This window comes from Pseudopipra pipra, chromosome 8 (genome assembly GCF_036250125.1).
Source record: "Pseudopipra pipra isolate bDixPip1 chromosome 8, bDixPip1.hap1, whole genome shotgun sequence".
In the NCBI taxonomy this organism is placed as follows: Eukaryota; Metazoa; Chordata; class Aves; order Passeriformes; family Pipridae; genus Pseudopipra; species Pseudopipra pipra.
This window is the reverse complement of record NC_087556.1, coordinates 19,643,196-19,784,491: the sequence shown is the minus strand read 5'-3', so window position 1 is coordinate 19,784,491 and position 141,296 is coordinate 19,643,196. Positions and strand designations below refer to the sequence as shown.

The window sequence follows — 141,296 nt, the reverse complement described above, 5'->3', positions numbered from 1 at the left end:
AAAACTTTTTCCAGTTCTTACTAACCAAAAAAAGCTAAAACTTTTTTTAAAGTAAAGATATTGTTACAAAAATTGTTTCTATAGTAACTTCCTTGAGTCAATTAGAACAGCCAATGAAAATGCTGTTTTAAAGCTTTGTTACTTATATTATTAGAAAAATACTAATTTAATTAGAAATAATACTCTGTGCTGTCTCTTCCGAACTACCAGCATATGTTTTACATTGCTCAGCACTATCATTGTAAGAATTTCTACCTTCCTGAGTGCAGGTTTTGCTTTGCTCAGTGTCACCATTATAAGACTGTCTCCCTTCCTGACAGCTGGAAACAGCTGCCTTCAGTTTTTCCTCGATTTTATCAGCTGCAGCACACATTTTTAACTGTCTCAGACTGCTTACTAGGGTTCCATAGGCTCCTTTTATCCCATGACGTTGATACCAGGTTCGAAACAGCCTTATCTTCTGTTCAGATGTATCACCAGGACAATCCCGAATAACTTGATCTATGGCAGGTTCTGGTACATGGTGATGACGAACAAATGTCAGGACTTCTGGGAATGTCATCTCCTCCACAATACCAGCAATATGGCTGCTCAGGTCAGCATCTAGGAACATAAAACAAAATTAATGCACTTGCCACTTGTATCTTACTGGGTTTTATCACCTGCACTCAGAGTTGATACTTCTCCTATCCAAACCAGATTAAATTTCAGGTATTCATGATTCAGTATGTTTTATATGTAATTTTTTACAATACATAGCAGGTCTGCCTTTCCATGTTCCTACCAAATGCTACGTATTGCAGAGAGTTAGGGTTGCATCCACATTGCTTTATACCACTTAGAATATCATTTCCCTCTGTAACCTATTCTGTCTTTATTACTGAAGTCTGGTCACCCCTCAGGTACTTGTTTTTCTCAAAACACTGTTGGGAGAGGTCCTGGAACAGGACAGGTCTCTCGCTGTGATACAGTTTTGGAGCTTATGTTCTTTTCCTATTGTGTATTACTACTGTGGATAATGTAGGTTTGTGATTCTGCAATCCCACTGTTGTGTGTGGGACTACTCCCTTACCATAATTATCCGTGATTCTAGAAATGCAGCTTGCTTTCTCCTACTGTTTCTGTCCATGTCCCCATGCAGAACTGAAATTCACCTGTTGACAATGAGTAATTGCTTCCTATACCACAGACATTCCTCCTGAGGCAAAACTTTTATGATACCACTAAATGCCTTAATGAGCACAATATGAGCTGGTATTTCTCTAGTAAGTGTTCACTGTTGTGCTAGAATGACAGGTCTGGACAGCAGCAGTCTACACAAAAATACTCTTTTTTTTTAGCATAGGATTTACATATCTGTATCTCTTTTTTTCCTACTGAATTTTGAGAAATTACTCGTCTCTTACCTGTGTCTATGAGAGGTACATTCTCCTAAAAAGAGACAGAAGAGAGAAATGAGTAGAAACACGTTTTGTAAAACACCAACCTTGTATAAAAGGATAAATACAATTCATGACACTTCTTTAATTTTCTTTTTGTTTTCTCCATGATTCCTCCATTTTATTTGTGAGGGAATCAGATCAGACAGACAGACCTCTTTTGACTTGAGTAAGCCTGGGGAATCACCTCACAATTGCTATTGCCTAAAATTATGCATGAGGGCAGATACCCTGGGTCAGTGGAGGCCTGATGATTTATCAAGTTTTGATCTTGGTCATGTAACTTAGGAAGCATGCCAACAAATCCTGAAGGAATTATAATGGGTTTCTCTTACTTCTCCCAAAAAAGTCCTCCTGGTGAAATTTACTTCATTAATGTCATAGAAGGGAGGCAATTGGAAATTGGGGATTTCCAATGTAATTGAAATGGAACAGAGTTCCTTGCATAAAGCTGAGGTTTTTGTGATCTACACAACAATACTTACATAAGAAGGCTCTGCTTTGAACACTACTTCACTTAGGTTCTCTTTAGTTGTAAGACTCTTCTGTTTTTTCTTCCCTGAAACAAAAAAAAAGGGCATTTTTAAAATCAAGGACAATATATCTACCCATTAGACTCCAAGAATATAAAATTACATCTGAGTAAGCAGATTAATATTTTATTGAGAGTATGATGGGAATAAGAAATAGGGAATCACTTACACCAGAATATTGCTCCAGCTATTGCTAGTAGTCCTGGCACAGCTAGCAAAGCAATGGGCCACAATGGCATTCCCGTTTCTGTTGTAACATTGGAAAATTTACATGAAAGTTAATTCAAGAAATGCAATACAGCAACACACTCTAAGTTTTAAACAAGACTGTGTCAGATTTGAGAAGCCTTCCTGTTGTTTCCTAATGGCAAAAGCTACCTTTTAGTTAAAGACTAAGTTAATCATGAGTTGCCTCTGAAAAGGATTAATAACTCCTACATCTGCACCATGAGCAAGGGAAAATCATACTCCAGAGGTCAGTACAGGGCCCAGGAGGTATCATGCCCTTAGCTGTCATGATTCACTACAGACCAGTGTGTAGAAACTACAATTGCAATAGCCTCTCAAAATACAGCAGATGCTAGACCTTGCTTGGTTTTAAAATGGTACCTTTTATTCCACACACAGTGTTTGAAGTTGAAGTACATTGTTTTTCAATCACGCCACTTTCACATCTGCGGAAAACATGAACAAAAATTATTATGTTTTTTTTTTCTCTTTATAAACTGTCAAAAGAGCAAATCACTATCTTCTAACACTTTATCAGCTAAATATTTCATATATCAAGGTCTTGGAGTTTGGAAATTAAAATGAAAGGTATGAAAATAGCATGGAAAAGTGGGGGAGTGGGAAAAGGTGTGCAATTATTTTCTGAATGTAACAGTAGGGCACACAAGGGCAATAGGAAAGCTCAGATATTTTATTATGTGTTTTGAAAAGTATATACAGTCTTGGTGGACATATAAGTTTTTCTGCATGCCTTTGGAAAACCTCCATGGATGCAAATTGAGCTGACTGAACTACATCATCTCACATGCAAAGGAAAACTAGTATGCTTTCCCTTAGGTTATAGATTACCTTAGCCTCTGTCTTGAAACTAGCTGGAAAAAACTGTGATAACATATGATATTAACAATTTCATATGTAGTGATGAAGGCATAAACTTACACTTTACATTCAGTGCACTCCGTACATGCTACAGAATCGCAAAAATGGTTCTTTACACAGGCACATTTCGTGTCCTCTTCTGGGGTACAGTTCTTTACAACCTCCAAACCTAAAATAAATTTCTCAAAGTGTATTAGTTTGAAAAAGCAGGCTTGTTCTCACAAGATCTTGTCCTCAGACTTACGTGCTGTTAGCTCTACCACTGCTGGCACTGGCGAGGCTTAACTTTAGAACGCATATACACAGCTTTTATGAGGAGCCGGGCTGCCGGAGCCTTGGGAATTCGGAGCTGTCAGAGAGACCTCTGCTGGCCGAGAGCTCAGAAAACTGATCACACGATAAAGTTCCTGCCAGAAGAGAACTCATTCGGCACTGCTAAATCCCAACTTCTTTTTCCCATTCAGAAGGAATGGGAAGGAAGACAGAAGGAAACTCAGAAAAAACACAAAGCCCATCTCCTCACTTAATGTTGAAGATGGGTTCTTTACTCTCCCTTACAAACAACAAATTTTATCTTTTCTTGAGGACCTCCAGTGATGAGGAATTCCACTCTCTCTTTTTAGCTAACATAGTCTTGAGAAATATTCTGCGTAAGTATCAAAACAAATGAATTAATTTTCTCCTATCCTCAGTGTATATGATAATGCCATCTCCATGTATGAAAAAATATTTCTGCATTAAAAATTAATGTAAGTATCTACCTACCATGAAAGCTATTTTCTTAGGCATATAAAAACATAAAAAAATTAATTACTACAATCAGTGCCGGGCTATAATGGGAAACCACGTTATATTTCAAAATTTGATGAAGCTCTATTGTGAAACAAGCGCTGAAGCAACTCATGAAAATAGCAAACATGAATGATCCTATATCCTTCATGTGGTAATTTTCATCTTGCCTAAGGTTTTCTACTGACTTTTCTTCAGCAACATTTTTGTCCATGGAATAATGTGACTAGCTATCCCATTACCTTTTTCCTCCCTTCAGTTTAAATCCCTTCAGTCCTTTGTGGCACTGTACAAAATACTGAATTGCTTAGCTCTAGTCAGCTTCATCACCCATGCAAAAATGCTTATTTATAGTAGCAAATGAGAGGAAAATTTTCTGTCCATATTGGGGTCTTACAAGAAGAGGAGAGCACTGGAGTTGATATTCCAGCAGGTGATCTGAGTACAACCATACTGGAGTTAAGAGCTGTCTCTCCTCTCGCTTAAACTTGATTTGGGGTATGAGGAATGAAGAATTATCATTTCCTAAATCTCAATATACTAGATCTACAGGACACCTGGTAGAATTGGTAGGAGATAAGTTTAATGGATTTGAAAAAAAAATAATCGGTGATGAGTATTTATGCAACAGGAAGTGAATTTCTGGAACCTTGGGTCACCCAGCAGTTTCATGCACAAAGGGCTCATAAACAGACACTAAAATGACTAGGTAGGAATAGATCTTCTAATGTCCTTTCCCACAATTGTGGATGCTGATAGACTTTGCAGGGAACAGACCACAGAAAGTGGAAAATGTTTGTGTTATTTCTAAATAGCACCTCTTGCCTCCACTGCTGAATGCAGAATACTGTGGTAGGTGGGCCACTGGTCTGACCCAGTAGGGCATGCCTGTTAGTCTCATAGTTTGACCCTATGTCCCACACAGCATCTTGAATGTATAAATGACAACAATCTATCAGCTCTAGCAATTTTAAATAATATAAGTAATTACATGGAAGACTACAAAACAAACCATTGGGAATTCTTCCATCATTGCTTCTTACACCCCCTTTTTTAAATAGAGAGTGAAAAAGAGGAAGAGCTTCTCTTCCTGGCCTCTAACCAGTTTGTATAGCTTCTGCTTTGCAAGGACTTTGGCTTAGCAAAGGCAGATATAAGGATAAATAATGGACCAACTATTCTTCTTCCTACTTTGTGCTTGATGAACGGGAACTGGAGGATAAACATTACTTTCTTAGAAATCATTTATGTTCTACCACTGAAAGTTTTGAATCTGCATGCTACCCACTATTCAGGGATTGTGGAGACTTTTCAGTGAAATCCTGTATCAGAGTCATTACGAGTTGCCATTTCTACAGACATACCAAATACGCTGTCGCATGAAGAGCATCTACTACACTCATTCAAATCATTGGGGTGATCTGTGTACTCCTTTCCACTTTCACACTGAGCACAGTGTTTGCTAATATCTGTTGGGCAGGTGATATTTTTAACAAAACCTGTAGAGAAAGAAAAACAAGAATATGGACAGAAGTCACCAGCTATAAGACTTTCATCAGAATTTTATTTTTATTCCCTAATACTTTTTCATTCCAAATATGGAGTCTATATTCTTCATGCATATGTATATGCACTTCAGGAATGCAGAATATGTAAGATCTGATTACTCCCCTTTTTCTTCAATTTAAGATTGAAGGAGAAGACACCAAACAAAATTGGAACAACCATGAATATATGGAATCTTGTAGGCAAAAACATGTGTTTTCACTTTTTTAACCTCTTTCAAGTATGCATAATTCCTTGCTCTTTTGTAACAAGCATGGTATGTGACAACTACTATCTATAGTGAGAAGTTATTGGTGCACTGAGCTCAAGAAATACTTTTGAAGTGGCTGATGTCCTGTAACAAAGAAAGATACAGCTAGAATGAAGCACTGCATCTAGGAAACCACCTCATGCCACTTATCCCAGCACAAAGCAATTGTCCATGCTATGGTTTCTGCTGTTAATGACTTATCAAATATAATCTTACAATGATACTCACCACTTTTACATTTCTTACAACACTGACCATCTAAATTGTATTCATCCTGGTTACAATTAATGTCCCTCCTGGCAATGATCCTTCTGTTGTAGTCTATGTGTGTTAGAGCTTCAGTATCATTTTTGCACTGTGCTTCAATAATTAAGACAGCCACCTAGAAGAGAAGAACAGCAAATTAGACAAAAAGCTATCAAGGACTGTAGGTGTGTTTTAATACTAGCAGTCACATCAGAAGTGTTACTCTATAGCTAAACATATTGACATGCACCTACTTATCAAAACTGTTCACTACTTTAGAAGATTTAATGGACAATGAGAACACATACTAGACTGAAAGCCATGAACCCTACCTCTACAGCACTCTCCTGTCAAATTAATTTACAACTGATCAATTTCTCTGAATTTCTTCGAATGTAATGTCAAGTTCAATTGCACAGTGCTTGGGCTTTTTTGTTTGTTTGCATTTTTTTTCTGTTACTAGTCAGTAGGAGCTTTATTAGTAGTCCATTAATAGCTTTACTAATAGTCCATATCATTTTCCATTATAATAATAAAGCACTGTCAAACCATTCCTTTTTTTTCTTTTCTTTTTTTTTTTTTTTTGTCTATTTCGGAGCAAGATGGGAAAATGAAAAGGATAAATCTGCTATAGTTTGCCTTTGTCTCAGCAATAGTTTCTGGGGAATTCTGTATATACTCTGCATGCACTAAATATGAGATATCTATATAATGGAGCTATGTACTGCTTGCATGCTGACCATTACTTTAGTTAGATGCAGAAAACTCTTTATGTTAACTTGCTGAAAAATGGATTTGGATATCAAACTGGGCTCTCAAGTGAAGCAAGTATTCTCTGTTGCATAACTGATGTAATCAACATGATCATTGTCTTCTAACTTCTAGAAGCATCCATTTCTTTTGATCCTCTATCTATTCAGAGATGGGAAGGTGGGAAGCATTTTATTTCCTTGGCAGCCATCTGTTTAAAAATGTATATAATATTAGTTACTAGGCTGAAATTAAGAAGACCTTTCTTTGCACCTGGAGGAGAAGCTTGGGTATCTGTGGGTATAGATGCTCAGCCCATCACTTCCTCTGATCAATGCACTCTCTTCCTTTGCTGTCAAAGCTTTCACAGAGCTCTTTTCTGAATCCCAGTGTAATGCTTTTAAAATTTGAAGTCAATGTAAGGGCTTAACAGAAGCTTTCAAATGGATGTGTCAAATTAGTGTGATTTGTTTTCCTTTTGCCTGGGAGAACTGTCTTACTAAATACTGGGTAAGAAAGTCCAATTAAAAAATAATTACTCAAATGTAGTCAGGGATGTTCAACCTTTCTAGTTTGGCTTTCCCTAGAGCAGTATGAAGAAAATGTCCAGAGAGTCATGCAGAAAATGGGATATAATGAAAGAAAGAAACATCTTTCTAAATTACTAATATCAGCAAAACTTAGCGATTTTTTTGGTGTGTTTACCAAATGCCTGCAAATACGGTCTGTGCAGAGACACATCTTCCCTCACATGAACAAACCTCTCTGCCTCTTGCTACAGTGTCATAAATTTTTAGATAGAAGCCCTTCACTCTTGCTCACGGAGATGAACTTCCTGGTACACTTACAAGAAGTGGGGGTCACTTCTCAGAATCTGACACTTAAGCAGCACCAAACACCTACATTGGTTCTGCTGGCAGAGACATCTTACAACGCTGTTCTGCAGAAGGAATAATAATAAAACTGTGGAGATATTTTTCAAAGCAACACCCTAATTTTTTTCAAACATTTCTTCTCCTTTTCTCACCCGCTTAATGGCAATCCACTTTCTATATAAAAATTTTGGTGTTTCTTATAGGAAAAAAAAAGAGTCAATAGTCATTTCGCTTCCTGTACACACCTTAGTTGCTTTTTTTGTTGTCACTGAGCAGTAACACTAATATCAGAAAGGAAGCACTTAGGGGCTTTTATACAGGCAGGGATGATAGGTGCTTTCTTGTGATCTGTACACTCAAGCAGCAGCTGTATGTTCTCAGCCTAAAATGACTCACAGAGGCTCTCTTTTAACTTTCTCATCTTAACCTAAAAAAAAAGAAAAGTAGTTTTCATATCTAAACTGAAGACTTAGATTGAACTAAGCAGTCAATGGGAAGAAGATCAATCAGTCAGGGACACCTAACCTTAACAGAATCCATAAAAATTATCACATGAGCCCAAATTTTCTGGTTTCTTTCCATTTGCATTGCCCAGGCAATGAAGAGAGTTTTCTACTTGCTCCCTCTCCTTCATTCCAACTGAGTCCTCCAAAATGCTTTCACCAACAGCTATTTGCTAAGGAGACTTATAAAACCTGTTTTCATCTGCATTCCGAGGGCAGAGTGACAAGAACTTTAGTTTCTTTGAATATTCATGTCATTTGGGGATTTTCATGCCTCCAATTCTTCCTTTATCAGAGTATTCTTCATAACCTGTCAACCTACTTCAACTGAAAAACTTCTGCAGACATAGTTTATAGGCATGTAATCCCATCTTTCAAAGTGTGTGAATGTGTAATTTGCATACAAGACTTTTTAAAATTTTGCAATGTTAACCCTGAGAAAAAAAATTGTCTCTGCTTTCTCCTGTTACCTTTACAATACATTTTATTTTTAGCAAACCACTTCTCTCATTTCTAATCCATAGATGCCAGTGAATGAGAAGGATGCCTTCAGAACTTGGTGGTCTTTTTTTTCCACTACACATTTGTTACATGGAGTAAGATGCACGAGCTCATCAGGGGTTTTCTAAGTGTTAAAAAAAGGGGGAGGGGGGATTTTTCTTGCTTTTTTTTTTTTCCTAGTGGAAGTTGGGTTGCTAGAGTTAGCTCCATCTTAATACACTTTTCTCTGTAATTAATCTCCATTGTATTAACTCTTTCAGGATAGCTTTTTCAAAGAATAATTTCACTCAAAGAGTAATGTTAAGAGGATTCTCTACTCCAATTCTTTCACTATGACATGTAATTTTTGCCTCCAAAATCTCCAGTATCACTTTCCCTCCAACACTTTTTTTTTCTGCCACCAAGGTTGCAGTTCATAGTTAGCACCAAAATAACCTCTAAAAATAGTACTGCACATTCTAAAATCTTTTATGGGAAGGACAAAAAGAAACCAGTTCCATTTTCTGGAGCCCAGCAATGGGAGTTGGTATTTTTCCACCACTAGAAGCATCCTGAGCTTCTTAAATTTTGAAAAGGCACGTGTTCAGTGCCTGTGAAAGCAAGAAGCCTCAGCTATTGTCCAGATTCTTAAAATAGTCACTGTCCAAATTCAATTAATTATTATTTCACATCTCAGCTGACTCACGTGCAAATTACAGCAATACACTGGGGCTGGGAGTTGTATGGTTTGTTATTTTGTTGGGTTTTGGTTTTTAATTTTGTTTTTCAGGAGTACTGTACTAATGAACACCTAGTAAATACAATTTGGAAGAGCTGGAATAATATTAACAGCTCTCATCTCACTTTGATGTTGTGGTTAAGGATGAATAAGAGCTGGACAGCATAGAACTTTAGCAACTCTTTCCTTTTTTGCTTTTGTAAACAATAAGGTTTTCTTATTGTGACTTTCTCTTTGTTCAGTGAGTTACCGCAAAGATAAAGGCCGTTAGCTGTGAGAACATGCCCAGACATGTTTCCAGAACTGGGGCCCTTATACTTTTCACTTGAATCTTGGGTCATCCCAACCCATTTTATGGCTGTTTATGCGTGTACATGTAAATGTGTGTATTAGTTTCCTGTGAAATGAGAAAAGAAGGATCAGCACTGTAATGTAAGAGTCCTGTTTTCAAGTGTGTGTCCTTCTGAATTTCCAAAAAACTGCCTGCTCTGTAGTCATATCAGATAAAAAATATTCTAGATAAAATATTTAGATAACACTTCACTCTCTTCAGAGTTCTTTTAGTTCTGTTCTTTTAGAGTGTCTCGGTAGTTTTGTGGCTCTTTTTACAACTTAGAGTTCTCTTAGAGAGAACTTAGATGTTTTCTAACTACACAGACCGTTGCTATTTTTGTGTCACTATCCCTGTGACTTCAGTGCAGCACAGAGCTCCTTGCAAAACTGAGGTCTCATTCAACAAACCGCTTTCATGTTCTGGTTTAACCAAAACAACATTCCAAACCCTGACCAGGTTTACTGATTTATAAGTAGTGGAACAAGATGCTAATTAAAAAAAAAAAAATTAAAATAGAAAGTATTTAGGAGTGTTATGGTCTTTCTAAGGGGTACTGAAATATTGAAACAATTCGAAAATAAGAATATAAATTACATATTCTCTGGGAGCAGTGAGATAAGATAGAAAGTACTTTTAACCTTAATACATATTCTGAATAGTTCCAACACAGCAAGCCAGACTGATATTTCTGCCAGTGGTTTGCTGCTCCTGTAGAGGAACAGATAGTACACCCTTCTGTCAGCAGATGAAAATCCTTCTTTGTATTTAACTATGCTCTGGTGATTTGTGTAGGGGCATGGATAGAACTCTCTGAAATGCTTTAGATAGTTTATTACCTGTTATATAGTAAATCAGATCAGAATTTGAGTGGTTTATATGTTAAGACTTGATTTTAACCCAACAAACCGCAAACAAACTGCATTTGCTAGCAATGTAACCACACTGTGAAGAGACTTCAAATGTCAGCTCCAGTGAATTGTCTCTGAAACAGGTGAAAATTGGGGTTGGGGAAGCAATGTGTACTGCATCCACACTTCCAAGTAGTGGGAGGCTCTGCTATGCAGCAGGGCTCACTGTCACCTGCCTCATCCCCACTATCCCATGTCTGGGCTCTGGGAGCAGGACTGCCTGGGGGCGGCTCTAGCAGAGCCCAGGCTGAGTCAGGGCATCCAAGTGTCCCTAGGTCTCCTGCCCTCGAGCTTGCTGCCACTACAGCTCTTTGGCCTAAGGCACCTGTATTAGTGCAGATCCCTGGGCTGGGCACCAACACACCACCTAACCTTTCCTGTTGGCAGCAGCCCTTCAAAATGGGTGTTTACCAATGAGAGTGAGACACGAGACCAAAGCTCTGAAGCTGCTGGGACACATACTGTGCGCACAGGGATGATTCAGGCAAGACGGGAAGGCCCTGCCCCACTGCTTCCAGTAAATGCTGCACACCATGCCGCCAGGCTTGGACTATTCCTCTAGCTTTTCCTGGGTCACTGTCATAGTGGTTCAGACTCCTCCCGCACGGGTATTTGCTTTTATGTTGCTTTACCGAATCGCTGTGTTGCGGATGCCCTAAGGCGCAGTGCAAGACAGCTCCCCCACTAACGTGGTTTCAGCGCGGGCAGGTGCCGGGTCTCACCGTGCTGGCGGTGCGAGATGCTCAACCTGCCGTCCAGCGTCTCCGGACAGCACCGGTAGCTGCGGAGCGAGGCCAGCCACAGCTGTCCCTGCGCCCCCCACCTCCAGCACACGACCCGGTGTCCCTGACAGCGCCCCGCATCCATACTCCTTTTCTTCCGTCCGCTTTTCCACAACACCCACTTCCCTTCGCCCTGCACTCTCAGAAGTGGCTGTAACATCATAAAGTGCCTAAACTCGAAAGTGGGGGGTTTTCTTTTTCCCTTTTAAAACATCGCCTAAACGAGTTAGCTGGAATTTCGGGAAGAAGCCTGTCGCTGCCGGCGGCGATCGGCACCCGGGCAGCGCTTGTCGCCCGGCTGTGCCGAGTCCCCGCCCGGCCCCGCAGCCCCCGCCCGGGCTGGTCCCGCCGCCCGCGGCCGAGCAGCCCGGCCTGACACCGCCCGCCGCCCGGCCCGCTGCCCCCCCGGGCGGACACTTACGAGGAGCAGGGGAAGGAGCCCCCGGGCCATCCCGCCGCTGCCCGGCGCTGCCCCGCACCTTCCGGCAGAGCACAGTCCGCACCTCCCGGCACGGCAGGCGGTCCTGCTCACGGGGCTCCTCCCATATGCTGGCAAACAGCGCCCGGCCCATCCCTGGCGCGGGGCTGGGCGGCGCGGAGGGGCGGGCAGCCGTATTGGGGAGCGCTGCCGCTCCCCCGCAGGTGCCCGGCGCGGTGAACCGGCCCCGGGCAGGGTCCCCTCCGCCGGGTGAGCCCGCGGGCACGGCCCGGCACAGCCCCGCGGTCACAGAGAGCGAGGGCACGGCGGCTGTCCGGAGCTCCGCGGGGATCGCGGCTCTTCGTCAGACACACCCACTCGGCAGCCTGTGAATGCCAAGCACAGCCCCGAGGTCACGAAGCCAACGGACTTTGGGCTGGGAATGAGGAATTTACTTCATGTCCTAGCTGCTGGGCGAAGCCATGTCCTCCCCACCGAGGGCAGAAACTCCGCTTTTGTAGTATTGACAAGGACAGGCTTGGGGTAGGGAGTCCCGAATCAGTAGGAGTGGAGCAGTCTCAGAACAGGCTAAACTCACTGCAGCAGAAGATACTGCCCTTTGCTGTCGCGTTGAAAGGATTGCTCAAGCCTGTGACGTTTTGTAGCTTTTTAGTCACTTGTGTTTTTCGTGCAAGCTTTCAGTGTTTTGAAATGCTGGTAGTCTGGCCTCCTTTGTAGAGTTAGAAATAACGTGAGGGTGTGAGTTATCGATATGTGTTTTGATCTTTCAGGTTTTGACATGATGCTGTTGCCTTGGGAAGACATGGTTGCAATCGAGCTGGTGTTTTCATTTTAAACACCATTTTTCAGTGGTTTATGACTCAGATTTTCAGAAACTCTTCAGCTTTTTTGCTAGTATGGGTCTTAGCTGCCATACAGATAAGCTGGGTTCATAACATCACCAAAAAATAGCTGCTGTTTTAAATATTTCGGGCTTTCTAACCACTTCCGGATAAACTGAAATGTACTGCTGACACATTTTTAGAGATGCTGCCTTTGGAATATCCTTGAACAATCAACTTTTTGCTTTCCCAATGGCAGTATGGAATATAAGGAATGAGAGGCACCTCTCTTGGGTGTAGCACCTGGGTTACATGTGTGTAGTTCTTACTGGGCAAACCCAAATCGGTGTGTACTTGAGGCTGCTACTTTTAGCGGAAGTTTATGTGCGAGTAGGGGTGGAGTAGGCACTGCAAGCAACTTTGTCCGGATCTGGATGGTTGCTGCAGCAGAAAGCTTGGTAAAATTATTTCCAAATTCATCACTCAGGGGATTGTGTTTTGTCCTAAAAGCAAAACTGTATGTGCCTGGGCCCTCAGCAGGCATTGCTTAGCGTTGGGTAACACCTCGATGTGTCCCTTGCCCCAGTTATCCAAAATCTTCTGCTAATGTAGCTAATGTTTCTTAGGTGCGTGTGGTTTGCACTCCTCCCTGCCCTCCCCGGGGGTGTGATGACTGTGTGCCTGTAGCTGTTTTGCGGTGGAGTGTTTTTGTCTTGATAGGGAGCTTTGAGAGAAATTTTAGAAGCCACCACATTCATGTCAAAACAGCAGTGCCTGAATGTTGCTTGCAATCATACCTTACGTAATTGTTTGGGAGTTTTATATATATAATGAAGAAAGAGAAATATGTTTGCAGGATTTTTTGTTTGTTGTTTGACTATCCTGAGCTGGTATCAGTGAGCACTAGAAGGTCGGTGTTTTGCTCTTTTCTGTGTTGCAGCAGCTTTTTTTTGGCTGGTAAAAGTTGTAGCGTTGACTCTTGTCTTTACTCAGCCTTCATCTAAAGCTTAATTCGGGTGTCAGCAGAGGCATGTTAAGCAGTGCAGGCGCTGCTGTATTTCTCTTGCCAGCAGATGGCCTTGCGCCTCTCCTAACTCGCGAAGAGGGATCTGACTGGGGCGAGATGCAACCCGAGGAACAGTTAACACACACTTTTTAGCTCTTTTGCAATTCCACCTTTAGAAATGCAAGGTCCTGGAATTACAGTGAAATTTTTTATTTTTATTTTATTTTACTTTGATGGTTGGATTTGTTGTTGCTGTTGTTTTCTTTTTTCCTTGTTATTGTTATCCTGTATCCACATATGTACACTGGTCATAGGAAATTCTATTCCAGGTAGCTGCAAAAACACCAAAGGAATAATTCTGAATACACATGATCATATTATTCTAACTATTAGAATTGCTGAGTTGGGATCTGTATTCATGCCTTAACTGGCATCAAACCTTTTCTTCCTTCTCCAGAAACTTACTTGCACCTAGAGAAACTAACTCTGTTGGGATATTGTGACATTATGAATTGCTAAGTTTTTGAGAGGGTTAACTTAACTAATCTCTCCAGGTGAACAAAAAATTGTCAAGGTGCAATAAAATGTAATTGAGGGCCCGGAGCCCTTTGCATTGTATTGGTCTCATCTCAGAATGTTGAATCCATATTTATATTCCAGAAGGAAAATAACAGGGGAGGAAGCATAAGATCTGGCTTGCTTTCTACTACTTGCTTCTCTGTTAAATTGTTACAGATTTTTTAATTTATTTTTTTTTAATATTTTGTTTAGATTTGTTTTGGCATATTGGTAATTTTTAGCACTTCAAGATTGGACAATTAGATTAATATAGTATAACTTAACCAAAGTAGTTATGCCAAACTTAAATTCTCCTTTGACCTAAAATACACATTAGAAGATTATTATTGAACAGAAGACTTACTCTGAGATACCTTAATATAATAAATGTGGGAGCTATTAAGAACTCCCTACTACATTTGTCTTCCTGTTAACTTTGTATTTTCTTTTCTTGTATATATTGACTTATTCTGCTGTCTTTTAGTAGATAATAAGTTTGCCTTAAAATGTGGATTAGGGCACACAACTTTTGTATTTGGACAACTTGATTTGGCTGGAAAGGGAGGAAAATAGGAGAGAATACAGAATGTACATTTTAGAGATGCTTAAAATTATACATTTTGTTATGTGATTCATGTTTTTGAAATACCCTGAAGTTTAAAGGGAAGGAAGATCAAGCTCAAACACTTAATAATTGGACCCAAGGTTTCTGTTTTGTTTTGCTTATTTGTTTGTTGCACTTTCTGTCGGCCTTTTGATTTAGTTTGCTTTTCTGTTTTGCCTCTCCCCTCTCTCTGGTTCAGAACAACCAACCTAATTTTGACTTTTTGTTTAAGTGCTAGAGTAAGCAATCCATTACTTGTGCAGCTCTATTGCATCTCCTTCATCCTTGATTCAAACCTCTTCTGTTATGTGACTCTCATCACAAGCATCAGCCTACACTTTTGGGAAATGATTGGAGTGGCATCAGTCCTTAAATCATCAGTTCTTGCTCAGTACAGTTTTATGATGGTTTTATTGTTTTCCAAATCTTCTGTGAAACATTAAAACAGTGACCTTGCTCCAGCCACCAGGTGCACCCTTTGTTCTGAGGTCTTGTAGGCCAGAAAAGATTTGTAACCACTGTAACTGTTGGCTTCTGTGTTGCAGTGTGGTGTGGCCACATTCTGACAATTGGGGGTTACCCTTCTCCCTTTTTTCGTAACACTTAGAATCATCTGGATTTGTGGTATAGTTAAAGGTTCTTGGTCAGATGATGTGGTAGACCAAACACCCTGTTCTGTGTGTGGAGAAGCTGATATGACTTCATAGAAGTGGGAAAGCGGGGTGTGAGCAGAGAGGTTTATGAAGACCCTGTGGGCTTTTTCATGAGGGTGCTGTGTGGTGTTATATCAAATCAGGAAGTTCTGACATGCAGCATGTTTATTTTAAAAATAATGGATGTCTGATATAACTGCCTGTGGAGCCATAGCTGCTAGTGTTTATCTAAAAAAAAAAAACCCACACAAGCAAGAAAACAGAGTGGAAACAAAAAAACCTGAACTAGAACAAAACAGTGGAAACTGAAACTTGTAGCAAGTACCTTTTCCCCTTTAGCAGTTCTTCTCTGGAGACCATGATAAAGGAGAACTGGGCATAGGCCCTGGCCCTCCAAAGGAAAGCTCTAACAGACGGATGTCCTTTTTCTCATAATTCAACTTCCTGACACAACCCTGGATCCATGCTTTCGTTCAACAGACCCAGTTCAGATGACGTCAATGCATTCTTCACAGCAGGGGAAAAAAAATCATTTTTCAAACAAACCGAGCATTTCCTTAGACTGGAAAAGCAAATTGGCTGGATGCCTGGTGGCTCCTACAGCCAATCACTATAACCTTACCATAAATGTAGATGTGTTTCTATCTTAGAGTTGATTATTGACTTTATTTTAGCCATGGGACCATCCTGTCCCAGTCCTCTGTGTGTGCACTGTACCAGGGAGTGCTGAGATACTGGATGCTGCATTATTTAGCAAATATTTTGCACATCACATGGGCTGACTTATGTGAGCTCACTCAAATTTGACTATGTGACTTGATAGACTGTAAATGCATCTCTTTTAATTGTTTTGCAGAGCTCTGTCTCTATCCAGATCTTGCAGCAGGCAGCTTAGCTTCAGAGGCTAGCTGGTGCTCTTTTCTCTTTTTTCAAGTTAATTGGTCTTAGTTGTTTTTTGAAGATGCTATTACTAAGATTATGCTTTACACATTTGAAGCTTGATGTACAGCAAATGCTAACTGTCAAACGTGTAACAGATGAGCTGTAAGAGCTTTTGAGATAATCTGCTAGGGATGCTAGATGTTCTCCAGGGGTGAGGAAGTGTTCAAACCTTTTCCTTTCAGGCACTGCCTGGACAGACCACTGCTGATTTAATTTGTGAGTTAAATCCAAGACTGAATCCTTGTACCAAGGATGAGAGAGGGAAGATCTGTAAGGAAATGTCCAGAGTTAAAAGGTAAATGTGAGTAAAAGGAGATCTTTAGTTTTGCTTTTAACCTCTAATCTGAAAATGACAGTAACAGGTGTACCAGATGACTTTATTTCTGATGTTGAGTAAGTGACACCCAAACAGCTACCCTTCAAGGAAAACTGTTTTCCTTATAATTTGAAAGTAAACTAAGAAAAATTTTATTGAAGATAGTGAGCAGGGGAAGCTAAAGGAAACATTTTAAAGGATCTTAGCATAGTGTAGTTTCTGAGATTGTAAGAAATATTATGTCTTTGGGATTCAGTTCCATTGTTTTGCTTTGCACTGTCATGCTTCTCTTTCTGGGATATCATCTGATAAGTGAAACTAGATAAAGCAATGCCTTGTGGCTGAGACTCCAAACAGTCTTGTTTTGGTTTCTTTTGATATCTCTTAACCTTTGAAATTCTTTGGGGGTGGTGGAGACATGACACTGATGTGAAAAGTTTTATCCCTCCCACTGATACCTCAGATGTAGTTCAGCATCCTCTGTGACATCAAACGTTCTTCAGAGTGAGAACAGGATGCCGTGATCTTACTCTGAATGTTTGCCTCCTGGGCACTGCTGTGTGGTTTTAACCAGGACTTATGCTTCAGGTAGATGTTTAACAGCTCCTGATAGAGAGAAGCTGTTGTGATAGGAACAAAGTTTGGAGATGAGGGGACTATGGCTGTTCCCTACCTTCACCTACTAACCCATTTGTATCACACATACGCACAAAAAGCAGAGAGGCCTGGGTAGCTTATGCAGCTACAGGAGTGAGTCATATCTTCTCTGTTCAGCTGCACAGCCCACTGCATAGTAAGTTTTTATGAGCTGTAGCAAATGAATTGAGTATATAGTACAAACTGAGTCATGTTTCTTTAAAGATGCAGTTGGTTGTTTTCTGTCAGTGGTTCTCACCAGCAATTAAGTGATGGGCTTAGAAAGCTGTGTGTCTCTAAGGGTGGTCATAACAAGAAGAGATACATTCATGTTTGCTGTCTGAAGCAGTCTGCTAAATTCCCTGATAAGACGTTAGTGATATTTTTCAGCTGAATCATTTATCAAATATTTCTTGGAAGCCAAGTATTTTGAAAGAGGTAGACTTACCACACTGCACAGTAGCTGCCTCTCCTGCTGTCACCCAGCTCAGATGCAGGAATAGGAAACTGGATGAGGGACTGAAGAAGGATGGACAGCAGAATGTGCGTTTCTCGTTCCCTGGGATAGACAAGAGAATCTGGTGCCAGTGCAGGCCACAGTTTTAACAGCCACAGGTTTCCCATGTGTTTCTCCCAGCTTGGGGATACTCAGAAACCTCCCTGCCTGGAGGTAGCCAGCTGAGAGGAGAGTAGTCCCTCAGTTTCAGGTGGGAAATGAAGAGGGACTCACAATCACTTGCTGTAATAGTATAGGGAAATTGTCTTATCTTCTTGAAGTAGAGGTTTTGGACTGAATTCTCAGCTTTCATTTCATCACTTCAGTGAGCCATGGTTTTACTTGAGATCAATGGTAATTTTGATGTTATCTTGTTTGAAGATAAGATTTCACTACACATGCACAAAGCCCATGTAAAGATACGTTATATCAGTATCTGGGGACTTCCCTCTTTTTGGGAGGCAGGGCTGGCCACCAACCCCTTCTCCATCAGCTTGCTGAAGGGACAGCCCAGTCTGCCCTGCACTAACCACATGGCAGAGCCTGGGGCGTCTCATCTTGCTGCAGTGAAAGGCTGTTGATTCGTGGAACTTGTTCCTTGCCCTCCCAGCTGCTGTTCCACTATTCCTGAGTGACCTGGTACAAACCCCACATGTTTTCTTTTCAGGGGGCCTACCTGAAAAATAGGATCTGACAAAAACAATTTACAGAAGAATAACTATAAGTTATTAAAATATAGGCAATGGGGAAGGTTCTGCAAACAGTAGCTTGTATTGTGTATGCAGAATAAAAGAACACAGATGTTAGATCTTTTTCCCAAGTGTGGTTGTCTCCTGTTCCTCCCAACCTATTTTCCTGAGAAGGCCTGGCCATTTGCAGTGCAAGTGGCACTGTACCAACACTATTTTATTTAAATGCAATCCAGAAAGGGGAACATATTTATGTGGAAGATCTGCTAATTGCATAATTTTCTCCTTGTATTAAACAATGTGTTCATGCTGTGTAGTACAGACTAATCAGTGTGCAGGGAAGTGATTTATATTGTTTTGAAGAGGTCTGAGCATTTGACCTTGTAAATGAATTTCCAGAGAGAGCTAAATACAATGCAGTAAGTAACAGGCTCTAATTAAGAAGCTGGAAGAGTTGTGTAGTTCTGGTATCCTGATGTGGAAACTCTCCAGGCATTTTCAAGATCCTTGGACAAAAGTGTTTTGCAGCAGTGAAAGGAGTTACTACATCTTTTCAACAAGTTACTAGCAAGGAACTGAAAGAGAAGGAAACTTGGGAAGTACTTACAGGGCTGACAACATGGTAGAAATTATAATTCTGAGACCTTCTTTTAGTGCTGTTACTGACTTGCAGGAAGAACAGAATATGAATCAGCAGGCTTTAGCATTTTCTGCCAAAAGGTACTTGGAATATTCTTGATGTCCTTAAAATTGCAGTGAAATCAGGGAAATGTTAGCCTTCTGTCGGTGGAATGGAGAGCTGTACCTGTACCAATCCCTATGGAAACACTATATGGGTGTGTGTAATACAGGACAGTATATATGATCTTATCCTGGTTAAGAAATGGATCAAAAAGCAGTTGAGGTTGCAGAAATCTCCCACTGAACTGTAGGCAGATTAGACCTGAGTCCTGACAGTTTTCATCCCCTGTGACACCAGTGGTACAACAACTGGTCTTGAAATGGGCTAGAATGAGGAAAAGCTTTGCAGAATTCTGAGTTTTTCTGTATTTCTGAAAGATGGTTATGTTTGTTTCAGAATTGTGTGTCTAAGTCTTCCTTACAGTCATAAAAGGGAAAGAATAAATCTTTATTTGGCCTGAGAAGGAAATCTGAGCAAACAGTTAAAGCTGGGCATGTAAAACACATTTAGTGGAAAAGAAAACCCTGAGTTTGACTGGAAAGTACTGGTACACTTTCAGAAAACCAACCAAATTATTAAACAAAAATAGCATGTTATCTGTACTTTTCCATAGTTCTTACGACTGCCTGTAAGAAAGAGGAAGAAGAAACTACCTTATGTAACTAAGATGCATCTGCAAAGCAAGGACCAAAAACCTACCTGCTTCAGTTTTCTTGTGAGGCTTTAGCATTGTTTGGGGTGTGGTTTATAAGCCAAATATGTTAGAGCATGAATAATAGCTGTGTGCTAAGTTCCTCCTGGCTAAGTGACCGACCATCGTCAGCTGTCAGTCTCTTGGGGCACCACACTAGGTAGCAGGATGGTCTTCCAGGCCCAAGCAGCAGCCAGGATGTGTGCAGGAAGGTGTGACAGAGGCAGGGTGACACTGCTCATGAGGCAGAGGAGAGCACCAGTGAAGTCCTGTCCTTCCTGCAGGCTGCAGTGTTTCGGCACCACTTTGCCAGGTGCGTTTGTCTGTACCTTGTTCTCATTAACCAAAATGACATTCAGCAAAAGTTCCATGGAGGTAAGGAGGGGCAAGGATCCTTTTGTAGAGGTCAGAGATGGAAAGAGTCTTCTCAAGGCTTCATATTATAAACAGGATTCTGTTGGGGAGAACTCTGTTTTATCTTAGATCAGGAGTGTAGGTTGTAGCAAGTTATAAAAACACATTTTATCTGTGATATTTTTCTTTAACTTATGTTATTTTTAGATCGCTGATGAAGGCCAGTGATGGGTAGGGAAGGTCCCACAGAAATGCACCCACTCAGCAGTGATTTCCCTGTGCTGTGCTGAAAGGCTTCAGCTTCAGGGGCAGTTTGCTTGCTACTCTGCATATGTCAGACCTGCATTTGCTTTATTTGTAATTATTTCATGTTCTAGAATATAAAAGGCTTTAGAGGGCTTTTACAAATGTGTTTATAATATTCCTCTAAAAAAGCTTTACAAGAAGTAATTTTTATAAAGCCTTGCTCATCAATGTTTATCATATTATCTCATTTTTTATTATTTGAGTTCTGTATTGGCAGCTGTGATAGGTTAACTTAGAGTGGTGTGTTCATTTGGCAAGTTTGTAGTTAGCTACTTCTTTTCATTACATGCTTGAAATTTTTGTTGAACTGCCTTTCTTCCTGGGGAAAACCCCTTAAGCATTTTTAAGGGCTAATGGAAATAAGTGTTAATTGTTCTGGAGGCACTTTGGCCTGTTCTTTGGAACACCTGTGTGGATGCAGGCTGTTCATACCTGCTGCAATGTGCATGCCCAATTTTACTGCTCTTTTAGCACCCTCTTGCAGTGGAGTTGAAATAATAAAAAAAAAAAGCTAAAAAGCCACAAACAATTTTGCAATTCTGGCTTTTTTTTTTTCCCGGTACAGAAAATGCACATATATGAAATATGTTTGCATTTGCCACATTATTTTTTACTCTGGCACATAACAACATACACTTTCATATAATGGCATGCCAGTTCCAAAAGTAGGTTTCCTTTTTATCTTAAGGCATTTTTAAAAGTATATGTTCACTTTAGTCACACAGGTGGTAGATTTCTGCTTGTATATTTTGTACGTTCTTGTGTTTATTGCCAGTAATGCTCATTCCTTCACTGTGATACAGTTGTTCTTGTATAGATTTTAAAAAAAAATAAACAGTTCAGCTGTGCTTTCAGTTGTTTGCAGGTTGTGCTGAGTGACTCATACAGAAGATGAGGAAGCTGCAGCAGAGCCACGTCTCCTTGTCCTGCCCAGCAGCGACACCTAACTGCTCCGAGTGCTCCAACCCAGGTGCCAGCAAAAAGGGGCTGGAGACCAGAGATGAACGCTTGGGAGAGGCAGGTACTGGCTTGGTGACATTTGTGGTGAGAGTAACTCTGCAGTTTGTCATAATCCAGAGCCTAGGGGCAAAGAAAATGTGTTGACTACAAAAAGTGAAACTCTGGCACTCCGGCAAATTATTAAATTCGCCAGTGAAAGAGATGAATTTGTAGAGGTCCTTTTCCTTATGGTTTGCTGGAGGGCCAGCCAAATTGGCTGATACAGGCATTGAGTTTGTGAGGCTTTGTGATATAGCTAGGCATGCAGAGCCCACAGGTTTGATCTGTAATAGCTCCATGAAACTCGCTTCCAGCAAATTTCTCTCATGGGAACCATCTGATTTCTTATATTGTGCAAGCTCACCTTGAAACTTTGCTCTTGGTGAAATAATAACAGGAAAACCACTTACAAAAATGTAGTGGGAATTGGCCTCCTTGTTGCTGTCAGTCTGGGAATATGTTGGCTGGGGAGCTTGGAAGTCATTGTGGAGGAAGGACCCCTGTGCTCTGCCTGTCCCACGCACATGTAGTGTAGGTCTGACTTCCTTAGAAGTACAGGACTTGTCTTCCACAGTGGGAAGATTTCATTTACATTTTGACAAATTTAGACAGCATGTTACTGAAGAGGTTCTGATAATACTCTAGGGGAATCTGTTCTCCTGTAACTCTTGGGAGATGTGCCAATGTAACATTATTGTGAACCCTTCTCTACAATGTAATTTCAGACAGATATGTCATCATGAACTGTGAACAAGCTACTGAGGTGCTGCTGATAGTTTGCACAGTGGGGCAGAGCTTGGCCTTGGCCAGTGGCCTGAGGGCTTATCCGTGATCTCTGGTGGATTTGCAGCTCTTGGTACAGACAGTGTTCCTTTGACTATGCTTCTGATATATTTGAGGTTTTCTTTCTAATATTAGGCAAGTCTACACCAGCTGGAGTGTGAACTATGGGTGATGCCTTGCAGACAAAATATAGAGCTTATATCTACCAAAAAAAAAAGAAAATAAAAAATCATCAAGGGCTTTCAAAACTATGTGTTTAAAATTATGCAAATTTATGGTGGAAAAATCTGCATCTATTATGCATGAGGACATGAGTACAAACTCCTGTCTCAAGAAATCCTTCTGTTGCATATATGAAAGGAGAAAGGCTATAGGAAAAAAAATACCACTGTAGAAGTCCTATTTCTTTCCTGAGAACTGGTATCAGGAAATCTCAGAGACAGGATAGTGAGCTATATGGATATCAGCCTGACCCAGCAGGGCATATACTTATGTTCTGTTTATTTATCTAAGAAGGAATGAGGAGAGAGCCATTATCTCATTTTTACTTTGAACGTGTTCCTTTGATTTTGAATGAAGGATAACTACTGCATTACCATGGAGGAAGATACCTTGTCAAGATGAAGGAAGGTTGTGAATTAACATTCTTCATCACCGTGCTCAAGAGGCCCAGGAGGCAAACACTGGCTCCGTTAGCTCTTGAACAGCAGTGGCAAAACTATTTTCTAAACTTTGTAGGTTGGCTTAGTTCTTAGAGAGACACCAGTGCAAGAGCCTGACAATCAGAGAAAGCTAATCTATGGGTCTGACAGTTTATGGTTAATCTGACACTTTACAGATGCATACTGTGTGACAGCTGCAATGAATCAGATTATTAGAGCAACTTTCTGCTCCCTAAAGCTTATTTATTCCTGTCTTTCTCAAAATGAGGCTGTGTGTGAGTGGGTGGGGTGGGGAAGTGTGAAGCCTATCAATGAGATAGAGGGCCTGAAGCCAGACAAACCAAAACATTTAGAGATTCTGCTAATGTTACGAAGATGAAAGGAATCCCCAAATAAAAAGGAGCCAGATACATATTTAGCAGAGCCTCATTCCTAAACAGCCAATTGGATGCAGGCAGGAAGGTCTCCACACGCATCTCAGAAGTTGTTTTCCCTTATAAAGTAAAGCAAAGGGTTTACTTTATTCACAGTCTTCTATAGCAGTTGGGATAAGCCTGCAGCTTCTGTCCTCCTTTACCAAAAAAGTATGGCATCTACTCACTGGTGTGGGGCCTCTGAGCTGGCATTCTTCAGGCCAGCTGGAACCCTTTTCCCAGGCATGGTGGCTGCACAGCTGCTGTGGAGTCCCAAGTACACTTTGGGCACAAGTTACTGAAAAAGAAAGAACTTAAGGAAGATGTAGCTAAGAGTTTCCACTGATATATTGAAAGATGCTTGAAATCAATAGGGAAGTTCCCAATGTGCATTGGAGCTTTGCTAGTGTCTCTATAAAGAGATCAGGGAAAAGGGTATTAAGAGAGAGGCAAAATTACTTTTTCCTCTTGTTTTTCTTTCTCTCATTGCACTCCAGACATACTCCTGTGATAGAGACTGTGAAAGGGTTTAGTATGGAAAAACAAAGTTCTGAGGGGAAGCTAATGAAAAACATAGGTTTTGGCTATGGATACAAAGAAATAATGGAAACCTTGGGATATAGACAGACCAGGCAATTGTGCTCTATGATTTCTATACAAATGAGTGGCATAAGGACTGAAAGATAGGCAGCAGAAACTGGTGATGGAAGTAGCCTCCAGAGGAAAAGGTAAACTACTTTCAGGAATGGTGTTGTGTTCTTTTTCTTGAAGAAAGAAAGAAACAAACAAAACCCATCTACTTTATATATATATACACACACACATATGTAATACACATACATACACATATATATATATTTGGGCTAAGCTCTTTTGTGTCTATAGCTGCAGAGGAGAGTTCAGAGTTTTGATCCCCAGCATTTAGGTTTGATTCTCAGAAGACTTGTTCTGTTCAGTTCTCTTTAGGTTATTATTCATATCTCATGCCAAGTACATTCTCCCCTTCCCAGCCCCCCCTTCTGACAATAACCTAAGTTGCTGACAAAAAAGGTGTAAACTACTGATGTACTTTTATGTCTAGTAATAACTGTGTGACCGTAACTTCAGCATGGACTCACCGAAAAGAAAGGAATACTTTCATTCTATAATGTCCCTCGAGCTGGACTGACCTAATTTCCTTGCATAGTTCACCTGTTTGCCTGCTTCCTTCCTGCCCCAGCACTTTCCATAACATCACACTGCAGAGACATGCTGCCTGCTGAGCACTGCTCTTCACTGTGTGCTGGAGGCATGGCTGGGCAGCATTTCTACATTTTTCCTTTGCTGTTTCTGTGTATCCATCACTACTGCTTAGTCAAGCCTCTGGCTTACTTCTTCCTTCTAGCCTGCCTATGTCTGTCTCTAACAAATGTTCTTCATACAGCAGGTCCTTCCAAACAACTGGTGTTTACTCTGTGTCACCATATCAACAACTACCTGCTCTGAGTGAGACTGTGTCAGCTGTGTCTTTTTCATGAGCACCCTGAAAACTAGGACTCCTACATCTTTGGTGCCCATGACAGGTAAGGTGATGTGTGATCCCCACCCAAAAAACCATTCCTCAAAGCAGCCAAGGTGCTGCTGCTGCCATCATTACCACCAACAGGAATTGTGGTGTGCACCAGGCTAAGTTTATAGGTGTCGTGATGAAGCTCAATAGAGGTACAAGTCTATGGTATCTGCACAGCCACTCTTTCCTTAATGTTCACAGAGGCCTCTTGTAGAAAACTGTTGCTGATATTTCTAGTTATGCTGAGATGCAGTGTGAATGATGTATCAGTTCTACTGAAGGGTTGTTTACTTGGCTCTGCAATCTCATATATGCTGTATATGCTATAGCATCATCACTAGTAAGCTTTTTTGGGAGTGTAAACTTCTGCTCAGTAAGGCAAAAAGTTTGGATTCTTTTGAATCTTTGTCCCAGTCTTGGTATTTCCAAGGAGTAGTAGTTGATGATGTTTCTGAAAACATTGTGTTTCTTCTAATCTAGAAGGTAATTGATGTTTTTATCAAAATCAGACATGATACTGCATTGAAGGGTTATGCTGTGTGAAATTCTTCCCCTTGACCAAAGTTCCCTATCTAATACCATATGTTCTATATGATGTATACAAGTTTCTCAGCTGTGTTATTGAGTGTTATTTGAAAACAAAGAATTTGGTTTTGGCTGTCCTTTGAGTGTCAGTTGGAGATATGCAAAAAAGGGCCTGTTTAGATCCTCTCTTTTAGGTTGCTTACCTTGGTGGTTTGAGTTTTTAAATTTTTTTTCCTTTTTTTCTTTTTCTACTTTTTTTTTTTAAATCTTTATCTTTTGCCCCAATGCTAGCAGTGAAATAATAAATAGCTTTTGCATGGCTCATGTTTCAACATTTGGTAGCTTCTGTTTCTGACCCTCCAAGGCAGTTACATTCCTTCAAAGTTCCTTTCCTTAAAAGTTAAATTCCTTTTGGTCTTCAATCCATAATTCTGTCTATCTGCTATCTGTACTACTAGCTTATTCCTTAAATTTTCACATCAGAAAAACTTTCACTGTGGTTTTGTGGGAGATTTTCTCGTATTAAGGCTGCTCAATTAGGCAGCAAGCACTCCGTAAGCAAACGCACGATGCCTCTCCCTTGCAACAAGACTCACAAAGCAAGGATCTCACTTGGATTTTCACATCTTTCTTGGCTTGTGTGCTTGGACCAGTTTTAAATTTGTAAGGTTTAGCGTTGGAGTTAAGAGATGCTGTTTCTGGTATTTTGTAAAAACTTAATGACAAAATGTTGGCTATGAAAGAGCTGCTACACTAGAATTAGCCTGTCCAGAGAACAGTTGGCTACAGCTGTAAAAATTGAGACCTGTGATAAAAATAACTTGTACAGGGAGAACCATTCCTTTATTTGCTAAAAATATGTTCAATGGAAAAGCTAGCTGGGGTTATAAAATTCAACTACTTTACTACAAACAGTTTGAGACGTGAGTTTATGGCAGTCCAGACTTGTGGCCTTCAGTGAAGTAGCACTAGGGCATATTTTGCCTGCAGGTCACAGGGTTGAAAAACAAGCTGACTGAGAAACAGAATGGATTCTAACCCATCATAATCCAGAGGGGATCATAATAATCTTTTAACTGAACTTTTTCACAACCTTCAAAGACTTCTCTGTGAACCATAAACAACAGCAGGTACTTTTCTTACTACCTTTAAGCCTATGGGCAATATTTATATACAAGCAAAATGCCAAGCTTTTAAAGAGACTTTGTAGAAAAACTGAGAAGCTGTTTAGCTGGCCAGAAATATTTTCATTGTTTTTGTCAAAATCTTTAAGGACAGGAAAGTGTTTCTTTGAAAACACCTTCCCTGTTATAAATGACTGCTCTTCCAATTTCTCATTCTGCCTCTTGGATGTTACTGTGGAGTCCTGGACCTCTCCTGTTTGAACACATGATCCTCCTGCCAGAAGATGTCTATTGTGGGCATGCTCTGACTCTGTATTTTAGCAACTCTCCTGAAGTTTTAAAGTGTTTAGATTACACAGCTGAAAGTCTCCTCCTGTTTCATGAGCTCTACACTGGAATGCAGTGGAAGAGACCCAGGGCCTGTGGCCACCCAGATTAGAGTTTTTGTATTAAGGTCCCTATATGGTTTTGTTAAAGACTTCAGCTCTGTCTCTGTCTGTCTCTGCTCCTTGTTTGGGAGGCTAGTGGGAGGAGAAGAGCTGAAGGGGCTATATAACCTCAGAGCTTTCAGAGTGCACCATCCCAGAGCAGCTATCCCCAGCCAAGCACTGTCAGGGTAAGTGGCACGGAACCAATAGTATGATTTACAGATTGCTGGAGGACTTCAATTAAATAATGTCAAATGGAAGCTATTCAGGAGGATGTACTGCTGTGCTGTAGTTTGCTTAAGCAAACTTACTTATTAGAATTGAATTGATAAAATACTTGTAGTATCTGTACTGAGTTGACTTTATAGCACTTCTGAAAGGGTCAGAAAAGTTCTACCTAATAATTTTGCTGATTCTACCAGCACTTTAGTAATTGTATAAAGAAATGGTTTGTGTAATGCCACAGCTGGAATTACAGCTATGTTCAGGTTTAAATGAACTCGTGTGACCTTGGGGTGTTAGTCTGTGACAGAACAAAGTTCCTGAAGGGGTATGCAGTCGTGTTTCTAAGCAGATTTGCTTCAGTGCTGTTAACCCAGTGTAACGTACATGACTGTTTTGGGAAATGTGACTGCAAGAAGAGCTGGAAGTGTGCAAATTAGCAGTGTCTAATAGGATAAAATGAGGATGTGTGTGTATTCATCCTTGTCTCTGTGTATACGAAACTACTGTTCTGTAAAATGCCAAACATTAAGAAACACACACAGACTTCTTGTGGAGGTGGAGTTCTCTTTAATAGCTTGTTGTGGAGATTGGTGAAGTGATTGATTATATTTAGAAGTAAGGCAAGGAGAAGAGACTAGAGACTATTGATTGCTTGGGAGAAATATGTCCTGTCTTCCACAGTACTCAGTGACATTTGCTGCTCTTAAATGTTGCTACTGCATGCCACAGCAGTCCTGAGCTGTAACTCGCTGGTTGGCAGCAGAGCCCTCTGTCTGATTTTCAGCTTTTTGTGCTTTATTACTAAATATGGTTTTCATTTAGAGTCCACTAGGCTCAGAAATGTAGCCTTTCCTGCCCCCTTCTTTCCCCTCCCCCCAGTGATTTTTGGCATTGCGTTAGCTACATTGGTTTGAACAAACCCCCTGACCTCGAACTCAGTTCCAAAAACAGATGGTTGAAAAGCCTATTTCCTAATTAGGAAATGGTTTGTCCAAACCAGTCTGTTCATTCATGTTAGATAACTCTTGTACTCCATTCAGTAAATATTTGAATGTAAAGAGCCTGGTTCCCCAGGAATTTAATAAATGAAGAAATTGCAACCTACTTTCCCAATTGTAATGATAAAATATCTGGAGTACACAAACTTAGGATTTCTTATCCGTGTCTTCTCCTGGGAATTCTGGCCACTCATCCTGCAGGAGTGGGGTTGCAGCCATGTCTGGTGGCTGCCTGGGCAGAAGCAGAGGATCTCGAAGCATTTGGAAGAACTGTCCATGCTTGTTCCATCCAGGTAGAGGATGAACAGATTGTGGACTCCCTTGCCCATTGGCCATGGCTCTTGCTGACTGCATTTCCACTTTGTCCTGCGTTTCCAGTATTCCTGTGGCAGAAGGTTTTGACTGCATGTGGAGCCAGCTGGTCCATGGATGACAGCTGTCTCCTTTAGCTGTTAACACATTGCAATTTGTTGAATTCTGCATGGAAGCCCAGGCTCAGAGTGAGCCAAGTGATTCCCTAACACACTATAAATTGCAAGCAAATAGTTCTTCTTGAGTCCTGCTATTCAGTGCTTGTTTCTGTAATTGACTTTAATACAAAGCCTTTGAAGTATTTTTATTACCCATATTATCTTCCTATTGCCAGAGGAAGAAAACAGTTTCTTTTTACTGAGTCAAGGAGCCAACATAAATTGCTCTGTCACTCTACAAATGTAGTTTATTAGCTGCTTTGAAATGATGATAGAGCATATGAAATGGCCTGTTTTAAAAATACATACTGTCTCTGGCTTCGTTTTAAAAGTGGTGGTTTTTTTCTAAGTGATTAGGGGAGGACTGAAAAATGCTTGGTTTGTTTTTTGTTTTTTTTTTTTCCTTTTTGATTTAGAACATTTCTTCTTTTTTAAAAGGTTCAACAAAAACTTAATTGGCCATCTTCACCCAGTGGGTTAATATCTGCCTCTGGAAAACACCCCTGGTACATGCATAGTATTTCATGTGCTTAGCTGTTGGGAAGCACAGGACTAAAAGGGAAAGATGAAGTGCTCTTACCTTTGACAGTTTTCCATGTCAGGATTTTATCAGGGTGATAGAAAAGTGGAGGAAGTTGTGCTGAATCCAATGCAAATGGATCTTTGTTTTTGCAGCTGTCAGTCCAGTTCTGTCTTTTATCTCCCACCCCTAGCCATGGATTTCTGTGACCAAATTTAGATAAACATTTGCTGCTCCTTGATCTCTCTGCCCATGCTGCAGGGCTGGAAGTCTCCTCTGGAATTCCCTGGATAATGCCTAGTGCACAAAGCCCCTTGGCAGACATGGTTGAAACCTCTCACGCTTTCAAAAGGAAGCCCATTCCCTCGGATAGCCCAGCAGCCCTTGATTGCCAGACCGGGGCCTTGCCCCTCCTTGCTGTGCTGCTGCTTTCATGCAGCCATCTCTGTCTTCAGGGGGGATCTGATACCTGAGTACGTTTTTTGGTTTTGTTTTAATTCTTCTCTGCTGTTCTCATAGGGCTGTTTTCTGTCTGGAGGGCCAGAGGACACTGACATAGAAGATGTGTGAGGAAGAAGACAGCACTGCCCTTGTGTGTGACAATGGGTCAGGACTCTGTAAAGCTGGCTTTGCCGGGGATGACGCTCCAAGAGCAGTTTTCCCCTCCATTGTGGGTCGTCCGAGGCACCAGGTGATGAACAACATTGATTATTCCTTACTGGACTTGTAGAAGGCTTTGCTGTCCTGACCCCAGCTCTTCACCATTTCCTATGTCTGGAGCTAGTCCAGCCTGGGGTGATCTGTGTAACACAGTATTTCCAGGCAAAATAAGTCCAGCAGTGCATTCACCTGAGTCAAAGCAAGTTTCTTGCCTTATGAAAGGAATCCTTCTAAAATTTTTCTCTCCCTCCTATACCACCTTTTCTGTGCCCCTTAATTTTGAATCAACCAGAAAACTTGGTGAATACAGCTTAAAATACAGGTTTAAAAAAAAACACAACAAAACCCAAAAAAACCCAAAAAACCAACCCAAACCCCAAGTAAACCCAACAGAGAAATATCTGGAAATTTTGACTGCCCTTAAAGCTAATGATAGGTAATATGTGGAAAACTAAAGGAGGAAGAAGTTTTTAGTCAGCTTCCTACTAACCTTCCTGAGTTTATTCATTTAGTTGTATCACAAATGGGCACCTGCCTAGGGTTGAGTTTCTTTAGCTTCAAGGTTTACATTTGAGTATATGATGCATTCCACTATATTTTAATAGTTTGCAAAATACATTTATTATCTGAGCTGTTAAATATAGGGAGTTTATGAGATGGATCATCATTAGCATGAACTAGAGCGGCTTGGCTAGGCCACAACAAACTAATTCACATAATTAGCAGATCCACCTTTTTGCTTCTACGTCACCTAAGGCCCTGGTGGAAAGAAACAAGCTGGTTGTAAGATGTGGCACTTTATATACCCAGCAAATGCATTTTAAGTTCTTCAGGACGGGAGAAATATCTGCCTGTCAGTATAGAAGCTAGGACTACAGGATCCATGAAAATACATATAAAAAAGCCTGTACCATTAGATTTAAATTGTCTTTCTCTAATTACAATATTATGGTGTTCAAAAAGAGGATTAAAAAATGTTGAAACTTAAGCTTTGGGAAATATAAAGTGTGTATCGCTCCATCTTGACCCTTAGATGGCACAATATCACTTTCTGCTTTTACTCCACTTTATTATAATTTAGCAGACATTTCATCCCTAAATAATAACAAGTATTAAAACAACTTTATTTTTCCACTTTATCTTGATGTATTTAATATTGTACTTGTTCTGTTTACTTAAACTGTAGTGCAAACATGAACTCCAGGGATTTAAGTGAACTAAACATTTAATATTGGCAATTTAAGAGCTACGAATAATTCTGCATTTGTTGGTATTTGTGAAGTATGTTGTAACTAGCATAACTGGCAACTGGATTTATTTCACAGGTAATGTTTTGTCTACTTTGTGACACTTCTCCCTGAGGGACTAACTCAATTTGTATTATTTTATAGGGTGTGATGGTTGGTATGGGTCAAAAAGACAGCTACGTAGGTGATGAGGCTCAAAGCAAGAGAGGAATCCTGACCTTGAAATACCCCATAGAACATGGCATCATTACAAACTGGGATGACATGGAGAAGGTATTTCAGTTTTGAAAAGTTGATGTGTATCACTAGTAAGCAAAACTACTTGAACCAAATATTTCCCCACTAAATTTTAGATGAAAGTGTCATGCTATCCAGTGTGGTTTAATGAGAAGCTTGTTAACAGCCAAGCTTAACTTGCATCTAAAGCTTGAGTATCACTAGAAGTCCATCAAAATAGTCATTGGGAGTTCTTTTACTCCCATCTGATCTTTGCTGATTACTGGGGGGAGAGGGGGGGTGGCAAGGTAAGGAGAGGGAAGAGAGAAGAGAAAAGAAAGAAAAGGAATATGTCAATTTGCTAGTAAGAAAATGGAAATTAAGAAGGTGTCTGTTTCTGCAAAAATGCAAAGTGTGTATGTGATTCTTATGTGAAGGGCACTGTTTATACATGCACTTTTTAATGTTTGAACGATTAGCAATATTGCAGTGCAATGCATCCATTTCAGAGACAGTATTTGGATGAAAGGCTTCCAGAACTATGTGTATAGTCATAATTTGTACAGATAATATAATTTCAGTGATTCTAAAATGGTATCTCCATTTAATGTTGTTCTGTGAAAATGGAGCTATTTGGAACAGTGAGGACATCGCAACACACTGTAAATGTGTGGAGTCTCAGTACTGTAGATTTTACTTGAAAGCAAAGTCTTTTAGATCCAAACATATTAACTGATCCCTAATCACCACCAGCTTGAAAACAAGCTTAGCAAAAACTTCTTGGCCTTTAGATTAAAGTTTCTGGTTGGTTTACTTCTTATTGGTGTCTTAGCCTCCTCATTGCAATCCACTTGGCCTCACATTTTTACAGCTTGTAGAGTAAATCATATATTACTGGCAATAAAACTTGAGGATAGTGCTTTTCTTTCTACACTTATTCTGGTAATCTCTATGAAGGCAGTAAGAACAACTGCATGAGAAACATCACTAGTCTGTATCTAGGGCTGTAAGCAAAGTGCTGGAGCCCAATTCCTGTCTGGAAGTGATCCTGACCTGCTGGATGATGGTGTTTCTTTCCTTTGGCTTCTTCCATTATCCTCAGATCTGGCATCACTCTTTCTACAATGAGCTCCGGGTTGCACCTGAAGAACATCCGACTCTGCTGACTGAAGCACCACTGAATCCCAAAGCCAACCGTGAGAAAATGACCCAGGTGAGCTCACACTAAAGCTATGGGATAATCCAACTTTGCAGTTCAACAGGATGTGACCTTCATCATTTCAGTTAGTCATGTTGTCCAGCAGTCTCTCTCCCTTTGTTATGGAAGATGGAAAGTGCATAGTGACCACCTGTTTTATTTACATATTATTACATTTACTTTAGAAAATCAGTGTATCCACTTCACATATGAATACTTTGGTCTGTCCAAGTTTCATGTCATCTTAATCTATTTTTATGCCCAGGCCTATTACAAAATTATCTTTAATATGAGCATGTGTCTATATTAAATACCTTAAAGATATAGGCCAAATACAGGGAGATACCTTACTGGATAAATATTTTTGGATTTAGATTTTGTGTTTTACTTCCTTGTAAAACCTTGTAAAACCATTGAGAAATATGAAAATCTTGTATTCTACCTCTCTTTCAGTCAATTGCTTCAACTAAGCTAAACCCCCCCAGTATTAAGACAATTATTTTCATTGCATTTCAGATTATGTTTGAGACATTTAATGTGCCAGCCATGTACGTAGCTATTCAAGCTGTTCTGTCCCTCTATGCCTCTGGACGTACCACAGGTAGGCCTCTGGGGAGTGCGACATAGAAATAGTTACGTGTGTTGGTGAGGGCCTGGGAATGAATCGTGTTATCTTCTCAAAGGGATCGTGCTTGACTCCGGGGATGGTGTCACCCACAACGTGCCAATTTACGAAGGCTATGCCCTGCCACACGCCATCATGCGTCTGGACCTGGCGGGCCGTGACCTGACAGACTACCTCATGAAAATCCTGACAGAGCGTGGATACTCCTTTGTGACCACTGGTAAGGACATGCTGCTGACTGAGAAGGAGAGTGCAATGTTTCTACTGGCCTTAGAAGGACTAGCAGTGGTCCTGCAGTTAAACAGGCACAAGAAGGATTCAACATGAAAGTCTCTTGCAAGACTAGCAATGATTTGTTTAAAATATGGGGAGGGTGTTGGAGGATGAAAGGGAACAACCTGTCAGTATGTCTGGGTCCTTCCTTAATGCCATTGTAAAGACTGAATCCTCTTGACAGCGGAACGTGAAATTGTCCGTGACATCAAGGAGAAGCTGTGTTACGTGGCCCTGGACTTTGAAAATGAGATGGCCACTGCTGCATCTTCCTCCTCTCTGGAAAAAAGCTATGAGCTTCCTGATGGTCAGGTGATCACCATTGGGAACGAACGCTTCCGCTGCCCAGAGACCCTCTTCCAGCCATCTTTCATTGGTAAGTTGAATGACTGTTCTGCCTTGGTAAACTGCACATAAATAACAAGTCCCTATTTTTTTTTGACTGTGTTCCATTACTAACTCACTCAGACCTATACACAAGCTGTCCTAGAATCTATTATAAAATAATCTTTCAGAACAGTACTATTAATGTGGTGGGAAGAACCTCATGTCAAACAATTAGGCAAAATGCTTTCCCAAAATAAACCCACAATGTTTATTCCTGGCTTCTGGCATTGGACCTGTGCCATTTTGAATGTTTGAATGTGGTTGCCAGGAGTGAGGAGTGGTGGCAGGGGAAGGCAGGCAGGAAGACCTACTTTTATTTTTCCAAAAGACTGTTCAACATCCAGTATCCATGGTTCATCGCATTTTCAGAGCAAAGCCAAGGCAATGCCATGCTAATCAACATCCATGAAGGCAGATTTGCAACTAGGTCACACAGAAATCCAATGTCAGTTCTGCCAATCGGCAGAATTTCAGCTCAAACATAACGTAGTTGCATACCTAGAGGTATTAGGACATATTTTGACTGTTCTGTGTCTAAGCTAACTTAATTTAAAAAGAAAAAAGAAAACAAGTTATTCCAAGACCATATAAGGAGTTCTTAGTACAATTGAGATTGCCTGCAAAAGCCAAGTGGAAACTTTACTATTCCACACCCCCAGCTTTCTTTTTAAGGAGGAGATGTGTGTGTAAGGGGGAGAGGAGAGCTGTACACCGAGGAACTCTTAAGCAAATAATTTAGGCAACTGCAGAATGACTTTCCAGATTTCCAAAGCTCTGAAGACTGATATCTTCTAAAGAGATGCTAAAGTTCATGTTCTATGTTAACAATTTTAAGTCTCTGTACAGAGCTGCTTCCTCAGTGTTGTTCTGTACCTTCCCCAGGCATGGAGTCTGCTGGCATTCACGAAACCACTTACAACAGCATCATGAAATGTGACATAGACATCAGAAAGGATCTTTATGCCAACAATGTGCTGTCTGGAGGCACTACAATGTACCCGGGTATTGCAGACAGGATGCAGAAGGAAATAACTGCTTTGGCTCCTAGCACTATGAAGATCAAGGTATGTAGGGTGGAATAATTTGTGGACTATATAAGCTGGCATTTACAAAGTCCTTAAAGATCTAGTGAAATAGTGACACTTTACAAAGTAAGTGCTTTTAACATATTTTGAATCACATGTGGACTGTTTAGCAAATAATCACCACCTGGTAACTTTGGTGCTGGAAGAAGAGTCCTCTTATCTCTCATTTCTGTGTTCATGATGAATTCTGCCAACTGCCCTAACATGGCCAAAGAAGAATACCGTGGACCCAGCAGCATAAATTTTCCTCTGGGGCTGTATGTGATATTTTTTCAGTCCTTTTTATCTGATGGACATGGGAGAGAGAAATGCTGGCTTTGTCTTTGGCCTACAAGTTCAAAAAAGAAGGAGACCCTGACAAACCAATCTTTCCTCCTTCTTGTTTTTCCAAGTCCTCCTGAACTATCATTATTTGTTTCCAGAGCAATTATCTCTCTTTTCTCATATGAGGCAGTGAGTATACATCAGGGATAGAGGTTAATGTGGAGTCTGACTCAGGAAGAGAAATTGAAAGTATACACTTATATAACAAATTGTTAACTTTACTGCTTGCAGCAAAGGCTAGATATAATGCCAGTGATGACATTAGCACATATATGCAGTATTTTTGTTAATATCATGTATCACTGCTTTACTAATTTTGTATAAAAAATGCATTTTGTTCACAGTAGACAATCGTAATTAATGCTTTTATTTTTTAAACAGATCATTGCTCCTCCTGAACGCAAGTATTCTGTCTGGATTGGAGGTTCTATTCTTGCCTCCCTGTCTACTTTCCAGCAGATGTGGATCAGCAAACAGGAATATGATGAAGCTGGCCCATCCATTGTTCACCGCAAATGCTTTTAAATTGCTTTATCTTTATATGTCTCCTTCGTGTGAATGTATTCAGGAAAATACATTCTTATAATTTCATTCCATAAATCCTTCATCATCATTAATCTAATTAATTGGATACTGTGTATTTTTTTTAAATAAATTTTAATTATGCTATGAAATTGCTGCTCCTATTTAAAAAACAAAACCAAAAGCCAAGCCGTGCATGTGTGGAGATGCCATTACAGCTGGTTTGAAGCACCATCTTGTGACATGAATTTGTTACTACACTGTACTGGGCTAAACAGAAAAGAGGTACCTTTACCTCAATGATACTAATGCCAGAAAATGCTTACCTATCAGGCTGCACGTTCTCAAAGTTCAGCCTCAGAAAACATTTTAATCTGCAAACAGAACATGTTGTGATTTTTTCCAAAGTTCTGGGCCAGTACCAAAGGAGCATAGCATGTGTTTGATATCAGGATGAGCATGGGCACTCTGCTTTGCATCTGCTCTATCCGGAAATATTATCTCTCCACGTCACTTCTTAATTCACAGCTGTCATGCTGGAAAAGCTAATTGCTTACAGGACATGGCCCAGAGGTGTACAATGTGCACCACAACATTTCTTTGAAGAAACAAAACCTGTTCCTTTGGGAGCATATCTAAACATTAATATTAGGTTGAACATATGCCCTCAGGATGAGTGCAGCCTATTATTTTTATGTTGTGATTTCTAGCAAGATCTAAAGAGTAATTAAGCTGGCTTAATACACTTTCTCTTCAGAACTTTTTTTTGGGGGGTTGGGTGGGTGAGTAATGTAATCAAAGTAGCTAAAATAATTTAGACAATTTTCTTTTTCTGTGATTTTTCTGATTCCTTTTATAATCTTAAATACATCAAAACTGATAGTCAGCTAAAAGCACATGCACAGAAGCTGAAGCCAGTAATATTATCTGAAAAGTATATATATATATATGAATAAAGAATTCACTGAGACAGACCTGGAAAAGGGCACTTCTAAGGAACTTGCTGCAATCTGTATTCATTAGAGTTCAGGATAAAGGATGCTATTTATTTTTGTTAACCTATTTTCCTCCCTAAACTCAATAGTTTATCTCACTTGCCTGTTACTTGTTATCTTTCAAACTGTAAGCTCTTTGCAACAGCACCTGTTATTTACCTGCATAACCCCGGTGTTCCAGATCTTGTCCAGCTTCTGAGTGTTAGCACATGTTGCAAACCTCTTTGTACTAACCTCATTATTTAAAATATAGGTCATCTAAGTTCTTGGAACAATTACTAAATAAACTCTTGTAAAAGCAAATAACTTTGTATGGTTCTTCCTTCTAACTCTATCTAGATCCTTTTATCTAACTCTAGATAGATCCAGGGAATCCTTTGCAGGATAAGAAGTGTCTTTAAATCGAAAGTTTCTACTAGAGGATTGCTGGAGGAGACACATTTCTCCAAAGGACTCTGATGCATCTTTCCTATCCCAAGATGTGATGGGGGTCAGCTCTCAGGTAAAGGATTTGTGTTTTCTTAAGTGTTTCCTGTTAGCTGAAACTTGAGCTATACCAAGTTGGAAGGGGGGAAAGGATGGAAAAAAGAATCGCCCAAACTGATCTATTTGCCGCTACTACATAATGTAAATTCACTGAAGCATTGAATAGACGTACATGGCTGGAAATCACAAAAAAGCCAACAACTGTTAAAGATCTCTGATTCTCAGAAGTTAATTAATTCCAGCAAGTGATAAAAGAAACATTTATTTCAACACAGTTACTGTTGTTTGAAGTTCATTTTATTGTGTTTTATAGGTGAGGTTTGTTTACAGATTCAGGGGTAATGCCACTGAAGACCACCTTGACAGAGCAACAAAATAACTCCAAAACAGGCTACAGCAATAAATATCAAACTATTCAATCTAAAATGTATAAATATAAAAGTAATTTCTGAAAATGTAGGAAAAACAGGAATCCATTTTTCTGTTTTGGCCTTTTGTAGAACAACATCAATATCATCCATCCGTATCACCTCAGATCCAGCACAATTATCTTTATGTCTTTCCCAACCACATGGGTACATGGCTGCAGAAGAAGTTAACCCATTACTGACAGAAATCAGTTTCAGTAAAATAGCCAGTAACTTCATCCATGAATCAGGTTTGTAAAGGACCAGTGAAAAGGGCCCACTTGGAACAAAAAATCTTAACATTTTTCAGAGCTGGACTACCTTCTCATTACCCCTACAATGAACAATAAAAGAACAGAACAAAACAAAGAAGCCCGACTTCTCCTTCTTTTGAGGACTAATACTGACATTCAGAAAGTCTGACAACAAAGAATTTCCACTGTCTCTCAGCATTACTTCTCTGTATTTGATCACTTTATTTTGAGCTATATGAGATGCTTCTGTATTTAAAGTGAGGCCTACTTAAAAACCCCAAATTCTTAATTATTCAATATTAATATAATTCAATATTAATATTAATTATTCAATATAAATATAAGTCTTTACTTATAAGAAATATAAGTCTGGAAGACAACTCTGAATGACTCTACTGTTGAGCAATACATATAGCTTACTATGTTATTACAACATAGTTGTTATTATCAAAAGATATGGTAGCCAGGGGAAAATTATGGGCAATGAAAGAAATAGGGCTTAACCTACTCATAGCTGCACTTTTTAGCAGCTGGGATGTTCTGTTGGGACACTACAGTTGGAGAGATGAACAGAACTGATTCTTTCTTTAAAAACTGAAGAGCTCAGGAATAACTCCCATTTGAAAATGTGGTTTTTGCTCCTTCAGAAAACAGCAGGCAAGAAGTGTTGACTGATGGTAGCTGCCTCTGGTTAGCTAGCATTTAAATGGCAGCATGTAACACTCATTTCATGGCTGCTATTGATTGCTTAAGCAGTCTCCTGCTGTCCACCTTAGTCAGTCAACTAAGGGTAATGAAACATTAAGACAGCAGGAAAGTTATTAAGAAATCTAACCTCAAGCACATGTGATTTCTGCTCATAGCAGATTCATGGGCAAGAATTTAAATAGTCAAAACTGTGTTGGATTATATACTTACATTAAATAACCTAGGGTCCTTTGTATGTGGATGGAATCCCTTCTTTTTACAAGCAGATACTTCTAGCATGCCAGCATTAGTAAGTCTGAAGATGCCGGTGCTGGAAAGCAAAACAAGAAACTCCTGTTACACACTGCTCCCATAATACATGTCCAAGGTTTCACACACAAATGGCTTAGCTTAAGAGAAGGACAACAGAATGGCACTTGGTGACCTTCGATACACAAGAGCTCAGGCTGAGTTGGATTTTTAAAGGTATTTTAAACCAAAGGGAGTTGCATTCCTATAAAGGAAGAGGTGATGAGGGGAAGGGGTTAGAAAAAGAATTACAGTAGTGGTGCTACTCCCATTCAGCAGGTTAGCCTACTGAGGGCTAAGGCTAGTTCATACAGACACTTAGGTGTTCTGGATTGCATTTCACCCAGGGCAACTTAAAACAGCCTTTAAGCTATCTGTCTAAATGACTAGTGGTGATTACCACTCCTTTAGGTAATCATGTAATGCAAAGCATTAGAAAATGCACTGCTGCACATGTGTGAGCTAATACTTTTGGTATTGAATAAAATGTTAGAACCTCCACCATTCTGTAAAGAAAATTGATACCTATTAACTGCAGGACAGCACCTCATAATAAATGTTACAGGTTAGAGTTGGTTAGAGGGTATCAGCATAAACTGTGGAAGAAGTTCGGAAGATCAGAAATTTGAAAAGGTATACTCAAGGTTACAAAGCCTAGCACTTGTGCTCTTGCCACTCAATCTTTATTCACAGCTCTGCTACCTGAATGGCCCATATAGGAAGTTAGGTATCCAGGACAGGGTTCATTGAAGTCATCTAAAGAGGCAGAAGGCCAGAAAAAAAAGGTTGAAGAAATGCACAGTCTAAACAATGGAGTTAGCACTGGTGCCTTGAAATGCCAAGCACACCAAAGGTGAATCAGAAAATCAATGAGGCTGGGAGGAACCTCTGAAGATTGTCTAGTCCAACACCCCTGCTCTGGCAGAATCACCCCGAGCAGGTTGCCAGGTCCATGTTCAGTCAGGTTTTGAATATCTCTTAGGATTAAGAGTTCACACCCTCTCTGGGCAACATGTTCCATTACAAACCTTCACATTAATATTTACACGGTTCCAAATTTTTTTTCAGATATATATTGTTTATATTTTATGAAATAGAAAAATAGACTTTTATTATCAAAAAAAGTAATCTTTATCCTTCTGCTTCGCAAACTGCAATTTTCTTATAATTCTAGAGAAAGATGCCTAATTTCCCTCCACTTCTTTAGCTAGACAGAATGAAGATAGATCTGTGGTAGGCCACTGGCAATGAGGACTCCAGAAGAATAGCTCTTGCCCTTAATACTTTGTTGAGCAGAATTTAAAAATAAACAAAATTTAAAACCTGGGTCTCGGAAGGGAGGAGGAGAGAGAAACCAAAAACAATGTTGTGCATAGGGACTGACTGAAATGCAAGTCTGAGCTACTTATAGAAAACAAACACTCAACTCAATATTCATGCCCTTTATCTGAGCTGGTATGTACTCTTTGCATTTGATCAAATTTTATGAGAAGGAGCAGGGAAAAATATCTAAATATTGCTTAAAAAAATCAGAACTCACTCATTATGCTTTGGTGAACAAACAATTGCAATGGCCTCTGGCAACATTAGCTGATAAGAACAATGAGTATGAAGATCAACACTGGATAAGAATGCAGTTTGTGTTGGATGTGTCTAGAAAAAGAAAGGGAAAACTCAACATCATGAAATAATTCTTATAGATCAAGGTCAACATAAATTCAAGAAGGAACAATAATTTGTGACAAGTGAAAGCATCAGTACTTTCTCAGGTTGATTTCTTAAGTTCTTATTAACCCAGATTCTTTATTGTTAGGGTGGCTCTTCAGGAGGAGATTCATGGAGGCACATTCACAATCAGGTACATAAGCAGTTTTCTGATCGTGGGGAGGGAAAGGTTGAAAGAAAAAGCACAAGACAAAGGGAAATTCCTTGACTGTACAAAATCCCTAAGAGCTAAATGAATATAAAGTTTCAACAACACAATACCTCCCCTCCCCAACTTTTGAATACAGCATTAGAAGGTAATAAAATACCCCTCAATATAAACAAAAGTTGCACTGGCAAAAGCAGGCCCATTGTGTCAACAGGATGCTTCAACTGCAATAAGAAATACTCTGTGGACAACATTAGTGCTCATCTACATCACTACAATTAGAATTAAGTAAGCAAATTCATTTGGATTATTCCAGTTGTTTCTTAAGTTTATTTCCAGGTTTCTTTTTCACACAGTATTTAGAGCCAATATAGAAAAGCCAGAATTTATGAATCATACATACATGGATCCAACCCAAAGTGAGGAGATTATATTGATCCTGAATACCAAATAATTCTTCCACGTTCTCCATGTCACAGTAGTCTGGTCCTGCAGTTTGCTTTGGCACTATTACATGTGTAATAGTAAATTCATTATGTGTCTGTAAAACAAACGTTGACTTAGAGTGGAACAAATGAACTAATGAATAAATGCTGAATCAGAATCTGAAAGATGTCAGCCTATCAGCTAAAACAAAACAGGATGGGCTCCACTGATTCCAGTGTGGCTCTACTAACACACTGCACCTGAAAATATGCCTCAGCACTTTATTATAAAAGCATACAGAGTAGCATTAGTCACAACACGAGACTGTTGTATTGAAATATTCTCAGAGATCACTGTGAAAAGATTATCCTTTAAAATAATTAAAAAAGTATACAAGAGGTTTGAGAAAACTATAATTATTTTCTGTGAAACGTGGAACATGATTACTGTTGCTATTCTTTCTCTCCATACAATTCAAATACACTTGAGATCATCTTTAAAATTCTTTGGATGCCAGCATCAGCCATGCCATCTTTTCCTGCTCTGAAGGACATTAAGTGTTATCTAGGTCAAAGGGAAAAAAAACAGACTGAAAATCAGATGTTCTACAGTTTGATAGGGGGATTTTCTTCTTCTTTTTTGTTGTGGCACTATGAATTTGATGACTCCAGTGGATTCTAGCAGTCTTTATATTTCATTGTCCTGTAACTAAACCTCACTTACCTTAGATGAATGCCAGAGAAAGTACTCGCAAAAGCCTGTGTTGTACACCAGCTGAAAAACTTGCTACATTTTATAACAGAGTACTTTGATCAGATGTTTTCCCAGTAAAGCAAGCCCACAATGCTGAAGTGATCACTCAGATTATAATATGAAGTTAATTACATTAAAGACTGATCATTTAGATCTACTCTGAAATCAATACATCACAGGATAACACAGTACAATCAAATACATCTTCCCCATACAAATGTGAGCATTAAACTGTACCAGTTTTCCACAGAGAATTCCACATGTCTCTATTCCTCTTACTGTATTTGCCTCTGCTAGCAGCAGAAATTTGTGGCAGAGATCCCTGGGCAAAATGACACCTCTGAGCGCTTCAGCCAGTTGAGCTAACCAAGAATAAAAAAAAATGAAAAAAGAGAGAGAAAGAGAGATAAAAAGGCAATTACAGCTTACACAGTGAAGATCCTTAAAAATAAGGAAATACACAAAGTATATTATATTCTATTATTAAAGGTGAAAGAATTATATTTACCACATCATAGATTTCTAATAAGAATAAATCTACAGAACAAGCACTTCATCTAAATTGAAGTGGCTAGCCCATAAGATATGCTCACTAGCCTGTCCCTGAGGTGACAGTGAGCTGATATCATCTCCCAGGCCAGGGCTTTTCAGGGTGAACCACTGCAGGTTCTGCCTCTGCTCCCTTGAGGTCCCATGGCAAGATTCAGACTTCATTCCAGAGGAACACTAAGTCTCACTCTCTAGATCCATTCATTGGTACTCAACTGGAAAATGTGAAACTGTAACTCTTAAAATGAAGAAACTATAGAGAACTATTGTGTATACACTAAGCGATTAATGTTTATTTCCCTATGGAAATCCTCACAGCGAATAAATACATATGCACATAGATAAAAAAAAATAGGGGAAAAAAGAAATCTCTGCACTTACTCTGAACAGCACTTAGAGTAGCAGCTGGCTTTAAGACCCGGTTTACTGGAGGTGAATGTCCAGCACAGCCAGATGTGCCGCTCCTCTCTTTTTTCTCAAGCACTGCAGTAGATAGGGAATTGTTCTCTGGTACAGAAATACAAGATAGCATACTTCCGTCTATCTGTTCAGACACAGCCACACTCTCTTTGATTTTCTGATCTCGAGCTAGTTCTTGCTTCTTAAGTTGATCCTCAAAGAATTGAAACTGTTCTGATTCAAGCTGCTGTTGCCTCATATGTGCAATTCGTTTCTTCTCTGCCTCTATGAGCTTTTGATGCTCTAATTTCTTCAGAATTTCAGTGTTACATTTGTTCTGAAACATATGCAATATAATGGCATTCTCAGAACATAGCAAAAGTTACAAAAAATGAAAGCAAAGCAGCAATCTAGCAGTTTAATAAAGCCATCAAATCCTGTCATAAAAAATGGAGTCTTTTGAAACCTATTTGCTGAACTGGAAAATAAAACTATACCCCCCAAAGGTAGTAAGAAAAAGATAATAAGTATTTAAGGGAGGGAAAGAAAAATACATGTTTTCTCAGATGCTTTTTCCAAGACAAGTTTTTAAACTATAAATCCTGTTTTCAGTGACTTCAAAACACAAGATGCTGGTATTTACAGTTACTTAGAGACTCAATTCAAACTTGAGCATATTTGGAGTCAAGGGACTTTTTCCACATACTGATATAAATATCAACTGAATCCTCTTTATAAAACAGAATCAGTGTACCAAAGACCTATCCAGATATTTGTAGACAGTTATTAAGTAAATATCACAGGATATGTATTTCCCAGCACACACTTGCATCACTTATTTTCAAAGGACAAGCTGATTCTAAAGAAGAAATGAAAAGTCATTACTAATCAGCCCAGAAAATTATTAGGTTATTGCAGACCTGGCATTTTACTGCTTAATTTTTAAGTTTTATATAACAGAAAAATATTCATGCAAACCATTATTTAATAACCATATAAAACTTACTTTTTTTTGCATGTATTCCTGGTATTCTAAGTTGTATTTTTTTAAAAGATCTCTTTTCAATTCATCTGTCCGTGGAAATGCAACCTCCTTCAATTTCTTTGGGGTAGAATGGGGGAGAAAGATAGGTAAGTTTACTTTTCATTTTTTAAAAGGAAAACAAACCACCTGGAAAACAAACTCAGCTGTAATAGATTTAAAAAAATACAAAATAGAAAAACACCCCTGCTCTTCTCCCAGGAAAAAAAAAAAGGAAGAAACACATACTAAATCATCAGCTTATAAAACTTCTATAGTACACTGATTTCAATACAGTTATATTAATTTATATTAGTGAAAGGTGTGACATGGCTACTTCTTATCTCAAGGAAAGATCAGCTCTTTTAATAGCAATCTGTCATCTCTGTTTTGTTTAAACAAACAGAGTGTGGCAACTAACATTTTTGTTGCAGGTGTAATTTATAAAAAAAGCTAAGGCCAACTTTCAAAGTTTCAGGTAGGACCATTGCATTGACTTCCTGGTCATAAATACGTCTAAATATGCCTGTTTCCAGGTGGGGAAAAAAACCCCATTTCTTTGAAGAGCCCTGTAGCTTACTGTGACAGCCCTGGAAGACAAAACAATATCGTTTGTAAAACAAAACCAATGCCCAGTGTTTTCTACTAATGTGAAGGCTACTACAACATAATTTGGGGGCTGTAGGCAAGGAAGGGAAAGAGACCATTTGCTTAATCCTGCTGAGTGCCATAGGGGAGACATGTTGGATGCCCCTTCTCAATAGGGATGTTTTCCCTAGATTGTGGCCACAGTCGAAACTTGGGCATAAAGCGTTTTGATTTTGACTGTAACACTCAGCTTTAGCAGCAGAAAAAGCATGCAAATATGGGAGCATGAAGCAAGAGACAATTGTGCTCCTTCTAAAAATTCTCACTGGGCAACTCCAGCTGTTTAAAGCTCAGTATAAGGTTACATTTGAAATTCATTTTCTAGAGGGGAAAAAAACCAAGTAAAACTATTTTGTATAGAAATGGAGGGAAAAAATCTGGCAAAAACTATGTAAATATATATTTGGTAATAAAGAAAGCAAAAATATACTTTGCTTATTTAGCAGAGTAAGCAAATACTGCACAGACACCAGTAATGTCACATATCTCTCCCTCTGTTTGCAATCATTAGCCTGGACCATTATCCACACACATAACTGGGACCAGAATCAAACTAAGTACTGTTAATACAGTATTTTTAATATGTAAACTTTCAGAAATAGATGTACCTGAGTTTCCAATAGCCTAGCAACCATTCTCATTCACCTTCTAGACTGATAATTTAATTTCCAGTAATGATCAAATAATTAAACCAAAATAAAACATGAATGGCTAGTGGAGAATGGTATCAGAAATTCAAGCTGTGGTGGCTGCCATGGACTATGTGTGCATGGGGGGAAAAGGAGTGCTGGGAAAAAACTGAGAGATTCTGTGCAAAACATTTCTTAAATGCCAGGAAACCATAACCCTACCTTAATAATATCTTGTTTTTCTGGTACTGCACATTGGTGATAGTCTCGGTGACTGGGCAGCTTTTCTACAAATAATCTAGAAAATTAAACATGCATGTGTTTGCCTCAGAATTCAGAGAAATATCCATAATAGCTTTTATGCTGGCAGAAAAATCAGCTTCACATAACTGTTAAACACTGAATTCCAGATGGCTTGGAGCAGGTTTCTACACACATGTTTAAAATAACACATTATTGTATGGACCTGCATGAGACACACAGGATAAAGACAGGAGATTATTTTCCACATCTGATATATAGTTTGGCTTTCATTAGTAGTGGGTTGGATTAAAAAAAAAGACTCATGAAAAGCACCCTCCACTCAGCATTAATAAATGCTATTTCTACTGTCTTTATCTATTCTTAGCCAAAATGCTGAACCTTAAAGAAACAATGTGACACTGACTATCATTAAAGCAGTTATTTTTACCAGACCAAGCTGCACAGCTACCTGACAGATAAATTATGGCAACACTCAACTGCACAGAGTTTGGAATATACAGCTGCTATCATTCTTTCAGCAAGTTGCACAATGTTCACCTCTAGACCCTCTTTTTATGGACATAGATAAATTTAAAATCAAGTGGGATAAGAAAGGTTTGGTCTAGTTTTCAGAGCATGAGGAAAATAAGGAGGGAGGAAGGATGTTTCCTATTATAAAAATTTTAGAATATGCATATTAAAAAAAACCTTTCAGAAGTAATAAAACAAACCAAGCAATACTACAGCAAAACTAGCTAGGTTAAATATTTAAATCTGCCACTAATATATTTTTTGGCTGTCTATTTTGAGAGTTGTAATGAAAGCTGTCCAGAACTGGTTTTTTGCAGTGGGGAGAATAATTATACAATGAACATATATTATAGGTTTTGCATTTATTCCTGTAACAAACAATCCTTTCGGGGAAGAAAAGTGAAAAATAAGCAAAAAGCCATTTTTTTTCATGTTTTTAAAGTGCTGTGCAATACTACCATCTTTAAGATCGGTAGACACTCATAGGGCATAACTACTAAAGGCTCAGAAATCTTATCTAAACATTGCTTTGTAAGTCAGACACTGTATTTAACCAACATGATGATATATACAGAATAATCTGTGGGCAACAGTGCTCATGGTATGGCCTGCACAGTAAACTCCAGCCTCTGTATATTAGGTTAATTCATGCCTAGCAGTTAAGAGATGGGTAGGACTACCATACAGGTGAGATGCAATTTTAACAAAGCCTGTGCTTAGCATAAAGACCTCCAGAGAACAAAGTCATTCTGCAAGAACACACTGAACAATTTTCTCCTCATCTAAAGGGGTTTTCACTGCAGCTCTCTATTTCAGTTCACCCAGAATTATAAGCTGTAAAGACTACAATTGGTTTCTTACGTTATGAACTTATTATAAAAAACAAAAGCGTTCTCCAGGTTTCCTTCCTCCATGTACACTGACGCCATTCGCTCCATCTCTACTCCAGACCTAAAGTAGCGGCGCGGAGTGATATCTTCATTGATTGTGATGTTGCTGCCAAGCTTGCTTAAGGCACGTACTCTCTCTTCTGGAGTCACAGAGATGTCTGTGTGGTCAGGAATAGCTACTAGCTTTTTCTGAAAAGGAACAGACTGATTAGCAAAGAGAATATTCCGTTTCACTGTCAGTAAGCGGTCTCAGTCAAGAAGCTCAAGGGAAATCTTCAGCTAATTTTTTCTCGTAGCAGGCATTGGTTTCCTCACCGGTAGCCACAGCTGAAACATTCTAACATGTTTCTCAGTTGAAAAATAAATTGTGATTACAATTAAAATAAAAAGTGATCTCATCCCCCTTTCCCCCTCTCCCCCCAAAAAGACAAAATTAGGAAAACCCCTGTAGAAAAAAAGAAAGAAAAAAAAGATAAAATCAAGTAACCCCCTACAGAAATTACCAAAGGCAATAGAACCCTTTAGAATGCCCTGCACATGAATTCTACAAGGGTCTGTCTTAAGTATTGAAATTATTGAAATAATTGAAATAATTTGATGGAGGTCCTGAATACTCAGACTCCTATCACATGATGTATAGCTTTGACTGCTTGGAATAGTTCAGGTAACAAAGAGTAATAAGTTCCCCTGATTCAGTCAACAGCTCACTTCAAATCTTCATTTCCAATTTTAAATGAGGCCACTAAATAAGTTAGAACTAACTACTGAAGAAGAAGCATAGCTGCTTATTGTGGTCATTACCTTCCTGTTAAGTAGCTCAGTAATTGGCTAGTGCAAGTTGTTTCCTCTCACTTTGATGAAATTTTTTACTCTTTCTACTCAAAATGTCCATTTCAACTTTTTAAAAACCTGATTGCTGAAACCCCATAAACCACGCATATAGAAATAAAAAAGAATTCCAACAAAACCATCAGGCAGAATGTGGGAGGAACTGGCAGCATGCAGAAAGAGACCCATGGAGCTGATAGCCAACATCGCTAAACAGCTCTCTTGAACTGATTTCTAATTGAAAGAGGAGTTGCTCAGCCACTGAAGCATTTCTTTGTCATACGCACCAATGAGCTGACAGTGAATGGTTGTTCCATGCTGTTGTCTGCCTGCAAACCAAGGAGATTGCTCTTTTCCTCCAAAGTCTCCATCTGACTGAAAAGGGCAGTATCAATCCAGCGCTCAATATTTGCAACCAGATGTCTCAGGGTTTAATAGCCCAAGGGAAACTTGAAAATAGATATGCTGATTGTGGTTGTGTGCTGGGAAAAAGAAGACAAGTCATTCAGATTAGAAATACATTCAAATGTCACATAAGTTTGCATGCCAGCACTCACTCATTACTTTGATGACACAGTACTTCCACGTTTAATAACAATTTAGAACTCACCAAGCATCTAGAATTTAAACTGGGAATGCATGGGGGCTTCAGTGCAGTTGTGGACTAGCTGACCTGCACTAATGTTATTACAGTGGATTTGAACATGATATAACAAATTATTTTTCCAATTTTTACAGCAACTTAAAAAATGCCCAACTTTCAAGCATTAAGTGAAAAACTCAGAAGTTCGAGGACTAATCACAGAATCTGTGCTTCCTTGAGCATATGTTTTTATGAACAGTGTGAATCTGGCATCTTTATTTCCTGCTAAGCCTGTAATTAAAAATAAAATTTTACACACAAACTCGTATCAGTAACATAAAGCAGAGAAAATACTTCAAGCACCATGTGTTCCACCTGCACAGCTTGCTGACTTCAAAAACACTCAAAATATGATGAACTCTGATGAGTCAACTGATAATAACTGCTCCTTGCACAGCTTTGAACAAGTTAAGACAAGTATTTAGATGTTGTGGTCTTCAGAAAAAAACCTGACCAAAACTAAACCAAAACCAAAAAACCCAACACTGAAAGAGGAATGAATTATTTAAATTACACGGGAAATCTGAAAATTAAGTTTCTAGTGTGTTTTTTCCCTTCTGTGCACTCAGTCTAAACAGATTTGATCCTGAATGTTGAAGGCACTTTATATGTTGCAATAAATACGCTTATGCTTCTGTAAAAGCATAGAGTGGGTTCAGCAAAGATATTTTCTCAGCCTACCTCTTTCTAGAGGCCAGAGGACTCTGGGTTAGAGAAAAACAACCCTAATGTGTTTTTAGCTGGCTGTATTTCTCAAGTATTGATTTTTATATTTGTGTCTTCCTCATTTTTTTCCAAAACCAACAGTATCTATTAGATTAGTCCTAAACTTTAACCATTAGTGCAAGTATTATAGGAGACATTAAATTCATTTAAGTAATACACTTTATTTAGAATAGTCAGAATCGTCCTGTTTTACTTGTAAAAGCCCTTAATGGTATATTCATCCCACCTTATTGAATCAATCTTACTCCAATTTTATGTATGACCTCCCGATCTCAATGAGTATATTCTTGACTGCCTTTATACCAATGTTTTTCATTTTCAAGATTTTTATTCTCATCATAAGGTATGTCACAGATATGTGAATTCAATTTCAAGGCCTGCTTTTTGGAAATTTAGGTATTCAAACTGTTTGCACCATTTGTAACCAAAAACAACGGAACATAGTTTACACACCCCAGAAAGCAATCTTAGTTGTGGTTGCTGTGCTAATGGAAACTGCTCTCTAAACAATTCAATTTTATATACATGGAGCTCTGGCATAAATGATCAGCCTGGCAGGAGAGCCTTCTCATTACCTATTCACAAACTGTGGAAAGGCCCTGTGGGACAACAATAATGAAATATTTTTGTTTTAGCCTACTCCAGGAAATATTCTGCTTTACACTTAGTTCCACCTGAAGCCCTTCTTCAGCTGAAGCACTGGAGATGTGGTAGATTGTGAAAGGAGAGGGCTAAAAGCTTGGCCAGTGCAGAGCTCATGTTAATCTTCTGCCTATGCAGCTCAGACTCTAAGCAGAAATGAAATCATCAGTGAGAGACTGGATTCATATGATCTGTGGAGCTCAGGAACAAAAACTGAAAACCAAATCAAACAAATAAATGAGCAAAAAAAAAGGAGCTAAAAAGCATATATTTTAAAACTATTTATCCATTCTCTTATCCATTACTTTTGGATTTTTTATTTTATTTCCCCTAGAAGCAACTGCGACATCTACAACACCTGAATGAAAGGTTGGATTTGGTCTAAAGTATGCATCCAAGCATAACAAACTGCAAAATATTCTAGTCACTCAACATATAACAAAAATTTTTCCTTCAAAAGTAAAGCAGCAGAAATGCATTTCTGTTCAATTCCTTATTTCAGTTAGCAGCTTCTGAGCAAGAAAACCATTTTTCAAGGCTTTCTCTCTCAACAGACTTTCACCAAAGTCTAGTGAGGAAATGGACGTTGAAGAGACTGTTCATGCTTCCCTACTGAGGACATGGGATATCGATCAAATACTTCTTTCAACTATCACCACTGCTTGAAGACCTCTCAGCCGAGCTGGTAGGCAAGTGGAAAAAAGTTGGTGTAGCAAGTGGCAAACAAGAGCCACTAATTAGTGGTTTGGTTTGGTTTTGGGAGGCCAGTATTCCCAAAAAGATCTTTGTTAAAGAAGCTTATGGTATTCCCCAGTCAAAATCTCTTTAAAAACGGCACAGGGAGACATCACAGAACCCTTTACTTGCAAATATTTGTCAACTTGTTTCGTCTAATATTAAAGTTATAAACATAAGTTAATTCAGTGAATTTTTAAGCTAAAGGAGCATTAATAGTAATAGCATTAATTTTAAAAGTGTAAGAGTGGGTATTTTAAAGAGGAGACATCTGGTAATAGCAGAAACTCACACTTCCTCAGAGCCTGGAAAGGATGAAGAAGCTCTGCACAGAGCATATGACCAGTCACAGTGCAAGAGCTTAGCAGAAGAATGGCCGCAAATAAAAGAGGAAACAGACTTTTTAAATTTAGCTTCAGGAACACTTTAAAAACCAGACATTGCAAATAAAGAAGAAATACTAAGATGAATTTGTATCACTTTTACCAAAACCTCAAATAAGACTCAAATATACTAGCTATTACAGGTGGCAGTGTAACTTAAGAAAAAAAATTCTAAAAAGAACTCTGGCTGTCTTATGACAGCACTTCAATATATTATATGTGGACACACTGGCAGGATAATGAATGATTAAAATGCAGAAAGTTAAGCTTTACTAAAAACACCACCACAGGCATGTGTGCTAGCTCCCTGGAATGCCTCTGTGCATAATGTTCTTCACGGCACAGCCTCACAGTCACCTTTAGCCAGATGAAGGGCATGACACTGCCGAGGGGCTCACCTCACCCTCACCATGCTTCTTTGTACTCTAATTTTGTTGGCTCCAGTGACTTCAAGGCAAGTTGTAGCTGATCCAAATCAAAATTAAATGGACTTTTAAACTTAACTACTTTCTTCTCAAAATCAAAATGCAAAGGAGGAGGCAGAACCATGAAGCCAGCAAAACAGATTAGTTCCTTTCTGAGGCAGTGCTGTCCTAGGCTGATATAAACTGACTTTGAAAAGACACCATAAGAGCTTGTATAGCACCTACAAAAATTGCCCAGTCCTGACATTTTTTCTGACAATAAACTTATATTTTACTTTACAAGAGCAAAGATAAATTCAAATACCCAACCACTCTGTATAACTAATTATACTCAAATATACAAAATAGTTATGCTAATACAGTGAACTATAGTCCAACCACAATCACAGGGGACAAATAGCAACACTAGCTTGGAGCTGTCTTAGGCTATTAGACTGTAAAGTGCTCTAAATTCCAAGAGTAAAGATGCATTTTTCTGCTTTGCTAATTCAGGCATTTCAAATTAACTTAGATCGACTTAAGTAATGTTTGTTTGAGAAGAAATGCCTGGACATTTGTCATTCAAATCAAGTTTTTTCTAATTATGAGTTTTCTGATAGTCATTACCAGAATATAATCATTTAACATCCATTCAACAGTTAAAAAACTTTTCTCGATTTCATTGGTATAGCATTCCTCACCAAATCCCATTTCCTCCTCAAAAACCATTGTTTTCCTATATGATCCATCTTATTAATGCTATGTATTAATCCTTGAAAAATCCAGCTTTATTAAATCAAACCCTTCAGCCACAGGAAACAGTGCAAAGTGAGAAAATCAACATTTTAAATGGCATTGAAAGTCATTTTTCTGTTCGGGCTAACGAGCATGGTACCAAGCACCAGGGAAGTGAAAAGCAGAGAGAGCAATTTCAACTGAAAGTATATGCAAATAGTAGTACATGAAGACAGAATAAATATATCAAGACATATCAAGTACCTTAGGAGTAGGCTAATAAGACAGAGGTGGTATGAGAAGATCTGGGGAATGCATGCACAAACTCTAGTGCTTTTCTGAGAGGTATAATGTCACAATTCATCACAAGTTCTCCAGTGCCCTCACAGTTTGCTGCATGATGATGTTTCACACAATTGCCAGGATGGATGTGGACAAATGAGCCACCCTGCCTGTTCTCAGAGCCCAAAAGGCACAGCTTCGTAACTGCGGTGTGATAGTGAGGGGTGGTACACGTGGCTGCACAGCAAGGCTTATCAGCTCGAGTGCAGTACGAGCTATTTAAGTTGCAATTTGTGTCTGCTATGCCTTCAGTGGAGCCAGCTCACAGCCTGGGCAGAAGGAGTTTGTATCTGTCTTCACACCTTGCTATGACAGACTCTGAGATGTCTGATTAGTACGGTGTGTCCTTCACTGATACAACCCGACTGAGTGAGACGACTGTACCAGCACAGTCAACAAAGCCAAGCGGGACCAGGCCCTGCCCAAGGATGCACACAGTGACTGCAGCACCCCAGCGGGAGCTGTGTGCTCCAACCTTCTGGAGAGGACACGGGCACAAAGAGGAGCTCAGAGTGTCAGGATCTCACAGAAAGTAGCTGACTGCAGACTGTGAGGACTGAATTTCAACACCTTGTGATCATCTGGAAGCTGCGTTTCCTTCTTCAGTTCTTCAGAAGAGGCTTTTAAATGTTGAATCAGCTTTTTGGATTTTTTTAAACAAGTAACTGACTAACTTCAATAAATATTAGTTTAATACTTAGTTTCACTTTTTAAGATTACTTTGAAACATTGTTATTAGTTAATTTGAAATATTAGTTTCCTCTTTGTAACATTTTCAAATTCTAAGGGAATTATTCATAACACTGACTTCACTGCTGTCATCAACATTTGTCAATATTTTGCCTATTGGTCTTACTAAAAAGCTGCATTAAAGAGATCACTGGTAAAATTTTCCAAAGCACTTTTTTCATTCAAAGATTAGGTTCTGTTAAGAATACCAGGAGCTTACTTATGCAATGATTTATTCTTTGCATATTTTTAATAGCGGATTATTTCAGAATTTCTCATCCTTTTGTCTGATATTTTGGTGGAATGTAAAGACCAGATGAGGTTCCCACAAAAATCATTCACTTCAGTACACTGGGATCAGGATCCTTACAGTATATCTAGAAATACTTGCTAACATAGGAGCTAAAATGTGGTATAGTTCTACTTCTTACAAACTGCTTTTGAGAGAACTTTTCTGCATTCATCCCATGGCACGAGAAAGCTTGTTTCAATATTGTCATGAGAAGTTAACACAGTCAGACTTCAATTTACTATTCTAGGAAGTGTGATGATTACAGAATCCTAGAATAAAGATGCAGCTCAAACCATAAAGAGGCCAGTTCTCATTAAAACAGCCAAATTAGTAAGTGCAAATAACACCTTTTAATTACCCATAATGGAACTGAATTGTCTCAGCAAACTTTAAATAGGGCATGCCAGCGATTGCCAGATGAAGATAAGGGACTGTTTCATGCCAATAAGTCATCCATGAAGCAGATACTTCTACTTCTGTACCTGGAAGTGGATGTTCAAGTCAATGTGGTGAAAAATAGGTTAGAAATACAGGCATCTACCTCACTCAGCTCTTTTTGAAATGCCAGGCCATGTATTGGCACAGCACATAACAATTTATATACACACTTGGGTTTGATATATAAATATGCTAAATACCAGCCTAAATAGCAAACGCTAGTTCTCTCCAAAAAGAAACAGCCTGTCAACATGCTTCTTGTAACAACCGTTCAGAATCACAGCAAGTGATTCAGCTGGTATAGTAAGGAGTCTCTTCTGGAAAAAAAACAGCAAAGCACTGAATGTCATGGCAAGATCATTCTCTTGTGCAGAGGAAATACCCAATCAACAAAACCCAACAGAATGGCCTTTCAATGAAAGGAAGCACTGCGAGGAGTAGCTTCCTAAAAACCCTGCACCTTTCAATGGAGAAGTTGCTCTTCACAGCAGGAGCTACTAAGCTTGGCTCTAGAAAAGCCCATCTCAGTAATGGTTCATACTTTAACATTGGTCCTTAGCTTCATGGCTTCATTTAAACAGCATTGCTAAGACCTCCTCATAAGCTCCCCTAACTCTCAGAGGCAACTTCCAAGCTATACTATCATCTCTCCTAGAAGCAGGTCAAGATTATTTCCTGTTTTTCACCGGTGAAGGACCAGCGCCACCATGTCCCAGCACACTGCCGAGAGGTCTCTCTGCAGACCATGTCAGTGGTGTATAGACAGTAGCACCTTCATTGGCTTGGGTGCTGAGAGGGAGAAATCACATGCAGGGAAGATCCTCCATGCACAGATCTGCCAAACCCATGCCTTGCTTATATGGTTAGGCCACTCAGTGCTGTATCTTACATCACAAAACTGAGCTTTATTTTCATCTAAAGAAAAAGTGGGTGGCACGAGGCTCTGTTTTCTCACAGTTAAAAAAGAAATTAGAATAATTATTTGAAGGCTTTTAAAGTTGGTCTGCAAATATTTGGATGACTGCAGTTAGTCAATGTAATTCCTTGAATATAATTGATTGGCTGTCTTCTAGGGACAGTTCTCCTTTTGGCACAGATATGAACATTAGTGAATAAAGTAGCTATGTCAATAAAATTAGTTTGCTACTGGGTCTGTAAGAGTGATAAACCACTGCAATATGCAGGTAACATCCAACATGGCACATGCAAGAACCTGACTATTACTCCCTACAGAGTATGTGAATACAGAACCTACAAGCTTTTCCTCTAGTTTCAAAGCACAGAGCAGACCTCTGACTTTCAACTATTTTCTCATTCATTTTTAGGCAGACTGTTTTGAAATCAACACTTAGTATGTTTGTGCTATTATAACATAACCCTATGCACTTGAGCTGTACATCTTGATGATGGCTTGCTACCTGATTTATTAATATGCTCTGTCTACAAAAATATTAGTTACAGGATATTTAAGAGAATGTCCTGAAAAATGGACTGGAAATATTGAACATTCAAACATGCATTTGTGAACTGACAGCTCTTTCTCTTGAGGTTTTTTGTGTTGAAACAATCTCTCTCCTCTCTCCCTTTTTTGGTAACACCTTTCGGTTGCAGCAGAAAAGTATTTTTAAAATAATGGGTAAAGTATCACCAATGGTAGAATGTCTTGGATTACAAGCAATAACCTTCTTAGGCATTCAGAGAAATATACTTATGCAACACAGAACAGCATCTTTCCAGTGACCCACTAAAAGGGTGTAGAAAAACAGTGCCATTTCTTTCCTTTAGGAAATCTACAACAATCCCCCATCAAAATTAGTGTACCAGGGCACAGTAACCCAGAAGAGGGCAGAAATAAAAGAAATAGCTGTTGTTATATAATTTGTTCTTTGATGATTCAACTGAAATACTGAAAAAAGGAGATACCTGCAATACAGAACGTCATTGACAAAACTAACTTCCACCATGAAGACAAGAAGCTGTGTTGCTAAGGGAAACAAATGAGAGGCTAAAAATCAGCACAGAGGCCTGCAACTTCATAGACTTCCAGGACACAAAGAAAGCATGATTCCTTGCAAAGTCTTAGGTTTCACAGTTTTTTTCTGCCTGTAGTCCTATTTCTCTCAGAAGAAACTCTCCTCCCCTAGGCTAGGAGGGTTAAGAATCTTCTGGGTTTTCCTATAAAAGGTAATGACTTTTCTGGTAATATTTCCTACTTCATTTTGAACACTTTCAGACTCCATAGCCTCTAATAAGGACACTTGTTAATTAAGCGCATAACTGGTTGCAACAAGCAATTTCTATCTGATGACAAATTCCTACTCCGTCTTACTTCTTATGTTCATAATACAGGCTAGAAAATAAAGGAGAACCAAATTTACTCGGCATTTCTGACATAAAAATTCACAGTTCATCTGAAGTCTATTAAATTGCCTATTATAAAGAATGAAGCTTGTCTTGTGGCCTCAAATCTAGAAAAAATAATTTGGGGCACTAGTTCCAAGGATTCTGACTGTTTTGTACACTAATGGTTAAGTAATCAAAGGGCAGGTAAGAAATGGATAGTAATACTACCTACAGGATAAAGTGTGATCAACCAATACAAATAACTACGGCATGTTTCTGTAGTATGATGCCTATATTAAGATAATACAGTTAGTTGATTTCATAATGAAATCTTTGACCTTCTGCCCTAGCCTAGATGATTCAGGATGTCTCATGCTATGAGCAGATGGGAAAAACAACAGGAATGTCTGGCTCTATGAGGAGAATTTAGACTACTTTTTCTACTGGGATAGTTACAATATTTAATTTCTCTTATGTAAGTTTGCTAAGATTGACAATGCTAAGCACAAGTTTTACAGCAGCACAGTGATCTGTAACACAGTCAGCTCACAGGGCTGCTTGACAGTCAGCTGAATTATCCAGAATATCAAAGCTGAGTGCAATGATTTGTGGTTAACATTTTATACGCTTGCAGGCCACCAGGCTATTCATCCTACTGAAGGTATGCAGACTACCTTTGAGTCTATTTTCAAATTATTTGCTTTTCCCCTCAGAATGAGTTCATTGATCTTTGCAGCCTATACAAACTCTTTTCCAAGTCAACATAGAGCAATAGATATCTCTGAGGGCCTTTTGACAATGGTTCAGAGATGCTAAAAGAGGAAGACACTTCCTACGTTGATTAGGTAGTGAGCCCACAGCTTCCATAATGTAATTCCGTATGTTGTGTGCTGAACTGTGAGTCATCTGGAGCTGCCAGTAGGAAGTGGTAGGCAATGGGTTGTGTCTGAGGAGCTTACTGACTCACAGCATTACCAAGAGGCATCATCAGCCGTGCAAGATTGAAAATGTTGGATTTTTATAAAAGGGATTTCTATGCAACAACTGTACTAACCAACTACATATGGATCATTCAGGAACTGTACAAGCAAGATCATTTGCTTTTATGGACTGATACTTCTATTTATAATGGAAACTATGACCAGAAAATATGTTTCCTGGCATGAAAATCCAGATGTTCTAATTTTATTAAAAATGTATAGATAAAGACTTTCCTTAAGCGGCAGCAAACTACTTTTAAGAACACAAATTGGAGGTGTAACCTTCGATGCAAAAATAAAATTTTAGGAGTTAGATAAGACCAGAAAAAACCCACTGTTCATACGTGTCCAGCAAACAGAAACCAAGTACATATTTTTACACAACATTTTCTCTGTGTCTTCATGCCATTCCCTCAGCAGCTGAAGATTTCATGACCCCTCACCTTGAGCTATACTCTTCCTCAGCTTGGTGATTAACTTCAGAAAATGCCTTAAGGCCTGAACTTGAGCATGCTTCATGCACATAAGGAAAACCACATGAAAAATGCCTTCACGGTATTTGCATAGCAGTACCAAGTAATACAAATGATTGCAGGACTGATCAAGATACTGAAACCTACTTTTTAAATGTAACACTATCAAATAACTCCCCTGCACTTGTAGCCATTTAAAAATACTATAAACAACCTCCCCCCCAACTATGAAATTTGTACCTAAATAATGATACAGATTTTGGGATGAATGCTTCCTACATTCCTACAGTGTCCTGTGATGTATGAAACTCCAGATTTGTCAACACTGGCCTTCAGTTTAGTTATTCAAATATTTAGCACTTAGACATGCAAGATACCAGCAGAAATGATTTTAGTATGTCAGAAAATCCAGCCTGTTTCAGAGTAACACAATATATTGCCTGAGCAGCACCCACAGGAACAAACTTAGACTCCATCCTCCTGGGAATATTTCATGAAGTTCTGGGTCTGTGTCCTATTTTCTAGGACCTGATGGTCTAAGGCAATTCATCAATATACGCTAAGTACAGCTTTAAACAGTCATGCACCTTAGCTTGCAAAGAGGAGAAAGCCCACTTCCGAGAAGACAGAACTTTTTCAAAGCTGGTCTTCACCTGGGGATGAACTCCCTCGGAGCTACTGTCCATCCAAGATCTCATAATCTCACCACTTCCCATTCTCGGTAAACGGTGGGTTTTTTTCTGCCCATGACTCCTCTGAGTATTCAGAACCATGTGCATATTAAATAAAAATAATTTCAGACCAAGAGGAATTTCCCCAGAAGAGACTTTTGGGTACCCTTCTGAAACAGAGCAGACCGTGCGAGTGGAGTGAATTACATTCCTCCGTGCACTTCGGAAGGACACCTTCGATCCTACAGAGGTCAGAAGGAGGCAGGTACAAAATGAAGTACATGGGCAGAAACCGAGAGTTACATGTACCCAGCGAACACAATTTCTACTTTTTCACATTCTTTCACTTTCTATTCCGATGATAATCTTTCACATGTATATGGAAATCATTAAAAAAACTAAAATACTGTTATCAGTGTGATTTCTCCCTGGAACACGGTAACACTCCGGACTCGGCTCCCCACCAACCTGCCACCACCTCTTTGCGTAGCCGCAGCGGAATCAGTAGCTTTAGGCGGCCCGGGCTCGCAGCCCCCCGCCTCCCGCACACCCCCAGCGGCACCGCGATGCCCGCGCTGCATCCCCGCACCGCCAGCCGCTCCCGCTCCCCGCCGCGCTCCCGCCCGGGGCCGCTCCCGCCCGAAGTTCCGCCCTGCCCGGAGGAGGGCTGTTTCCGACAGGCCTCCGCGGGTCGCCGCACCTGACACCGGGGCGGGCACGGGACCGGGGACGCCGGCGCGGCGCGGCGGAGGGAGCTGCTACCGGCCCTGGCTCCCACCGCCTCCCGGCTCCGGAAGGGCTACCAGCCCCTTTCCCCCTCTTCCCGCAGGGACCGCTGGCGCAGAGCAGCGGGATGGAGGCGGGAGACGGCGGGAGACGGCGGGAGACGGCGGCGCGGCAGCTCCGCGCTCCCCGCACGGGGAAGGGCGACGGCCGCTTACCGGGTCTGGCATCCGCGTGAGCGGCGCCGCGGCGGCTGCCGCGGACAAAGCGCGGGGAGGCAGAAGCGGCGGGGCGGCCTGGGCCTCCTCCTCCTCCTCCTCCCTCTGCTCCGCCGGCCTCGCCCCGCCGGGACGCGGAGCCCCGGGCGCCGTGCGCGGGAGCGGCGGGCAGGGCGGCAGGTGCCGGCGGCGCCGAGCCGAGCCTTGCGCCGCCGCAGCCGCCCGGGTTACGGTGCGGGGCGAAGGGAGGAGCCTGCGCCGCGCCGGGCGAGCGGCGTGGCCGCGTCCCGCTCTGCGCCGCGGGGTCCGGCCGCCGCCGCCGCCGCTGCAGCCCCGCGGGGGCGAGAGGGAGCGGCGGCGAACGCAGGCAGACGGGCCCGGGGGTGCAGCTCACCTGGCGTGTGTGTCCCCCCTGCACCTCCGGCGGTCGGCCCGGCCACGCCTGTGTGCCGGAGGATACGCACACCTCACCTGGGCTCTCCTGAACTTTGCAGCGGGCTAACTGGGAGCAAACACTCTTAGCAGCCTTGCTGAGGAGGCTGTCTGTGAGCCAGGAGGAAGAGGAGAAGGGGTAAAATGAAGGAGTAGTGGTCAGTGTTGGGCTGTGGTGCCTGGGAAGAGGGATGCTGGACAGGAGAAACTTCCTCCCCTAAGGCAAAGGAGGTAGGAGGTCACAGCTTGGGTTTCTGCAGAAATTGGGCAGTGCTGTGGGCTGGCCTAGATCTCTGATGGGAATGTCCTGCCAACACAGCAGTTACTCACGCCATGGTATGTTTGGATGACCTGCTTGTTGTCTTTCTGTTGAACTTGCTCAGCAGATGTTGATCATATTGATGTCTTTCCTGTGGCCCAAACCTGGACATGGAAGTCTTAGATATGGTCTAAGATACTTGGGTTTGGCTCATCCTACCCCCCCAAACATGGTAAGGGCATTTCCCTTTTAGTCCTTTCGTTGTGTGCAAGGCCATTCTGGCTGCTGGGCATCCCAGCTTTGAAGTACCACTCTTGGTGCTGGTGGCTGTGGAGTGCAGCAACAGGTCTTGGTCCTGCTTTAAGAACAGGAGGGACTGATCTGGGCAAGGAACAACTTGTTGCTGGTTGTTAGAGGCTCCAGCCTATGCCATGGAAGGGTTTCAGTGGGGCTGTTGAGTTAATCCCATCCTGAAGCAGACATGGAAGGGACGCTTACAGTGCTGCAAGGAGTTTGTCTGGGTAGCTAACAGTTTTCCAAGGTGAAGTGTGAAGAGTGGGTATTCCTATTGTTCAGATAGGAGACTGCATTTCTGATGAATGGCAATAAGAAGATAAAGTTTGGTTGTAGGAAACTTTGGTAAGTGCAGCGCCTATCTAATGAGTATTTGGAAATTGTCTTCTGTTTAAAAAACTTGTAAAACTCAGGTCAGAGGTGATGTTAGGCTGGTTTAGATGTTCAGTGTTGAAGACACTGCACATTGTGTTCTTTCCCAAGCAGTGTTGGTCACAGACCTGAATGCTTCACTGTAACCTCTTGCAGGGTGTGTCTGTGGCTGGTTCCTGTACAGCACAGGAAGATGCTCTAGGAAAGTTTGAACTTGATGTCCTGGAGTGGCCCTTGATGGCTGTTTCCAGGCTGACTAAGCCTAATTTCAGATCTCTGTCCACACAACCAGATTTTGAGGCACTGCTAGATCCACCTTCATTCACCTCCCTAAAAGGGCAGTCCCCAGCATCTGCCCAATACTTTCTATAGTTGGGCAGAGCTATGTGCTCTGGTTCATGAGGAATCTGAGTTCCAGCTCACAGTTAGCCCTGATTCTACAGCAAGGAAAAGGCACAACTGGTCAGGGTGGAAGGAGTTTGCGGTTGCAATTCTCCTTTTTCCTCCTCCCATTGTATGTTTTGTGCAACATCACATTGTCAGGTTCATCCTATATGTGTTGTCTGAATGTTGAATGGTGCTGCAGATATGTGAATGGGAGCAGAGGTGAAGGACTTTGCTGCCAGACACTTCAAAGAGGTGGACACTTCCTCTTTGGCAAGCTGGAATTCTAGATCCTACTCCTCGTGTCTTCAGACCAGAGCTCTTGTCTGCATTACGTGCAGTGTTTGTTGTGCCTGTGCCAGGTCTGCCCTGCTACGTTATGGAGGTGGGACAGGTCTATTGTGAGTTCTCTGGGGTGGTCAGAACACTGGGATTTATAAATAACGTGGTGTAGGCAAGAGTAACCACTCTGTGTCTTGGACTGCAAACCTCTCCAGAAGTTGAGAACTCAGTTCCCACTGGTACCACAGATTGCTAGAGAAGGTGTGTCATTTGCACGTGTTTGCATGAAGATGTCCTTTGCATGTGTTTTCTATATTGCATGAGACAAACATGTTTTGTTTATATATTGATGTCTATCTCCCGGATTACAATCAAATGGGTTTCACTTTCTACAAGTCTTGATTGAGGAATCTGCACTTATGTCTCCACCTAGAAACAGCTACAGTGCCTGAGCTACCCTGTAATGATGAGCCCTTAGATGTGATCTTTCACCTCCTGGACCGGTCTTGTAGGTGAGCAAGTGGGAGACACTGACATGAAGTGAGAACCTAGAGGAATTTTAAACAACTTCTTTACTGATAGTGGCAGGAATATTGAGAGGTGGATGCTCTGTAGTCACATCATGGGTACAGCTTGGACAGAAAGAGGATGTGCTCCTGTGGTTTGACATAAAGTATAGTATGCATGATTTTCACCATTCTGAGAAAATTCTATGAAATTGACACATTCTGGTGTGAAATAGATATTTCCCTTTCAGTTTTGTTTATCACTTTACAAATAAATATTTCACAAACATAAATGAACTGCATGTCTAATAAAATTAAGATGTGAAGTATCTTATTTGCAGTTTTTTAGTGCTTAAGGCTAGATTTAGTAAACTATATTAGATTTCTGGTATTTGTGAGTTTCCTTCAGAAACATTTGATATAAATAAATAATATAAATAAATAAATAATGATGAAAGTATGCCTGTTACCTTAAAGATGCTGCAAAAGAGGTACCACATCCAGCCTTGCAGCTTAGCTCTGTGGGAAGTCTGAACTCTACAGGCACTGTCAACAGTCTGATAGACTGAATTCACTTCTAACTCATCACTCCTTAAAAGTTCAGGTTGAATGAATCCAGTAGAGACAAAGCAGACAATACTATGTCTTCCAGAAAGAGAAATGACATACCCTGATTGGTGACTGGGGAAGGCGTGTAAATGCTACGGTAGGACTGGTAGCATGTGTGATTGTGGCTACTGGTCCCAAAGCAAAGAATGCTCTCATCTTCTGAGACAACTCAGGATAAGTAGAAAATGCTATGAAGCTTACAAGCACAGAAGAGTCGAGTTAATGAAGAGATCTCCACAGACCAAATAAATAAAAAAGTGGTAGGCAGCAAAGAAGGGAGACTAGATTAGCATTCAATTGGCTGTTCATTTCTGTCCTGCAGACCTAAGGAGAATGTTTGATTCTTGCTTGAAACTTATCTGAAAGACAGAGTTAATTCTAAGGATAAAAGCTCATTAGAGCATGTCCAGATATCAGTTTTCTCAGAACTGACAGTTTTGGGTTAAGGCTATTTTTCGGGGAGAAGGCCCATTAATCAGATTTTTTAAATTCAAATTCTCTTTAAAGTTCCCTAAACTCTAATGAAATAATTAGTTTCTTGGCTTGCAGTCTAAAAGACTGTATATGTTTATGCTGGTATGCAGCAATGCAATAATTATCTGAAGATTAGGAACAAAATTTTTCTTGTAACTAAGCACATACTTGTGTGAGAGTGAATGCACAAATAAAGGAGGAGTATAAGGAAGGAAGGAAGGAATGAAAACCAAAAAGGGTTCATCCCATCCTGTTTTCTGAACATGTCTAAATTTCTCCACTGATGGATTGTGTTAGAATTTTGACCAGTTGACATAAGTATCTAAAGACAAAGAAGGTGGTGACTTGGTCTGAATTATTCATTCTGCAAAAAGACTCTTAGAATTCACATATGGAAAGAAAGGAAAATAATTGTCTAAGAATGGGGCGATATGCCACTTCCCCCCATTTTTCCCTCTGTTTCTGAGTTTATTTTTTTAAAAGGACAATGGTACACCATGGAATAAATCCCAATGTCTGCTTGCATATCTTATATAAAAATCATAAACACTAACAGTGTTTTGTACCCAGACAATCCTAACATTACCTGCAGTTGTGCCTTCAGAGTGACCGACATAATATACATCCTTCTGTCTGGTTTTATTCATGAAGTACAGCTCTGCTGGAATATCATATTTTCCTATCTCATCAAAGCTAAAGGGAGAAACACAAAAGGCTTGCAGGTAATTCAGCCATCACAGTGTGAGTTACTGAATGTCAGTTTTGTTCCTTGCACTCAGCAGGACCCATTGAAGGATGAGGTTGCAGGCTGTGTCTGCTTGATTTGGGGAAGTGGGCAGAGGGACACAGCTATACAGCCAGGCTGCCCAATGCCTTGGGCTTTCTGTCAGGCAAGTTTTGCCTGACAGCTGCAGCCCTTGGGGAACTGAATTTAATCAATGCTTTCACCAGCATGAGTTACAAGAATTATTTTTCTCCCAGTTAACATCATTTGTGGTAGATCAGATTTCTCAACAGAGCTGATCAGTCTCCTTTCTGCACCTGGGACATGGTAAGGGGGTGAGACTTCAAGGCTACGGATGCCTCCCAGTTTTGGAAGCCTGTTCCCAAAGAAACCAGCATGGTATGTGGACAGAGGTGATCTGGGTACTTCCAGGTTTGCTTCTGTATGTGCTGATTCCAAAAGAGCCCATCCAGATGATGTAGTCCTTCTTATGAGCCCCCTGACATACCCAGGATTGGCTGTATCTGTGGAAAAGAGTTAGTCTAGTCTTCTTAGATATTGCATGTCCCACTTGGAAGTCAGATTATATGAAAAACAGTAGTGTTTTCATATAGTTCAAAAGGTATTTTTTTTGTAGAACCCGAAGGGGAAAGGTTCTGCATTTTGATAGTAATCACCTAATCTTGCTAGTTCCCTGAATGTTGCTTTCTTCAGTAATTCTTTTTCCATAGAGTACCTGCACTGCCAGAACTCCTTCTGACAGGGCTTAAGGGTCTTGTGTTTTAAAGACCAGGTGTCTCCTCGGCTGTTTCCCATCCAGACATCATAGCCAGCATCTGCAAGAATGAAGCCTAGGCTGTTGACGGGCAGGTTAGAAATCCAGTTAATAGAATCTGCTAGAACACCATGGTGTAGCATAAGTGCAGGCTTTTTCCCTAACACAGAAGAGGTTTTCTTAGGCTGTAGTAGTAGCTAATGTGTAGTTAAAACTGAGATGCAGAATCTGGTTTTGCAGGAGTGTTTTAACCCATGTACAGAATTTAGGCCACATTCTAGGCTGAATGACTAGGTGCCTTTGCTGAGATGGAAAGGTATGGAACATGCCATTGCGTGTGCAAAGGGTAAAGATGGGGAACCCATGTAAGAGTTGTCTCTCAGACCTTCCTTATGTCCTACAACTGTTATACCTGCATTTTGGCTGTTCCTTCCATCAGGAATTCTGAAAACACCAAGAATGTATCCATTCTCTGTTGTAACTTCATATTCCTTGCTGGGGTATCCATGATACCTGATAATTTCACTCTGTGGAAAGCCAAAGGACAGTTTATTAAGATGCATTTACAGTGTAGATATTGGTGTAGAAGGTGTTTAGAAGCTGCTTCTGTCCAGGAACATGAACGTAACCAAGAATATGCCAGTAAGATAAATGTGATAACATATTGCTAGCTTTTCTCTACTGCTGTGTGTTATACTGGTAGAAGGGTACACCAAAAGGGATTCCTGCAGGGAAAAAAAAACTTTCATGGATGATCCAATATATGCCATGCCTTAACCACGGAGGCCAGAGGATGCAAACGGCAGTGAGAGTAGTTGGGGTGTGTTTCTGTGATGTGGTTTGTGTACACTACATTGTGCTGTATGATTCAAATTGTAGTAATTGCTGTAGCATTGGTACTCAAGCACTACACAGACTTACAAGAGTAGCAGAATGCAGTAAAGTGTTCTTCAGACTTGCTTAGATGGTAGTTGTCTGGTGTTTGACCTCCTATTGTGGGACAAAAAAGAACTGTACTGAGTGACTAACCTTTTGGGAGATATTTTTCATGTTTTGCAAGGCTGATATAGGTTGTATCTTTCTAGAGAGTAACCATGCATCAGTATCCCTATCTTCATGAGGGAGGGACTTCTCAATTATTTTTATTTTTTATTAAATCTATCATATCCCTTGAGTCACTAGAACATTTGGATTAAACCACAACTTGGATATATCCTTGATATTGACATCCAAACTCACTGTAGTCCACTTTGTAGGAGAATACTCCAATTCTTCTGTCAGTAGAATAGAAATCCTTCCACCTGTGTGCTCTGGAAGCTCAGTTTTATAGTAGATATTCCACTGCTTTCTGCAGTTTCGTTCAGTTCAAACAAAAGTAAAACACATTCCTCTATTTCTGCATGTGGAGCATTGTTTAGGAACAAAACTGGAAAGTTCAGCATAGGTCACAGTTTGATTTTGTACTAAAGGTGAGGCAGTAGGGTAGCTAAATTGTTACCATTTTTAGGGTATGTTTTTTCTATGTATTGAATGATCACCTGACTAAGCTGGCATGTTTTAAGCCTTTTATCTGAATGTTTTCTAAATTAGATATAATGCACCAATTAACTTTAAGGCTTGGCAAACACTGTCTCCTTAATTTCAATGGCCAAGTCTTGACTGTTGGAGCCTGGAACAGTAATCTAGTCTTTTTATGCAATGAAACAGTGCCAAACAGTGGCATTTACCATGGCAAACTGGAATTAACTGAAATATTTAAAAAAAAAAAAGTAGAGGAAGGTATCTGAAAGATACATTGAAAATGCCATTTCTGGAGACTTTTGATATTTAATGAAAATAACCTTAAAACTTTTAGAAATTCATCAGAGTACTCTTGAGAGGGTCATAACGTTGTTTTTTTTTTCACATGCACTGTAAATGGGACAGAAAGGCACCAGGTCATTTGATGTGCTTACCAGATGTTAGAATTGCCAGGTTAACTTACAAGGAAAACTTAAATGGATTTGGAGCTATAATAGCAAAATGTTCAATTTATGTACACGTTTTCAATGCTGAGATTTTCATGCATCCACAGTCATATCCCAAGGGAAGAAAACCCAAGTAGAACAAAATTAAACTATCAGTTATTCCTTTTTCCCATTTCCATGGGTCAAAGACTTCTTCCTCTTCTCCTTTAGCAAGCATGCACTATGATGCATAACATCAGGCTTGCAGCTCTGAAAGGATGCAGGCTGGCTGCTCTGACAAGCAACTGCACAGAATCAAGACAGCACATCTTTATGGAGAGAGGCAGCAGAGGAAGGGACCACGGGCATATATGTACATGTTTCCTACATGCTGAGTAGGTGACAGTCTGCCCATGTACTGAATCTTGGCACCTTTTGGACAAAAAAGACATATTCAACAACAACAACAATGAAAATCAACATTTTCAGGATTCTAATCTAATTATAAGCATGGCAAAGAACACTAAAGCATATGTGTAACAGAAGTGAACCTGTGACTGTATAGCTTTGCTTGAGTCTCATGCCTCATCATGGTTGAGCTGCTTATCTGTTCTGCAACTGAAGCTCTAACCAAAGTGCTTTGGTTACATCTCACCTGAGATGTGATGCTGGATTAAATAGTAATTTACACTCTCTTGGGAGAAATGTTGCCTGAAGCTATTACTCTGATTTGTAGAGGATGGTCTTTTTTTTTTTTTTTTTGTTAGTTTGTTTGTTGTTTCTTTAAAATAGTTTTTTAGATTACTATACATTTGTTTATTTGTATTAGGAAAGGATTAATTAAATTACTAAATTGTTATATGTAACTTCATAGTGATTTGACAAGTCTTTCAACAAGTTGTAGTTGAGAAATTTCAACAACCTGGCCAGCTGATGCAGGAAGATGTGAATTCCTTAGGAGCTGGATGTGAAGAAGTACGGATGAGGAATACCTTTTCACCTTTGAGGTGTTACTCACTCCTCCATGTTGTTAGTCCTACAGAATTTTCACCACGTGCTGAAAGAGCAATCTATTGTGAGGATCCTAGTGAGTTTGTCACAGGTAGATGTCTGTTTCTGTTACATGTCAATGTCATTTTCTTCAGATAAACAGCCATTAAAACTGGTGTCAGCAAACAAACACTACAGCCATGGTGCTATACTAGTACTTTAATTGGAGAAGGATAGAGATAGTGTAAGTAATTTTATATGGTCCTCCACCTCATTGGAGAATAAATATGAAAGTTATGTGGAAATTAAAGTTCTCAAATGTAAGGTAAAGGGCTTGGATTTAAGATGCATACCTACATGCATATGTTTTAAAACTCGTTTTAAAATTTGCTTGAAATACAGGAAACATGAATTTAAAATATAAAGGGAAAAGATATTTTGAGGTGAGTGCAGACACTTGAAATACACATGCCCTACTCAGAAAGCCTGAGTGTAGTACAGCATCTTATCATCAGAGCCATCAACAATAATTCTCTTCTGAATTAACATATAAAATTATCAGGTTAAACATGAATCATATTCATTGTTTGGGCTGGGCTAGGAAGAGAAGACTGAGCAAAAAGTGATGAAAGCAGATGGCCTGTTTAATTAGAGACTGAGGATAATTATACTGGGAGGTCTCATTAAAGGCGTGGGATTTAGTTGCTTCCCTTTTCCTGACAGGAGTCTTGAGAGGTTCTTGCAGAGCGTTGGGAGTATGTTTTAGTCAGAAGTAGCTTGTGTGGCACACTAGCTACCATTTGTAGTTACTTATTTTAAGTTTTAGATTTCATGCTTTTTATTCTATTCTCCATTTCTTCACTTGTGAAACTTTCTTCCTCTCTCTCTCCCTCCTCCTCTCCTCGACCTGTTTTGCTGCTTTCCTTTTTAGGCAACTGAAGGATGTTATTGCAGAAATGACAAAGGAAAATGTTTCTGTGTTGTAACTTGTTCTGTCAGTCTTCTGCAAGCTGCTGTTCTCACGTTTACCTCTCTGGGTTGGGTTTCTGAAGACAATTGTTTTATTCTACCGAGTAGAACGCACTGAAAGGAAATGTAGCATAAGAAAGTGTGATACTTTTAAGTTAAATATTAACCAGATTCAAACAAGCTCAAGAGCATTTCAAGTGTGGTTAACTTGTTGGGCGGTTGAACAAGAACGAACTCAAGCAGTGAAGAACAGGCATGGGGATACTCTACTCAGAGGTACGTGACTATTTTTTGCACAGTAACTGAAGCTGTTGAAGGTGTGGATATTCACTGGGTTTGGTTTGTTCCCTTCGCCGCCCCCCATACACAGGCTTATACAGATCTGGAATATTTTTCCCTTTGGAAATGTTTTTCTTTGCCTGTTGCGAGTTGTCAGAGGTATTTTTTGTAGGAGCAAAGGAAATGCAATAACCAGTGTAATTATTGTGACTTCAGGAAGTATGTGTTCAACATTTTTTGTTGTTCTGTGTTGAGATCAGAATGATTCGGAACATGGTGCAAGCGACAGACAACTTTGCAAAATCAGACACCCCCTTGGCTTACACTGAATATAGATAATAAAGCTAATGCCTAAGAAAATATTCCCCTCCCTGCAAACTTGTTTTAGGAAGGAATTGCTTTTTTCTTTGGACTTATCTTTATGGTTTTGTTCACAGGCCATGCTTCATTTAGTATTTTCCTAGACTTTAGCATAAATGATACCTAAACATATTGTTTTATAAACTTTCCATTTGTACACATGGGAACAAATAAGGATTTTGGTCCTTTTTGACTATGAATAGAGTGTGTTGCACTGCTATTTCTTTTTCTGGAGATAGCATCACATAGCTGTTCCTTTAAAAGGTTACATTTCTTTGCTGAAAGACACTCCTTTATATTTAAAAAGCTATTCAATGAAATCAAGTATCTTCTCCTCTTTCAGTATTACAAGGACCTTGAATCTGTGCATTCATAAGGTGATTGGTGAATAGACTGTAGCTTATTCTGAAACGATTTTTTGCCTCTCTCCAGGTCTACTCTTCTGAGATAGTATTGTACAGGAAACCAGTATCATCTAGCTTAATTAAATGGGTGTTTAAAGAATGTTCAAATGCTGTCCATATTTTCCATGCTTATTAGTCAATATTCTCATATACATTAGCTTTCTTCCTTTAAAAATTTTGAGATACAGTTTTCTAGGTAAAGTATGGTTCATTTCTACAGGACAGAAATCTAGAGAAATAAAAATCAGACAGTGTAAGTTGCCTTTTCTGAGAAGTATGCATTGGATATTAGGGCATTCCTCAGCATCCTAAACATGATTTAGACTTCCCTTTTAGTTCATCCTGTGCCTTTGAATTAATTTAATACACAGGAAGAGGCTGTGAATTGGTTCAGAATATTTTGACATTGCAACATATCTCCTTTTTGTCTAAACAACTGCAAAGTGTTGATGTAATTTAGGCAATCCCCGGCTGTTCTCAAAGGAGGAAGCAATTATAAACCAAAATTACTCTCCTAGTTGCATGACAGGCTTTACCTTCACCTCCTCTCTACAGGCTGAATGCTTTGTCCTTCATACTGTGCCTTTAACCTTTATTTCATGTGTGGTAAAACTTGCTAAATAGCTTGGGGTTTATCACTAAACTAGCTCAGCAAAACTAAGCAGAGAGAGATACAAGAAACCCTGAAAACAAGAAGATGTGGCCATTCATCTGGATATGAGTAAACTACCAATCACATGTCCCACAATTAATTAAAAATAAAAAAAAATAAAAAAATCAAAGAATCTGTTCTGCAATTGAATTTCCCGACAGTGAAAGTTTTTTTGCTCCTCTTGCACTCCTTATCTGGTTATCTTGTATTGAGTGATCTCAGCCATGAAAACTCTTGTCTCTCCTATGAGTACTTCTCACCTTTCCTGAAGCCTTAAGTAGATACTGAACAATTAAATCCTAGTCTGAAGGGTTTGCAGAAGTATTGTAGAAAGAGAGATTTTAAGCACTCAATCATTGGCATATATAATCTTCAAACTCCACCCTCCAGTGTCTGTTCTTTGCTTTTTTCAGTCGGGCAGACTGTGCTCTGGTTCATGGTTAGCCCTGATGCTATGGCAGGGAAAAGGCACAACTGGTCAGGGTGGAAGGAGTTTGCTGTTGTGATTCTCTGTTTTCCCTCCCTTCCATCATGTGTTTTGTGCAGCATTGTGCTGTCAGGCTCATCTTTTGTATCTTGTCTGAATGTTGAGTGGTGCTGCAGATGTGTGATTAGGAGCAGAGGAGAAGGGCTTTGCTGCCAGACACTTCAAAGAGGTGCTCTCTTCCTCTTTGCCTAAACTGGAAATCTTGGTCCTGCTCCCCCTCCCTTCACACCTGAGCTCATGTTTTTATTGGGTGCAATGTTTGTTGTGCCTGTGCCAGGTCTGCCCTGCTACGTTATGGAGGTGGGCCAGGTCTTTTGTGAGTTCTCTGGGGCAGTCAGGACACGGGGATTTATAAATAATGTGGTGTAGGCAAGAGTAGCCACTCTCTATCTTGGACTGCAAACCTCTCCAGAAGTTGTGAACTCAGTTCCCACTGATGCTTTCTTCAGAGTTTTTTGTTGTGGGAGCACTGGCCCTTGTTTCTCACACATACCTAAAGGAGACGTCTTAGACATTATATCTGTGCTCCAGTTGCCAATGCATCTCTAAGAAGGGAAGCTGCAGGGGCTCCTGGCTGTCCTCCACTGCCATCAGATTTCTGCTCTCATACTCCTGCTCTACTCCACACCTGAGCCCAAGTCTGAGGTGTGAACTTTGGATTCTTTGGATATGGCTTCCACCTTGCATGTGAAGCCCAGTTATTCTGAGTACGTATCTCATAGGTTTATTCCTCCCTTGTGTATGATGGGTGGATAACAATAACATGAAAATCTGAAGCTGGTTGTTAAGCTGTATCACTGCTGAGGCAGTCTTCTAACACTGTAGATAACTGAGTGAGGTTTTGCAGTCTTTTATCCTCCAAGCTTTTCTGTAGACTTAAAGAAAATATGTTTTCTTGGGTTTTGGATGGAATCTACTACTTGTACCTAGCATTGTTCTAACTCCATAATTTGCCTCCCTGCTGATCTTCCAGATAGGTGCCGTCTAACTGTCTATTTGTAAGAAACTCTATTAGTCTTGTAAGCAAAGTTTGGAGAATTGTTTAAAACAGTCTTAAGCACAGTTAGTCCTCCTTTAGATAGGACCTCCAGAATGGCAACCCAAAAAAGTGAGAGATGGAAGAGTGATTTGTGGCAGAGACTTCACAAACACAGAAATCCTGGCACGTGCTCAAGCTCCAGCCTGGAGCCAGTCAGGTTTTGTGTCCATTCTGCTGCTACTGAAAGCCTGTTTTGTTATTTTACCCTGCTGATTAATAGAAATCTCTTTATAATTTTCATGCTAAATTTCTTGGCCAGATATACCACCTTTTTTACCTTGTTCCTTGAAACCAATTAACACTTACCCTTTAATTTATTTTGAACACCTACAACCTTGTCTGTACCCGGCCCAGCTAAGCAAATCAATCTTTCTTCAGGCTCTTCATATTCCTCAATTGTAGAGATGTTTCATGATCCTGCCATAGTCTAATCTCATTTTTGGGCACAAGTGAAAAGAACTGTATTCACTATCCCAGTTAAGTGCCTTCTATAACAACTCTCTTCTCTTTCTGTGAGAGAGACTCTCTAATACAGCATTTGCCACTGGTTGCTGTTGCTGTTGCCTTTATTAGACAGGTGACTGATTGCCACTTATTTGAAATTTATTGCAAGTTTATTACAATAACGCTGATTTGTGTTCTTTCCTAACACATTTTCTGAATCTCTATTGTTATTGATATCAATATAATGAATTTATAGTTGTCTGTATTGCTTTGTTCCCTTACTTAAATATTCTGCTACTATGTTTGTCCTTCCAGTCATGGAGTTGTGTTTGCCAGTTTGGGAGGTATACTACAAGTTTGATCCATAGGACTTTTCCATTTTTTTTGACTAAAAAAGGCATTTTCTAGAATATAAACCAGCAGAGTGGGCCTCAAAAAACTCCCATAAAACTGGGAAAAAAGTTTGACTTTTTTTTTTCTTTAAACATGAACAGAACATATTAATGCAGGAGAGAATAATTTCTACAAAGAACCACCACTGCAGTGGAATAACAATAAGTAAAAAAATACTTCAAGTACATCAATTACCCATGTATTAGCTGTAGGAATGGATGAGAATTGCTTCCTTACGTTCTCTGTGCCCTGGATGTTTTCTGAGAACAGCTGGTTTCGGTAGGTAAAATAGCATGAGTCATATGTGCTGGTCTCTGTGCATGACTTCAGTCCTAAATAATATGGTCTCCTAGGGAGTGGTATGTGCTCCATCATTATTCATGGCTCTAGAACTGAGTTCAACAGTAGTGTAAGGTTTAGAAAAAGATCCCACGGGTCAGTGAGAGTATCAGTCAGAAATGCCTTGGGTTTAATGGCCTAGCAAGTACAGAAAGAAAAGCAAAAAAGCATGTCATTTGCTGACATGAGCTGCTGAACTAGCAAGTATCATTCTAGCAAAGAATAAGACTGTATGGTAAATGACTGCAATTTGATCAGGTGTTCAACCAAACAGCAAATCTTTTGCATCTTTAAATAAGCAAAGCAATACCTAAAAGCAAGAATAGAAGGGAAATCAGAGGTGCAGACAGACTCCACTTACCTTCTTTTTCCTGGACCTGAAGATACAGTACTAGACGCTGACATGACAGAGAAAACTGATCGTTTAGATGGCACCTACGTGCTGGTCACACCAAAAGAGGTTTAAAGGAGGGTTTTCTCCTCAAAACCATTAAAACAGTTCTGATTCTGGTGGAGTGCAAAATAGCAAATGGTATATGTAGGCTTTTATAAGAATACAGACAGATGTGCAAATTTACAATATTGCAGGTATTTGCTGTTGATATTTATCTGAAATAATAAAAACAAAACAAGAAGTGGTGCAAGGTCTGGTAAACATGTAAATATTTTCTTAGGAAACAAATCACTTTCTTATGCAGCTGTCCAGAAGCAGTAATGATGCTGGAGATAAACTTGTGTTGTAGATCAAAGTTTGCTGAAGTGAAAGTGTAAATAAGAAGAATAATTTTAATATGGGGGGAGAGTATGAGAGGAGGGAAGTAACTGCAGGCAGAGTGAGGAAACAGCTTGGAGTTCAGGGCCAGATTTTTTTCATGTAGTGTATTTAGGATGTGAAAAAAGGAGAATGGAAAGGAAAAACTGCAGACAGTATTTAAAGAAAATTACTATTTTGTAAAATGTTGAATGAAATCCTCAGTATCAAAGACAGAAAAAAAGAAAATTGTTCTCTTTTTGACTGGAAAACTCAAATGCTACCAGTCTGCCCTATCTGTCACTGCTACTTTCTGCCTGTATTAGGCTGTTAGAAACTTGTATTACTCTTGCCATTCTCAGCCTCTCCTTAGTCTGAATTCGTGCTGCTGGAAAGGGAAGGAATTGCAATTTAGGTCAAGGATGTGTAGAAATACTAAGCAAAAGTTGAGCAGCAAGCAATTCTCCAAAGCCAATCAGGGGCTGAGTTGTGGGCATAAAGACATATAATTTTTAGGTAAAAGTTTAGCTTCAAGCTTGAAAAGAAACATTGGGGGGGTTGTTTTCTCAACTTTCACCTGAAGTGTTGTTCTGTTCTGAGAAGTGATGAGTCAGGAGTGGTACCTTTTGTTCAGAAGTGCTCAGACAAAGGGAAAGCCTGTTGTAAACTCAGAGAGAACTCGGGCTTGTCTTTGCTTGCTGCTTAATACAGTGACCACCAGCTCCTATGAGATTGGAAGCCGTTTATTTTAAAGGCTGCAAATAAACCGGATTTATTTCTTGAATTATAGAAATAACACCCAAAATTAACAGAAAACTCATTCCACTGTGCAAAGGCTGTGACTTCTGGGGCTGAGGGCTGAGAGCTGCTGTGTGGCAGCTGCAGGAGTGTCTCCTACCACCATCTTCTGGAAGTCACCAAGAACTACAACCTTTGTCAATTATTTTGGGATGTGCGAGTAGTAAGTCAGAATGGGAAGTGTGGATGTTTTAATGAAACATATACTGATGAATATTATCTTCTCCCTTCAGCCCATTTGTCAGGCAGCTTATAACAACGATTTCAATAAAGTTCAGTTCCTTTTGGAGCGCAACTGCAACTATCTGAATATCCAGGACAGCTTCAGTGGAGACACCCCCTTAATTTGTGCATGTAAAAAGGGAAACAACAGGATAGTTAGCTATCTTCTAAGAAGACATGCTGATGTCAACCTCAGAAATAAGGTAAGTGGACACTGACTCCTTTGCAACGACTGTTCTTTCAGATTCTTGGAGTGCCAGTGGGCACACTGGCAAGCACAGCCAAACCTGATGTTTATTTCCTACTGAGGCATAACTATAACCCCTAAATTGTAATTCAATAAACCTATATGTTTCTGTTTGTCTCCTCATTTCTTTTCCTAACTTGTTAATGCACACAAGATAATAAACATTGCAAACCTGAATTTTTCTCTGTGTTCATGTTCCCCATTTAGGTAACACTGCATGCCATCCCCAGTCCCCAGTGGATTCTGCCTGCTTACCCATGCAGCACTCCACATTCCCTTTGCCCTCCACCTTGTGTCTGTTTCTTCTGTAGTTTTTTCCCTCTGCTTTTTTCTTCACCCTGGTTAAAAGGAAGGTCTGAACAAGAGCCTGTTGACCTTTCACAAATATGTCCCCAAAGAGAGACCGACTCTATAAAAACCTTCCTTACTTCCTTGCCAGACCTGCAGCTTGTCATAGTACAGAGCAGTAGCATCCTAGGGGGCAAGGAGAGAAGCCTTCTCTGTCTTCCTGCCCTGTTCTCTAATTTAGAAAACCAGCCTTCCTTGCTGTTGTTGTTTAACCCCAGCCAACAACTAAGTACCATGCCTAATGTGATGAGAAAGGGTGTTTTTGTGGTAAATTTTCTGGTAGGTTACAAATAAAAAGTGGCTGAAAGATGTGTGTTCTGGCTTCATTAGTAATTTATTCTTATGATGTCAAGGGTGCTAAATAGCCAGGAAAAAGCCCACAGCATTGTCAATTGTGTTATATCATCTCATACAAGGCAACGTTTATCAAATTCCTGCACATTTGTGGGCTATCTCACATATCTGGTTTCCAGTGCTTTTTTCCTTTCATAGAAGGACAGCAAATGTTCATGAGGCCAGTGGAATATTCTATCCCACCTATTCTTCTTAATGCAGAAAGCTGTCCATCTTACCTCAAAGTCCCTTTTAAAGGGTTCAGTGTTTTGCATTAAGATAGTTTAAATTTCATTGGTAGCCATTTGCTAGCCATGCCTGGCATTCTTAAATGCCTCCCTGCTTCACCTTCATAGATGGAATAAGGCCCTTGGACACAGAGCTTAACTGTGGTGCTCAAGACTGAGAATGAGGAACAGCAGGTGGCACAGAAGGACTTGTCTGCTTACTTTGGGCCCCTGTGTAACATTATAACCTAGTTTGTCAAATTCCAGTTTGACAATCTGCAAGAAGCTTAACACTAGCATGAAACTTTGTAGCCCTGCCCGTGTTGCTTTGGTACATTCAGTATTCAAAGTTTCTTTAAACTCTGTTCTCACTAGGAATTTGTGGTGGTTATTGGCACTTGCCTGTGTTTCTCAGATGTCCCAAAGGAGATGTCCTAAAGTCTCATATGTCCTTGCTTCAGTAACCAGCACCTCCATAAGAAGAGGAGCTGTGGGGATTCTTCCTGCTAATTTAATTTGATGGGTGGTGATAGTACCCACGAGATGTCCACTCTGTCTTTTCAGTCTCTACAGCCATGTCTAGGTGTGCAGACATACACATGTAATCCTTTGAATCTCACATCCTCCTTGCACGTGTAGTCCAATTTCCATGCCCCTATATGTGTTAAATATGCTTCTACTTGAAGGAAGCAAAATGCAAAATGTGTCCCTTTCTTTTAGACTAGGAGATAGTCTAAAAGAAAGCTTGTGAAATCTAAAATGGTCTACTCGTCGATATTAAACAAATAAAGTCAGATCACTGAATCTGGTGCTAATCAGAGTTATTCTGTGTTTAGAAGGACCGCACTTGCCTGCATTATGCTGTGAGAAAACGGTTTACCTTCCTTGACTATGTGCTCATCATAATCCTCATGCCAGTTATGCTTATTGGATATCTTCTTATGGTGAGTCTGAATGACAGCAGGAAAAACACTGTATCTTTCCCTTTCCCTTTATGACATTTTTCATGGCAGTATTTCAGGCTAGGAACCTGTATAGTACACAGGACTGCTTTCTTAAAGCAAGGACTAGATGAATACAATGGAAGAAGCAGGAATTTTGCTGTGAATGTAGCTGGTGTAGGAACAGAATTGCAGCACTGCACCAGCCTGGTATTTGCAGAAGACACTCTTCTTTTTGGAAAAAACCCACAGTATTTAGCCCAAATTTACTTAGCACTATATATAGATGAACTGTCTTACTGTGTTACTCTTTCTCTTGCACCAAACAGGTCTCAAAGACTAAACAGAATGAAAACCTGATCAAGATGTTGCTCAGAGCTGGAGCTGATGTGAATGCTACAGACTCTGTAAGTGGATTTATAAAAATGTAAATGTGGTTTGCATGCATGCAACAACTCTAAAACCAGACTTCAGAATCTTCTAGCAACATAGGCCTGCTATAGAATGGGATCAGGGACTGAACTGAGTGTGACGTACCAGGAAAATTCAGTATTTCCCCTTGATGTTTAGGCAACAGTTTTTCAATATGCTAATGTACACAGAAATAATCCCCACTGATCAACTAATTATTTTTTTTGAACAATACCTGCATAAGAGAATCCAGGTAAGTTGGGCTGAAATACTTATGTGTGAAATACCCGATCCTATAAAGATTCTACTGATATAAGGGTCTCAGTTTATCAGCATTTATGAGTTCTTGAACTGGAGCATATTTTTAGGCAAAGATCATGCCACAGGGCTAGATCCTGTGTCTACTCTTGGTCGTCAGAGTGTGCTGATCTGCCATAGGCAGAGTCCTGTATCCACTAGCCTACTTGGGTGTGGTAAAGACCTCCTCTACTCTAAGATAGAAAAGAATGCCCAATTTTATCAGCAACCAAATTCTAAAATGCTTAAGTGCAAGCAAATAGTATTGTTGGGATCAATATCCTGGAATCCTCTGAAATTAGTAAAGAACTACTGGGTTCCTGCTGAAGGTATCAGACCTGCTTTAGCAGCTGCTTTCCATGGAAGGAATGATTTTTTTTATTGTTCCTGTTGCTCTTATGATAATGTATTTGTTTTACTGTGTAGTGTGTTGTGGTAGAAACTGATATGTGTGTTTTGCATCCAAGTGTTGAGGGAAACTGATAAGGCTACAGGTACTTGCTTAAGGTCTACTAAAGAATTCATAAAATTCATCTGCTTCTGTCTCCCTTCAGTCTAGTAACACAGCCCTTCACTATGCTTGTGAAATGAAAAATCAGGAAGTCATTCCTCTACTGCTTGAAGCTCATGCAGACACTTCTGTAAAGAATCAGGTAAGAAGGTGAAATTGATAACTGTATTTAGCTGGTGTGCAGCAGTTTAAAGAAAAGGGTGCTCAGCTTCCTGGCAGTGGAGTTGTTTCCTGTTTGGTATAAAACGTTTGCTCCATTGCTTTTGTTGGCAAGAGCAACTTTGAAGTACAAATCCTTCACTGCTGGCTTTCTACCAGTAAACACTGCCCTTATGTCCCCTGGTTTGGCACATCTCATCTGTCTTTACAGTACCTCTTCTTAACTCAGAGCTGCTCTACAGTTCTGTTCCTAAGAAGCAGGCTACAGGGGAGTGGTAAGAGCCTTCTTAGGTGCTTTTCATGCTGTTGTACACCATTATTCTGCGAGAGGCTAAGTCAAGCTGCTCCTGTCACCAGAATAGCTCAAATGTTGCCCAAATCAATATTGACCTGGGAGTATCTGCATTACTGAGTTGAGGTGAGCAATGTATTACCCATGTTGCTCTTGAATCCAAATCTTAGCTGTGCTAAGATTTAAAGCTGTGCTAATATCCAAAATTGACTTTTGGATATTAGTCCCAGGAAACAGTGGAATGGCCGTCTGTCTTCAAAGTAGTATTAGATCCAGCGTGTTCTTAAACCTTTGTTTTAGAGCATGGATGTGACAGGGGAACTTACACAGGAGACCACTGCATCTGGGTGACAAATTCAGGAAAGCTCCTTATACTTGATCAATATCTATGATATTGCAATGTATTTCATCTGTTTCTTTCAGGATGGGGAGACTCCCTTAGATATAGCAAGAAGACTGCAGTTCCACAACATTGAAAGCATGCTAAGAAAAGCTTCCTAGTCATCAAGGACTCTCAAACATGCAGAAAATTACCTCATCTGACAATGCATCTTGCATAACAGCAAACGTCCAACAGAGGGTGAAGGCTGTTACTTGATAAAAACTTGGTCCACATCCACCCATTCCTTGCTGTAGACTTTGACAACTTTGTGTGAGACTTGTCAGTACCCCCAAGGCCATGTGTGGAGTGAAAGGAGTTAATTTGATTTTACTGAGCCATGAATGATTGCAATAGTGGTCAAAATATTGCCCTTCCCATCTGCTTCATCAGTCTTATTTCTTGACTTCTGTAGTCTGTGGATTTTGAAAGCTAGCTATAAAATATCTGGAAGCCTAAATATTGCATATGGTTGGCAGCCAATGCAAAAATAAAATATCCTTTAGAGTGCACATTACTTGTTCTATAGGGGAACTAAATAATATGCTACAGCAGTTGTACAAAGTCTGGTACCCTTCCTCTTAGTATTTCTCTTCCCACAATGGGAGTGACTGGGAAAATAGGTCTCTCAACTGAGCACTTTTTCCTTCCATCCTTCCTACAGACACCTTAATTCTCACTATGTTGCTACAAGGGTAGGATTATCTTCTCTCTTTTTTTTTTTTTTTTCATATAAGACACAGCAAAAAGGGATTCAATGGCTTGCTGGAGACCATAAAGAAAGCAAATTCCCAGATCACTTTAATGCATTAAGAAATAATAATGAAAATATGTTTGGCATCGTAGAGAAACAGGTCTCTTGACTACCTTTCCAATATAAACAGTGTACTAAAGAAAAAAAAATCAATAAATGAAATGCTGTTGACGAGAACCAGATGAATCCTTCCCATGGGACTGGACAGGATAGTATGCTTTTCAGAGTGGTGCATGTAGCAGGGGATAATACCAATAATAATAATAATAATATATCCATGAATCTTATCTTGCATAGGTAAAAGCAGAGGAAAACCCGCATTTGTAAGCAATGTATTAAAGTGTCCTGCTGCTTTGTGATTTAATAATGCAGCAATAAAAGGGAATCTCCTTTGGAAGGCTGCTGTATTTTGCCTTCTTGATCTGATGGATCTTTGTTTTTGTTGACAATTTTGGCCTTTTCCCATAAGCTGGCAGAAGTGCAGTAGATAGATGCCATGATTAGCACTGCTAATGGGTGCTACACTAGGTGCAGGGACAAGCTAGTGTATTTTTCCTGTGTTGAAGAAGACAGATATTTTTCAGTGTAACTGAAATTGGATGCTAACTCCAACTGCAAAGGGTCTTGGTTGGGCAATTTGAGTTTGAGTCTGCAGCCAGAAACACCCTACAAAACCAAGCTCCCTGTTTGAGCCTGTAATCATGAACACTTTATATGTAATCTGGGGACAGGCACTCTTACCTGCCAGATCTACATAAGTAGATGTGAGGCACTTCCATGGATAAGGAAGATGCCATCTCTTAGGGCTAATGGCTGGAAAGGAAAAACAACTGACTGCTTTCCCATGTTTTAGAACCTGCTTAAAGGAAGAATGGAGAAGACACAGAGCTGTCTAAAAGTCAAAGCTGAATATCTCAGAGTGCTTGAAGCAGCTTCATAGCCAGTGTCAAGAATAATTCATGGGATGGAACCTGTATTGCTTGGAGTGCACCTTGCCAGATGGGGCTGCATTTTATTATTCCTCAGCTGCCATCCATGCTCTTCAAAATTGAGGGATTTGGAGTGTGTGAACAGACATTTGGGTGCTTTGTAGGCATGGAGGGCAGCAGAATACTTCTATGAGTTTTTCTTAGGCTGAATTCCTTGATGTTTGGTAGTCATCTATTGTCTGCTCAGTTTTTTGTGTTTGAAGATCTCTGTGAGGAGGGAAAAAAAATTAAAAAAAAAAAGCCAAGTCCTCTGTCAAGGGGATAAATAATTTAATGTAAATAAAGGTGCTCATTTCAACAGAGAAATGATCAAATCACACTTTTAGGTCTCCACAGGCAGACACAAATTGGGCATGGGAATGCCTTGATGGAGTACATAAGATATACATGAAAACAATAGTGTAGGCTTAGGCAAATCAGTCTCGCAGAAATAAAAGCTGTTCAAAGTAAGTGATCCCTGCAGTACATGCTTGAATAAATTAATGTTTTCTGTTTTCATTAATTTCAAAAGTATTTTTTTATTAGTTCAATGATTTTCATATACATTTTCTCAGTTGCATCAAGGCCCCAGATGAAATCAAGATGTCCCCATGTAGGAAAATGCTCATGGTAAATGAGATTACTAATCTGAGGAAGTAGCCTTGCCGTGTCTTTTGGATCTGCAAATGTGTCCTCTCCTCCACTCCAAACAGCAGTTGGTATGGTTATCTCCTCTATCTTGTACACAGGAGGAGCAGTCTGTAAGAAGGGAAGAAGCCTGAGTAAATGCTGTTGTATCAAAAGTTATGTTCAGGGAAGGATTCTGTGCAAGCATCTTTCTTTCTCTTTCCTGATATTCAGGGTGTGAAGATCTATAAGTTTTGTTGGGGCATGGAGTGCAACTGTTCATTTTAGTTTTCATGCTTGGAACTTAAGTGACAAGGAAATAATTTGGCCATTTATAATTTCACTCTAGAAAATTTCTGAGACAGTATGCGAGATAGAAATGGACTGATTATATCTCTGGGGTCTTTCTGTCTGTGGAAAGCAGACAGCACAGGACACTGCAAGTCAAATGTGCTGGTTAAAAGTGAAATGATTGTCAGTCCATTGGAGAGATCACTGTAGCTGTGAAATTCATTTCCTCCCTTAATTGAAAGGCAGATCCTGAAGATTTTGAGGGAATTGAAGAGCACTGTACCCATCCGGTCCCAGGACTTGGGTGTGGCTCTTTGCCTTTTGAGAATGACATTTAAGTTGGCATGTCATTGGACACATCCCCGCATCAGTAGGGGAGGCAAAAGGAACTTCTGTTAGTTGTCTGCAAGGATTGTCCATGCCATGTCTGTGAACAGACTTTTATACTTTTGTGTCTGATTCAGTTGAAACATTGCCTGAGGCCCCTCTTTCCCTTGGTAGCATTCACATGTGCTAAAATTTGAATTTTTCTATTCTTAGTTTTGCCAGGACCCAAGAATGAGTTCTCAAGGAAAACATATTGCCTTACCTGGTTGTATTTCTTCATGTTTTCCTTAGAGCCGTAGTTGTAAGCTTGAAATTGGTCTGTATGTGCTAGCTGTTAAAAGAACAGATAAAATGAAAGTGACAGGAGACCAAGAAGCAGAGTGCAGGAGGCATTTTACTGCCTATGATTTAAGTCAAGGCTTGGGTAGTGGACTGTGAGTTACTCCCCCACCTTTCTCTGGTTGCAGGCTTCCTGGGTATTGAGGGTAGATCATAGGATAAGTGGCTTCATTGCCTTTTCTCTTGCTAATTTTTTATCATGATCCTTTTCTTCCACCCTTGGTATGTTTTATTACTTACAATTTTGCTTTACTACCTTGGGTAACTAAGGTTGGGGTTTCTGTTCGTAATACAGAGTTGGGTTCAGTTGTCCCCTGGAAAGAGAACCTGAATGTCTATAATGTGTCAGGGCTATTACTAGTCTAGTGTAATATGCCTTGCAGGACTGATGAGGGAAGAGTTAAATACATATACCTGGAGTTTTTTGTTTGTTTTGGTGATTTTATTTTTTGCATGAACATGACAAGTAATTTCATTTGTGAGTAGTTGTATGTAATAAAGGCTGAAAGAAAGCCAGGGCCTGTCAATTTAGAAAACCTTTGCTTCAAGGATTTAAGTAGCTGGGTGTGTGCTAGAAATCTGCTTGCTGTATTGTCTTTGCTATTTGATCTTGCTGTATGTGTGTTTGCTTTTATCCACCTGACTTTGTTAGAGGCCAGCAAAATAGACTGTAAAGTCACTAGCTGTCAGTGGGTTTTCTCCATTTCCTGGCTAGTTGTATCTTGTGGGACTGACTGCTGGGAATCATTGTCAAAGGTGTCTTCAAGAGCAAATCTACATTCTAGACTACATTAAGTGTGCAGGTGCTCATGGCAGCAGGTGAGAAAGTGTGATGGTCAGTTTCCCAGATCCATAATCTCTGGATTTCCTTGTAGGCTGTTGGTTGCATAAAAAGCAGTAGTAAGAGACTGTTTATACACCTGTGCGCAGTTATACCTGTTGCCAATGAATAATATTCTGTACTGATGTTCCAGCTGGGGAATGTCCTACGTATGTGTCTATTCGACTCTGAGGAGAAAGCAGAAATTTTATAAAGACAGAGACCCAGTGTTGTGACAGAATAAAAATGCAAAGAAACTGAGCAACATACTGCTGCTGTATTAAACCTCCATATTAATGGGATATTCTTCGAATATCAGACAGAAAACAGAGAAGCAGACTTCAGAATAGCTGGTTAAGAGTATGTATCTGCGTGCCCTCTCCAGAAAAGCAGTACATTCCATGAAGACAGTACTGCTGTGGGATCCTATGTCCAGCAAAATTGGGGAAAAACCTTCCAACTCTTTCAAAGGAGACTTCCCATCTCACACCAGACCCCCATGCATCTATAAGTCTTATGAAGATTTGTTTTTTTCTTCACTTCACTCCTAGTCCTAAAGAAACCGACTTACAAAACTGATACATTTTGTTTCTGTTTGTATTTTTTGTAGTTCTATTAGGGAGATGTTCCAGTTCCATCTCCCCAGATTCTTCCTCAGCCATGTTATCTTGCCCTGAGGACCACGAGTGACTTAACAAATCAGGAAATATCCTTAATGGTTTAGCTCTGCAATTCAAAAGGTGCCTTTAATTTCTTTTGCATTGAACCTTTGATTCTAACTGCTTTCTCATATGTGCTTTTAAAAGTGGTTATAGATGGAAAAAATGCCCCCCCCCGTCATTACAGATATTGCAGTAATAAACATTATGCAGCCAGCTTCTGCACTTTGGCCACTGTAAAGGGGATTGACACCAGAGTGTCCATATGCTGCCAAGCACACAGAAAACTCTTCTGTCTCTCCTTCCCCTCTGACTGATGCATTAGTGTTCGTGAATCCCACTGTAGGTGTGCTGCACTCCTCAGCACAACGTAAGGACTTTGTGTAGCTCTGAACCTTGTAGATTGAGCTGTTGGGTCCAGTTCTAAGGTCAACAAAATGGGAAAATGCCCCTTACAGTTGTTCTTTGGGACCAAGTTTTGGTGCAAGTAGTCTTAAAAGTGGGAATTAAAAAGGGGCTTTTTCCTGACTTTTAGCTATTCCAGTGTTCAGAGGACCCCAGTGTCCACATGTCAAGGGAAGAAACTGGCAACTGTATTGCCAAGAATAAATCCGACTCCATCATTCACTGTCTCTTTTTAAAGTACATCTGTGTGTGACCAATTCTGGTTGGCTTAGCATCCAGAGAGAGTACATCTATTGACATATATGATAGAGGTGTAGTCTGAATTCAGTCCTTTCTTTCTGGAATAGGAATGTGCCTAGTTGTTGGTCCCATCCATCGCTACCTCTAGTCATGCTGCTGCTGTTGACAGCACACAATGTCCTGGCATTCCCTCAGTCTGCTGAGAACTATGTTGTGGTTTATGTATGTTTACATGCTCGACAGTAACTGGGTAAGGAGAGAATGTACAGGTGAAACTTCCAAAATCACTTTAGTTTTACTTTGAATAGGTGTTCTTGCATATACTTACCGTGTTCAGATTTTTTATGCTGCCTCCAGCTATGTAACAGAGAACATGGGCACAAAACTTATCCAGGTTTGTACATAACTGTGTCACGGGTCCTTTCAGAAATCCGATCTGGTGAAAGGCTCCTTTGGAGCCGAACATTAACTGAAGGAAAGGAAAAGTGCAACTCTTTTTTTTCTTGTTACAGAAGCATTTTATGCAGGAAATTGTAGCTAATAGCCTAGCATCCTAGAGCAAGGAGTGCTGAAACAGCTTACCCTCACAGTACCCCTTAAAACACCCTCTTCCCCGTAGTGCATCATTTATTCTTCCTTTTTCATATTATTATAATCAATCCTGGAGGAAGCCATCCTTCTATTTCTAGTGTAATGACCTCAATACCTAATCATTTTTGAAGTCCCAGGGACTGCCATGGCTGCTGTTGCACTGGTTTAGTTCCTCCTGCATGAGGCCAGCAAAATATTAGTTAAACTGCAAGAGTTCTACAACAAGATAGAGTTTCACTAGTCTCCTGCTTCACAGGGATCTGCTGCTGAAAGCTCTGTATCCTGACTGTTTTCCCCATGGAGTTTGGGAACAGATTTTTCAAAAGCACTCAATTCATCCCAAGCTCAGTGTCAGCAGGTCACTTGTTTGGGAACACTTCATCTCAGGCTGAGTGAACCTTGTGAAGGTTATTAAGACATTGGGCCCCTTAGAAGGAAAAATGACATACCCTGAGCAGTGGTTCAGGAAGATTTGTTATCCTAACCAGAATGCTTGTAGCATGTGGGCATGCAGTTACTGGACCCAGAGCAAAGAACACTTTCACCCGTTGAGCCAGCTCAGGGTATGTAGAAAATGCTATGAAGCCTGCAAACAGAGAAGAGACAGACTGAGTTAGTGAAGATATCTTCCACAGATAAATTAAATACATAAACAGCAGGTACTGATACCAGATTTGCTGTCTGTTGTTCATGTTTGTCTCTGCTGCGTGTTTTGCTTACGGCAAGTGTTGAAGATAAGTCTTGAAACTAAATTTATTTGGGAGGCAATGTTCATTCTGAGGTTTAGAGCATGTCTGGGCATTGCCTTCATCAGAACAGTTTTTGTAGCAACATGTTAATGAGGTTTTCATGATAACATTAATTCCCTCTAAAGTTCAAGAAACACTCATTAAAAATGAGTTTTTCAGATTATAGTTTATTATATTATATATATAATATATATATTATCTGTTTATGCTTTCATGAAGAAATTGTACAATAATCAGCTGAATACTGGGAGGTTTGAATGTTTTCAACTGATTGTTTGCATCACCAGTAGCTGAAGAAAGCCTAGATGGTTAGTTTGTTTTGCCATGAGGGTCTTTAAATCTCTTATGAGAGGCAAAGAAGGTAAGATCTGGAGCTGTGATAATATTATGATTTTCCCACTCTTCCTTCTCTTTTTTTTCTGGGTTGTTTACACTAATGAACTGGCAGTTGTTCATTTCTGATCAATATCTGTTCATGGATCTTACATATAAACCATAAATATCAAGAGCTTTCAACTGATGCTAGAAGAAAGTTAGGTGCATTCAGAGGCCATGAAATAAATTAATGCTAAAGGTTGGGCCTAAGAGAAAAGAAGTTAATAATATTTTTTCTTTCCTAATTTTCAGTCTCTGGCACTATGCTTTTAAACAGTAATGTGGCCAGTTATAGCCACTCATGAACTACACTTTAAATTGTAGGATTGACATTAAGTCACATGACTTAGAAATGTTGAGGTTATTTTTCCTTGTCTTCTGTTAATTTAAATTATGTATTATATGTGCTGTTTTATCTTTTTAGTTTTTCCAACCTGTTCACAAGGAACAGGCTCCCAAAGGAAGTGGTCACAGCACCAATCCTGCCAGAGCTCAAGAAGAGAAGAATTTGGACAATGCTCTCAGGCACATGGTGTGATTCTTGGGGCTGGCCTGTGCAAAGCCATGAGCTGAGCTTTGATGACCTTTGTGGGTCCCTTCCAACTCAGGATATTCTATGATTCTATGATTCTAGTTGTACGTCTTAATACAAACAAAGAACTTAATGAAAATTCCTATTGCTGAGAAAAATAGCCAATGGCAGTACCTGAAGTACCCAGTAAATGTTCACTTCTATGTCTCTAATTATTTAAAAAGTTAAACTATATTTACATCTGCTATTAGGTTTATTTTCTCATTAACAGTGACCAAAACTGTTTTTAGAAAAGTTTTGCATATTTTCCAAATCTCAACCCAGAAAATCCTCTATGTTTTTCTAGCTCTCTGTGAACAAGAAAAACAACAGAATCAAGGGGGAGACCCACCTACTGATCAGATTGGAACATGAATCATTGTGAATAAGTGTCCTAACATTACCTGCAGTTGTGCCTTCAGAGTGACCAATATAATACACATCCTTCTGTCCAGTTTTATTCATGATGAAGTACAGCTCTGCTGGAATATCATATTTACCCATTTCATCAAAGCTAAAGGGAGAAACACAAAAAGCTTGCAGGTAATTCAGCCATCACAGTGTGAGTTACTGAATGTCAGTTTTGTTCCTTGCACTCAGCAGGACCCATTGAAGGATGAGGTTGCAGGCTGTGTCTGCTTGATTTGGGGAAGTGGGCAGAGTGACACAGCTTTACAGCCAGGCTGCCTGATGCCTTGGGCTCTCTGTGGAGCAGATGCCAGTTTTGCCTGACAGCTGCAGCCCTTGGGGAACTGAATTTAATCAACACTTTCACCAGCATGGGTTACAAAACACATTTCTTTCTCGGTTGAATTCAACTGTGAGAGATTAGAGATCTCCAGACAAGGCTGCTCAGCCTGTTCTAGCTGAGGTTCTTGCTCTCCCTCTCACAGTGCTCCCTTTTCCTCAGCATGATATTTAATTTCCCAGTGTCTGAAATTCCCAGCCAGTTCTCCCGACTCTGAGTAGCTATGAGCATCGTTCTTCATCTGGTTCTTTACTCTCCTTGGTTGGTGTAGATCCTGTTATGATGCTGGTTTAGGTAAAAGGCATAAGGCTGAAGCTATCTAGTCCCCTTGGAGTTTCTATGTTGAGTAATTCTCTCTCTGCAGAGTACCTGAACTGCCAGAATTCTTTCTGGCTGGGATTAAGGGTCCTGTGTTTTAAAGACCAAGTGTTCCCTCGGGTGTTTCCCAGCCAGACATCACAGCCAGCATCTGCGAGGATGAAGCCCAAGCTGTCGTTGTGCAGGTTAGAAATCCAGTGAGTAGCATCTCCTAGAAAAGCATGCTGTAGGAAGACTACAGGCCTTTGCCCTGAAAAAGATTAAAATATTCTTAATTTGAGCAGTAATTAACATTGGAGTGCAGAGTTCAGCTTGTGAGAGGTTTGCTTCTTCAAGAAGCTCCCAGGAGAACTATACTTAGATATTGTTCTGAGAAACCTGGAGGTTTGTTCCATGCAAGCAGGGACCTTTTTATGACATTTCATAGCCATTTTATGACAGGTCTGGCAAATAAAGAATTTACTGAGGAGGCCTGTCCCTACCTCTTCTAGCACTGGAAAGCCAACTTACAAGGCCTATGCTGAAACCATCTACCCAAAGCTGAAAACTGCTGAAGGCATAATAGTGTATGGAAGACAAAGAAAAATTCATCCAAAGAAGCATATCCACCCTTAGGTAACAAAGTGAGCAGGGCTGAGAGGCCCTTCATCTAACCTTGGTTAGCCTTACTTTGAGAGTCAGGCTGGTCCAAATGGTCTCCAAAGGAAGAGATCCAATTAGGAGAAGGCATCCAAAATAAATAATTTTGTAATTCTAACAAGGAGTACTAAACAAAGTAGCGGTACCCAGGATGCTTCAAATTTCAGCTAGACATTTTTATTGCATTCAGAAAATGTGATGAAACTACTGATGCAATGCATTTGCTTTTCATTGATGACATGATTTCTTACCTCCTTCCTCAAGAATATCTATGTCCTTCAGAAGCCCAGGAATGAATATTCATATGCCTAACCTCAGAGGCTTTGTTATCAGGCTTCTATTTTATATGTTTATTACTTAGTGTGCTAATACAATACCTTTCCAAATCCAGTTTACCAATCCATCCCCACAGCTCATTTAAGCAAAAAAACCCCAAACTGGGATATGACAAAATTATTAGAAAAGTCTGAAATAAGGGCAGAGACAGTGAATGTGCAGACTTCAGATGGATTCAGTGTTCAAACCACATTTCTGATGAGATGCTGTTGTGGAGATAGAAAGGTGTGGTACATGCCATTGCATGTGCCAAGGGGAGGGGACCCAAGTAAGAGTTGGGTTTCAGACCTTCTTTATGTCCTATAACTCTGTCACACCTGTATTTCGGCTGTTCCTCCCAGCAGGAATTCTGAAAACAGCAAGAATGTATCCATCCTCTGTTGTAACTTCATATTCCTCACTGGGGTATCCATGATATCTGATAATTTCACTCTGCAGAAAGCCAAAGGAGAGTTTGTTAACGTGCAAGTTGTCCTGTTCTGGAAGGTAACCAAAATGAACAGTGTGGATGTGAGATGTACTGTGATGGCAGGGCAAGGCCCCTGGCCACAAGAACCTTGGCTGACAATAAATATTACAGGTCTTGTAAAAAGACGCAGCAGAGTCCTCTCCAGACCTGCTTAGATTGTAGTCGTTTGGTTTTTGGCTCCCTATTATGGGACAAAGCAGAACTGTACTCAGTGACTAACCTTTTGGGAGACAAGTTGTCATGCTTTGCAAGGCTGATACAGATTGTACCTTTCTACAGATTAAACATGCCGCCCTATCTGCATAAGACAATGCCAAAAGCTGTGGGGAGGTCCATAATGAATCCTTTCTTGCCAAAGTGTGGTTGGGCAAGCCATGCAGGCAAGGCAAATAAGGGTGGAGGCCTCGTCAAAGGAACTGATAAGACCACCTACACCTAATTTTGCATGTACTCTGAGGAAATCTTTGGTGATTCAGGGCAAGCCATCTTGGATTAGTTTGTGTTGTGAGAATCTGCTGTTTGAAGGAGGGGTTCAACTTCTCCTACCTCTGAGCAAACAGGTTGTTACGGAAGGGCAAGCCTTTGCTTCACTTGAGATTAGAAACCAGCCTTTGCCTCCAATGCAAAGGAATTCTTCTCTGTGGCAGCCCAGACTGTTCAGATAGGAGACTCAAGGTTTCTTCCAGGCTGTTGCTGGAGGGCTCTTTGTCCTCTTGCCAGGTTTGCACTCCTCCCTTTGTGCGGTAGCCCAAAATACCAACATGTGTTGAAAAAGCTGGCTGCAAACATTTGTCATGAGGCATGACACAGCTTCACATTTATCATATATCTGTTGGGGTTCACCCTAAACACATGCAGCAAAAGTCTGCTGTTCAGTTTGATATGGACTGGAGCACGTAATCTGTGCTCTGGCCACAGTCCAGGTCTGAGTCCAGTTGCTGGGATCAAAATTCAGTAGCCTGGGCATCCAGTGCTCCTCAGGAGGTTCTAGGGAGTTGCCTAGCCTTGGAGCCAAAAGTAGCAGCCAGCATTCTCTAGCTGTGCACTGTGACACAGTGCTATGTGTCTGCCCTCGTGCAATACGTCCCTGGCACGTTCAGAGCCAGCCCTCATTTTGATGGTGACTCTAAGGCAGTGGTTTTGGAAACAGCAGATTGGGAAAATGGGAAATGTAAAAGGGGCCCTTCTCAGCTTCCTGATAAGGACTGTTAGTTACGGAACAGTGGTAATGGTACTGGGAGAGAAGCTTTAGAAAGAAAGGGGGAGAAGGTGATCCAACTTACAACATTCATAAAGCATTCAGGGTTGCGAGTCTTCTTGTACGGGCTTGTGTCTGCACTCCGAGTGGAGGGTGCTGTGAATCCTGCTGAAAAGTCAATTCCCTGGGAGCAGAGCAGCAGGAGGAGGCACCACATCTTGGGGCTGTGTGAAAGAGCACATGAAGGGGTGTGTCTGTTAGGAAGGGAGTGGTGTGGAATTCCACTAGAAGACCCAGGTGAGAAATCTCCTGAAGGTTGCCCAAGGTCTGTTTCCCAAAGGGCAGAATAAGTATCTGTGTGAGAAGGGGCTGTGTACAGTTCACCCTGTTTAACAGGTAGGGTTGCAGAACAGGAGAATAAAACACTTTGGGATACGATGCAAGAATATGCCTGAGCACTCTGTAGATTCCTAGAGAACTGTGGTCAGTAGGCAAGGCCAGCTCTTGGTATTAGTCTAGGAGAAGCTTGACAAAGAAGCATGAATACCTCAGATGACTATCACACAGCTTGCCTGCCTTTATCTCTCTCCACTGTTCTGCCAGCAGAAGAGGTGAACGGAGAAGAAAGTATTGTTTGATTCCTGTCTCCTCAGGAATGAGGTGAGAGAGGATAAGGATGGGCTCTCTTTAAACCTGCCCTCTCCTCTTCTGTGATCAAATGCCATTCCTAGGGCTGTCAGTGGCATGCTGGGGTGAGGGATCAGATAATGAGGCTCATGAAGGGGCCAGAAGTGATTCAAGGACTCTGTGAGGAGATGTACTTGGCTTAGGGGAACATACTTGCACCGGTTCAGTGCCAGCTTGTGCTTTCAGCACAGGATGATGTGCCCAAGACCAGGTTCAAGTCCTGCTTGAAATTAGTTCCTCTGAGAATATGAAGCAAACAAGGTGGCCATGTGCGGCTCCCCAAAATTCCCATGAGTTAGTTCCCAGTCAGCCTTACCTCTCAGCCACAAGCCAAGCAGCCTGAGCAGTGAGCAGTGGATTCCGAGACTGCTTTTTTGTTGCCAAGGGCCTGTCTCCTTTCTGTCTTAGAAATGGCTGTCCACAGTGCAAATCTTGTATTGGTCATGGGGAGGTGAGATCTTGCCCTTTCCTGGGTTGACTGATGGTGCCAGATTAGCTTTTCTGAATAGGAATTGCAGAGTGCAGTTGACCTAGTACAAGTTTATGTCCACTCCACCTACAGTAGGAGTAGGAGATATTGCTTCCAGGCTTTAGTCTTTATTTTCCAGAATCCAGGTCCATGAGAGCGGGAACGCTGCTCTCTGTGACCTTCCCAGACCTTTTTTTCGACATGAAAATTTTGACTTGAATACAACCTAGGAAAGGGAAGAACAGATTCTGTGACCCAGAAAGTTACTGAGTGTGGGATTATGGGCTAAAATTGTTTGGAGAGCAAGAGAAGTGCTCACAACTTCAGTGCTCCTTGCCTACAAGACAGCTGGAGGGGATGGGATTTGGGGATGGGATTATTCTTTCTAAAAAACTGTACAAAAAGATTAAAGCATGAAGCTCAGTACTGTGCTCACACATTCTGGAAAAGCCCTTATACATCTGATTTTTGTTGTATGCTGTGCTTGAATGTGGGAGGAGAGAATGAGGGCTGGGAAGGGAAAAGTAGCAGCCATTCTGCATGTGTATAAAGACCATAAAGATCAGGCAGGAAACCCAAATGTTCAACAATAGAATCCATGGGACAAAAGGTACACGTAATGCTTCAGTGTAAGGCTTCAGCTCATCAAGGTGTCTTGTAAGATTACCTCACCAGTAATGACTGGGGACATTACTGCTCTTGTGAGCTTGGTCTCCTTAGAAGAAGAGGACATGCTTCTATGACCATGGTGTGTTTGTGTTAATTCACCTTTCTGTCCATCCCATAATTAACTTTTGATGTAATTGTCAAATATCTGCCAAGTTCAGCACTGAGATACAAGCCTGTAAGGTAATGGGGTTCACAAGAGCTCCTGAGGACTGTTTGTCAGGGAAGGACTATTCAACGGGGTTTAGCCTTGCATGAGGGGAGGCAGGCTGAAGGCAGCTGTTGTATGTCTGGCAATCAGCTAAGCAGTCACCAAGAGTGAGCAAGTCAACTTTTCAGTGTTCATGTAGCTTCAAAGTAGCTACAGCATGCATGGTTTGTGAGTGAATTTTGTAGGACATGTGTCTGTTGTACAGTTTTCATTAGGAAGTTAAGCAGACCCAGGAGACAAGTCTTTCTTAAAGCAGGCATTAGACATGGAGAATGTAATTTTTAATGAACAACAGAGGTTCTCATGCAGCCACATGTTTATTGAGTCTGCTTCTAGCATAAGTCATCTGCTATGAGATATGGTGCTCTATGAAGTTTATTTGTACTTGGAAATGTTCAATATCAAGATCAAGAGAAAATAAGAAAGTATTCCCTGTCAAGTAATGGGGAATATGAACAGGATTTGTGGGAATGAGAGAGGGGTAACCAAGAGATTTTTTCAGTCTCTAAACATCCTTATAGGAAAATATGTTTTGACTTTTTGTGATATTCAATTTGACCTTTAAAATTGACTGAACAAATTTGAAGAAGTTAAATCTCATGAGTCATCAAACAGTTGAAATGAGGCAGCATTTGGAAACACCCAAAACTTTAAACTTGGCATCAAAACACATTCATTTGATTCCCTTTGTATATCAAATACTTCTTAATTTCTGTTGTCAAAACAGGAAGCCTCACAGCTACATACTCAGGCAGTGCAACACTCTGTTTTGCTTTCTGCTGTTTTGTTCTGTTCTAGTGGGAGTAAAATATACCTCTCTCTCCCTGCACAGGGAATCTCATTTGGGAAGAAAAAGTTCCACTCAGCTTGTTTCCAAATCACTACCAAGATTAGTTGTGGCTAATTATTCCTCTTGTTAGCGCAAACTTTCCTCAGTGCACTCTGTCATCACCTGGCTTAGCTGGCATGGGTCATGGACTTCCAGGTATTCACCTTTTAAACGAGATAGAGCAGGCTGAGTACTATCAATCTTGGCAGGCCACTACTCCCTTAAGTTTTAGGAATATAGACAGGAGATGTGAGCAGCTGTTTCCACCTAGTGAGGTGAAATAACTAAGTAACTACTGGGCATGGTAAACTGTCATAAAAGAACATGCTTAGATGAAAAAATGGTCTGAAAGAGAAATGCTCTTGAAAGTTCTTTAGATACTTCTAAGATTTAGTGAAACCAAACTGTTATAAAAGAACATGCTTAGATGGAAAAATGCTCAGAGAAAGAAATGCCCTTGAAAGTTCTTTAGGTACTTCTAAGATTTAGTGATACTAAAATGAAAGCCATTCCGAAATTCATCCTTCTACTCTTGTGCCTTAAGCAGTCTAAAATTTATTTCATAGAAGCTGTAAGGCAACCACACACCAACCAGAAAAGTGACTGTGACTAAACACATATGAGAATTTGCTGCCTTACTCACTAACAAAACATACATGTGCATTACACGGCAGGAATGGGAGGTCCAGATTACACATACTGTTGCAATTCTGGGACATTCATTCCCTTGTTCTCAGACTGAAGAAAACAAGTAGAGAAAAATTAAATAGTTGCTCTTTTTCTTCCTTTTGTGCATGTCAAACTTATTTGTCTTCTAACTTGAGCAAAGAAGCACCTCTGTGCATAGCAATAAGCTTACAGATGAGAGAGGCAAACACTCTATTTTTACAACGAACTGCATAAAACCAAGACAGCACATCTTTGTGGAGACAGGCAACAGAGAAAGAGACCACGAACACATATGTACAAGCAACTTACCTCTGCTTTGACTGCCTTGCTTGTGTCTTCTGCCACTGTGCCTGCTCCGTCTCCACTAGCAGACTGATTCACTGGCAGAAACCTGCGCAGATAAAAGGAAGTCAAAACAAAATGAGCACTTCGGGGAAGCAGCTGTGAGTGTCATGAGCTGGCAGCATGTATTGTAGAACGTGTTTAAGTGCTGATTTGGCAATGCTTCAGAAGTGGGGAAATCTTTGTGATGAAAAAGATCTTCTGGTTTAATTCACAAACCCAAAATGCACTATGGAGCAGGAGAGTTTACAGACTACCTACAAATCAGTGGTTAGGATGTTTAGCTGGGACCTGGGTGTTCCCGTTTGCTGGGGCTGTGGCAGACCTTGACCAGTACTGTTGCCCAACTGAGGGGCTGCTTCAAATATAATCTTTTAAGATGAAAATGAGGAAGTGTCCAGCTTCTCCCAACATAGTCTCTCAAGAACAGTCTCTGCTACTGCTTTTCATTTGTTTATGTTAACTTTGCGATTCCAGACTGACCTAAATCTGTTTCCCACTGAGCATCACAAGTCATGAAACCCATCTTATTCTGCATTTATCACACTCCAGCGCCAAAGAATGCTTGAACACAATATAGAACCTTTCTCCCAGTGAGGGAACAAACAAGGGGTCTTGTTTATCCCAAGCCATTTTCATCAGCTCTGAAAACATGGTATCTTTGGAGATCTTTGCCTAATGGCTGAATTAGTTATAGTCAGCCTGAGGGCTCAGTCCTCACTGAAATTGGTTTGATGACCATGGGCAGAAGGACTTGTTCTGTGCCCTTGGGCAGCTGGGCTACAAACTAAGCAGAATCCTCCTATATGAGGATCAGCCTGTTCAGCCAATTCATTCACAAGTGTCTTCAGAAGAACTTGTGTTTCATCACGGGCTGATGAGCATTTAGAAGAACACCAGATGAAAGGGGTGTATTCTTGGGAACACCATTGCAAATGATATGATACCTTTGACTAGTGGGGGAAGGAAAAGAGTGAAATAACAGGATGTCAGTGAAGGCACAGTATCAGTTCTGCTTTACATACAAAGTAAAGAATGTTGTTTGGGATAGTGAAAAATGTAATTTGGTATTTTCTCAGTGAAAAGCATTATAACTTGGCTTCTCTGATGTCTGTAAGTGACAACAACTTTCATTAAACCATAAATTAATCACTCAGAAGGACTTCTGCAACATGATGCCTCATCCCTCCTCATGTCCCAAGGTGAGATCAACAGTCCCCACAATGTGTCCATTGCTGTTTGCCCAACATGCTTTTACTGATTTTCCAGAAAATTCAACACCCTGCCTTCTCTATGGTGTCTCAGGTAGTAAAATAGCTGTGCAGTTGCAAGCTCTTTCCTAGGTGACTTTAAGGAATGCTCTGGCTACTTTCACGTATATTGCAATTTCATTTACCATTGAAAGTATGGAAAACTTATAATGTAAGCCTCAGTCCTCATACATTTCCCCTACAAGCAGTGAGAAAGAGTGACTCTCTGAAGGGTATTTGACTCCAGGAATTTGTATTTGGTGTAAGGAATGTACTTGTCTGGAGGAGAGCTGTTTTGTTTGGATCAAACTCTAGTTACATTTGTAAAGCAAAAGGAAACAGAACAGGCTTCAGTAGTGGGCTTAGAAGATGAATCAGGCCTGTTGTTTGTTTTGGAAGGGAAAGGTGCAGAAGTGGCAACAGCCATGGTTAATTTGTTTGGCTAATGAACCATTACACAGAGTGAGGCACTGGTCTTTTGGTCATACAGTGTCACCAGTGAACTGTCTTAGTCTAACAGCTGTACCTGCCCTGGATAGCATCCCAGATTTGGCCCACATTAACATTTCATTCAAATGGAGAATGAAGTTGTCATGCTGAAAGGAAACCCCTAAATGCACTGTGTTTCTTTTCACAGTGAAGCTAATGGCATTTTATTGTGGAGGGATGGTGACCTATAACACTGTAACCTAATAACCATGGAGGTTACCCTTCAACTGAGTGGTTTTGTGCAGTAACTACCTCTTTGAAAGAAGATTGGTAGAGTCATAGTTATCCTGGGAAATTAATAGGATGACAGTTTCTTCAGCACTGTTTTGAAAGCAGCCCTTTTCAGTAGTGGTCAAAGTGCTCTAAATACCCATGGGGTGGAGATAATGGATTCTTTCTAGCAATGTTTGGGTGCTTTTCATTTTAGTGTTTAAACTCCAGAGAGGCTGCTCAGAGCCACGATAAAGGTCAGAACAGCTCAGCTGTGTGGTAGCCAGTAGCTTACATGGGAAATAAAAGGAGATGTGAGATTCCTGCTGAGTTCAGGGTATAACTTTGAACTAAAGTGTCCTGTGGAAGTGTTGCCAAAATAAAATCGGCTCCTTTCTCCCACACTGGAAAGATCATGTACACAGATCCTGAAAGTGTTGTCAGCAGAGATCGAGTTTGTAAATATTTCCCTATTTCAGGGTGGGCCCTGAACTCAAGTTTCCCAGCTTCCAAGTGCATGCTTGAACCATGAGACTGGCTGTTGTTTTCTGTTGGGTCTCCCTGTGTCCCTTGCTCCTCCTCATGAAAACAGTGAGCAGTCCTGTTTAAAATTAAGACAAACCATCTTCTTTTCAGGAGTAAGGGTTTTTTTGTATTAATTCAGTTTCTGCTTTATGGTTATCATCTCATTTAATAAGAAAATTAATAAATACTACAACTGTTAGAGCTAGTCTTGGCTTACACTATGCCTTTAAATAATTGTCAAACCAATAAACTGAGAAATAATATGAAGAATGGAAAACATCTTGAGATCACTGACTGTATCCAGAGAAAGTAAGTGCTTTTGTTACTGTTACAGCCTAAAGAAGAGAGCAGGCTGCAAGCAAACCCTGTCCTCTGTTAGCAAAGTATGGTCATCACAGAATCTAACCTGTATCAATCAAGAAAGTAATACAGAAAATTGCCAGAAAATATGAAGTGCACTATCAGGATGCAAAAGGCATTGGAGTGACAGGGGGTGTGCAGGAGGAACCCTTTCTCTGCCTCCAGATGCAACAGAAGGCTTTTTTTTCATACCGAATGAAAGTGAATATTGTTGAATGAGTCAGGTAAGGCTACTGGTTGTGGGTTAAGGATACTTCTGCATCAGATCAATAATTTCATTGTACATATGCAAAGGTGCATCCAATCCCCAGATAAAATCCAGGTGTGCCCATTCAGGAATCTTCTTGTGATAGATAAGCTTCTTAATTTTAGACAGTAAAACGGCCGCATCCTTGGGATCTGCGAGCAAGTCTTGTCCTCCAGTCCACACTGCAGTTGGTACAGTCATCTCTTCTATGTTGTAGACAGGAGGAATAGTCTAGAAAACATGAGACAGTACAAGAATGAATGTCCAGGAGAGCACGGAAAACTTTAAATGTCCATTTTGGGCTTTCTTCTGTCACTTTTCAAAGTAGAGGTGCCTAAACCAAAGAGGAAGGAAGTTCTCTTGCTCGCCTATCACTGCTCAGCTGATAGCAGTGTCAAAGGCAAAAAGCCTCCTGGGTTGACAAAGGGTTACTGTTGGGTCTTTGCCCTCTCAACTAGGAATCTTAGGGCAAGAACCTGGAACAAGACAGAAGATGTCAGGATGCCTCTGGATAAACCCCCATCATGGTCCGTTTGAAGTGCTGGTCAGTCCCAGAAGACATGAGCTAGCTAGAAAACACATGTGACAAGGATGAAAAGGATCATGGAGTGGCTTCTGTAGGAGGAGAGGGAAAGTAGCTTAGGACTTCTGAGTTTGGAAAACAGAGGCCAGAGCAAGTACAGGAGACAAGATTATACAATCACAAATAGTATGAAGAAAGAACACAGGAAGTATTTATCCCATTACTTCTCATAACACAAAACCTAAAAGGCATCCAGTGACTTTCCAGGAGCAAGCAAATTCATGTCAAACCAAAAGAAGTTGTGTTTCATGCAAACCATAATTAAAACATGTAGCTCGTAATGACAGGTTGTTGTGGAGACCTAAAGGGTAGGAGGGTCAAGGATGGGATTAGAGTCCTGAATGGAGAAGATGTTCCTCAGAGTCTTCTTGAGGAAAAAGTCCTTTTGTCTCTGGCTGCCAGAATTTAGGAGTGGCTGTTAGTTCTTCAGTTGTACTCTTCCTAATATTGTTTCTGTGAACTCTCATGCATTGTCAACTGTTTCAGATCCACTACTAGGTAAGATGTCTTTATTCTTTTCCATTAATTTTTTTTTCAAAATCCATTTTATATAATTTCTGCCCTTACTTCCTCTTATTCCCATTGATCATGTAATTAAAAAGTTTTGCTCTTCCCTGCTCTCTTTCTTCCTTTTAAAATGTATTAAATTTATTATTTCCATTAGTGCTTGTATGCTTTCTCCACTGACCTCCCAAGTGAAAAGTAGTAATATTTTCATCTACTTATATTTTGAAAATATGTCTCCTCCTACACACTTGCTCTCTTCCTTTGTGCTTCTGTGATGTCCAAGGGTGGTAATATTGTTTCACCAAAACATACCTGTTGGTATTTTTCCATGTTCTTCTTTGAACTTCCCCAGTCATAAGCTTGGAACTTCCCCGAGCGGGCCACCTAGAAGGGTGAACAAGAGAAGGGCAGTTATAAAGCCATTATTCAGGAAGTTTGTGTGTTTTCCTGCTGAGCCTCTGACTCCAATCTAAAGCCCCAACAGAAGTTCTTCTAAGAGCTATGAAAGAGCCAGTAGTAAATTAATTAAAAATGTCAAACAGTGAAAAGGAGTCAAATGTTTTTGTCAGAACCAAAAAAATCATCTCCTCTGCAGAAAGACCCAGAGGTGTCCTTGCAGACAATTTGTTCAGGTTGGAAAACTGCTAATAACAACTACCTTCAGCAAGTTCCCCTCACTGCTACTGTCTTGTCCTCTTCTGACAGTCGTGTTGCCATCACTCAGCTCTATGAGTGGCTCCATCTTATTTTTTCTCTTCCCACTCTATTTTAAGTACAGAAATCACCATTTCTAATTCTTCTCATGTGCTCCTTGGCTTTGTCTACAGCATGGATTATTACTACTGTGAGAGACACCTTCAGTGGGATCTTAATTTTGGAAGTCTGTTGGCTCCCTGAATAGTAATAACAGCAAGGACAGTGAAGACTCAGGAATATTACTTCTGCATGTTTGTGCTTGCCAGTCTGTGGCTAGATGCTGAATTACATCTGCGTCAGTTTGCAGAACTTCCCCCACTGTGTTTTTGGGACCCTTTTTCTTTACAGGTCTAAGTCATGGTTACAAAAGCAACTTCATCAAATCTAATATCTTATTTGAACAGCCAAAACTATTGTTTAATTTTGAGTAAATACCTGCGCAGATGTCACTCAGACATACTCATGTGTTTGCTGTGCTGAAAAGTGCATTCACACTCTTGCAAGCTCACTGTGCTCAACACTGCTTCCTGCAGTGCAGCCAGGAAACCAGCCTTGCTACAGGGGCTTCTGTGAGTGAGCCCAGGCTTTATGAATCCTGAAAGTGAGCCCCAACACAGAAAGGCAGCTCCCATCAGCATTGCTGCTGCAGGAGTACTGTGGCAGTACCTTGTAGGTATGGGATATAAAGAGTCTACTAAATAGTTTACTATTTATGGTTATATTGCTATCCAGACACTGAGAGCTTTGAAAGCAAGAGATGAAACTACATGGACTTTTACTAGTAAAATTGATCATTTACATAGCAGTCTAAGTCCTGCTCATTTCTTCATTGCACACTGGAAACATGACTAATGTCTTAAGCGAAGTTCTGTACAGAACTGTGGACATCATTTATAAAAGGTACTAGATACCCCATAAGTTACATGTGTCTCCAAGAAATAAGCCATGGCTTCATAGCAGGATATCTCTAAACCTCTCTATTCACCCCAAGGTGAGTATGTATTTTGTCTTCCAGGGGTTTGCTCATACCTGACTCCAGTGGACTATGTTCTGCACAGAAGTTCCAGCGGAGGTTTGGGCAATATACACATTGATTCGGTTCTGAAAGAAAATACTCAGTGAGCACTCTCTTCTTCCCTTCCATTCAGATGTACATCAAAACATCTGCTACAGCAGTGTCATGGATTGATAAAACCAATAGAAATTGGAGTGGTGTGATTGGAGACTCCTTCAGATTTACTCCAGATATGGCAATGTGTTAGGTTAAGAGTAGCACTGGAAGAAAAATCCCCAATCAGAACATTTTCCAGTATGACTGAGAATCTAAAAGAATCTACAGGTGGAAAGTATAGAATAGAAAGTCAGCAATTTAGACCCCAAACTAGGTGAGTTTTTTTCAGAAATCTGTATCAGATCCTATGTGAGAGAGCATCACTCTAGGACAGAATAGCAAAGGGAAATGTAATTGCCTTAGGAATGCATGACTATTTGAAAGAAAACACACTCTAGTCCTGCCAGGTTTCTTAACAAGCTGCTCTGCAATTCCTCCTCGGCAAACACACTCTGAGGCATTTTTTCAAAAATGCTGGAGCAAAATTTTGATGTGGTCTGACCTAGAGCTGAACACAGCATGAGGTGCCTAAGTATGTCTTAATAACCCCCTACAGTGTCTGCCAACTCTCTCTCAGGTATCCCCAAGGTATCTTGTGCCTCTGGGCATGGAGGAGGACAAGGGGAAATATATGTGCTCCTTACTCTGTTGCAAAGAGAAAACATGAAGTGTTTTATTTCTTCTTCTGCAGTGTGCCAGCATACTAAATATTTCTCATGAGACCAGTGGCAGACACAGTATGAACCAGGAGTAAAATGTGCCCTGGGTGAGGTCTGGCAGAAGGCAGACTACAGAATTTTGGGGGGCTCTGAGCAGCTGTTGACTGCAGGGATGCTGCCAAGTGCTCTTCTAAGGAGTGAGGCAGTGGTCCCCTGCTAGTGATAGGGCAATCAGCACATACTGCTGTCCAGTAGCGGGGACTGTTCCCTGCAACGTCACACTAACAGAAATTCAGGATTTACACTACAGGACAGAAGGTGAGTTTTGGGAGCATAAGCTTAAACTCTCAGTAGAGTTGGCAAGAGTTATACATACCACATCAATGTTTTTCAAGTTACAGCCACCCAGACTGAAGAAGACACTTCTACAAAGGCTGGCAAAAGCTCGGTGGCTGCAGACAGGGGCTATTATCCTTGTTAGACCCTCAGTCTGGGGAAGGAATTCTCTTTTGCCAAGCATACCCTGTGAAATACAAAGTAACGTTCACTTAAGAATGTACATTGTTCCTCTTCTCCAGCACTGTCAGTGGTTCTTGATGGCTTTTCTCCATTTGCCAATTGATGTTCCCACAAACAAGAAAGAAATAACTTGGTTTTGCATTGCATCAGCCTTCTTGGGCATTACTCAATTTCTGTTACATCACTTTTAATGAAGAGATACGTTAAACATTAACTCCAATTCACAGTTAATTTTAAGCTTGCATATCAGTTGTGGTTTTGTCTACACAAATCTTGGACACCTTCGAGGGTCTGCATCTCTGTGCCTTTCTGGGTGACCCATCCCAGTGCTGCAGTATTGCCTTCGATAGAAAGTTTTTCTTAATGCCCAGTCTGAACTTTCAAAGGCTTCAGCTGTAAGGTAAACCTACCCACATGCAAATAAGTAGACTTCACAAAGCCCTATACTTTCTGTTTAACCATTTTAAGAGCTGAACAAGCAAGTGCACAGTTAAACAGTCAAAACCAAGATATCGCATACCCTGAGCACTTTTTCAGGAAGGTAGAGGAGTTTCGTGGCAGGGCCTTTAGCATACTTGATAGCAGTGACAGGTGCCAATGCAAAATGGAGTTTGATTTTTTGAGCCAGCTCTGGCATTGTTGAAAATGCAATGAAAGCTGAGAAAACAAAAAAGATGAGTTAAAAAACCATTGTTTGTACATTTTTTTCATTATTAATAAATGCTATTCTGCAACTTCAAGCCTACAAGCAACGTTATTAGTTGCTCAGAGACTATGGTTCAGTCTAGATTTATGTGAAATCCCTCATCTCCGTGAGTACCAGCTTGTAGGTTTTTTCCCTTTTTGGAGAAATTTCTATATTTTGCCTTTGCAGCTTTCTTGCAGGCCTGTTTAAACAGAAATGTATACTTCAGATGTATATTCATGCATTTCATATGAGGAGAAGTTGTTTTGCTTCCTGTCAGTCCAATTTCATGTTTTCTTTTTTTGTGTGTACATCCGGTCCAAACTAGCCAACTTCTCTGTCTGTACTCTCATCTTCCCATTTTGTTTATTTTGGTCAACTGACCAGATGCTGTTGGGCACACCCCTGCATCTTGGAAAGAAGCAATTTTCACGGCCCACAGTAATTTCCAGTAAAATTTTAAGTTGACAGACTTCCAGTAGCAGTGCATTTGGTCCATTACGTTTTACTGTCTTTATAATAAATGTAAAATGTGTTTTTCACACCTGTAAAGAGTAAATGAAAACCCCAGGTACATTCAGTAGCTCAGTATCTCAAATCACATTTTACTCCTGTTTTTCTGAAGCATTCATCTGTTGTGTGTAACTTACCGTTGGTAGTACCTTGTGAATATCCAATATAGTACAACTTTTCCTGTCCTGTTTTCTCCACAATAAAATTTATTGCTGCTGGAAGATCAAACCTTGCCATCTCATCAAAACTGCAGTCAGGAGATTGAAAGAGAGGCATGCATAAATGAAAAATCAGACTTTGAATTGAATTCCCATTTTTCTTAATGGCCTGTCAGCAAAGAAACAGTCTGAACCATTTAGTGAATCATTCATCTGTTTTCGGTTCTGTGTTTTCCTGACACTGGATATGGAAGATACTATTCAAGATTTTCTGGGGTAATTTCTCCCTTGACTTTAACAGAAGGACCAGAGCTTCAAGAAGTGTCACGTTGAATTGTAACTGAATATACAGAAGAAACAGGTGATGATATAATAACAGAGCTCCTTCCTTGGAATCACACATTTTATACAATTTGGCATTAAAAAAAAAGGTCTGTTTCTAAACGGTCATTAAAATAAATGTAAAAATTATTTACATTTTTCCTTCTGCCACTTTTGTGATATTGTAATATACAGACTAATGTTTCTAATAGCTGCCAAAATTGCCTCCAGGGCACAGGAATGGCTTGGAGATCACCTGTGCAGGTTCCTCTGAGTTGCTCTGCTGCTATGCCTCTAGTTTGAAGAACCTGTTCTAGCAGTAATTAAAGTAGTCTCCATTGCTATTACAGTTCAAATGCACCTCAGCAAAAGTGAAGGTAAAGAATGCTTTTTAAAAGGTAGGATTTTTGGCCAGCTGAAATTAATATGTGAGGATGGGCAATGGATATGCCCTTCAATGGTTCTGTCTACCTGAAAGCCCAGAATTCATCTTGATCAATGGAATATTTTTGATGTTTTCTTGACCAGCGATTCCCTCTGCTATTTCCCATCCAAACGTCAAAACCAGCATCAGCTAGCATGAAGCCCAAGCTGTTGTTGGGCAGGTTTGTGACCCAGTTACTAGCATCTCCCAATAATCCATGCTGGAGAAACACAACAGGTTTCGAAGCTGAAAAGCAAATCAGAAACAAAACAACAATTCATAACTTTTTTTTCATTTCCTTGTAGTTGAGGGATATTATTCAATACTGGGATTTGTTCCTGCATCAACTAATCATAAGAACAAAACATCCCTGTGTGTAAGAGAGAACTTCTAAGCTTCTGTAAGGATTTACAGAAAGATCTGCCTGACATCTAACTGGGCACCCTCTGGTCATTGTTTGTGTAGCTCAGCTGCTTCAGCTTGAGATTCTCAACTCTGATACAGAGAATGAAGGTGTGGGATTGTTTGCAGAGGTTTCCTTTACTCAAAATATGAATCAGCCACTGATATTAACCTTGTGTAAGCAAAACCAAAGCAAAATTAGAAGCCAGAACTGCTTTCTCGTGACAGGCTGATTAGGCAGATTACAACCTTTATCCTATTTTTATTTTTTTTTTTAACTTTTACTCATCAACTCTTATTAGGAGGCATATGCTTCATATTATAATGGATTTTTATTATAAATAGGTATATTTGACATTTTGTAGATCTTTCAGGTTGTTCAGGGCAGCCAGAATGCTCTTAAAATTTCACTCGTATACAAGCCTTGGTGGACATTATACAAATACAAGGTATCACTTTTTAGAGCATGCCCTATCTAGGCTGGTCTTGTGTCATATTAAAGAACTGTACCTGAGCTTCCTTGATTCTGAGTACTGTAAGGGATTCTGTTAATGGTAATGGTATAACCATCTTCTGTCATCACTTCATACTGCTCGCTGGGGTACCCTTTGTAAGTAATGAGCTCATTCTAGAAGAGAAGGTACAAATGCATTTGCTTGCAGAACTCCATTTCATGTATTACATGCATAAGATAGAATGAAGAAATGTTAGAAAGCAGATTGGGCATTTAATCTACATATATTAAGCATCTGAATAAAGCATCATCAGACTGGATATTGTAACCCTCAAAAACCCAACAAATTTCCTTTATTCTTTTTGTTATATCTAGGGTTTTACCATTCAGTTAAAATATGTTGTGTAAAACTTGTATTATACTCTTGCCATGCAATCATCACAAGATCTTGCATTCTGATGATAAAAGAATCACTATAAACTCATAGCAGGAGTTTATGAGCTGAGATAAGGTGTGTGGCTGAGATGAGGAGCTGCCTGAGTGCAATGCTCCTGGTCTGCTGCAATGGAAGCTGTAACCAGTTTATTTAAACTACCTTCAGAGAAACCCAGAAAGCTTCACAACCACCCTATTGTGAACTGCATAGATTCAATGAGTACTGCTGAGAAGCTGACTAAATTATGAAAAAAACAAGATCGGGCAGTTGCAGAGTCATGAGGGAAATCACTAGCACAGCCCATCTTCAGATCTGAAGTAAATATTACTTTTGCCCGGTAACATTCAACCTGTTTTTTACAAAAGAGAGTTGTTTTTTATAACTTGTACTCAGAGAATTACTCAATGTATTTTGTCATGCAGGACAGAAACCCCAAGATTTTAAAAAGCGACTAAAGACCTAAACAAGTTTGCTTGGTGAGAGGTGTTCTTCTGAAAAGCTGGCCATTTCTGATCTATGCTGGTCACCTCTAGTTATTTAGAGATTTCCTTGCTGATGAAATGTTGACATTCCAGATGGTCATTCTTTCAGATATGCAGAAAGTGCCAGCAACAGCAAACTGGTAAGTGATGTGTAAAAGGAAATTAACTCTGGAGATTTACTAAGGAAGGGTGTTTGCCTCAATTTCTATCAAACAGATGTGCTGTTAGACATGCAAACAGAAGAGAATAGAAGAGAAAGCAATACTATATACAGTGACTACAGAGGATAGGTCAAATAAAGCAGCTTATCTACCTTGTTCTTTCTAACACTTAGAAACCTCTCCACTGTAAGACATGCACTACGTCCACCCTCAGGTCACTCCACCGAGCAACTTACAACATTCATAAATGCTTCAGGATCCACAGCTCTCTCCATTCTTCTCAGTTCTTCTGAATAAGTAACTCCCTGAAACAAACACATCACAGCAACGAACAGCCATATCTTCTCTCTGCAAAAAGCGATACATTCATCTGTCAGTAGTCCCGCTCTGCACTTGTAATCCAGACAGGTCCCTGAGGAGGGAAGTTCTGCCTAATAGTAAATGGAGCCAGTCTGGGACACTCTACTTGTTAATTAAACAGAACAAAGCTGATTTCAAACACCTATCTGAGGGAGTTTGGCAGCAACCTGGGTTCTCTGCTAACATGTGGATCAGGATGTTGCTCTTGACAGGGCAAAAATATCAATGAATCCAAGAAAAGGAACAAAGCTTTTGGAGAAACGGATTTCCCTCATTTGTCTGAGAAGTAGGTCACTTGCATTACCATACCACGCATTTGTTCTGTGGATGAATTTGGAAACATTTCTGGCTAACCCTGGAAACAGGTGTTATTGGGCAACTTGTAAGTAAAATCAATCACTGTCAGTGAAGTTTTCAAAGTGCAGACAAACAAGTTATTCGATAGTTAGCTGAAAAAAGCAAAGACAGTAATAAAAAGAAATAAAAAAGTAAATAAAGTGAAAAAAGTAAATATCATTTAATCAAAAACTTAAGAACCTTAATAGAGCAGTTACTTATAGTTGCCTGGTGAAAAGTATACAAAACTGCTCAATGGCAAAATTTTTTCAACTCTGTAGGATGAGGATGGAGAAAGGAAAAAAAAGCTTTGCTAAATCTAATGCTAGGTAGAGACTGAGTGCAGGGACATCCAGTTTTGTTCAGCAAGTAAGGAACAAAAAAACCTGAAGGGTAACTATGTTATGTGTGCTTAGATGCACAGACAGCTCCACTGTCTGTGAAGACCTACATACTCATAGCTCAAAGAAAATGCAGTGTTTGAATCAGCATCCTCTCTACATGACACAAACCCCTGGAGGCCACATCTGAACTTCTGTTGTCCCAGTAACAGATCTTTAAGCCAGACTCAATCAGCCAAAAAACCTACTGCATTTATTGTTCTACTAATCAAGAAGACTTCTAAACTTTTTTTCCAGAGTAATATGATAGCTTATTTTTTTCTTATGACAGAACAACAATTTATATTCTAACTTCGTAGCACTACATTCTGGTACAATCTGTGTGTTGAAAATACTTGGCTCCTTTTGCAGAAAAAGGAACAGACGTTTAAAAAAACTCTGTTTTACCGAGCTAGACTCCTTTCTTTTGGTTTAAAGCTGCTGCTTTCTTATTCCCTCACTTTCCATTTTCCCATACCTCTGCAACTATCCCACAGTTACCTAAATTCGTGGTAGGTGAGCCAGGCTACTCCTCTTTATCCAAAAGGAACTTTTAAAGAAATAGCCATATGGTCACATATGAGCCAGATGAGTGACAAACAAAACAACACAATGAAATACATTTGTTTCCAAATATTAAAGCAAATCCTCAAGCTCAGGTTTGATACCATCTTTTGCAGCTCCCACAAAGTCTTCATCAGTTTTGGATCAGAAATAATTGAAAGCATTACCAACCTTGCGCCAGAAGTCATGAGTTTGGCTGAGCAACTGTGGCTATTGAAGAATAGAAACTCAATTCCTGGCTGCTAGGAAGTTGTGCTGGGTAAAGATGGCAGTGAAATGATGGTCATGCACTGCTTTTTCCCCAGTCATGCAGCACCTTGACAACAAGTAGCTATTTCTTCCCCACTCCTCATTCCTTCTACTATCACTTCAGCTTTTCCCTAAGGTAGCACCAGAGAGAGGTGACTCCTTTTATCCTTAAACCTCGTGCTTTCCAGCTCCTTAGCCACAACAGCTATAACAAGGCTCTTTTATTATCACAGATTGCTGGATTTTTAAGGAGAATACCAGCCTCTGTGGAGTGGCAGAGCAGGATCAGGAATTTTGAAAACAAATATATTCATAGATATACCTTATCATACCTAATGAAATTGTCAATAAACCTGCAACAATTTTCTCTTTTACTAACAACCTACCAATTCCAGCTTCTCATGTTATCTGGAAAGGATGGAAGGAACTCTGACTCTTCATACCTCTACAGATGCTATTGCACATATTTTTCTTTTATTCTTTTAATGTTCTTGTTGCTGTTCTATAATTCTACATTGTTGCAGGAGTGGTTTCAGGACATTTTCCTCTATTTATATTTTCATCTCTCAGATGGCCATAGAATTCAACAGATTTTTTCTGAATGAATAGTTACGAAACTAGTATGCTTTTCTATAATCTGTATGGACTCAGGAAACATTACCATAACGGGCAGACTTGTGTCAGTGGTCTCAAGCATACTGGGAGTGGGCCAATATTGTCCAGCAATGGAAATTAAGTAGGTAGTTCTGAGTAGACAGTTATGTCTTCGGGATAGTGGCCTTTGTGAGGCTCTTTTTGTGGAGCCATGTTTCACCACAGGAGTGGTGTCTTCACTACAACTACAGTACAAGCTTTGCAGAAGTATGATTGAGTTGAGGCTTTTTTTTTTCACTTATGTACTCTGGTATAAACTTGGTGGGTTTTACATTCTGCCTTTCCAGCATGGTATTTTTAAATTTTTAAACTAATTATTTTTTCTTGTTCATTTTGCTATACTTGTTTGTCCAAATATTCATTCTGTCTTACAGATACTGTTCATCCACATAGAACAGATCAGCTTAAACACTGAGATGAATGTTGAGCAAGGTTTTGAACAGGCTTTGACATTTCTATTTATTTTATAGCTTGCATGCTTTCTTCTTCCAGTACTGGCTGTTGTTAGGACTAAAAATATTTAATATATCCTTAAAAGTTATTTTCTTTAATATTTACAGATCAGAAAGAAAATCTCAAGAGAAGACTTGTTCCTACAAGACTTGTTATCAGGCCTTCAAAGAGAAATAGAAAGATCTGAGTTCAGTTTCTGGCAAGGAATTAGGAGAGGAAATGATTTTCAAAGAGCTGGTTTAGGACATGGAGTGTTTTCAAATATTGACTCTACACATGGGATGGGGTGTTTTTTTGAATCTTCTCATTATTTCCTTCCATATACTCTAAGTTCTTTCATCTTCCCTCTGAGAAAGGCAGGTTTTCCCCTTTTTAAAGTCTCAGTGTCTTTTGAAGCTTGACATGAATTTCATGAGTGAAGTGTTTAAATGCATACTTGCCTTCGAGTACCTCATGCTATTCTAAGTCATTAAGATGTGCTATTAACTCGTGGTAAACAAAGCCAGCTTCATTCTTTAGTGCAAAGCAATGCTTCAATGACAAAAATAACTCAGTAAAAAAAATATTGCATGAAAGGACAAGGCATAAATGGCATAATACCATAAATAGCAAACTATTGGATAAAGTCATTGCAGGTTATTGGCAGTACGTGTTTGAAGTGAGTGTTTGAGGTGGGGAAAGAAGATGAACAAGAGTGGGTATTGGGCTGATTTTCTAAAAAGATTAGACATGCACACTGTTGTAAACTAACAGGTTTCAGGGGAAGTTACTCACATTATAATCAGGTGTAGAATTAAGTGGAAATGCTTAAAGGTTGAGATGTTGCTGTGAGAGGTGTGGTTGCATCTTCACAAATGTAGTCATATGTAAATGAACTTTTAACTGGTCTCTCTAGGTGCCCTTATATAAATAAGTGTTTCTGTATAAATTGTTGACTACACACTCAGTTTATGAAAGTCAACTCCTTTCAGTGCTCCTTATGGATGAAAGCCCCAGCAATGTCCAGCATATAATTGCTAGCATTTTGATGTTTTCTGTAAACTTTTTGCTCTCCCCCTTCTCTCCTATTTTGGGAATTAGACCTGGCTCTGGAAGTGACTTAGGAATGAAAGATATTTGTATACAGCTGAATATAGCAGTTCATCATGGATCAAATATGTCCTTTTGGCTTCTTCATCCAGCTAGTGTACGTACTTATCAGAAACATTTGGCTATTTTAAGTATGTTAAGGAGGGCCTTTAAGGGGAGGTATGCTTTATTGAGAGACAGACTTGTTTTTGTGAAAGCTGCCATCCAGGAGTCTCCAAGGGAACATAAAGCAGCAAAAAACAGAAAGAACCCCTCAAGCACTCATATGGCTTTAAAAACATTTCATGCCATAATGGCGCAAGCAGTTGCTTCTTGAGAGTGAGTAAAGCACTGAGAACTAAGAACAGGGTCTAACAGTGTGCTCTCCACAGTATCCCTGGGATAATACAATTAATAATGCAACAACTGCCCTCAGCCACCTGCCCCATACTGTTGCCTTGGCTGGACCACTGTTGGCCCCCAGGACAGGTGTATTTCGGGGGGTGAAGGCAGACCTTCCCTATTCAGCAATGGACCCTACAGGTCCAAACAGTGAAGGAATTCCTCCCAGTGGAGTCCACACAAAGAGAGACTGGAGTGCAAAAGCATAAAGCACTAGTGAGAACAGCTGCTGAACACTAATGAGAACAGGATGGAAGATTCTCCTCAGCACTGTCAGGCCTGCAAAAATATTCCTGGTGCTCATCATCAAGGTCAAAGGCATGGGCTGGCCTGTGGATTTCCAGCAATGAGGTTGAGTGGCACAATATTCATAAGTGATGAGTGAGGAAGCTCTGAGCTGGCACTTAGATAATTATGAATCTTGGGTGTATAGGTATAGTAAGAAGTGTCAAAAGGAAAGTCTCATGAAGGTCAGAGAGGGCTGCATGCCTGCCTCTTCTGCTCACACTCCCAGCTCCTTGTCTGGGAATGTCCCAAGTAGTGTTAGCCTCCTGCCCAAGCACCAGTCACCCATAGAAGGGGCAACTTGCAAATGAAAAGCTCAGCACTGGCCTCTCTTTTAACTTATACAAGGAAAATACAATTTGTGAAAACAGCAATTATTTCTACAATACTTTTTGGCTGATGCTGAAGTTTGTGAAATGTATGGAAGCCAGAGTTTCTTCACCTCTGAGGGTGGATGAAGTCTGTGTTGCAATTTATAAGCTTTGCATAACTGTTCAAATTGTTTTGCCCCACAATCTGCAGGTGTAATTTTTATATCTCTGTTGATTTTGTAGTAATGTAGTAATGTATAGAGTAATACCTCATCACCCCCATAGGTATCTATTGTAATTAGAGAAAAAAGGAACTCACAAGTCTGCCTACATGTGTGGAAAGATGAAAATTAAGTATGCTTTATTTCTCTTGCAGTTGTTGCTAAATGAATGTGTTGGGGGGGGGGGGAGTGGTGAATTCAAATCCTCTGGGAGAAGAACTGGAAGCAGTATGAGAACTATGCAGGACTTAACGCTCAGTGTGCACCAGTCAGTGCTAGTGAGTGTCCTGGTGAGCACGAGCCATTAAGCTTTGGCAGGCTTGGACTAATGAATGAGAGTGGGGCTGGGTCATGCAATGTGCTATGGTCAAGTTTTGTGTTGGCATCAGTAGGACCTACCCAGCAATTTTTAAGGATGGGTCAGAGGGACTCCGGGCAGAGTGGCTTGGGTTTTTCTTAGAGTTAAGAATTAAAGTAACAGGTTTGCTCTGAGACAGAAGGAGGTTGCTGGGGAGGGTTGGAACAGGATCACAAAACCTCTGTTCTCCACTCAAACTGGGATCTTTGCATACCTGTAACTGGGCTAAGCGAGGGTCAAGCTGGCAGCAGCCTGGAGTGGGCAATGAGATTAGGTCAGGGCTGAGCATCAAGGTGACTGGAAGCTGGGACCACTGGCTCTCTTCCCATGAGCATCTTTTTCTTCCCTTCTTTCTGCTGGAAAATTCTCTTCAAATATGAATTCCACTACTAATCATCTCCATCACGGTTTTTTGAATTTTTTAATGCATAAAAAACAATATCCTACTAACTTTTGCTATGTCAACAGGTTAGATAATCATAGATGTACTTTTTCCAAATTGTAAAGCCCTTATTTTTTCACTTGTACCTTTACACACAGTAGGAATTTTGTTTGAAACAGCAAAGGTATTGCTAACTCATAGATCCAATACTTTTTCATTATAAAGTGAAGATACAATTACCAATACAAACTGTTGTTCTATTCTGGGTGTCAACATTAATTTTCCCCCATTGTCTACTACAAAAAAAACAAAAAAAAAAAACAAAAAAGGAAATATAAAATAATTATAAAATTAGGATGATTACTTTGCACTTAAGACTTACAATATTTTTTGACCTTTTGTAAGGAAAATGGAACATGATAAAAATATTTTAACCTTAGATATAGAAATGCACTTTAAATAGCACAGCTGCTTATCTAATATAGTCTGTGTTTTCAATAGAAGCTTTCCCTTATAAAGACAAAATTTGTCTGCTGACCCCAAAGTGATTCTTTTCAAAACCAAATGAAGAATCTACATGTTCTATTTTACTTATGTCAACAAAATATTTCATTCTTTTGCTACGTGTAGGAAGTTTACTTCTAAAATGTTGGTGCCAACACACAGTTCCACAACATTGCACAAAGGACAAATGAAACTTATGGACCACTTTCACGCTCTGCTGCACTGGATGTTGCACTAGACATTCCAAGTTTTCATGAAGCAAGAGAATATTCTTTAATTAAGACAAGTAATATCAGACAAGGGCATAATTCTGACTGTCACAAAGGAAATCCGTGTGGGTTTTTATGATCAGGATGACCTTTAGAAGCATTTTGTGAAGTGTCTTGAAGCAGGAAGATCCCTTTGCAGAGGGGTGTCATGGCTGTTTTGCTCCCCTGGAGCAAGTAATAGTGACCATCTGAAAAGCAGTGAGTTCCCAAGGTCTGTGTAAGAGGACACTGTCCCTCAGCAGGGATGCCTCATGGATCCATGCTCTCTGCTAGTGGGACTGTCAATCTGCAGCAGAGAGGCTCCAATATTAGAGGACAAACAGGTCTGAAAAGCTGGTAATTTGTTTTTCCTTCTGAAAGCCAACAGGAAAATTGGTCACATCTTCACTGTCCAACAAGTTGTGGTGCAGTGATCCTCAGGCTGATTCTGGTCTGAGCATCCCTACAGAGCAGCATATGGGGTACCAGCTAAGACCTGGCTCTGGCAGCATCATTTTTAGGAGCTGTACCCCTGGCACTGCACCCTGCCCCTCAGCTGCAAAGCTGGGCTGACACCTCCCTGCTGTTGCACTCCCTGGCACCCTACACCACTGCTCAGCCAAATCACTCTGCAGTTGTTATACTCCTGTTATCTCATTCAGGTCATCCTGACATCTTGAAATAACTGGTGTCCAGGTCTAATGACTAGGACATTGGGCCACTCATCGGTGTTATTCAATCTTCTCAAGGAATTTTGGTCTCCAGGGCTTTTGTTTCTTTCCTGTTTTCCAGATGGCACCTTCAATTAGGAGGATTTTGTGCATGAACTGTCCCTGCTACTTGTCTGAACAGCTTCTAAGGGATATTTCAGTTCAAGCTGCAGTCTTGCTAATCTGAATGAATATTCAAATAAGTAAGTGAAAATTGTGGCTGAAATCCTTCCTTTTGCGCCCTAAGGGATGTCAGATTTTATTCATATAAATCATGAAGACAGAAATGTCCTTATTAAATTGCAGTGACAGAGACTTGTGAGAATAGACTATTGGAAATAAAGAAGTGATTTTTTTTACTTAAAAAAAAAGAAAATATCTGAAAAAAAATGAAACAAAATTTTAACAGGCAGGTAGATTCTTGGAGTTAGCAATGCTGTCAGAATTTTCATTCAATCCTACCAGAATTCTTCTGTGCTTAATAAATTGTTCCCTGAGCACTAGGTGAAGCAACACTGGTTTCCTGTCTGTTTGTACCTTACAGTTGATTGCAAGCTCCAGTTAAATATTTCCAATGATTGGGGTATCTCTCTTGCTCTTCTTCTTCCTCTTCTAATTTCCTAATCATGCTACAGTCTTCACTGGTCAGGACACCTGTAATCTTTGTCTTGGTCAACTTTTTGTCATGCAACACATGAATCTTTAGATATTTTGTGGAGGACTATGCTGTTACGAATGAAAACCAGGAAACACGCAGATGAACACACAGACCACATAATCCCTCAGGAAGGCAGCTAAACCATCCTTCCTTAAGCCTTTGAATAAAATCACTGTATGCTTCTACACTGCTGCTGGACTGCTCATCTTCATGTTTTGAAAAGGGATTTTGTCATTGCAAAAAAAAAATCATTTTTTTTAGACTAGTATAATTTTCAAATTATAAAGATATGTACCAGTATTTTTAATAAATGAGTCATTCCAATATTATGGACTCTCTGATATTACTAACACAGCCTGATGGGCAATGAGCCATGCAAAACTTGTATGAGATGTGTATACTAGGTACTTGCTTTTTTAATTTCATAAGAAAGCATTTGTTTCCATGGAAGGCACCGGCTTAGGAAGCACACTGAAGTCTGCATGGCTGTGTATGGTTCAATTTCAACAAGGGAGGAACTGAAATAAGACCTGTTCAGAGAAGACGGGATCCACCTAAAAATGGATGGGATTTCCCAGTCTCTGAGGGGGTTGGAATGTACACAGAAAGATACATTAGCATTTTGTGTAGCGTGAATTCTCACCTGGCATGTTCAACACCCTGGAGGCTGTTCCGGATGGCACAGAAGTGAACTGTGTCACCATACAATGTCCTTTTCACACTGTATGTCTTAGCAAGGGACATTGAGGAGGGCTGTTGGGATTACCTGTGGAAGGAGACAGCCTTCCCTTTCCCACTGCAGGATTGCCTGGCTCAGCAGATCTCCCACACGATGCCTTCCCTGTGCGTGATGGCTTTGATGCCTTCTCCGCGCTGTTTGTTGCCAGTGGCGCCAGGGAGGGGGAGCAGTATCAGGGACCGGTCAGCTCTGAGATGGCTTCTGTGACCATTAGCCTGTAATTTTCACTTGGGACTGCAGAGAATTACAGCCTTGGAGTTTATTTACTAGAAATTTAAATCAAAGCCAGAGCTAGGTAATTGCTTACGGCAAACTGACTCCTCTGCGTGGTACACCAGCTGTCAACTACCAGCAGGTGAAATCATAAATACAAGGTGTATATGCACACAGGGTGTGCACATACAATCCACTACTCACAATGGCTATTTTTTCCCTTAGATGGCAATTTATTTCAGAGAGAATTTTGGGGAAATTTTTTTTTGCAGAATCACAGAATTTCAGGCACTAATCTGTCTGCTTTTTCTTTTTATTTCAATCTTTAGACATTGCTACCTAACACTCGACAAAGAAAGGAGTGTAGCAAAAGGGACTGCTCAACACACCAGTAATCAGTCCCTGGATCCAACAATAAGAAGTAACCAAACATGGGGTTTAGTGCCATTTCAGGTGCACTTGGGCATCCTGCCTGCCTCTGGGATTTATCTTTGGCTTTGCATGTAGTAATTTTGGCTGAACCAGTTTCTTGCTGGATCATGTCTGGAGTCTGTGAAGTGTTTACCTTATGTTTTATCCTTATCTGTTAAAGATTGCTTTATTTACAAAGCTATTAGTAAATAATGAAGACTGCATTTGAAGGTAATCTTCACTTGGTTTATGCAAAGCACAGCCAGATTTTCAGGTGTAGAAGAAATTGTCCCTCTGTGACAACTGATGGGTACAAGTTGGTTAAACTCATGAATATCTATTGTCTGCAAAATTTATGCTATTTGTAGCTGAACATTATAGGGAAGAAAGGGTAAAAGCAGGAGGTTATTTATGAGAGGAATTCTAAATATTTTCTCTTTAACAGGTGATGCAGACTAGGCAGTTCTGTACATTTAAAGACACAAACAAACTCTCCAGGATCAGCAGGTGTTCCCAGTTTTCAACCTTTTTCTGTATGACTGAGGTATGACTCTTTCAACAGAAACTCAGTATATCCTCACATGACTCCAGGAGTAGTAATTTTAATGGAAATTACAACCAACCTTTCAACAAAATCTTAGTAAATTCATTAATTTATAACACCATTATGATTTAAATTATGGCTCTTCATAGCTATGACAAGCTTGAAAATTACTATCATGATCATATAGAGTTTAATATTATCCTTGGACTTAAGAATATTTTGTAGGTAATATCATAGTTTTTTATCCAGTTTTTGATGTTATGCAGGTTAGAGGGTTTTGGTTCAGTTGTGTTGCTTTTTTTTTTTTCTTGTTTCTGATATATTTGGTTTGGTATTAACTCTGGTGGTGAGGCTGCTTTACAACATTATTACTTTTCTAGCCATGGTATATTTCCTTACATGCAACAGACCATTTGGCTTGAAGAGATCTGTGATACACACTGTGCTGCAGAGGTTAGCATGTGAATCCCAGAAGGTTTGCACCCAGCATGCACACATGCATTTCTGTCTGGGAAATCACAGTCAGAAATACTGTCACCATACCTAATCGGAGACAATCATCTTGATATTTCCCATCAAAGCAATGTGGATTTACTGCAGTGACACAGAATGAAATAACAGGGTCTTATTATGCAATGCACATTTGTCTTGTTTATTAGTAGTAGATAGGGGTGGTCATTTAGGGTGAACCTGGTTTGTTAAATACAATCATAGCATGAAGAGGCGTGGTACCTCCTGTATGAGCTGAGGAAATGCTGGTTAGCTGCAGCCGTGGCACTGTAAGGACAGGCCATTCCCATACACAGCCTGATGTGCCATGTCTCAGAGTCCCATCCAGTCATCTCTATCTGCACTGGGAAGTGATGCACATTGTCCTGCTGCTCTTGCCACGAAACCACACAGCGATGCTGCAAGCAGCAGAGTATTGCACAAGGTGTTCGAACCATCTCAGAATTAAAAAGCTGATGGAAAAGTTATACAGGGCAATTAATCATCATGTATCCACGTTTGTTTATGTTTGCTATATATTTGCTTTTTTTTAGTCTGCCTTCTGGTCTTTGAAGGGGAAAGAGCCACTCCTAACATACGTGACAATTTCAGTTCCAAATTCAACTATAAGTTGCCATATTTCTGCTCAGGATGAAGGAAAAAAAAATCTCCATTTACCTCTCCTGCTTTTTGTACACATCCATTTGTGAATGATTCACCCAAGGCAGAGTAAATTTATAGACTTGTGAACTCAGCGGTCTGTTAAAGTTTCTCATGACCATTTTGAAAAAATCAGATTTTAAATGTGATTAAATAGATCAAATGAAATATAAACCACAGTATAGTAAAACAGAAATTCTACTTGGCTTTAGTTCTTCTTAGCAGCTACCCTGCACAGGTACTGAGCATATACACACCTACTCAGCTTCACAAAAAAGTTTCCTAAGATGTCAGACTCTTTCTTAAAAGAATACAGCAAAAGGAAAATGCTATAAAAATTATCTTTCATCTTAGTAACTAAAGCATTAAAAATCCATGGAATGTGTTCAGAAATATGATTCAACCTGTAATTTCTAGTTACTGTTAAGTGAAAACCCTACTTGATTAAAAATGATCATTAATGATTTTGTACTTGAGCCTAGATTTGATTGCATGCCATTCAACTTGTAATTTTCACGGTGCTTGCCTGAGATGTACAACCTTTTTTAGCAAGAAAACACTCCCATTTGAATGGCTGATCTGAATGCTAGCAACATGGGAGTTACAGTCCTATAAAAAAGATTTAACACATTGCTCAACTTGATTTTTCTTACTTTTTTTTTAAATTGTTTTACTGATTTAGCTGTTTGTGGGGCAATAACTCAAATAATTACTTTTTCAGTAAAAGTATTGAGTAACAAAGGTTAGCTTTTGCACGGCAGTTCCATGCAGTGCTGAGTGGCTGTATGAGTCTCACAGGTGTGAGCCACACAAGAGTGGGAGCCACAGAAGATGCTCAGGTGGGCAGGCAACTGGAGCTGAGCTCTGGGTATCTCTCTGTTGTCATTTACAGCTATAAGCAGGTAACAAGAAAGGAGAGAGTCTGTCCAGAATGGCACACAGGACACTGTTTCAGGGCAGAACCAGCACAGTGGCTGCAACAGAATTTCATGGCAGTATAAATTCCATATGATATTTTTGCCTTGTATTGCATGATCTGTCATAGTGCCCTGTCTAGATACACAGTATTAATGGAGTAATTCATACATATGGCACTCTTTTAGGAAAGAGCAATGCTACAATTAATGGGTTTGGGGCATTCTTAGTTGTAGCTTCAGGACACAAAGCAAAAAATATTTTGCCATTTTGTGCCAGCTTTTCCATGGTTGAAAGTGCTATGTAAGTGGAAAATAAAGGCATGTAATTTTGACTTAGAAGGAATCAGCTTAAATAAGGAAATGTTTGTGCCTGTGACTAGTAGTTGGAAGGGAAGAAAACTTGAAACAATGAGTAACAATGATAAAATAATTATAGCATAAATGCAATATTTTAGTACTGGATAAGAGCCAGGAAAAGTAATGACAAAAGCACAGCCTTCTCCATTTCCAAAGCAGTCAGCAGGAACTGGTTTGCAATTTCCTTCTTAGGGCACTTCCACGAGAGATGTTGACAGTAAGATTGTTATATTTTTTACACTGTCACAACATGCACTCTCAGTGTGGAACATATAATATGTCTATGCTGGGGAAGACACTTGGATTTTCATTTATGCAGCTGATGATTTCTTCTGTGCTTGCATGTGCTTACATGAGAAACAGATGCTGAGATGGAATAATAATTAATTTGAGAGGAATAAGATGAGGTTCACTTTCATGTCTGGGCCTGGGTTTTCGAGGGGAATGTGTGGCTAAAAGGTGTAATTCCATTCTCAATTCCAATCCCCCAAGAACCTCCCAGATCAAGCTTCCTTGCCATGCGGCTGCAAAGGTATCCCAGAAAAGAGCTTCAGGTTAAATGGCCCATCTGACTTCACTCGCTAAATCTGGGAGCACGGAGAGAATCCAATGGAGAGAATACACCTGCACATTCATTGGCAGCCTCAGTCTTTCTGAGCACATGGTATGGGTACATAAGTTGGCAGCGTGTGACATAAAATGGGATGTGGTCGCTTCATTTGATTGGGCAGGGAAGCAGGCTTGTTCCTGTCCTGGAGACTGTCTCCTCAATAGGCACAACAGGGAAAGAAGTAATAAAGAAAGCAGAGTAAGCCTCCCCACCTTGAAAGGGAGAAATGCAGTGCTACTACATCAAATTGAAAAGTCTTGTCACTATACCAAATTCCCCCAGAGGATTCTACTCGAGTGTGTGAGAGAGTAGCCAATATAGAAGAGCTTCTTCAGCTCAGTTTTGTGCACAATAAAACTCTTGTGTTCTTCTGCTTTCTCATGCTATTGAAGGAAGTAATGCAGTCTAGCAAAAACAATGCTGAAAAAATAAGTTTCTCTCTGAAATATGGATTCCCTCTTTAGTCTGTGATCCAAAGACCTGGATATTGGTTCCTGGTGTTTTGCCAAAAGCCTCAAAACAAGATTCAATTTAGTCACATGCTGAGTGAATAATTGCCTAGAATTAGAATCCAAAAGGTGCCTTAATCATTCATTCAGATATAACCTATGCAGTCATTTCACTAGTGGTATGTCAGATGAGATACGGTGGCTGGAAGTCACATTCCTGATTTTGCATTATGTCAAGAAGATAAGGGAGCTGACAGCTCCAAGCAATCCCAGGCAGGTTTGGGATCTGGTTTCTGCTTCCTGTAACTTCCTGCACAGCACAAAATGCAGGAGGCCAGACAAAACAGAACCTGCATTTCTGGCCCAGCACTTGGTAGAATCTCCTGAATGGGATAGAAGGTGCAGTGATGATGAGTGGTGGGGTTGCAGGTATGTGAACATGAAGTGTTTGGAATCAAATGGAGACAGGTCCTCTCCTGCATGTGGATATGACTCAGTACTGAACTAGGAGCCACCCACACCACCGATGCTGACACTGGTGTTTGCTGCCATGGGTGTTGCAGTCACAGATACAAGCAGGACACTGCTGACTTTGAGTACTGACACTGCAGAAACTGAACACTTTTCTCCAAATGTACCTTATTTTCCTACACTGCTGTTGTTTGGGTAAAACATTCATTTCCACGTTTCAAACACGGAGCAGTGCTCAGAGAACCTGGGGACCAGAATCCCAGTGGGGAGCTAGGGAGTTTGGAGGGTGACCATCTAAGTATCTGGTGTGAGGTGGGAGCACTGTCTGGGCAAGTCATGTGGGGCTGTCTCTGGGGCTCTGCAACAGCTACTCATACTAGTGTGCAGCAGAGGCAGAGAAGAATTGTAACTAAAGCTTGCACTGAAATCTGGTTTTGCCTTCATATAAAACTTAAAATGGAGTAATTGTTTGGAACACAGTAGTTCACAAAGTTGTGATGGGAGCAGTCAAGTAGCATCGAAGAGTGTTTCCACTACACACGTACATGCAAAGCAGGAAAATTTTTCCTCATGCAGGGATATCTTTCATGGAAACTTCGAAGGAAACGATTTCTGCCAGGATTACCTCACAGAGTTTTACCTTACACATGTATTTCATTTGGATGATTCATCTTGTTTCCTTTCAGCATGTGAATCCACAGGAGTTTATAGCTTTATGCACTCTAACTCAGTAAATTAATCTCAGTGGACCGGCTGAGTAATGAATTTTTGCAATGCAGGCAAAAATTATATAGCAGAGTTCATGTAGTGCTGTGTGGACTTACAGTTCAAGTAGCTCAAATTCAGATACTACTGCACTGCACAGTTAATGGCATCAAGTGCTTCCTATTTTTCTTTTCCTGCAATTACCCTGCATATATGAGAGTTTTTCTCATACAGACCCCCCAGAGCCCTCCACAGCATCTCTGGTGCTTTCAATACCCTCTGGGATAACCCTCTCAGCTAGATTTAGGGAGAGGGACCAACAGAGAAGTGTACACTTGAGTGAATAATCTCTGAGGCCTCTGCAAAGTCACCTGACACCCCTGAGGCTGAACATTTCCCTGCACTGCAATTTTAAAGAAAGCCTGAGGCTGTGTTTCTTTAAGCAGTTGAGCTGCTCTAACAGCCTTCTGCCTCTGAAAGAGGTGCTTTTATTCCCCATCCCCTTCATTTGTGGCTGGCCCTCCCTGAATTTACTTGGGTCATTACCCAAGAAGATAGCCACCTGCTTTCTTTTTCCTAATTATTTTTCCTCTGGGCTAACAAGGTCTGTACGCTGATGGAGCTGGAATACGGCACCGGGGTGGGATGGGTGTTGAGGAGCAGAGCAGAGGAGGTACAAATGGACTTCTTGGAAGGGGCAACCCAGAAAGCAGATCAGCTCCTGTGGTGGGATCGCACTCCTCTGGTGCTTTTGGGGGCATAATTGTCTGCCTCTGAAGGAATCTCCACTTCCCTAGCACTGATGCAGGCTCTTGGCTGACTCCAGGGTGAGTCAGCCATGGACCTTAACTGAACAGTCAATTTAATACCACAGCAAAGATGAGCAGCTTTTTTTCCTAGCCTTTATCTCCTGAGCCAACTAGCTGTGAGGCTGGAGAGGATCCAGGCCAACACAAGGGAGCAGGCAAGAAAAGCGACCAGGTTGAATGCTGTCTCCATGAAGGGTGAAAAAACACCTCACCTTGTAGCTTTCCCCAGTCTTGCTTCTGAAGGGAAACCTAGAACAGACTTTTAAAAGGTGAGCCTAAAAACTGAAACCTAATTCTTCAGACTCTAAAAACTACAAACTCATTTTAAGCATTTCACAGAGCAAGGAAATTTGCGCCCCTCATGCTTCAGGGTGCCACAGGTGCTCTCACCACATTGCTTCTCCCCTTGCCAGCTGGCCCTGCTGCCCCATGTGGATCAAGTAAGGGCTTGATCAAGTAAGGGCTGAAGGATGAAATTTGCTTCAGAGCAGCAGTTCCCACCCAGGCTGCCCTTTGCTGAGGGCTAGAGAGGAGTCAGCAGATTGCATGATACACTGGGAGCGGTACCTTTTCAACAAAGTTTATCTCTCTGTGTGTAATTAATTATGCAATGTTCAAAGAAGAACCTTGAATGATGCAGAAAGCTGACTCTGTGTATGAGAGTGGTTCTAATTGCAGAACAGATGTGTAGTTGAGCTGGGGAGCCAGCTCCAGGCACAGCCTTTTTGGGCAGTTGGCAAGGGTGGGTGACTGCTAGCATGGCTGGGTCAGGACCTTCATGGGTGCAGGTATGCTTGTTTGTCACCAACTTCAGAGGAAAATAATTTTATTTTTTATTTCCTGATGTGAAGAACACACTAGGTTGGGGTGGAGCTGTGGTTGGTTCCTGGGCTTGCTGCTATCAGCTGGAACCGGGTGCAATTTTCTGAAGACATTTTTCCAGGTGCAAATCTACCCTAAAGGCAGATGTGTACGTGATTCTTCTCCAACACACAATTATGGGGGGAAGGTTAAATTCTGCAGTCAGAAACAAGAGGTCTCTAATCCATGCATCATGTTTAGAGCAGATTGATACCAGCTATCATTTTAAATGTTGATGATGCAACAAAAAGGTTTTGTCTACGTCTGATTGTAGGAATGACAAGCGTGTGCAACCCTTCATAAGCTTCTCTTATTGACAGCATTTCATTATCAAGCAGTCAAATATTGTGAGTCAACATCTTTCACCTTCTTCCTCATCCATCTCCCAAATTAGAAGTCAGTTTAAAAGAGTGTATTAAAAAGTACCACTGGTTTCTTATCTCAAGTGTTTTCTGATTACACTTTGACCTACATCGCTTTCCTGAATGAGCATGATGATTGTCACTTGGAGAGGTGAGATTTTAAAGAGAATAAATAACCTATTTTCAAGAAAAACAGCCAGCTTTACTGGCTTCTACCTTATAAATAGTCTAGCAGGTCTCAAGGAACTTCTCTCTCTACTATTGTCTTACCCCAATGCTGTGTGTCTGGGCTCTGCACAGTTACAACTCTTCATCCCAACAGGGGTGACAGTGTGGCTTAATGTCCCATGTTCAAGGGGAAACCCAGCCACCTGAGTTCTTTCCCACGTGTTCTCAGGTGGGATAGAATGAAAGACATAAATTGAACTGGAGGGAAATGCCTGATTATAAGGGAACGGTCCTCAAGAGGCAGAAATTATGCTAGGATTAAGCCAGAGATGAAGTGTTCAGGGAAGAGCTGGCATGGAGGGAACTGGTGAGACAGAGATGTAATTTTATTATTGCCTTTGCCCTCTAGGGGCCATAATTACACATTGGGAGTGGCACACAGTCTGCCATGCCAGCGTGGAGTTGAATCTCAGGACCTGAGCTACCATATTATCCCAAAGCTCTCCTAATTCAAGAGGTCTGTCCAAGCAGGGGACACAAGGAAGCCCCAGGGTGCTCCCTGCTGCCCCATAGGTGCTCCCAAGGCCAGAGGTAATTTCCCTGCTGGGCTCAGGGTGTGTCTCAGGGGAGGTACTGAGCAGGTGCTAGCCCCAGGGGTGTGCTTGGTCTCAGCCCACCTCCAAAATGACATTTTGGATATCCCAGGCTGCTGCAGCTGGTGCAGGTGCTGTGAGGGAACCTGCAGGCTGCAGTGCCCTGTGTCAAACGTGTCCCAGCCCTGAGTTCTCCAATGTGCACAAAGGACCAAAGGGAGACAACTGCCCCAGCAGAGGCTGCTCTGGGGCATGTCAGTCTCCGCTTTTCCTGCCTGCTGCTGCCAGAGGGGAGGCACATGCCATGGCTGTGATGTTAGGCAGGAGCAGCTGCAGTGATGTGTAATGCTGTAACAGAGGGGTGACCCATGTGAGAGGCCATGGGAGCAGAAACCTCTCTGTCCTGGAACTACGCTGGCTGAACCACCGCCTGACCCTGCCACAACATGTGGGACCATGCAGGGTGGGCAGCCCCTTGAAAAGGGGGGTGGCACAGCTGCTACCCTGGATGCAGGGAGGGCAAGAAGAGCCACTTCTTGGGGCCCTTTGGCTACTGGAGCATCGGGGAGCAATGCCAGTGCCAGGGGTAGCAGGTCTGTCATGTCCTCATTCCTGCTGAGGGCTCAAAAGAGCCCTGTGGAGCTGAGTGGAGCGACGATGATGGGGGCATCTGGTGGCGTGAGGATGGGTGTTGTGTCTGATGTGGTCTCTTCAGCCTCACTCTCCACATCCTCCAAGCTCTCGCTGACAGAGGGGATGATCTGCACCACCTTCTCCTGGAAGTGCACTTGCTTGCGAGGGACTGACATGGCTGCTGGTTGGGCAGGAGTTACTGGGGCTGAGCTCCTGTCCTTGCTGCCCTTCAGGATGCTCTTCATGTGGCCCAGGAGTGAGTGGTGCTGCTCCCTCTGGGCCCCGTGGAAGGTGTAGATCTGCTCAGTGTCACCAACGATGGTTGGGGCTGCCATGGTGGCTGAAGGGTCCACGTACTGGCTCGTCTGGGGATGCATCTCTTTGTGTCCTGGGCTCTTCCTCCTCTTGCTCAGCAGGAAGTAGGCCAGGGCAGTGACCACCAGCATGGACCCTGGGGAGAAGGCTATGTTGGCTGAGGGCTGTGGCAGGTGGGAAGAGCACACCAAGCAGTGCTTGGTCTGGCTAGCTCACTACCATCTGCCACTGGTCCAGCATCCCACACATCCCCACCCTCACTGGCTCTTGACGGACCATGCTCCTCTTCTGTCTGCACTGCTCCCCACCCAACTTCTCACCAGGAATGGTGACATGCCAGACGAGGATGGGATGCAGGAAGCAAGCCACTGAGAGCAGCGTGTACCCCAGGAATTTCTGGAAGCTCCCTGGGCGTCTAGCTCGCTTCCAGCAGGCCTGTGCCAGGGATTCAGGCTTGTGACTGGGGAGAGAAAGAGAGGTCCTTGTGGGATGAGGCACCAAGCACATGGCAAGAATTTGGACCTAACTGTCACCCACCCAGCTGTGCAGATCCTCAGTCTGGTTTTCCAGGAGACTGGTGTATTGGTCAGGGAAGGTAAGCCAAGCCAGGAGTCTGGGGCTGCATCTGCCAGAGGCCAGCATCTCAGACAATCTCTCAATGTGTTTGCCCACTTGGTCACTAATCAAGTGTGTATTATCTGGAGTAAGTTGTTGCCTTTGAGTAGCTGGAGTAGGGTGTTGCCTCTAAGATATTAGGGCTTTTGAGTTTATGCTAGAAGACAGTGGCAGTGCTCAGCTTCTGAAAAGTACATAAGGATTTTGTACATTTTAATTTTAACTTCTGCACTGTCTCTGGAAGGGAGCTGAAGCTCATCCTGGGTATCTGGCTCTTTCCTCAACCCCTGTACTTTTCCCTACATACTGTGTTAAGTGGATGCTGGAGAGCAGAGTTTGTTGTGCTGATGCTCAGCAAATTAAGGCACAAGCCTGGTTTAAAACACAGGTGTAAATGGTGGTGGACACGGCCCCACTTACCTCACCCCTGAGTACACTTGCCATGGCATTAGGGAAAGGACCTTTGGTCTGGCACTTGCAGCTCCCTCAGGTCTGGTGTTGCCTGTAAGAGGCAAGTTGCCTTAGGAGGTCCCACCAAGGCTGGAGAAGAGTGGACAGGGTCTACTCACGTGAAACACATCTCCAGGAACAAACTGATAAAGAAGAAGCCTTCACAGACAGTAACTGCAACCCCTGAAAAACTGAAAGGTGGAGGTGTCAGGGGGACAGGGCTGGGCTTAAGTGTGCTGTCTAGGTGGCAGAAGGGGCACAGAGAGCCAGAATTTACTATCCAGTTCACAACAGTCTGTGTGCTGTTGTGTCTGTGTGCTGAACACCCTCTGCTCAGCTAGTTTGTGGAGGAGAGCTCACAGCCCTCCTGTCCCCAGGGAGTCAACTTGCAGCCAGTGTCACCTCTGGCCTGCCTGAATCTGCAGTAGCATGTCTTTCTCTACCAGAAATAGCTTATTTTTCTGAAACTTCAATATGGAGACCTGAAATCCCCAAAGCCTTGGCCACTGTTCCCTGCTGTTGTTGCAGTCTGGTCTGGTGCCATATATGGTGGAGGGGTTGACCATGTCACTCTCTGCCAGCTCTGAATTCAAGGGCAAAAATACTCACAGCAGATAGAAAGCCAGGCTTTTGAACTGTCCTCGCTGCAGAGTTTCTATGCCCACACCGATCAGCACTAGAAAGAGAAGATAGGAAAGATGTTGACTGCAGGGTTAGTTCCCGATTCCCTGGTGCCCTACCAGCTCCCAGGATCAATGCCCTCATTCCCCAGAGGCTAAGCAAGGCTGCTTCTCCCATGCAGTGCAGCACGTTAGGACTGGCAGCATCAGTGATTCATGCTGACACACCAGTCCATGGGAGTCAGAGCTCAATGCTGGCCTTGACACACAGCCCTGAAACCCATCCCAGCAGCACCACTATTACGGCAGCCTTGCCACTGCGTGGGCTGAGGAAAGGTGCTCTGGGGATACCAGCTGGTCTTGGACTGATGGGGCAAGTGAGCAGTGACCTGTGACCCTTTCACCCTCTACCACACCACCACATCACTGTTGCCACAGGGCCCACTGCCCACTGCCCCATCCATCTCTGCCCAGGTCCCCCCAGTGCCTGCCAGCCTCACTTCCCTGCCCTTTCTGCTTGCCCAGGCCTGCTTCACCCAACACAGGGCTGTAGGGCAGCAGCAGGACACAGGAACTGTGCCAGCTGCCTTCACAAAGGGCTGTAGCCATAGTATCAAGATCCTTTGCTAGCCAAACAGAAAAATATATAATGGGAGCAGGCAGATTAAAAACAAGGAATGAACATTCTCTCAGTGCCCCATCCAGTACAGAACACCAGGGAGTCAGTTTAAGGGGGATTAAGGGTATTAATAAGGCTAAAGTCTTCGATGGATTGGCCAATAGCTTCAGGGGATGGAGCATTTCCTTCAACATCCTTCAGTTTCCTTCAAGACTATTTCTAAAATGGAGCAGAAACATAGTGACTTACACCAGCTGCAGTCACAGTGCACCAGTGCCAGCAGCACGGAGATGAATGGAGCCCAGATTTTACGGCCAGAGCATCACTCTGGACAACCACTACACTTGTGTCTGCACTTGATGTCTCCACACCTCACTGAGCAGTTCCCACCCATTCACCGGTGCTCAGAAAGTTCGCCACTGATCCTGCTCAATGCCCACTGCCCAAGTTTTGAGATGCAGGTTGGATCCACTTCTCTGAGTTGTGGTTTGTCCCATCTGGAGAAGGATACCAGGCTCCCAAACAAGGATGCACATCACTGTCCATCAAGACTGCAGGGTGGGTCAACACCAAGGGTCAGCTCTCCCACAGGGGCTGAACAAAGAGCCTCTGTATTTTCCTTGTGTCACCTGCAGCTGCCAGCCCCTGTCAGCCAAGGGAACACATGGGGCCCATGTGCCACCCTCCTTCACTGCCTTTCCAGCCCTGAGCAGAGCACAGAGAAATTAGTCTCATCAGAGGGTTGTGAAGCTGCATGAGCTGTGTAATCCTATACGCAAAGTATTGTCTGCTACTATCTTGTGACTGAGAACTGTTCTTTATAATCTTCCCTACAAATGTGGAGTTCATTCATTTATTCATTTATTCCCTGTGGATGAATGCAGAATTCAACAGCTTGGCTGTTACGCTCGAGCCTCTGCTCTGGATGGGGAGGTTTCCTCATTTTGCACGGCTTCTGCTTTATCCACAAAGCTGTTTGGATGAAGAATCTGCAGGAAGAAAAGGGCTGTTTCCGAGGTGTTTATTTGGACTAGTTGCTGCCTTGATTTGGATTTTGTCCAAACCATGTGGCTAAAGGCACATGATTAGGAATTAAATGGTTGAAAGCATGAGAATTAAGAAGTAAGTAGGAACTCTTTCCTAGATGTAAATATCACAAGGCCTAAAATCGCTGAACTAGAGAGATGCCTCAATATTGTAGCAAATTGCAGGGCTATTTGATTTTGCTAACTTGCCATAAGACAAGTTAGCTATTTTCTCATGCAGAAGAAACTCTGTAGCTACACCATTGCAGATAGCTGCTACACTCCAAGATCCTGGGGGAAAGGGAGGTTTATATTATGTGCATAACCTGTATTTACTAGCAGCATATCGAGCTGGCCAGGCCTTCTCAGAATCAATTAGTGAGGCTGATGCACTCTCTCTTTCATAGTTTTTTCCAAACAAAACCCATAGGAGTCTCTTCAGTGTGGTTTCCATTTCATGCAAAACCCTCACACGCTTCATCAGGCACTGAATACTGCATCAAGCTGATTTCTTACTCCATTGAGACACACAGAGGAATAAAACACGGGCACATCCTTCAATGGCATTTTTGGAAAGTCAGGTGATACTGGGAATGTACCAAAGGTATGGAAAAGCACAGAGATTGGTCGTACAGCTGTCCTATGCTCTGTGATGCTCAGCAGAGAGACAACTGCACTGTTCATTTAAAGAAAAACTAAAGAAAGAGATGCAGATGATGCAAAATGATGAAAAGAAAATAAGGAGAGAGAGATTACATTCCACTAACACACTTCCACATTGTAAATTACTTTCAATTTTGTTGTTCTACCTTTAGTTTTCTCATGGCAACAAACTCACATTTTATCCCAGGAAGGTCTCTATGAGTTTCCTGGGAGCTTTAAGTGAGAATATGACCAGCATGGGGCTCATAGGAGCCCAAGGGGGATGGGGATGGAGAAATGAAGAGATTTGCATTTGCTGATTAAAGCTGTGTCCCAACTCCCACTGTTGCTGTCTCATCATGATGTGCACTTATCTACTGGGAGTTTGTGTAAACTCAGAGACTCAAATCACTGCTTGTTATCGGTATTAGTAATTTGAAGCACATTCCAGGGCCTTCATCGTCCCACCTGGGCTTTGCGTGTCCTTGGGGACCTGTGCACTCTTCAGCTGACCTGTGTGCTTTTTACTTTGCCCATGACAAGAGCAAAGTGTGTCTTTTATGGCTGTCCGCAGTTGATAAAGGAAATGCGAAGGTAGGAGGGCCTGCTGTGACTTCCTCTACAGTGTCTGATTATGAAATCCCTGGGGGTCTGAAACAGGAACCACAGGCACCACCTCAAGTCACTTCTCACCAGGAACCTCTGCGTCACACCTCCAGTCTTTAGACAAATCAGGCACCTTGATCTCTGCTTTACTGATGGGGAAACTGAGGCAGAAAGTGTTGTCTGTCCTGTCCCATAACAGTGAGTCAGCAACAGTGAGTCAGTGCCAGAGTCATCCCTTGAGCCCTCTGCTTTAGTTTCTTCCCTAATCCCATCTAGAATCATCCATGTTAGAGGGTTGTTCAGTCCTTCTGGGTGAGACGCTGTGTCTGACACCTGGCTCAAAACACCTGCATGTCACCTGAAACCAAGTGCTTGGATGTGTCACCAAATGCAGAACACCCTGGTCCAAAGCAGCCCTTGACAGTGGGTGAGAGGATGCAACTAGCCAGGTGGGTGAATTTATGATGTTTGTACTGCAGCTATAACCTGAACTGCTCCGAGCCTGCTCCCCAACAGGTTACTAAAGAGGCAGAGCAGTGCTTTTGCAGTAACTGTGCTGTGATGGCTAGGATGGAACCTCTCCATCCTGACTGGCACAGGACACTTCACTGTGCAAAGCACAAGGAGCTCCTCTTTCATCTTCACAAGTCACAGAGCAGCCTGGCAGTCTTTCACAGCCAGACTATTTTGCTTTTCCATCTCATTCACATCTTGACTGTGCCCATGTCTGTTTTAGAAGAATATGGTTTAGTTTTCTTTTCTCTATGTGCTTTATCTTGCCCTCTGACATACTGAGTGGTGGCTCTTCCTTTCTGATGTCTCACTGTGCCTCCCGCAGTGTTTGGAAAGAGCCTGGCCAGGCACTCAGCATGCTCCCTCCCTTGGTCCCAAAGCAAAAGTGAGCAAGTTTCCTTGTCCCCTTCGTATGATGGGGCAGTGGCTGCACCTGGCCAAAGGCAGGGAGGCAGCTTGGGGGTCCCAACACCCACTCAGTGCCTTTTAGTGACAAAGAAAAAGAGAATTTCCTCTTACCTGCTGCAGTGGAGATGCCCAGCAATCGGCAGGTGTACTCCAGGGCACTCCAAAACACCTTGTGCTGCATGGTGAAGAGATGAAGACTGCGGTACAGCCAGGCAGAAACTCTTCTTCAGAGCCCCCACCTCATGTGCAGCTCAGCAGCTCCCAGAAACAGGCAGAGCCTCCCACTCCCTGGACCGAGTGACCTTCCTGAAGGAAAGGACTGTGCGTGCAGGACTGGCCACCTCCACGGGGCCTCCCAGGGGAGGGTGGTCGGAGAGTGAGCTGCCACCACAGGGAACCGGTCAGCACTGCTTCCTGCTGCTCCCGTGGGGGATGTGGAGACCTGGCCTTTTCCTGCTTACTTGCCGCTTGCTCCTTGCTGGCCCGGGTTGATTAATGATTGGTAAGGCAGAGGTGCGGCTTTGGGAGCATTTGTACCCCGGGTGCATGGGTGCACGGCCTTCCCTGCTCCCGAGGAGGAGGCTCTGGAAGCCCAAGCTGATTAAATGAATGTGAAGTCATTAGTGCTGTGCAGCTCCCAGCAGGTTAACCATTTGTGAGGATGACAATATTTGTTCTTGGCAAGAGAGCAGCATGTTTCTGGCAAGCAACAAGAGGCACCCCAGCCCCACTGCCCCCTGCAGCTCAGTCCCCTGCCATGGCTGCTGCTCACTGTCAGGTTCTTCCAGGCTCCAGGCTTGGGAAGTGTCTGTGCTGATGTGCAACCACAGGAACAAGGAGATCAAATTTATTCACAGACGTCCTACAGACTCCGGCCAACCATAGAAAGGGAGATTCGTATTTCTTTGCTTGGGGAACCCCAGTGAAATGTGGTTTTGTGTTGTAGCTATCAGAGCCATTTGAGCAGCATCAGGGTCTCGCAAGTGTCCTAACATGCAGAATGGGCTGAACAGGTACTCTGACCTCTTCGTCTTGGATTTGGTAGACAGCTTGGGGGTCCTTGGCTTGTCTCTGCAGGACACATTGCCTCAGGATAGGGGCAGCCCTAGGTGTGTCAGAAGGACAAGACAGGAAAGAACTGGCCTGCTCTGGACCCCAGCCCCACACTCCTACATGCTTGAACAGGGTGCATCTTGCTGGAGATCACCATCGATCCCCACATGCTGCTGCTCAGGGAAGAGCTGGTGTGGGCAACAGCATCTGGTCATGGTAGTCCCAGCAGGAGGGGTATGTGAGCACAGCACAGTCCCAGCACGGATGTCTGGTGCCACTGGGCTGCAGGTTCACAGGTCAGTGAGCTCACCTTGTGCTGCAGCCACTGTCTGGCAAGTCACTGAAGCCCCGGCCCCTCACTGCGCTCGCTGTGAAGCTGGCAGTGGTGCAGGCAAGGGGCTGGGTGAATCACACTCAACTAATGCACAGACAGCCCTGTGGGGAGGCAGCTACCAGCTGAACCTGTCCCCTGTGATCCCTTCTCACCTGCCTGACACCATAATGCTGAACCTGGACAGTATGTGTTGTACTGACTTGTCCCGGGGGTAGAGATGACTTGGTCCAAGGGCACAGTGACAGCTTCTCTTCCACAGGATCTGAGTCTGTATTTCAGACTGGGATTCTCCCAGGGCAGCCAAATGCTTCAACTTATGAAATGAGTTTATAATTCCTGTAAATAACTGCTGATAGTGTTTTTTTGAACACTCACAAGATTGTGGGTAGAAGGGATTTTCCAGTAGGCAACGCTGACAAGGTTTGGGGGCAGTGCGCATTTTTCATGTGAAAAATGGAAAAGCCCACTGGAGAATGGCTTCCAGAGCATCCCGAGGGCAATGCTGAATGGCGCAAACCCAAAACGTGTCTTCGCTTTGCAGCACTGGCACTGCCTTTGGGTGTTTACATTTCCTCTTGTCCTCCTGCACCATCTCCGGTGTTTGAAAGGAACTACCCATTTTCCACAACTGGTGACTCACTGGTGTGTCAAAACTTCCTTTTTAAGAGCAACACAAAGTGGAAAACAGAGGCAGTCAGCCGGGAAGATCACATGAAGAGTGAGGAAAAGCCCAGCCAGGGCACCCTGCTGCCCTGCCTGCTGCGACTGGGCACTGCCTGGGTCATACCCTCTCACAGCACATTGCCGCAGGTTCCAAGGACACCCTCTGCCTCCAGAAATCACCAAACCAGTTTAAGAGCCCTGAGGTTGTGCAAACAGTCTGGATGCTTTTTTTCCTTGCTTCCATGTTCTTTTTTTTTAACATTGATGCATTGAATTTAAGGTGTCTCTTTGCAAACATGAAAACTAGAAAACTACTTGAAGAGCAAATAGATGAAAGGAAGACATAAGAGTGTTTCAGAATCACTTAGAACCATGAGCTTAGGCTTGATGAAAAGCAGAAAACACCACAGTGCAACCCTGAGCTGTCAGCACCCACCCTTCAGCAGCACCCAGCACTGCTCAAGGCAGTGCTGCTTAAGCTGCTGCCTCCTCCGGTGACAGGGGTCCCCTTAGCCAACATGGGCATTGCAGCATGCTGGGCTGTTACTCTGGAGCTCTTATTAAACTTCACTGAGCTCTCATTCAGAAAGTAAATGACTTTGTCCAAGTGCCCTTGACAGCAATGTTTCCTTTCTGGAAAGCAACATACCTCAGGGGTTTAAATAAATGTAAATTTATGGGTGCCTGTGGTGGTGGTGATGGAGGGACAGAATCTGTTTGGAAAACACAGATTAATACATTAACAATTTAAACTTTCCATCTCCTTCCTGTGTTCCTTTAGCTATTGCCCAACCTCCATCCTCTGAGTGGGCCTATATTAGCCTTCCTGAAGGTCCTTGTCCCCCACGTGGGGAAATCCCTAGCCTGGGGTAACATAAGGTCTTCACCCACTGTTTCTCCATGCACTAGGTCTTTCTCTCACTCCAATGCCCAAGAGGGTAGCATGGAGTGAGCTGGACAAGTATCTTCAGACTTGACTTGTACCAACAAGTCAACCAACTTGTTGTTGTACCAACACTCATTTAATCACTCCTTATTTCCATTTAGGATTTCTTTGTCTAGTGCTCCTACAAAGCAACCTCACATGAACTTGATTTTCCTTGGTAGAAGAATCCTTTCTCATTCACCTCTGTTCAAGTGGGGAGATGATACCCTCAATGAAGCTATAAGCCATTTGAGTGTTTTGGTAAGGTTTTTAGGAATGAGCTATGCAGTCAGAAGAGGACTGAGAACTTCTGATCTTAGAGGGGTTTAATAGACTGTAACCAACATTACAAAACCTATGCACCAGCACAGGCTGTTCCAGGACACATAATAGCAATGGTCTCCACTGCACATTAAGCCACTTCTCTTGCTCAGAGGCTTGCCATTTGCAGTTTGGCTGCCAGCCAGGATTCACATTTACAGGCTGCTTCCCGTGATTTATGGGTTGATTTGAGAGGATTTTATTTCAGTGTTAGGGTTTCATGGTGGTGGTAGTAGTCTTTGCCTTCATCTCTTCCTCCTCACACTTTGCTCAAGTCATTTTTGCTGTGGCACAACCATTGTGGCTGTTCTTCTATGACCAAGGCCACAGTGCAGCACCTGTGCTGAGTGGCTGCCCTTGTAAGGCTGTGGGGGACCAGCACAGACACCTCATGTTTGTCTCCGAAAAATGGTGATGGTGCAAGAGCACTGCAGAGAGTGGAGATGCCCATGATGGGGCATAGGGTGCCACAACCCATACTCTGGAAGAAACTTATGGAAACACGCTTGACTTAGCTTGCCCAGTGTATAAAAACAGTTCCCAAACTGCCTTGTACAATGTTTTGGAAATCTGGTTTTGCTCTCTCCACATCCTCAGCTATAACCACCATGTCTGGCAGCCTTGCTTGGCAGCTTTGGTCCCCTCTCTGAGCAGTGGCAGCAGAGGTCCTTCCATCAATGTGTCCATCTGAAACAGACCGACACCAACACCCTCCCTTGCCCACTGAAGGACAGGGAGCCAGCAGGCAGCTGCCCAGAGTCTTTGCAGTGGTGCCACATGCTGCCTTCCTGTGCCCTCCTTCCACCAGGTCATCTGCCATGGAGAGGAAATGGATTGTCATTGCAGCCAGCTAATGGTAGATGGGCCAGCTGATTGGAAGCACCGACCTGCAACTGTGGGTTCACTGGGTGCAAACACCTTGCAGTCCAGAGATCTGCTCTACCTTGTATCCCCAGAGGTCCACAGCTTTCCAAACCAGTCTAAATGAACTGAGAGCATCTGAGGCAAGCTTGGCAGACCTCCTTCCTCTCCTGGAGCAGAGAAAAACAGGCAGCAGGGTGCCTGAAGCCACATAAGCAGAAGAACTAAAGAGAAAATCTTAAGTGTGCCCCCTCTTCCTATGTTATAACCACAAAATCATGCCCCAGGAGTTCCCAAAACTGGGGCAGCACTACAAGCCGTGCTGGGGATGCCCAGCAGGGGACAGCAGGGCCCCATCACTACACAGAGTCCGGCTGCTCCCTGCGAAAGGCAGGCTGTAGCCAGCCCTCTGCAAGGTGGGGATGAAAGCACCGTTAAGTTTTACTGCTTGAACAAGAAAAGCACGATAGACACCACATGGATCTGAAGGGGTTGGGGAGAGTCCAGAGCTGCAGCAAACACAAATCAATAACCGACCTCTTTCGCTTTATCCTCTGAGATCAAAGGAATCAACATGCTACCGAACATGTATCTGCTCCTCTGGGAATTTCCCACCCCACCAGGGATGCTAAGACTCAGCTGTACACTGCCCCAATTGTCCCACATCAGACTAGCCAGCCCCAGAGGGTTTTGGTGCACAGCTCCAGTGCTGGAGGCTAAACCAGCAGAGAGGGTGAGCTGGAGGGGCTGATGAAGAGCCTTTGTGCTCACAGCCTCTCCCAGGGACACTCTCACTGACAGCAGGAAGGAGAGACACTGGGTTTATCCTGGGGCCAGGCCTGGCATTTGCACAGTCTGTGCCTTGAGCCTGGCAATGGCTGGGAGGTGAGCTCTCATCCGGGTATATGGTGTTAATAAAACTCACAACATTGTGGTGTGAGATGATGTGGGGATGGTGCCAGAGGAAGGGGTTGAGGTTGGTGCTTCTGTGGCAAAGGCAGTCAACGCAAATGGATGTAGGAAGGTATCTGATACACTTGTGGGGATCTCACAGACCTCTACAGCACCTCTATCTCCTCCAGTGGATGAGGGCCAAGGGTCCAAGTAGACTATGCCTCTGACTTGTTGGTGATTCCTACTTTCCCTGTGAAACCTGCAAACCTCCTCACCTCATTCCCAGGCTAATGCCTCTCACTCAGGAAGGCAACATGTCAGCATAAACTTCCCTTGTCTTATTTGGTCACCTATTTGACATCAACCTTAGAGGGTTCCCAAAAACTGGACTAACACTGGCTCCCTGTGGAAGCATGTGTGAGGGGCTCCTGGCTGGCCATCATCCAGGTCTCAGCTCTGCTCAGTACAGCTGGGATCAATCCCCATCCCAGTGCCACTCTGCTCTCCAAGACAGAGTGGGCTGGGCACTGTGTGCTGATCTTGTGACATTTTACACAGTATTTGGCACAGAGATGTGTCTTCAGGATGTATGCACACATATGTATGTGTATGTATGTATGCAATGAAAAAACATAAGCTGTAATAACAAGAATGATCAAAATGACATTTATTTATTATGCATTTGATCTTCAGTTCAATAGCAGGGCTCCCAGAGGCTCGTGTCCAGCTCCCAGAAACCTGTGATTATGCAAGACTCTAACTACAAGTCTAAGCCCCAAGACAACAAATGCCCTTGATCTCACCACTTCTCATCTGCCTGTGCAGTTTCTTTGCTGACAGCAGAGAGTGAGTGGTTAGAAGGACTGAGGCAGGAGTGGGGCTGGGAGCTACAAAGCACCGTGGAGACAGCAGAGGCCTGACAGGGATAGGGATGCTCCCCCAAATTAGCGAGGGGGAGGGGATGCCAGGCAGTGGGAGGCATGAGCCTTCTGTCCAGGGAGCTGCCAGGGAGCTCATCAGGGATGTGCCTGGTGCACCCAGTGGTGGGTTGCTCCGGGTTGCAGGTAGAAGCCCTCTCCAGTGGGACTGTCTGCCCTGCACTGTGGGGTAACACAGCAAAGGAGCTGGTTGTCAGCTCCACCAAGAGGGAGCGGGGTCAAGGGGGAGTCTCAGATGGGTATGCCCATCTGTGGTATACCCAGGGCAAAGGAAGCAGAACTCAGTTCTGGACTTGGCAGTGGGGACTTGCAGGCCTTGTCCTTCTTCCTTAGGAATCTCTGGTCTTTATGAGACTGATCTTGGCTCTCAGGTGGATGACAGAAGACCTTGACTTCCATGTAAAGAGGGAAGGGAAACATAAAGGGAGCTACATGTGTGGCCTTAGGGCATGGCTACACCCTGCACGAGTCCCTGTATGTCCTCTATATGTCTGCTGCCCCTCAGTTCCCATTCTTTCTCGCAGGAGTATGGGCTTGGTCAGACTCCCTTGCTGTAAACTGCTCCCATACAATGACTGTGGGAACTCCAGATGGGTTCAAAGGTGAACTGACACATCACACAGAACATGTGGCCCACATATACAGGAACCCCCACCATGGATCAGTCAGCTGCAGAACTTGGGAGAGACTCATCACGCTGAAATTGGCATCAGTGCCTCTCAATGGACTGTTACACTGAAAATAGGTCCATCTTCTTTTTCCATAGAGCCTGTATATCTGAGTTGAAGTCTAAAACACTTCCCGAGTTTGATGTGACAAAGCTGTCCTAGCAGGTGGGTATGTTGGTTAGTATTGTCTAAGAGACAGCCAGAAGTGATCAGTAATGCACATATGGGCAGGCAGAGCAGATGGAAAAGGCTGTGCTTAGGATCACTTACTGCAATATATGCATAGCTGGTGATCTGGATGTGAAAGCCATGGATTTCACCTCACATGGATACATGTGAGCACACATCCACTTTTCCCGCTGACACTGGAAAATTCTTCACCCCACAAGAAGTCGCATGGGATTGGAGTGATCAAAGAGGGACGTAATTGTAGATTGAAAGACCCATCCCCACCTTTAATAATAGCATATTGTTTCTAGCAGTGGACTGTATTAAAAGACGTCCAGCCCCACATCACAGGTCACAAGACAGCACAGAGTCCAGGGGGCACCAAAGATAACTACACAGCAGCAGTGCAGAGGCAGAAAAATCACCCATTTAATACTCCAGAACAGCTTCAGCCTATTTGTACAGAGCTGAAGAAGGGGTGAAATCAATCACACATATTCTGTCTGAATCAGCAGTTCAGCTGCTGGTGGGACCCCTGAGTAAAGTTTGTAGCTTGCTCCCATAGACAGACAATTTCTTCCTCAGTAGCTGTCAGTGGATATGAGCTCTGGGCTGTCACAGTAGGTGTTTGAACTCCTGGCCAGGCTGCTCTAAGGTTCCATCTCCCCTCTTCCAACTTCTCCATCCCTTCAACCTCCACTCTGAAAAATAAATTTGTAATATCAGCTGTCACCCTGCAAGACAGCAGCTTGTGGCAGCAGTGCAGGAGCCACATGCAGGAGTGAGGGTGTTCACAAGGGTTTGCTTTCCCTGGAGTAGTATGACATCTTACAGTGTTCTGTATATGCAGGCTTATTCTCATCATCGAGACCTGAAAATGTGGCCAACAGGAGTGATGTGTCAACATAAAGTAAACGATCTTAGTTTTTCCACTGCACTGACTAATTTTCATTTTGAATGGGGAAACTGAGGCAGATTGATGCCTTGATCCAGACAGTATCACATGTCAGCACTACAGTTTACTCAAGGATGATGAATCTTGCCTGCCTGTCAGTGAGTCTGCACATCCCTTGTGAAATACAATGCTAGCTCTCAATCAAGGAAGTTACTTAGCTAAACTCTAACCTAAACCCATGATTCATTTCCAGGGCTCAAAATGAATGCTAAAAGTTGTGCTATAATGATGAAGAGTGAGATCCACCTCTGTCTGGAGCAGGTCTGCAAAAAGACTAAAATACCACCTTAACACTACAGAATAAGGCTAATGTTCTACTTATTCCTGTACAGAGAGGGATTCCCACCACAGGAGGAAATGCAGTAGTGTAAAAGGAGCTCACAAAGAGATCAAATATTCATGTGCAGGCTCTTGGTCTGGAGTGTATTTCATAAGGAAGGCTGGTGGAGGAGTATTTTATAGCACTAGAGTGCTAGTAATGCAGTATATACAAGCTCTGTGCATAAGCTTTAGCCCATAGACATTCATCCATCCATCAAAACCATTTGACTCTCTGCCCTCTTTTCTAGCAAAGGGGACTGGTAACTTCTTCCTGCATGGAAGCAAACAAGGTGTACACAGCTATGATTGATGCACCTGGTGATTGAGACATACATCAAAGAGCCTGCTTGCTGCATTTCAAGCCCCAGTGAGCAATTTATAGAAGGCTTTATGCAGATAAATAACCAGGGAGATTTATGTGAAGCAATACAAAACACATGTTTTTGGCTGCAGAGATGTAGAAACGCTCAAGCACTTGGAAGCTGTGTAGCTGAGCTTATTTGTAAAAATGTTCCTGTTCAGTAGGATTTATTCTGGGGCTTCCTTTTATTTGGCACTGCCTCCAAAAGCCTGCAAAGCAAACAAGCACAGCAGGATCCACCACCTCTTTTACTAGGTTGTCTATAAGAGTTTCAAGCATATAAGTTTAAAACCAGAAGGTTTGTCATGTCACCCCTAAGTGGGGCTGGGAATAGGAAGAGGCTGAGAGCAAGGAGAAGAAAAAGCAAAGGAGACAGACCTCCTGGAGATGGAGATTGGAGAAGGTTAGAGGAGTCCCTGGAGGGACCCCAAATTCCAACTCTGTCTCCCATCCTAGGCATCAGGCACTGGGTCACAAAAAAAGGATGCTTGCCCTGCAAACCTTGTGACCCTGCCATGGCTACTGTGATTTGGAGGAAGAAGAGGAGGCTGTCCCAGCCTCAGCTGGTAAGCTGGGATGTAAATGTTTGTCCATCACATCAAATGTCCAGGTGAGTCTGTGGTAAATGGGCAGAAGTTTCTGCCATGGATTATATTCATCTGGCTTGGGCCCCCCCTGTGATCCTGCGCACCACTGGCTGTGTTGCATCTCACTTCACACTGAGATCCAGTCAACATCACTGTTGAACTGCCCTGTGATTAATTTTCAAGTCTGAGCTGCTTCTCTTTCAGGAAGGAACAAGGGATTCACTCAAATGAATTATCTCCAACTGCCCACATAAGTTGTCCACCCTGTTCAACACTGATGTACACATATACCAGCAACACAACAGCAAGACTGGAGAAATCCCTCCCTTCTGGTTGTATACCATCTATCTGTAAAAATTCCTCCCCACATCTCCCTATTCCCTGGCCCTCTCTCTTCCAAGTCTCAATCTTCTGGTGCTGGAAGCACATTTTAGAGCGCCAGTGACTGCCATTTTCTATCCTAGGTACAGGAAAAGATCATCTGTTTTAAGAAAAGTTGTGACAGCCAGCTCCTAAATCTTAGGTTCCCTTTCTCTGTACAGGAGTGCAGGGATTTGCTTGGCAATCAGCTTTCCCATCCATGGGAAAGGCCCCCTGCTCTCACGTGCTCACCACATAAGCCATTTTATTTACATAGCTGAGTCCACACATTTATATTTAGTATGTTTGAGAGGCCACCATGGACTTAGAAAGCTAAAAACGAAGATGGAATAAGATGTAAGAAGGCTAAGGGGGAATATGAGTGAAAACTGAGGAGGCTGGAGGTAACTACAGGGCTTTCTTGGCTTGTGTGGCCATTAATGCCACTGTCTTCTGCTGTGAGTAAAAGGACCAGAAGTTGAGGTCACCTTTGGATATGAACCCGGGTCAGATTCAGGCCCTTCTTTAAACATCCTCATTTTAATGCAACTTGAAATTGCAAAACCAACCCAGACTTATAGACTATAAGACATTTATCTATCTATCTATCTATCTATCTATCTATCTATCTATCTATCTATCTATCTATCTATCTATCTATCTATCTATCTATCTATCTATCTACTGATTTGATCATTTTTAGTTATCACATAACACTGACCAGAGTCAGGCCTGAGGTCTCTAGCTGCAGTGCTTTAACTCAGGTCTCTCATGTGAGCATCCAGATTTGCTGCCATTCTCTCAATGAACACCCCCCAGAAAGAGAATCATTTGATGACAGCTGGGAGCCGATTATGTGTTCCTCTTCCCCCCACACCCCTCCTCTCTGGTATGTATTTATTTCCTTTTGCTTCCTACAAACATGCTGTGCAGCAGCATTTGCTTCTCAATTGCAAATACTTATTAAAAAATGAAACATTAGACAGGATTTTTGCTCAACTGCTGTAGGCATGGTGCAGCTGTGGAGTCACCCTCTCCCCTCGCCAGCATCGTGATGCTCATTGAGGGTGGCAGGACAAAGATCTGATCTGCTCATGGGCAACAGGGTTGAGTTTGAGGAACGTCTTTCAGATCAGGTTTTGGTGCCAAATAGGAAGTAACTTGTCTCAGATTTGCCTTTGTCTTCTTCGCAGTAAGTCCTTGCATAAAGTTGGTCAAACCAAACACTGAAAACAGCGTTTATTTTTCAGAAGTTCTCAGATAAGAAGGAGGTGGGCTGGCTGCAGCAGAGGACCTTATGTCAATGTGGTCCTGCTAAGCTTGTGCTACTGCTCATGGCATATTTTTGAGTCAAAATTACAGAAAAAAACCAGAATAAAATCTCCAAAGATGCATGAAATTTTCTTGTCCCTTACTCCAACTATACTACATTATTTTCTAATTAAATACAGGCTTAAAAAAATATCAGAGTAATATCTTTCAGCCTGTGTACTGGTGTTTACAAGCTCTTTGCTTGGACTGCCCCCTCTCTGTGCTGATGGTTTGGGGGATGTTATGGACCAGCTGGCATTGCTTTATTTCTGAATGGGAATGACTCAGAAAAGAGAAGCATTCTTATAAATTTAAAGCACAAAGTTATAACTTGCTTTGAGATATAAATTCTTTGACAAATTGTTCCCATTAAAAAGAAAGCAAAGTGTCAGGCATGTTGTTATGCAAACAGACCGTGTCCCTGAGCAGAACATATTTGTATTTGATTGTGTTTGTATCTGATCATGAACTTCACTTTACACTGTGCACTGCTGCAGCTTGCCCAAGCACAGCTTGCTGTCATGCCCTCCAGAAATGTTCTCAACATGTTGTTACAGGATTATCCCAACACTTAAAGCTGGGATCTGAGACTAGCAATAGATATTGTTGCTCATCTACTGCTAGCATCCATCTGTTTGTTTCTTCCCCAGCCTTTTTCCTGCTTCCCAGGCTGCACCTGGGGCAATTGTTGGGGTTTCAGGATTTCAGCTAAGATTCACCTGGAGAGGTCATCTCTTAGGTGAAGGGTGGGCTGGCTGGTTGTGGTGGCCTATGGGAGTACAGTAGGATACTTAAATATCAAAGGCAGTAGCTAAGTAAGCTTTGCTGGGTGATGTTTGTTCCTGTGGAGAAGGCAGCTCTAAGCTGGGCACAGCTACTATGTGTTGGGAAGTGAACTTTGAGCTATTAGGGAATGACCTTGCCCATCTGTTGCTGCTATTACTTTTACTTCCCCACCAAAATAGCACCTTGGAAGTAGGACCTGCCTGACAGTGGGAGCTGGAGACACCTGGGTGAAAGGCTGGTTCTAAAGGTGAGTGCCTCTTCCAGAAAAACACACTACCCAGAGGGTCAGGTGTGCACTGCTGGGTGCCTGGCAGGGTGGGCAGAAGCTTGTCCTGTGTTTGGCTCTGCTGGAAATTGGGGAGGCTTGGTAACTGGGCAGGCTGCAATGAGCATGTAACCCTGATGGGGTCTCGGGCCAGGTGACAACTTCAGCTATAGCAAACTGAACCTTGTATGGGCATTTTGGGCATGCAGCCCTGCTTGGCAGTATGCCCCATGTGCTAGTGAGATATGAATGAGTGAGATATGAATGTTTCAGTGTTTGCCAGTGAGCCTGCTGGGCACAAGCCTTGGTTAAAAGCAAAACAGAGGCCTTGGACTTACAGGTTTCAGCTGAGTTACTGTTGGCAGTGAGGACTGGTGCAAAGATAGGGGAGAACATAAGAATTTGCCAGCTGATGTTGATTGATCAGCTAGGCAATATATGGTGAGTCATGGGGTTTGATGCTGTCACTAGCCTTAGCATCACAGCTGCTGGCTAGCTGGGCAGGGGTGGCTAGTTCCATTTTGCTATAGTCTGAGGCTTTATGTTTGGCTTTGCTTCCAAACAAATTGGAAACAAGTTCACAAAATGTTTTGTTCCCACACGTGCAGAGGGTATTGAGTGGATCTGT

At 41.4% G+C, this 141,296-nt stretch overlaps 6 protein-coding genes across 17 annotated transcripts in view; 2 read left to right on the top strand and 4 right to left on the bottom strand.

Annotated features, from left to right (window-relative positions):
- FAS (Fas cell surface death receptor) overlaps window positions 1–11,988 on the bottom strand; it is a 12,414-nt gene extending 426 nt beyond the window's left edge. Inside the window, exons 1-9 of the mRNA XM_064662845.1 lie at window positions 11,723–11,988; window positions 5,913–6,066; window positions 5,233–5,367; window positions 3,140–3,248; window positions 2,582–2,646; window positions 2,142–2,219; window positions 1,925–1,998; window positions 1,407–1,431; window positions 1–603 (exon numbers count right to left, since the gene is read on the bottom strand). The exon at window positions 1–603 is cut by the window's left edge and continues 426 nt beyond it. Coding sequence (XP_064518915.1) covers window positions 167–603; window positions 1,407–1,431; window positions 1,925–1,998; window positions 2,142–2,219; window positions 2,582–2,646; window positions 3,140–3,248; window positions 5,233–5,367; window positions 5,913–6,066; window positions 11,723–11,752 — 1,107 coding nt within the window. The 5' untranslated portion in view covers window positions 11,753–11,988 and the 3' untranslated portion in view covers window positions 1–166. The remainder of the gene's footprint in view (window positions 604–1,406; window positions 1,432–1,924; window positions 1,999–2,141; window positions 2,220–2,581; window positions 2,647–3,139; window positions 3,249–5,232; window positions 5,368–5,912; window positions 6,067–11,722) is intronic.
- A 15,058-nt stretch (window positions 11,989–27,046) lies between these two features.
- Window positions 27,047–37,028, top strand: ACTA2 (actin alpha 2, smooth muscle). Its single transcript, XM_064662844.1, has 9 exons — window positions 27,047–27,165; window positions 29,710–29,881; window positions 31,242–31,370; window positions 32,416–32,526; window positions 33,028–33,112; window positions 33,195–33,356; window positions 33,594–33,785; window positions 34,679–34,860; window positions 35,587–37,028. The coding sequence occupies exons 2-9, from the start codon at window positions 29,753–29,755 to the stop codon at window positions 35,728–35,730; spliced, it is 1,134 nt and encodes a 377-aa protein (XP_064518914.1). The 5' UTR covers window positions 27,047–27,165; window positions 29,710–29,752; the 3' UTR covers window positions 35,731–37,028.
- A 459-nt stretch (window positions 37,029–37,487) lies between these two features.
- On the bottom strand, window positions 37,488–59,257 carry STAMBPL1 (STAM binding protein like 1). 3 transcript variants are annotated; one of them, XM_064662835.1, is made up of 11 exons: window positions 59,133–59,257; window positions 47,943–48,137; window positions 46,799–47,016; window positions 45,386–45,461; window positions 43,872–43,967; window positions 42,848–43,202; window positions 42,197–42,279; window positions 41,142–41,279; window positions 40,406–40,518; window positions 38,788–38,887; window positions 37,488–37,791 (listed from the first exon to the last, which is right to left on the bottom strand). In XM_064662835.1, the coding sequence occupies exons 2-11, from the start codon at window positions 48,024–48,026 to the stop codon at window positions 37,735–37,737; spliced, it is 1,320 nt and encodes a 439-aa protein (XP_064518905.1). In that variant the 5' UTR covers window positions 48,027–48,137; window positions 59,133–59,257; the 3' UTR covers window positions 37,488–37,734. The 3 variants fall into 3 exon arrangements, with proteins under 3 accessions (XP_064518905.1, XP_064518903.1, XP_064518904.1); XM_064662833.1 differs by having other exon boundaries at window positions 42,155–42,279; window positions 59,133–59,255; XM_064662834.1 differs by lacking the exon at window positions 59,133–59,257 and adding an exon at window positions 58,892–59,003 and having other exon boundaries at window positions 42,155–42,279.
- ANKRD22 (ankyrin repeat domain 22) lies at window positions 59,005–79,612 on the top strand. 5 transcript variants are annotated; one of them, XM_064662849.1, is made up of 8 exons: window positions 59,417–60,055; window positions 67,064–67,291; window positions 68,111–68,424; window positions 74,328–74,519; window positions 76,308–76,415; window positions 76,742–76,819; window positions 77,675–77,773; window positions 78,506–79,612. In XM_064662849.1, exons 3-8 carry the CDS (start codon window positions 68,404–68,406, stop codon window positions 78,581–78,583), a joined length of 576 nt encoding a protein of 191 aa, XP_064518919.1. In that variant the 5' UTR covers window positions 59,417–60,055; window positions 67,064–67,291; window positions 68,111–68,403; the 3' UTR covers window positions 78,584–79,612. The 5 variants fall into 5 exon arrangements, with proteins under 5 accessions (XP_064518917.1, XP_064518920.1, XP_064518919.1 ...); XM_064662847.1 differs by lacking the exons at window positions 67,064–67,291; window positions 68,111–68,424 and adding an exon at window positions 59,005–59,135 and having other exon boundaries at window positions 59,951–60,055; XM_064662850.1 differs by lacking the exons at window positions 59,417–60,055; window positions 67,064–67,291 and adding an exon at window positions 59,018–59,135.
- Window positions 79,613–80,457: 845 nt separating this feature from the next.
- On the bottom strand, window positions 80,458–94,405 carry LOC135418028 (lysosomal acid lipase/cholesteryl ester hydrolase-like). 2 transcript variants are annotated; one of them, XM_064662841.1, is made up of 10 exons: window positions 93,726–94,400; window positions 89,971–90,109; window positions 88,536–88,650; window positions 87,295–87,493; window positions 86,582–86,691; window positions 84,932–85,068; window positions 84,220–84,360; window positions 82,704–82,775; window positions 81,691–81,759; window positions 80,458–80,942 (listed from the first exon to the last, which is right to left on the bottom strand). In XM_064662841.1, the coding sequence occupies exons 2-10, from the start codon at window positions 90,100–90,102 to the stop codon at window positions 80,709–80,711; spliced, it is 1,209 nt and encodes a 402-aa protein (XP_064518911.1). In that variant the 5' UTR covers window positions 90,103–90,109; window positions 93,726–94,400; the 3' UTR covers window positions 80,458–80,708. The 2 variants fall into 2 exon arrangements, with proteins under 2 accessions (XP_064518911.1, XP_064518913.1); XM_064662843.1 differs by lacking the exon at window positions 82,704–82,775 and having other exon boundaries at window positions 93,726–94,405.
- Window positions 94,406–96,348: 1,943 nt separating this feature from the next.
- LOC135418027 (lipase member M-like) lies at window positions 96,349–129,580 on the bottom strand. 5 transcript variants are annotated; one of them, XM_064662836.1, is made up of 11 exons: window positions 129,009–129,580; window positions 125,074–125,140; window positions 105,187–105,298; window positions 103,928–104,045; window positions 103,063–103,261; window positions 102,250–102,359; window positions 101,435–101,571; window positions 100,772–100,918; window positions 99,655–99,726; window positions 98,242–98,313; window positions 96,349–97,070 (listed from the first exon to the last, which is right to left on the bottom strand). In XM_064662836.1, exons 1-11 carry the CDS (start codon window positions 129,076–129,078, stop codon window positions 96,837–96,839), a joined length of 1,338 nt encoding a protein of 445 aa, XP_064518906.1. In that variant the 5' UTR covers window positions 129,079–129,580; the 3' UTR covers window positions 96,349–96,836. The 5 variants fall into 5 exon arrangements, with proteins under 5 accessions (XP_064518906.1, XP_064518907.1, XP_064518908.1 ...); XM_064662837.1 differs by lacking the exons at window positions 125,074–125,140; window positions 129,009–129,580 and adding an exon at window positions 106,762–107,039; XM_064662838.1 differs by lacking the exons at window positions 96,349–97,070; window positions 98,242–98,313; window positions 99,655–99,726; ... (4 more) ...; window positions 103,928–104,045; window positions 105,187–105,298 and adding exons at window positions 121,726–123,535; window positions 123,720–123,859; window positions 124,584–124,655 and having other exon boundaries at window positions 129,009–129,571.
- Window positions 129,581–141,296: the final 11,716 nt, after the last annotated feature.

What these genes read in the sequence shown, in the direction of transcription:
- ACTA2 (XM_064662844.1), top strand. Translation starts at nt 29,753, where the DNA reads ATGTGTGAGGAAGAAGACAGCACTGCCCTTGTGTGTGACAATGGGTCA. An exon ending in ACTGGGATGACATGGAGAAG is followed by an intron (nt 31,371 to 32,415) that starts GTATTTCAGTTT and finishes CATTATCCTCAG; the next exon opens with ATCTGGCATCACTCTTTCTA. An exon ending in ATACTCCTTTGTGACCACTG is followed by an intron (nt 33,357 to 33,593) that starts GTAAGGACATGC and finishes TCCTCTTGACAG; the next exon opens with CGGAACGTGAAATTGTCCGT.
- STAMBPL1 (XM_064662833.1), bottom strand. Translation starts at nt 48,026, where the DNA reads ATGGAGACTTTGGAGGAAAAGAGCAATCTCCTTGGTTTGCAGGCAGAC. An exon ending in TACTCTAAGTGCTGTTCAGA is followed by an intron (nt 42,280 to 42,847) that starts GTAAGTGCAGAG and finishes ATTCTTGGTTAG; the next exon opens with CTCAACTGGCTGAAGCGCTC. An exon ending in AGGACCCTAGGTTATTTAAT is followed by an intron (nt 37,792 to 38,787) that starts GTAAGTATATAA and finishes CTTCTTCTGCAG; the next exon opens with CCATGTACCCATGTGGTTGG.
- ANKRD22 (XM_064662847.1), top strand. Translation starts at nt 59,951, where the DNA reads ATGTTGATCATATTGATGTCTTTCCTGTGGCCCAAACCTGGACATGGA. An exon ending in ATCCTACCCCCCCAAACATG is followed by an intron (nt 60,056 to 74,327) that starts GTAAGGGCATTT and finishes TTCTCCCTTCAG; the next exon opens with CCCATTTGTCAGGCAGCTTA. An exon ending in ATGTGAATGCTACAGACTCT is followed by an intron (nt 76,820 to 77,674) that starts GTAAGTGGATTT and finishes GTCTCCCTTCAG; the next exon opens with TCTAGTAACACAGCCCTTCA.
- LOC135418028 (XM_064662841.1), bottom strand. Translation starts at nt 90,102, where the DNA reads ATGTGGTGCCTCCTCCTGCTGCTCTGCTCCCAGGGAATTGACTTTTCA. An exon ending in CTCTGAAGGCACAACTGCAG is followed by an intron (nt 85,069 to 86,581) that starts GTAATGTTAGGA and finishes CTCTGTTTGCAG; the next exon opens with GCTTCATAGCATTTTCTACA. An exon ending in TTCCTGAACCACTGCTCAGG is followed by an intron (nt 84,361 to 84,931) that starts GTATGTCATTTT and finishes CCTTTCCTTCAG; the next exon opens with TTAATGTTCGGCTCCAAAGG.
- LOC135418027 (XM_064662836.1), bottom strand. Translation starts at nt 129,078, where the DNA reads ATGCAGCACAAGGTGTTTTGGAGTGCCCTGGAGTACACCTGCCGATTG. An exon ending in CTGAAGCATTTATGAATGTT is followed by an intron (nt 104,046 to 105,186) that starts GTAAGTTGCTCG and finishes CTTCTCTTCTAG; the next exon opens with AATGAGCTCATTACTTACAA. An exon ending in ACTTGAAAAACATTGATGTG is followed by an intron (nt 99,727 to 100,771) that starts GTATGTATAACT and finishes ATTTTCTTTCAG; the next exon opens with AACCGAATCAATGTGTATAT.